This window comes from Moschus berezovskii, chromosome 11, assembly GCF_049115385.1.
Source record: "Moschus berezovskii isolate FMDL1 chromosome 11, NW_MosBer_1.0, whole genome shotgun sequence".
Lineage (NCBI taxonomy): Eukaryota > Metazoa > Chordata > Mammalia > Artiodactyla > Moschidae > Moschus > Moschus berezovskii.
This window is the reverse complement of record NC_142470.1, coordinates 13,074,396-13,218,574: the sequence shown is the minus strand read 5'-3', so window position 1 is coordinate 13,218,574 and position 144,179 is coordinate 13,074,396. Positions and strand designations below refer to the sequence as shown.

Here is a 144,179-nt window from a genome sequence, read left to right as displayed (position 1 = left end):
GGAGAAGGGAATGGCAAACCACTTCAGTATACTTGCCTTGAGAACCCCATGAACAGTAACAAAGGGCAAAATGATAGGATACTGAATGAGGAATTCCCCAGGTCGGTAGGTGCCCAGTATGCTACTGGAGCTCAGTGGAGAAATAACTATAGAAGAAATAGAGGGATGGAGCAGGAGCAAAAGCAAAACCAATACCCAGCTGTGGATGTGACCAGTGATAGAAGCAAGGTCCGGTGCTGTAAAGAGCAATATTGCATAGGAACCTGGAATGTTAGGTCCATGAATCAAGGAAAATTGGAAGTGGTCAAACGGGAGATGGCAAGAGTGAACGTCGACATTCTAGGAAACAGTGAATTAAAATGGACTGGAATGGGTGAATTTAACTCGGATGACCATTATATCTACTACTGTGGGCAGGAAACCCTTAGAAGAAATGGAGTAGCCATCATGGTCAACAAAAGAGTCCGAAATGCAGTACTTGGATGCAATCTTAAAAATGACAGAATGATTTCTGTTCGTTTCCAAGGCAAACCATTCAATATTACAGTAATCCAAGCCTATGCCCCAACCAGTAATGCAGAAGAAGCTGAAGTTAATCGGTTCTATGAAGACCTACAAGACCTTTTAGAACTAACACCCAAAAAAGATGTCCTTTTCATTCTAAGGGACTGGAATGCAAAAGTAGGAAGTCAAGAAACACCTGGAGTAACTGGAAAATTTGGCCTTGGAGCACGGAATGAAGCAGGGCAAAGGCTAATAGAGTTTTGTCAAGAGAATGCACTGGTCATAGCAAACACCCTCTTCCAACAACACAAGAGAAGACTCTACACATGGACATCACCAGATGGTCAACACCGAAATCAGATTGATTATATTCTTTGCAACCAAAGATGGAGAAGCTGTATACAGTTAGCGAAAACAAGACCAGGAGCTGACTGTGGCTCAGATCATGAACTCCTTATTGCCAAATTCAGACTGAAATTGAAGAAAGTAGGGAAAACCACTAGACCATTCAGATATGACCTCAATCAAATCCCTTATGATTATACAGTGGAAGTGAGAAATAGATTTAAGGGACTAGATCTGATTGATAGAGTGCCTGATGAACTCTGGACGGAGGTTCGTGACATTGTACAGGAGACAGGGACCAAGACCATCCCCATGGAAAAGAAATGCAGAAGAGCGAAATGGCTGTCTGTGGAGGCCTTACAAATAGCTGTGAAAAGAAGAGAAGCGAAAAGCAAAGGAGAAAAGGAAAGATATAAGCATCTGAATGCAGAGTTCCAAAGAATAGCAAGGAGAGATAAGAAAGCCTTCCTCAGTGATCAATGCAAAGAAATAGAGGAAAACAACAGAATAGGAAAAACAAGAGACCTCTTCAAGAAAATTAGAGATTCCAAGGGAACATTTCATGCAAAGATGGGCTCGATAAAGGACAGAAATGGTATGGACCTAACAGAAGCAGAAGATATTAAGAAGAGGTGGCAGGAATACACAGAAGAACTGTACAAAAAAGATCTTCACGACCAAGATAGTCACGATAACGTGATCACTGACCTAGAGCCAGACATCTTGGAATGTGAAGTCAAGTGGGCCTTAGAAAGCATCACTACGAACAAAGCTAGTGGAGGTGATGGAATTCCAGTTGAGCTATTTCAAGTCTTGAAAGATGATGCTGTGAAAGTGCTGCACTCAATATGCCAGCAGATTTGGAAGACTCAGCAGTGGCCAGAGGACTGGAAGAGGTCAGTCTTCATTCCAATCCCAAAGAAAGGCAATGCCAAAAAATGCTCAAACTACCGCACAATTGCACTCATCTCACACGCTAGTAAAGTCATGCTCAAAATTCTCCAAGCCAGGCTTCAGCAGTATGTCAACCGTGAACTCCCAGATGTTCAAGCAGGTTTTAGAAAAGGCAGAGGCACCAGAGATCAAATTGCCAACATCCGCTGGATCATGGAGAAAGCAAGAGAGTTCCAGAAAAACATCTATTTCTGCTTCATTGATTATGCCAACGCCTTTGACTGTGTCGATCACAATAAACTATGGAACATTCTGAAAGAGATGGGAATCCCAGACCACCTGACCTGCCTCTTGAGAAACCTGTATGCAGGTCAGGAAGCAACAGTTAGAACTGGACATGGAACAACAGACTGGTTCCAAATAGGAAAAGGTGTAGGTCAAGGTTGTATATTGTCACCTTGCTTATTTAACTTATATGCAGAGTACATCATGAGTAACGCTGGGCTGGAAGAAGCACAAGCTGGAATCAAGATTGCCGGGAGAAATATCAATAACCTCAGATATGCCGATGACACTACCCTTATGGCAGAAAGTGAAGAGGAACTCAAAAGCCTCTTGATGAAAGTGAAAGAGGAGAGTGAAAAGGTTGGCTTGAAACTCAACATTCAGAAAACAAAGATCATGGCATCTGGTCCCATCACTTCATGGGAAATAGATGGAAAAACAGTGGAAACAGTGTCAGACTTTATTTTTTTGGGCTCCAAAATCACTGCAGATGCTGATTGCAGCCATGAAATTAAAAGACGCTTGCTCCTTGGAAGGAAAGTTATGACCAACCTTGATAGTATATTAAAAAGCAGAGACATTACTTTGCCAACCAAGGTCCGTCTAGTCAAGGCAATGGTTTTTCCCGTGGTCATGTATGGATGTGCGAGTTGGACTGTGAAGAAAGCTGATCGCCGAAGAATTGATGCTTTTGAACTGTGGTGCTGGAGAAGACTCTTGAGAGTCCCTTATACTGCAAGGAGATCCAACCAGTCCATTCTAAAGGAGATCAACCCTGGTGTTCATTGGAGGGACTGATGCTAAAGCTGAAACTGCAATACTTTGGCCACCTCATGTGACGAGTTGACTCACTGGAAAAGACTCTTATGCTGGGAAAGGTTGGGGGCGGGAGGAGAAGGGGACGACGGAGAATGAGATGGCTGGATGGCATCACCGACTCTGTGGACATGAGTTTGAGTGTACTCCGGGAGTTGGTGATGGACAGGGAGGCCTGGCGTGTTGTGATTCATGGGGTCGCGGAGAGTCGGACACGACTGAGCGACTGAAGTGAACTGTACTATTTTTGTATCCATTCAGCCAGCCTTTGTCTTTTGGTTGGGGCATTCAACCCATTTACATTTAAGGTGATTATTGATAAGTATGATCCCGTTGCCATTTTCTTTATTGTTTTGGGTTAGAGTTTATATTCCCTTTCTGTGTTTCCATTCTAGAGAAGATCATTTAGTATTTGTTGGAGAGCTGGTTTGGTGATGCTGAATTCTCTCAGCTTTTGCTTGTCTGTAAAGCTTTTGATTTCTCCTTCATATTTGAATGAGATCCTTGCTGGGTACAGTAATCTGGGCTGTAGGTTGTTTTCTTTCATCACTTTAAGTATGTCTTGCCATTCCCTCCTGGCCTGTAGAGTTTCTTCTGAAAGATCAGCTGTTATCCTTATGGGGATCCCCTTGTGTGTTATTTGTTGTTTTTCCCTTGCTGCTTTTAATATTTTTTCTTTGTGTTTGATCTTTGTTAATTTGATTAATATGTGCCTTGGAGTATTTCGCCTTGGGTTTATCCTGTTAGGGACTCTCTGTGTTTCTTGGACTTGGGTGACTATTTCCTTCCCCATTTTAGGGAAATTTTCAACTATTATCTCCTCAAGTATTCTCTCATTGTCTTTCTTTTTGTCTTCTTCTTCTGGGATTCCTATGATTCGAATGTTGGGGCGTTTAATATTGTCCCATATGTCTCTAATATTGTCCTCATTTTTTTAAATTCTTTTTTCTTTTTCCGTCTCTGTTTCATTTATTTCTACAATTCTATCTTCTAACTCGCTTATCCTGTCTTCTGCCTCCGTTATTCTACTGTTTGTGACCTCGAGAGTGTTTCTGATCTAATCTATTGTATTATTCATTGTATATTGACTCTTTTTTATTTCCTCTAATTCCTTATTGAACATTTCTTGCATCTTCTCAATCCTTTTCTCCAGTTTATTTATCTGTAACTCCATTTTGCTTTCCAGATTTTGAATCATTTTCACAATTAAAATTTGAAATTCTTTATCGGGTAGGTTCCCTATATCTTTCTCTTTTGTTTGTGTTGGTGGGCATTTATCCTGTTCCTTTACTTGTTGGGTATTTCTCTGCCTTTTCATCTTGCTTATATTGCTGTGTTCAGGGTGGCCTTTCCGTCTTCTGACAGTCTGTGGAGTTCTCTTTATTATGTAGTTACCTCGTTGTGTGTGGGGTTGGATGGGTGACTTGTCAAGGTTCCCTGGTTAGGGAAGCTTGAGTCGATGTTCTGGTGGGTGGAGCTGGATTTCTTCTCTCTGGAGTGCAATGAAGTGTCCAGTAATGAGTTTGAGATGTCAGTGGGTTTGGAGTGGCTTTGGGCAGCCTGTATATTGAAGCTCAGTGCTATTCCCCTGTGTTGCTGGATAGCTTGCGTAGTATGTCTTTCACTGAAACTTGTTGACCCTTGCGTGGTGCCTGGTTTCAGTGTATGTATGGAGGCCTTTGATGAGTACCTATCAATTAATGTTCTCTGGAACCGGAGATCTCTGGTGTTCTCAGGATTTGGCCTTAAGCCTCTGCCTCTGGTTTTCAGTCTTATTCTTGCAGGAGGCTCAAGGCTTCTCCCTCTGTTACTTCCAAGGCAGTTCCTTCTGTTGAAAAAGCTCTTCTGTTTTCTGGTCTCCTCAGTGTCTAATTCCCGTCCTGACACCAGGATGCGGTGGTGGACACTTTTTTCTTTCCCCTGGTTCTCCTATTCAGTCCTGCTATGGGGAAGGAGGAACAGCTAACAAATATCCCTGGCATCTGTAGGGAGTGCTCGCGGTGTCTCGGCTACACTGGGAATGCTCCCGCTCGAGGCGTGTGTGATTTCCCCATTTATGCAGCTTAGGCTTTAGTTTGCTCTGCTGCGAGTTGTCCGCGGCTGGCGCTGGGTTGCATGCACTTCCCAGGTCTGAGCGGCTCAGGTTCAGGTCCTTGGGTACTCGACAAAGGCGCAGACTTGGCTGGGCCTGCGTTGTGCCTTCCCCGGTCCTAGCAGCTCAGGTGACCAGGCGTTTGGCGAGCGCGGTCGCTGCGACTTATTGCCTTCCTGGTCCCTGCCGCTTGGTTTTCTGGGAGTACAACCGGCGCACTTTCTCAGGTGGCTATTGACTGGCCCGAACCCAAGAAGTCCTGGCCAGCAAGGAAGCCTGCCTGCAGCTTGGCGCGGGAAGCCTCTCTGGGGCCGCGGCTGCCCCGCCCAGGCGTGGGCTGCCCTCCCCGCCCGCGTCAGCGGGGGCTGGGGGCTGGGCCACCCACTGCCAGCTAGCTCCGCTCCGTGCCCAGTTCTGTGGGTGGGGCTGGCTTGGGGCTTTTTCACAGGCTTTTCCCAGCCCTCTCTCCCTTCAGCTGCAACCTCTGCTCTGGTATCTTAAATTCGAGCCCTCAGTTTGCCCTGGGGCATTCAAGCCCGGTTCTCCCTCTAAGCACAGCCGCCGGTTCTCCCTCTAAGCGCCGCCGCCGGTTCTCCCTCTGAGCGCCACCGCCGGTTCTCCCTCTAAGCGCAGGCGCCAGTTCTCCCTCTAAGCACACAGCCGTTCTCCCTCTAAGCGCTGGTGCCGGCGCCTCCCTGCCCAGCCCCCGCCTGCTAGTGAGGGGTGCGGGCATCTGTGTCGCTTCTCCGCTGAGAGTTTCCTCTGGGCACTTAGTCTATGAGTTTTAATTATTTATGTCTTTTGTCTCCCAGTTATGTGGCCCTCTGAGGTTCCACTCGCCAGTGTTTCCAGGTGTTTGGAAACTTCTCTTTTTTTTTTTTTAAGCCTCCCTTCCCGGGAATGGAGCTCCATCTTACTTACTATATACTTACTATAGTCGACGAAAGGAGGTAGGAAATAGATAAAAAGATAAAGAGAGAGACAAAAGAGGGAGGGATGGAGCTCCATTCCCGGGAAGGGAGGCTTAAAAAAAAAAAAAAAGAGAAGTTTCCAAACACCTGGAAACACTGGCGAGTGGAACCTCAGAGGGCCGCATAACTGGGAGACAAAAGACATAAATAATTAAAACTCATAGACTAAGTGCCCAGAGGAAACTCTCAGCGGAGAAGCGACACAGATGCCCGCACCCCTCACTAGCAGGCGGGGGCTGGGCAGGGAGGCGCCGGCAGCAGCGCTTAGAGGGAGAACGGCTGTGTGCTTAGAGGGAGAACTGGCGCCCGCGCTTAGAGGGAGAACCCGTGAACTCCCAGATGTTCAAGCAGGTTTTAGAAAAGGCAGAGGCACCAGAGATCAAATTGCCAACATCCGCTGGATCATGGAGAAAGCAAGAGAGTTTCAGAAAAACATCTATTTCTGCTTCATTGACTATGCCAAAGCCTTTGACTGTGTGGATCACAATAAACTGTGGAACATTCTGAAAGAGATGGGAATCCCAGACCACCTGACCTGCCTCTTGAGAAACCTGTATGCAGGTCAGGAAGCAACAGTTAGAACTGGACATGGAACAACAGACTGGTTCCAAATAGGAAAAGGAGTGCGTCAAGGTTGTATATTGTCACCTTGCTTATTTAACTTATATGCAGAGTACATCATGAGGAACGCTGGGCTGGAAGAAGCACAAGCTGGAATCAAGATTGCTGGGAGAAATATCAATAACCTCAGATATGCAGATGACACTACCCTTATGGCAGAAAGTGAAGAGGAACTCAAAAGCCTCTTGATGAAAGTGAAAGAGGAGAGTGAAAAGGTTGGCTTGAAGCTCAACATTCAGAAAACAAAGATCATGGCATCTGGTCCCATCACTTCATGGGAAATAGATGGAAAAACAGTGGAAACAGTGTCAGACTTTGTTTTTTTGGGCTCCAAAATCACTGCAGATGCTGATTGCAGCCATGAAATTAAAAGACGCTTGCTCCTTGGAAGGAAAGTTATGACCAACCTTGATAGTATATTAAAAAGCAGAGACATTACTTTGCCGACCAAGGTCCGTCTAGTCAAGGCAATGGTTTTTCCCGTGGTCATGTATGGATGTGAGAGTTGGACTGTGAAGAAAGCTGATCGCCGAAGAATCGATGCTTTTGAACTGTGGTGTTGGAGAAGACTCTTGAGAGTCCCTTATACTGCAAGGAGATCCAACCAGTCCATTCTAAAGGAGATCAATCCTGGATGTTCATTGGAGGGACTGATGCTAAAGCTGAAACTCCAATACTTTGGCCACCTCATGAGACGAGTTGACTCACTGGAAAAGACTCTGATGCTGGGAAAGGTTGGGGGCGGGAGGAGAAGGGGACGACGGAGAATGAGATGGCTGGATGGCATCACCGACTCTGTGGACATGAGTTTGAGTGTACTCCGGGAGTTGGTGATGGACAGGGAGGCCTGGCGTGCTGTGATTCATGGGGTCGCGGAGAGTCGGACACGACTGAGCGACTGAACTGAACTGAACTGAACTTCGTCGACTATGGGTTGCTTTCCTGAGTGCCTGATGTCCTCTGCTGGTATTCAGAAGTTTTTTTGTGGGATTTACTCAGCGTTCAAAGGTTCTTTTGTTGATTTTGTGGGGGAGAAAGTGGCCGCCCTGTCCTATTCCTCCGCCATCTTCCTGTGATCCCCAGGAAGTTTCAACAACAAATTCTCAAAGGAAAGTGGATAAAAAATAAATAGTCAAAGTTTCCATTATGTATAAAGACTGAAGGAAAAAAAAGTTTATCTGTTGATTGAACTCAGAGTGCCTTCGAGCTCAGTCTTGCAATATCACTGCTTTACAAAGCAAACTTATTACTGGAAGTTATATATTTTTTACTAGTACTCATATTTTTCATCCTCCAGTCTCCTTCTGATTCAACAAGTTCCCATGACCCCTTGAACATCCACAATTCATAGTAAAAAGTGCTGCTGTCAATAGGTGTCAAAGAGATAAACCATGATATGTCTTCTCCCCCACCGTCATCTTTAGAAACTAATAATAAGAAATGACACAAGCCAAGAGCACAAAGAGATGATGACCACCTGTGTGCACACGAGCGCACATGCACACACACAAACACACACACACACACACACACACACTTGCTTTTGGTTGAAAGAGACTAAGTTCTACTCTGAACTTTATGCTCAAGTGATCTAGCTGAAGGGAATAAGGACTGGTTTCTCAGCTTCTCTGGGCCTTCCCTGGTGGCTCAGATGGTAAAGAACCTACCTGCAATGCAATGGGGGAGACCCAGGTTTGATTTCTGGGTTGGGAAGATCCCCAGAGAAGGGAATGGCAACCCACTTCAGTATTCTTGCCTGGAGAATTCCATGGACAGAGAAGCCTGGTGGCTACAGCCAGTGGGGTCACAGAGAATCGGACAAAATGGCTTCAGCTTCTCAGTAGGATACTCCAAGACCAGATTTAGCCACCACTTCTGTGGTCCCGAACCTCTCACCACCATCAGGGCAAAATAAGAAGACTCCTCAATCCACAGGTTCAGAAATGGAAGTATGAAAACCATACTCTGCCCACCAGGGAGGGGACCACAGGGACTGGGCACCAAGTTCTTGGCTAGAGACACGCATTAAACATCTATTAATTACCCAGTTTTCTTTATACTCCCTTCAGGAAAGATGCTCCCAGGCAGTGGTCCCTAAACTTCAACATTCCCCAGAATCCCTTGGGAGCTTGTTAAAGATGCACACCCCAGCTCCACCTCCAGTGATGCTCATCCATGAGCTCCAGGGCCAGGGAATTCTGGGGCTCATGGTCCTAAGGGCTGACATTGAGGAAACACTGTTCTGAAGAAGAACATCAGGGTGATGTCCTGTGGGTGTGAGCCCAAAGGAGATGTGGAAAGATCTCCTTCCTGTCCCTTCCCTACAGCTTAATGTTTCCTCTAGTTAGGTCATAGCTTGGATATAGGGATGGGTTTTTTTCTTCCAAGTGGAAATTCCTTTTTGATTTGATGCTTTTAAAATTAATTCTGCTTTTTGATGGGAGTCCAAACACAATAACATAGACATGAAAACAAAGGAGAAAGTCAAAGTACTTCACCCATCCATTATTTATTTATCCTTCTAAGATGTTTCTGACCTGCCTCTTGAGAAACCTGTATGCAGGTCAGGAAGCAACTGGACATGGAACAACAGATTGGTTCCAAATAGGAAAAGGAGTACGTCAAGGCTGTATATTATCACCCTGCTTATTTAACTTATATGCAGAGTACGTCATGAGGAACGCTGGGCTGGAAGAAGCACAGCTGGAATCAAGATTGCCAGGAGAAATATCAATAACCTCAGATATGCCGATGACACTACCCTTATGGCAGAAAGTGAAGAGGAACTCAAAAGCCTCTTGATGAAAGTGAAAGAGGAGAGTGAAAAGGTTGGCTTGAAACTCAACATTCAGAAAACAAAGATCATGGCATCTGGTCCCATCACTTCATGGGAAATAGATGGAAAAACAGTGGAAACGGTGTCAGACTTTATTTTTGGGGGCTCCAAAATCACTGCAGATGCTGATTGCAGCCATGAAATTAAAAGACGCTTACTCCTTGGAAGGAAAGTTATGACCAGCCTAGATAGCATATTAAAAAGCAGAGACATTACTTTGCCAACCAAGGTCCGTCTAGTCAAGGCTATGGTTTTTCCAGTGGTCATGTATGGATGTGAGAGTTGGACTGTGAAGAAAGCTGATCGCTGAAGAATTGATGCTTTTGAACTGTGGTATTGGAGAAGACTCTTGCGAGTCCCTTGGACTGCAAGGAGATCCAACCAGTCCATTCTAAAGGAGATCAATCCTGGGTGTTCATTGGAAGCATTGATGCTAAAGCTGAAACTGCAATCCTTTGGCCACCTCATGCGACGAGTTGACTCACTGGAAAAGAGTCTGATGCTGGGAAAGGTTGGGGGCAGGAGGAGAAGGGGACGACAGAGAATGAGATGGCTGGATGGCATCACTGACTCGATGCACATGAGTTTGGGTGAACTCCGGGAGTTGGTGATGGACAGGGAGGCCTGGCGTGCTGCGATTCATGGGGTCGCGGAGAGTCAGACACGACTGAGTGACTGAACTGAACTGAAGATGTTTTTTAATTAATTTATTTTAATTAGAGGATAAAAAAATAATAAAAAATAATTAGAGAATAATTACTTTACAATATTGTGATGGTTTTTGCCTTACATCATGAATCAGCCATAGGTATACATATTTCCATAAATGAAGTTTACTTTATGGTAATTTATAGTTTTTTTCTAATATAATTTATTATAATAATTGTATATATGCTTCTATGCATTTCAATACATAATAAAATGCATCTGTTCTTCAAAATTAACCCTTTTGAAAAAATTTGTATTGGACTATAGTTTCTTTAGAATGCTGTGTTATTTTCACAGGAAAGTGAATCAGCCATATGCACACATATACCCCTCTTTTTTTGGATTTCCTTCCCGTTTAGGTCACCACAGAGCACTGAGCTGAGTTCTACAGTATGTATAAATTATGTTCTACAGTATGATCTCATTAGTTATCTATTTTATACATGGTAGTAAATGTCCGTCAAGAGAAGAGTAGATAAAGATTTGGCACGTATACACAATGGAATATTAATCAGCCATAAAAGGGAACAAAATTTTTCCATATAAGGAGACATGGGTGGACCTACAGACTGTTACACAGAGTGAACTAAGTTAGAAAGAGTAAAACAAATAATCGTATATTAACACAGAAAAAGGGAAGGACTGATGCTGAAGGTGAAACTCCAATACTTGGGCCATCTGACTCATCTGAAAAGACCCTGATGCTGGGAAAGATTGAAGGTGGGAGGAGAAGGGGACGACAGAGGATGAGATGGTTGGATGACATCACCAACTCAATGGACATGAGTTTGAGTAAGCTGCAGGAGTTGGTGATGGACAGGGAAGCCTGACATGTTGCAGCTCATGGGGTCACTAAGAGTCGGACACAGCTGAGTGACTGAACTGAACTGAACTGAACTGAACACAAAAGAAACTCAAACTAGAAAGACAGGCTTCAGACTGGCAGAAAATATTCTCAAAATGTATTTCTGATAAAGACTTGAATCCAGAACATATACAAAAGACAAGCAATCCAATTATTTGAAAAAATATGTGAAAAATTTGAACAGATATCTCACCAAAGGAAGATATATAGCAAATTAACATATATAAAGACACTCAACATCATCAGTCGTTCGATTAATGGAAATGAAAATCACAATGATATAGCACAACAAACCCACTAGAATGGCCAAAATTCAGATAAATGGCAGTTCCTAGTGGTAGTGAGGATGTTAGCACTCTCATACAGCACAGGCATAATATAGAACTGTTTAGGAAATAGTTTGTCAGTTTCTCCTGAAATCAAACACACCCTTGGCCCTGCAATTCCACTCTTAGGGATTATGCAAAAGAAATATAAATTTCTCACACAAAGATTTGAATGTACAGTTAAGTGCTACTGTGCTGTGTTTAGTCAGGCAGTTGTGTCTGACTCTTTGTGGCCCCATGGACTGTAGTCCACCAGGCTCTTCTGTCCATGTGGATTCTCTAGGCAAGAATATTGGAGGGGGTTGCCATGCACTCCTCCAGGGGAACTTCACAACCCAGGGATTGAATCTAGGTCTCCCGCTTGCAGGCAGATTTTTTTTACTGTCTAACCCACCAGAGAGCGCATGAACACTGGAGTAGGTAGCCTATCCCTTCTCCAGGAATCGAACTGGGGTCTCCTGCATTGCAGGCAGATTCTTTACCAGCTGAGCTACCAGGGAAGCCCACACAGCTATACAAATATTCATATATTAATACATGTGACAAAGGTAATCCTGAAATGCCATGAAGAAAAGATGGATTTTCAACAAAGGGTGCTAGGGTAGCTGAATATTGATAGAGAAGAAAAATGAATTATAATTCATACCATAGACAAAAATTACTTTCAGAAGGTTATAGATCTAAAAGTGAAAGGTAAAAAATAAAAGCTTCTTAGATATAATATACAAGGATATTTTTAATGTTTGGCCACATTTTTAAAAACACAGAAAGTACAAATCATAGAGGAACAAATCGACAAACTTGACTACCTTAAATTTATGATCTGTCGTTCATCAAAATATATCATTTAGATAGTTAAAAGGCAACTCACAGAGTAGGAGAAGATTCTATCTATCTATCTACCTGTCTATATAGCTAGCTACCTACCTTTCTTCAACAAAGAAATCAGATCCAATCAAAAAATGGGCCAAAGAACTAAACAGACATTTCTCCAAAGAAGACATAAAGATGGCTAACAAACACATGAAAAAATGCTCAACATCCCTCATAATCAGAGAAATGCAAATCAAAACCACAATGAGATACCATTTCACACCAGTCAGAATGGCTGCTATCCAAAAGTCTACGTGCAATAAATGCTGGAGAGGGTGTGGAGAAAAGGGAACCCTCTTACACTGTTGGTGGGAATGCAAACTAGTACAGCCACTATGGAGAACAGTCTGGAGATTCCTCAAAAAACTGGAAATAGAACTGCCATATGATCCAGCAATCGCACTCCTGGGCATACACACCGAGGAAACCAGAATTGAAAGAGACACATGTACTCCAGTGTTCATTGCAGCACTGTTTATAATAGCCAGGACATGGAAGCAACCTAGATGTCCATCTGCAGATGAATGGATAAGAAAGCTTTGGTACATATACACAATGGAGTATTTTTCAGCCATCAAAAAGAATGCATTTGAATCAGTTTTAATGAGGTGGATGAAATTGGAGCCAATTATACAGAGTGAAGTAAGCCAGAAAGAAAAACATCAATACAGTATACTAACGCATATATATGGAATTTAGAAAGATGGTAACCTGAACCCTGTATACGAGACTGCAAAAGAGACATAGGCATATAGAACAGTCTTTGGGACTCTGTGGGAGAGGGTGAAGGTGGGATGATTGGGGAGAACGGCATTGTAGCATGTATATTATCATAAGTGACCAGTCCAGGTTCGACACATGATACAGGATGTTTGGAGCTGGTGCACGGGGAAGACATGGAGGGAGGATATGGGGAGGAGGGAGGTGGGAGGAGGGTTCTGGAGGGAGAGCACATGTACACCCAGGGCGGATTCATGTTAATGTATGGCAAAACCAACCAATATATTAATGTAAAGTAATTTGCCTCCAATAAAATAAATTTAAAAAAAACAAAGAAATCAGATCCAGACTATATAAAAAATTCTTTATATCAATGGAAAAAAGAGGGAGAAAATGCAATAAAAAAATAAGTAAAATATTCGACTGACTACTTCACTTAAGAAGATATCCAAATGAACAACATACATAACAAAAGGTGTTCAAATTCAATTTTTAATGTCAAATAAATACAAATTAAAACCACCATGAGATACTATTACACACCCATCAGCATGACTAAAATTTAGAAGATTAACAATCCGAGTCTTGCTGGGGTTGTGGAGCAACTAAAACCATCTTATACCACAAATGGGAGTACAGACTCTGGACTCTCTGGACTACCATTGAAAGTGAAAGTGAAGTTGCTCAATCATGTCCGACTCTTTGCCATTTCCTTCTCCAGGAGATCTTCCCAACCCAGGGATTGAACCTGGGTCTCCCGCATTGTAGGCAGACGCTTTACCCTCTGAGCCACCAGGGAAGTCCTGGATTACCATTGGGTGGTATCTTTTCACGTATTCAGTGTGACCTAGCATTTCCATACCTAGGTATGTGCCCCCAAAGAATTATGTATATATGCATATTAACAGATAGTTACAAGAATGTCACAGCACTCCTATTCATAATATTCCCAAACTGGAAAAAAAAATCCTAAATGCCCATCTACTTTGTGTATGTGTGTGTGTGTGTTGTGTGTGTTAGTTGCTCAGCTATGTCCAATCCTCTTCGACCCCATGGACTATAGCCCACCAGGCTCTTCTGTCCATGGAATTCTCCAGGCCAGAATACTGGAGTGGGTAGCCATTCTCTTCTCCAGAGATTGTTCCCAACCCAGGGATCAAAACCAGGTCTCTTGCATTACAGCCAGATTCTTTACCATCTGAGCACCAGGGAACATGACATCAATGTTACAATGGATTAAAAATTGTAGTGTGTTTGTATAATGGAATTCTAAACAGAATGAGAATAAATAAAATAAACACTAAACAGTGATGAAACTCACAAACAAAATAAATTTGGTGAACAAAATAAATCAGACAAAACTGATAAATTTGGTCTACATTAAACTAAAGAGAGTCCCTTGGACTGCAAGGAGATCCAACTAGTCCATTCTAAAGGAGATCAGTCCTGGGTGTTCATTGGAAGGACTGATGCTAAAGCTGAAACTCCAATACTTTGGCCACCTCATGTGAGGAGATAACTCACTAGAAAAGACTCTGATGCTGGGAAGGATTGGGGGCAGAAGCAGACGGGGACGACAGAGAATGAGATGGGTGGATAGCATCACCGACTAGATGGACATGAGTTTGAGTGAACTTCGGGAGTTGGTGATGGACAGGGAGGCCTGGCGTGCTGTGATTCATGGGGTCTCAAGGAGTCAGACACGACTGAGCAACTGATCTGAACTGAACTGAAACTAAAGAATTTCTGTTCCTTAAAAGACACCCTAGTTGCACTTGATGAGGAGGATAACATACAGAAGGGTTGAAATATTTGTCATATATTGGGCTAAGACCTTGTCAAGCCCAAATGAAGAACTAGATTGTGCCCAGACTGTTCACCCAAGTTCTTTCTGAGTCACAGATATAAGAGAACAGGGCAACAGTAGCAAGCCCAGAGCATTGCCTCCCCAGGTGATGGACAAGAGAAACACTCTCTAAGAGCATGCATGTAGAACAGGAATTCCAACTGGAAAGAGCAGTGCTCCTCCTGTCTTTAGGGATTCAGAGACAATTAGTCTCTATTCCCACTAATGAGGTCACTGGGGTCTCCAAACCTGGAAAATATTCCCAGCATGAGTCCCCTCAGGCCCTCTCAGTTCCATTTATTGTGACTCTAGAAATCTACTCCATAGTTGCTGAAAAGACTGGGTTTCATTTCCTTTACACAGGGAGAAGAGGCTGAGTCTCCTAACGGGGCTGTGATGTGAATTTGCCACTGTCCAAGGAGAAAGTGTTAGAGTGCAGAACCCCATGCTGAGTAACAACTGAGGCTGGCTTGAGATCAGCTGGGTAGGTGCTGAATCAGATACCCTGCAGTTCAAGTCTGGGTTTTACTGCTCACCTGCCACCTCATCTGGGACAAACTGCTTCACCTCTTCTGAAAAACAGAGAGTTCATCTAATCAGAGTGAAAATACCCCGGTGAGAGAAGTAAAGCACTTTTAGTTCAACGTCTGGCAGGATGAATCGATACTTGTTTTCCTTGCTATTGCTGTTGTTGTGATCATTGAGATATTTTGTAATGTATCCCTGGCTCACAGATAAGAGAAAAAATTGATTTCCAGGTCCGTTTTACCCCAGAGTCTGCACTCTTGAGCACCAAGTCATTCTGCCTCCCGTTGAGGGTTGGGGTGGGGTAGGGTGGGAAAGACTCAGAAGAGTGAAAATAAACTGGAACATCAGAAAGCAGCTGCTCTGGGAAAATGTGTTTTTGTTATGTCAATGAGGTGAATTTTGGACCCCACCCAAGGTAGGATGCTAGTTGTCAGGTGACCTCCAATGGAGGGGAGGGGCTGGACGTTGAGTGAATAGCCAGTGGCCAATAGGAAATCCAACCAGTCCATTCTAAAAGAGATCAATCCTGGGTGTTCATTGGAAGGACTTATGCTAAAGCTGAAACTCCAATACTTTGGCCACCTCATGCGATGAGTTGACTCACTGGAAAAGAGTCTGATGCTAGGAAGGATTGGGGGTAGGAGGAGACGGGGACGGCAGAGAATGAGATGGCTGGATGGCATCACCGACTCGATGGACATGAGTTTGAGTGAACTCCGGGAGTTGGTGATGGACAGGGAGGCCTGGCGTGCTGTGGTTCATGGGGTCGCAAAGAGTCGGACACGACTGAGCAACTGAACTGAACTGAACTGAATGATTTAAATCAATGATTCCAGTGTAATGATGTGCTCAGTTCCGAAGTCTTGTCTGACTCTTTGTGACCCCATGGACTGCAGCACACCAGGCTTCCCTGTCCTTCACTCTCTCCTGGAGTTTGCTCAAACGCACATCCATTGCTCAGTGTTCTATGTGATGAATCCTATATAATGGGCTTCCCAGGTGGTCCATGGTAAATAATCTGCCTGCCAGTGCAGGAGATGCAAGAGACAGGTGTTTGATCCCTGGGTTGGGAAAATCCCCTGGAGTAGGAAATGAAAATCTGCTCCAGTACTCTTGCCTAGAAAATTCCAGATAGATGAACATATTTCTTGAGAAATGTTGTGTAATGTCAACTACAAATTGGCACTTGCCAAGAACATTGTCCAGTAACTCAACAACAATAAGGGCATTTGTCATCTGCGGTGGCACTAGTGGTAAAGAATCTGCCTGCTAATGCAGGAACCGCAGGAGAGGTGGGTTTGATCCCTGGGTCAGGAAGATCCCCTGGAGGAGGGTATGGCAACCCACTCCAATATTATTGTCTGGAGAATCCCATGGACAGAGGAGCCTGGCAGGCTACAGTAAAAAGAGTTTTAAAAAGTCAGACAAGACTGAGAGATTTACACACCCACGAACACACAGGGACTTATATTTTCAGAGCCCAAAACTAATGGTTCAAGTCTCTGTATCACAAACTCCTAGTTTTAAATGACAATTCTCCTGACTCAGTTTGACTCATCCAATTCCATGGTTCAACCACCTGTGGCCAAAGAGGTTGTATTACATGCACCTCATTGCCTGCTCACTACCCTCCAGTCACACTGCTTTTCTTCTACCGACCAGTCCCTTTCCCTCCTCCAGACCACCACATGTGCTGGAAAGTTTTCTTCCCCTCCTCTCCTTTCTTCTACTCCTGATTTTCTCAAATAAGTTTTCCCTGAATCCTTTCTAAATTAGGTCCTCTAATTATATGTTCTCAGTGTCACCCCTGTATCTCTCCTTTTCATACTCAGCAGAGTTTTGACTATGTATTTTCTTGTTCATTTGTTTGTTGTCAGTATCTCCAATCAGCCTGTATGTGCAGAGACTGTGCCTGCTTCAAATGACTTTAAATATCTCATGCCCAGAGGCATTCCTGGTGTAATTGACTGCAGGCAATCAACAAATATCTGAATAGATGAAAAATTACAAACATGGCTCCCCAGACCCAGTGCGGAGGTAGTCTAAAGGTTGGATTTATTTCACATGATTACAAAGTAGTTAACAAATATCTCTAGTGTGTGTTCAGTCATCCAGTCATGTCATACTCTTTGTGACCCCATGGACTGCAGCACACCAGGCCTCCCTGTCCCTCACCATCTCCTGAAGTTTGCCCAAGTTCATGTCCATTGCATCAGTCATGTCATCCTATTATCTCATCCTCTGATGCCCTATCCTCCTTCTGCCCTCAATCTTTACCAGCATCAGGGACTTTAGTCCCTCTCTAGTGCCCATGAGAAAATAAAGGCCTGTCTTAGGAGGTAGAATTGCATGATGGAGCAATTTCCAGATTTGGTTGAAGAGAGATCTGAGTTTGAATACTGACTTATTCCCTTATAGCTGTGTGTTCTTAATCCAGTCCCTTAGCCTCTCTGAGATTTCCTGATCTGGAAATGCAGGGTAAAGATGCATGGCATAAAGGTTGTATGGATTAAATGAAGTCATTGTCACATAGGAAGCACATCAGAAATGATTTATATATCTATCCACAGTCCTGCAAATGGTCCCTGAAGTCTTTGCCTTTTTAATTCTCCCTCTTCTGGGAATAATTCAGATTCATCTGTATCACTGGCACTCTGCTTTTCTTTTCTTTTCTTAACTTTAAAAGATTTAATTGAAAAACAAAGTTTGAAAACAAGTCAGTGATCGCCTTAAAAATCTAGAAAGTACTAGAAGTAATAGTACTAAAATGCTTCAGAGAATACAGTAAGTAAAGACAAATGCTGAGACTAAATAAATACAGAGTAAAAGAGCAAGTATTGCTGGCTAAACTGTAACAATAATAATTATCCCAAAAAGGGCAAAGAAAACTAACAGGCAATTTCCATTAATGTTTCCAGGGCATTACAGGGATTTTTGCCATTTAAGAAATATTCTGGAGAGAGACCATTTCTTGGATATTTTAAGCTATATAATTTTTAAACAGATTCCATTGATAAAAGAAATCACCTTAATCCTTTCCTGTTTACTTCAGAGAATTTTACTACTTGTACCTCTAAGAGTGCAGCCGGAGGAGTGAAAAGCCTTAAATCTACTCCTTATCTCTGTCTACCACTTCTGGTTTCTTGAGCAAGTCACCAAACTCTCTAAATCATCACGCAAATCCAGTTACTTCATCCTGTCTCTATTCCTGGCTGGGTCCTACATGAATTTTATCTTTTAAAAAGATACTTATCTATCTATCTATTTATTGCTGCTTCTGAGCTTTGCTGCATCATGTGGGATCTCTCATTGCAGCGTGGAGGACTCAGTTGTCCTGAGGCATGTGCAGTTTGATTCACTGCCCCCTGCATTGCGAGGTGGATTCTTAACCACTGGACCACCAGGGAAGTCCCTGAATTTTCAAACTGGTCTCCTTGTACTATGTAGTCATTCTTGCCCCTACAGTCCTTCTCCCCACAGTAGCAGAACGATCCTTCCACACCATCAGTCAGATCCCATGACTGATCCCATCTGCTGTTTAAAGAACCACCCATGCCAGCAGGTCTCCAACGTTACTGGGAATCTTCACTCCACGGTGTAAGTGCTCTGCTTACCCCTATACACCCCTCCCACCCCTCATCCCCTCTCCCAACCCTCTCCCTTCGCCTACCCGCCTCTGCCTCCCCTGCCCCTCTCCACCTACCATATTTGAGCCCCACTTGCCTTATATATGTGCTCCTGCCCTGTTTACACTTCCTGCAAACACTCTTTCCCACAATTCTTTACTTGGTTTGCTCCTTTTTAATCATTCATGGTGAGTTCTTTGCTGACCACAAAATTTGAAGCAATCTGCTAGTGATAGCTATATTTTGCCTTCACTTTAATTCTTCTTTGTTTTTATAAAAGTCTTTGTATATTTCAGGACTCCTCTGACTGGCATGTTATCCATAGTAAGGCAGGAGCCACTGTCTCTCTGGTAGTTATAGTCAGTACTCACTGAATATGTGAAACGAATAAATGAATGAGTTCTCGGTACCAAATCAGAGGCAGGCTGGTAAAGAGGTTAAGATCGCAAACTCTAAAATCAGAATTGCCAGGTTTAAACTTTACCTCTGACCCTTTCAAAGAAACTCATTCCTTTATCAATAAAATGGGTATAATAATAACAATCTCACAGATCCGTTTAGGTTTAAATGAGATAATGCACAGCTATTAATATCTTGATTTCATCTTTATTTTATGTTTTTGTTTACATCTAAACAGTATGAGGGCAAGAAAAGTTTTGGAAGCATCATTTTTCATTTTATTCCTTAGTTTACACCAGTGAGATGAAACCAGGAAACCACACGTTCAGTGTCTCTGAATTCGTCCTCTTGGGCCTGTCTGAGCACCAGGAACAGCAGCCTCTTCTCTTTGGCATCTTCCTGAGCATGTACCTGATCACCGTGGTGGGGAACATTACCATCAGCCTGGCCATCGTCTCTGACCCTCACCTCCACACCCCCATGTACTTCTTCCTGGCCCACTTCTCCCTCACTGACTTGGGTTTATCATCTACCACGGTCCCCAGGATGTTGGTGAACATCCAGGCTCACAGGCATACCATCACCTATGCTGGATGCCTGTCTCAGATCTATTTCTTCCTGTGGTTCATTGGTCTAGATGTTTTCCTCCTGGCAGTGATGGCATATGACCGGCTGGTAGCCATCTGCCACCCTCTTCACTACACCTTGGTCATGAGTCCCAGATGCTGTACCCTGCTAGTAGTCGTGTCCCTAATCCTTGCTCAGGCTTACTCTCTAACCCACACCCTTCTCCTGGCTCACATATCCTTCTGCACTGACAACGTCATCCCCCACTTCTTTTATGAATTTCTGCCCCTGTTGAAGCTCTCTTGTTCTGATACTTATGCCAACAGGTGTGTGTTGACATACTGGGGAGGGACATTAACCATCATGATCCCCTTGCTGATTTTCATTTCCTATGCCCGCATCATGGCTGCCGTAGTGCACATCCCATCAGTGAGTGAAAAGTGGAAAACCTTCTCCACCTGCAGCTCCCACCTCTCAGCAATTTGCTTGTTCTATGTGTCTGCTATTGGGGTGTACTTCATTCCCTCCTCTGCGGATTCAGCCAGCAAGGACAGGATTGCAGCAGTGATGTATGCCGTGGTGACTCCCATGCTGAACCCATTCATCTACAGCCTGAGAAACAGAGACATGAAGAGTGCCTTGAAGAGACTCCTGAGCAGAAGGGCACTGCAGTCTCCATGAGGTCAAAGACATCATTTGGGGGAATTCAGGGGAAATCAACTTACAAGTTAGCTTGGTGCCTCCATCCAAACTCTGTATCTGCCACTTGCCAGCTTTCCAACCCAGGACAGATTAAATAACCTCGGTGAAACAAAATTTCCTCACTCACAAAAGAAGGTAATAAAAAACTCTCTATCATGCAGGGTTCCTGGAAATGTTAGAATAAAAAAATGTGGGTGTATGTAAATTCATATTTTATGGTAAACTCCTAGGAAAGTTTGTTATTATGTGCATCACCATTTGAGATTTTTTCATTTTTATTTTATAATGGAGCACAGCTGATTTACAATATTGTATTCGTTTCAGGTATACAGCTAAGTGATTCCGTTATACAGATACATATATCTCTTCTTTTTCAAATTCTTTTCCCATTTAGGTGATTACAGAATATTGAGTAGAGTTTCCTGTATTATACAGTAGGTCCTTGTTAGTTATCTATTTTAAATGGGTGTGTGTGCTCAGTTGCTCAGCCATGTTCGAATCTTTGCGACCCTATGGACTGTAGTCTGACAGGCTCCTCCATCCATGGCATTTTCCCGACAAGAATACTGGAGTGGGTTGCCCTTCCTTCTATAGGGATCTGCCCAACCCAGGGATAGAACCCGCATCTCCTGCATCTCATCTCCTGCATTGGCAGGTGGATTCTTTGTATATATCAATCTCAAAGTACTCTGTGTTGTGTAAATTTATTTAGATCTTCGCTATTTTCAGCAATAGACAACATGCGACTTTGAGGAAAATAGTGTACAGAAGAGAAAGCAAAGGTTCAAACACGCTAAATTATTTACCTGAAATAATTATTACCACAGGAAGTAAGTGGCAGAGTCAGAATTTGAACCGAGATATCTGATTCCAAAATGCATACACTTGGTTCAATGGACGTGAAATATACATATTCTTCTCAATTACTAGCTTTCTCTCTCTCTCTCTTTTTTTTTTTTTTTGCTTCCTTCACATTGTTCACATGCACAGTTCCAATCAACAACTTCTCCCAATACAAATAAATGATTTGAAAACAAGGTAAAGCAAATAAAAAGCTGGAGAATGAGAGTGTGAAACAAGCCCAAAGATTCTCTCTCTTCAGGGGTGCACACCCTCTGCTTGAGCATAAGCCCTTACTTAAATATCCTGCAATGACACATGATCAGAGAGAAGGGAACTTGGGACCACATTGTTTGAGACTCACCAAGTTTCTTTCATGAAACCATCATCTTTCTTCAACAATATGGCAACAGTCCAGGTTAGAGGTGCTTTAAAAAGTAACTGTATCAATTTCACTAGTGCATCCCCCCCAGGAATGCTGCTAAGAATATATTCTAACAATCTGCAGAGGATTTTTTAATAAAATGTAGGAGGAAGTACTCTTGCCTGGAAACTCCCATGGACGGAGGAGCCTCGCAGGCTGCATGGGGTCGCGAAGAGTCAGACACGACTGAGCGACTTCACTTTTCACTTTTATGCATTGGAGAAGGCAATGGCAACCTACTCCAGTGTTCTTGCCTGGAGAATCCCAGGGATGGCAGAGCCTAGTGGGCTGCTGTCTATGGGGTCGCACAGAGTTGGACACGACTGAAGTGACTTAGTAGCAGCAGCAGCAGCAGAAAGAAGTTTGGAAACTATACAGCACTCTGTATTTCTTCCCCACATAACTGAGATTCTACTGAGATCTCACTGATAAACTCAGATTTTTAAAATAGTTTTTTAAGTGAAAGTAAAACTTACATTAGTATCAGAAATACTTGGGTTTATAAATTAGATTTACTGTTCACTGTCTGTGTGACTTTCAACAAATTCTCAACATCTCTGAGTCTGCTTCTAAATATAACATGAATAGAAGGAGATCCAACCAGTCAGTTGATCTCAGAAGGAGATCAATCCCGGGTGTTCATTGGAAGGACTGATGTTGAAGCTGAAACTCCAATACTTTAGCCACCTCATGTGACGAGTTGACTCACTGGAAAAGACCCTGATGCTGGGAAGGCTTGGGGGCGGGAGGAGAAGGGGACGACAGAGAATGAGATGGCTGGATGGCATCACCGACTCTGTGGACATGAGTTTGAGTGAACTCCGGGAGTTGGTGATGGACAGGGAGGCCTGGCGTGCTATGATTCATGGGGTCGCGGAGAGTTGGACACGCCTGAGCGACTGAACTGAACTGAACTGAACAGTAACTATCATCGAAGGCTGCTGTGAAAATTCATATTAATGATAACACATAAAATGTTTATCACAGTGGTACGAATAATCTGCAAATTCTGTGTAAAATACAAATAATCCCGAATTTTCACTTCTTTTTTCTCTTTTCTTCTCTCCTTCCCAAATCCTCTTCCCTTCCACCTCCTGTCAGAGAGAAGCTTGACATTTGCCACTGTAAATGCACAACTAATATGTCCACCCTAATTTTTTCCTAGTGAGTGAATCTCTGGTACCAGGAAATTGCCTCCAAGTTTAAAAAGATATTGGGGATGTGTCTCAATCCTAAGGCTCTATAATGACCCTGGACCACCTTCTCCTTGAATGGTGCATGCAATTATAATTCTCTGCTACTCTCCATGCTTTCTACTGATGCCAATCAGGGTTACAATAAAGTGGCAAATCCCTGACTTTTCTTGCTGCCTGCAGTCTAGACAAACGTTGATTTCACCACCCTTTCTTTCTTTTTAGTGTTTGAGGATCAATTGAATCATAAAGCAGACACTAACGAAGGAACTAATGGCCAGGAGCCATCTAAGTGGCAGTTCCCAGTCCGCATACATTATCAAGTTGACATCAAGAGAATGATTGGAGATCCTGGGATCAGGAACATTAGATTTTCATGTTGCCTCATATATAGAGCAATAGATTTTCATCTTTTCTTGATATTAGTCTGTATCTTTTCAGATATTTCTCCTGCCTTGAAAACTTCTATTTTTTGTTTTGCAATGATCTACCCTCACTTCAAGGCCCATTACAAATGTTTCCTGCTGGGTGAAATCCTCCTGGATTCACCCACCCAGAGGGAATTATTAATTTACTCACGTATGTAACCACACACTTTTGGAAACTTTTCTGTAAAGTGATTGTAAATAGGTGTTTATATTTAGCTTTTTTAGGTCCATGAGTTTAGTTGCTTGAGGATAGATAGTATGTCTTAAATGCAGTAATTAAAAGAGTGTGGAACTGGTAAATGAATCAACAAATAGGCAAGTGAACAGAACAAAATAGAATAGAGTACTCAAATAAAAATTTAGAGTATATACAGATAGAACTTCCATGCTGGTACAAAGATGCATTGTTTTAATAAGTGTCCTAGAATAAGTGAATTGCCATTTGTCATACAGGTACTAGGAAGAAATATGGTAAACTCCTCTTTAACATCAGTATTGAGAATAACTTTCATTCAAAATCAAGAGGTAATAAAAATTGGATAAATTTGATCATATTAAAACTTAAAACTCTTCATGACAAAGAAACCCTGTAAACAAAGTAAAAGAGAGTTGACAAACTGAAAAAATATAATATTTACAATGTATGTCACAAATAAAGAAAAACTACACTTAAACTGAGAGAGAAAAACATACCAACTCTATTCACTTCCTGATATGATGTAATAAGGAGACAATTATACTTTTGTGATATGTCAAACTGGTATCAGCTCGGTCTAATCATGAAGAAACATGTGGCAACTCCAAATGAGGGACAAAATTCTACAACATAATTGTCCAGTATTCTTCATATATATCAAGAACATAAAAAACAAAAGAAATATTAAAGGAAATTTGACAATGAAGTATAGTGTGTGATCCTGGATTGGCTCCTAGCTTATAAAGGACTTTATTGGGACAAGAAGCAAAATTTGAAAAAAAGTCTACTGATTATTTAATAGAAGTTTATAAATATTAATGCCTTGATTTTGATAAATATATTATACTAATTGGGAAAACTGGTTATCAGATATATAAGAATATTATTCACTATTTTGCACTATTCTGAGAGTCTAAAATTATTTCATAATCAAGTGCAAAATAAGTAAACACAGAAAAATTTTAACAAATAATAAATAATGAAATATGTTCAGTTCAGTTCAGTCACTCAGTCGTGTCTGACTTTTTGCGACCCCATGAATCGCAGCACACCAGGCCTCCCTGTCCATCACCAACTCCCAGAGTTCACTCAAACTCATGTGCATTGAGTCTGTGATGCCATCCAGCCATCTCATTCTTTGTCGTCCCCTTCTCCTCCTGCCCCCAATCCCTCCCAGCATCAGGGTCTTTTCCAATGAGTCAACTCTTTCCATGAGGTGGCCAAAGTATTGGAGTTTCAGCCTCAGCATCAGTCTTTCCAATGAATATCCAGGACTAATCTCATTTAGGATGGACTGGTTGGATCTCCTTGTAGTCCAAGGGACTCTCAAGAGTCTTCTCCAACACCACAGTTCAAAAGCATCAATTCTTCGGTGCTCAGCTTTCTTCTGGAGAAGGCAGTGGCACCCCATTCCAGTGCTCTTGCCTGGAAAATCCCATGGACGGAGGAGCCTGGTAGGCTGCAGTCCATGAGGTCGCTAAGAGTCAGACACGACTGAGCGACTTCACTTTCACTGTTCACTTTAATGCATTAGAGAAGGAAATGGCAACCCACTCTAGTGTTCTTGCCTGGAGAATCCCAGGGATGTAGGAGGCCGTCTATGGGGTCACACAAAGTCAGACACGACTGAAGTGACTTAGCAGCAGCAGCAGCTTTCTTCACAGTCCAACTCTCACATCCATACATGACCACTGGAAAAACCATAGCCTTGACGAGACGGACCTTTGTTGGCAAGATAATGTCTCTGTTTTTTAATATGTTATCTTGGTTGGTCATAACTTTCCTTCCAAGGAGTGTCTTTTAATTTTATGGCTGCAATCACCATCTGCAGTGATCTTGGAGCCCAAAAAATAAAGTCTGACATTGTTTCCACTGTTTCCTCATCTATTTGCCATGAAGTGATGGGACCAGACGCCATGATCTTAGTTTTCTGAATGTTTAGCTTTAGGCCAACTTTTTCACACTTCTCTTCACTTTCATCAAGAGGCTTTTAGGAACCCATAAATTAACCACCATACTTCTGAAAAGAAATCATGAGTCAAAAAATAAAAAGGCAGATAAGATAATATTTTAAGTTGCAAGATGTAGAAAAGACAACATATCAATGTTGACCAGCTTCACATAAAGCAATGCTTAAAGGGAAATTGATCACTTTAAATACTTAAATTGAAAGGGAATAAAAACATCAACAAAAAGGAACAAAACGTTCTACCTTAGAAAAATATAAAAGTCAAGATAAAAGATACCAGAAGTAAGTAGAAGGAAGATATAATAAAAATAAATGCAGAAGTACTGAAACACAGTATTGTAAGAGATAGAGACAATAAAAAGAAACAATTTGATTCTTTGAAAAATCAGCAAAACTGATAAACAGCTACCAGATAGTAAGGAAAAATGAGAGAAAGCCAGTTGAAAATATCATAGAAGAAAGAAGAATTCTCACTGATCAGTGGTGGTAAACTTTATAAGGACAAAATTGTCCAGTTGGATGAAATAGACAAAATCTTTGGAAAAGAATATTTGAGTCACTTGCTATACAATAGAAATCAAGCACAACTTTTAAACCAACTATACTTCAATAATTTTAAAAAATGCCAAAGGTAAGTCTGATGATTGTGAATTTAGTTCACTTTTGCTCCCTTTTCTAGAAATACTAATGAAAGACAAGAATTGACAGCATGGACAGCTAGCCACTAAAGGCATGATATAAAGGTGAAATGACTCCACATAAGCATTTAAAGAAACCAGCCAAAGCACAGCATGCACTGGAAAATCATATCCACTCCTGTCCTGAATCCAGGGTTCTGACGGGATAGATTAGACTAGTGGAGCAATATTTGCCACCCCAAAGTGTCTCTTTGACTTGTCCATTAGTTCAAGTTGACAACAATTAAGGCCTAAAAGACTCAGGAAGAACCTCAACCTTTCCCAGAACTCCCTAAAAGAAGGTAGACAGAGGGCCCGTTCCAGGAGGGAGGGGAGCCATCCCCATAGATCACTCCAGTGTGAACTAGTGGTGGTAGACACAGAGGAACCTAACAAAGTCTGTGAAAACCTCTCTCTGTGCCCAGAGTTTATAAGACAGCACTTGTCATTCAGGAAACACACTGATGATTCACACTGTAGGATTTGGGGGTTTAAGTGAATGATTTTGAGATCACTTCTCTCAAAACATAAGTAAATATGGTAGGGAAAGGTATTGCTTTACAAACATATGAGTTCTACAGAGTGAAGCTGCAAAATATGGCTTTAGGATTAAAGTCCCTGAGAAGAGAGTGTGTGAATTCCCAAAAGCCTGCTCAGCGCCACCTTCATATCCTTGTTCCTGAGGCTGTAAATGAAGGGGTTCAGCATCGGTGTCACCACAGTGTAAAACACAGCCGAAAGCCTGTCCTCACCCCCAGAATGTGATGAGGGAGGACACAGGTAGACTCCGATTGCCATGCCATAGAACAAGAAGACCACTGTAAGGTGGGACCCACAGGTGGAGAAGGCCTTTTGCCTGCCAGAGGCAGATGGGACCCTGAGGATGCTGGAGATGATACGTGCGTATGACAGGATGATCAGGGAGAGAGGACCAGTCAGTATCATGGAGCCCACAGCGAACAGGGCTACCTGGTTGATGCTGGTGTCTGAGCAGGAGAGCTGCAGCAGAGGGACCACGTCACAGAAGAAGTGATGGATAGTGTTGTCTGCACAGAAAGAAAGTCTGGCCATGAGCAGGGTGTGCAAGAGGGCAGCGAGGCTGGTGAGAACCCAGCATGCTGCCAGAAGGAGCATGCACACAAGAGGACTCATGAGCGTGGAGTAGTGAAGGGGCCGGCAGATGGTCACGTAGCGGTCATAGGCCATCACCCCCAAGAGGAAGTCATCCAGTGCCCCGAATGTCATGAACAAGTGCATCTGGGCCAAACACCCCCCATAGGATATGGTCTGACTGTGAGTCTGAATGTTCACCAGCATCTTGGGAACCGTGGTGGAAGAAAAGCCGGCATCAGCCAAAGAGAGGTTGGCCAGGAAGAAGTACATGGGGGTGTGGAGGTGGGGGTCAGAGCTGATGGCCAGGATGATGAGCACATTTCCTAGCAGGGTGAGCAGGTACAAGGCCAGGAAGATGCCAAATAGGAGAGGCTGCTGCTCTGGCCTCTCAGAAAGGCCCAAGAGGAGGAATTCAGTGGCACTGGACTGATTGTTCTGGTCCATGCCACCACGCTTTCTGAAGGGAGAGAAGGCATAGATGTCAGAGATTGTACAAAAGGTGGTAATTCAAACACACTTTGAAAGAAGCCCCCCCACCCCCGTCGTCCAGTTCATACATGCGCACATCCAAGTGCTGGGTCTTCCCACGTGGTACCTATTGTTCCCCAGTCATCCCACCGGGGAAGGAACAGCCAGAGACAGGGATTTAATGCAAAAGCAGGGTGATATGAACTAGCTGAAAAGCTAAGTCCAGGTTATGATCATCCCTCCGAAATATTCACTAAGATCCACGATCCTTGGCTTCCAAGTCCTTGGCTCATCTAATTCACAAGCAGTAAGAGCTGCCACCTTGAACCCTAAGCATGCTATAACGCAGTATTGAAATGACTACTCATCAATTTTACTATATCCATTTCACAAATGAGTTTTCTGAACTCAGTAAAGTGAATCACTTGTATAATATCACAGGGTAGTAAATACAAACTGGGACTCTGAAGCCACCTCCCATATCCTTGAAACTATAAATCTCAGCCACCTCTGATCTTAACCTCTTTCACTGCAAAAAGCAGATATAGAGGATCTGCTCCATAAGGGAGCCATTACCACCTCTCATCTCAGGATGCTCTGAGAGGAGGCAGGCAGAACTGGGGTCTTTGTGTGTCTCAAAGGGAAACTAACCCTCCCATTTCTCACAGTCCTCACCACATTTCTCCTGCCCAGAAACATCACTACCAAGGAACCCACCCTGCTCCTACAGGTCTCCTTTTAGCCTCAGAGGACTATGCCTCAAGCACCCAGGGCTCATCTTAACCTGTGACTCTGAGGACCCAGACCTCTGGCTGCACTGGGTCAGCAAGGGAGCAGCGTCCAGACTGCAGTGAAGGATGTGAGAGGCACTTTGTGCACTTGCCATGGGCATGTTCCTAGGTTCAGGGCCTCTGGGGGCTGGGTCTCCTGCTGCTCCTTGGGGAGAAACATGGAGTAATTGCTCTACTTCCTGCTCTGGCTCCTGGACCAGAACTCACCAAAGAGCAGGCAGGAGGGAGTGCTGAGTGCATTGGTGGTTTCCCATTTGATAAGTTTTTTCCCCAGGGATGTGTGTGTCTCTCTGCTCTTGGTGTGCTGATTGTTCTAGGGTATCTCCTGGGAAAGCTGGAAACTGTGGCAGAAAGGAGTCAGAATAGGAGGTGGAGGGGAAGTCTTTTGGATTCCAAACCTGGTCTCCGAATGCTCTGGTCCTCCACCTTAGGTCGGGGGGTGGCGGGCGCTGGGAGATGTTTGACTTCTATGAGCCCTTGGGTTTCCTGTTCTTGCTAAGAGGGTGATTAGCTTAGACTGCTGGCTCCCACTCATGAAAATAATCCTTGAGAAACTGGAGTAAAACAAAACTCCAGGAAACCATAGTAATAGTATCAAAACATGGGAAACCCACGGAGAAAAGGAAGTCAGTTTTGGGCTGGAATGGGATGTGGGGCAGAAAGCGTGGGTCAAGACTGGGCAGAGGAAGGAGGTCTCTTGCTTTTCTGTGAGAGGATGTTGGGGAAAAGTTAACTCAAGTCTCCCCTTGCTTCTCCCTGGCTCTTCCTGGAACAATCACAGCCTCCCTCTGCTGAAGAAATTGATGACCTAGGCTTAGACATCTACACAAAGGACCTTCTGGATAATGAAATAGTGGAGAATAGAGTCAAAAGTCTAAGCCATTCACTCTTCAATTCTTCCTACCAAATACCTAAGGTTGAGTTACTACTATGGGTAAACTGCCTTTTCTTTTCTTTTTTTTTTAATTGTTTGGCTCAAAGTATATTGTAGACCAAAGGTTATTTTAACTGGGAATTACCACCAGTCTGAAGCATGTTTTTAAAAATTTTGTTTTCAAATTCCTTTCCCATTTAGGTTATTACAGAGTACAGAGCGCTTCCCTGTTCTATTCAGTAGGTCCTTGTTGGTTATCTATTTTAAATATCCATGCATCCTTAGTCACTCAGTCGTGTCCTCCTTTTTGTGACCTCATGGATTGTAGCCTACCAGGCTCCCCAATCTATGGAATTTTCCAGGCAGGAATACTAGAGTTGGTTGCTGTTTCCTTCTCCAGCGAATCTTTCCCACCCAGGAATCTAACCCACATCTCCTGCATCTCCTGCATTGGCAGGCAGATTCTTTGCATATCTCAATCTCAAAGTACTCTGTGTTATTTTCAGCAATAGAGTTTGAGGCAAATATTTTACAGAAGAGAAAGTAAAAGCTCAAGCAGGTTAAATGATTTACCTGATATTACACAGCCAGTAAGTGGCAGAGTCAGAATTTGAACTGAGATATCCTATTCCAAAGGGCATATGCTTAACGGTTCAGTGGACGTGAAATACACGTATTCTTCTCCGTTACCAATTTTCTCCTTTTTTGCTCCCTTCATTGTGCACAAACACAGTTCGAGTCAACAACTTCTCCCAGTATGAGCAAATTATTGAAAACAAGGTAAAGCAAATAAAAAGCTGGAGAATGAAAGTGTGAAGCAGCCTCAGAGATTCTCTCTCCTTAAGGGTGCACACCCTTTTCTTGAGCATAAGTCCTGACTTAGAGATCCTGAAATGATTTGTGAATCAAGCCACATGATAAGAGATAAGGGAACTTGAGACCACATTGTTTGAGACTTATACCTAGTATCTTTTACTGAACCATCATCATTCTTCAGCACTATGGCAACAGTCTCCATTTAGATCTGCTTTAAAACATAATTATATCAGTTTCATTATTACATCTCCTCTAGGGATGCGAGGGCTTCCCTTGCGGTTCAGCTGGTAAAGAATCTGCCTGCAATGCAGGAGACCTGGGTTCGATCCCTGGGTTGGAAAGATCCCCTGGAGAAGGGAAAGGCTACCCAATCCAGTATTTTGGCCTGGAGAATTCCATGGAAAGTCCACGGGGTCGCAAAAAGTCGGACAAGACTGAGCGACTTTCACTTTCACTGGGGATGCGATGCTGCTAAGGATATATCCTAACCATCTGCAGAGGATTTTTTAATAAAATGTAGGAGAAAGTTTGGAACCTGTACTGTACTCTGTATTTCTTCCCCACATAATTAGACTCTACTGACATCTCACTGACAAACTCAGACCTTTAAAATAGCTTTTTAAATGAAAGTAAGACTTACACTATTGTCAGAAATATTTGGGTTTATGCATTAAATTTACTATTCACTGTCTGTGTAACTTTCAGCAAGTTCTCAACATCTGAGTCTCAGTTTCCAAATATAAACATATGAATAGCATTCAATAGCAAGTACAGTAACTGTCATCTAAGGCTGTTGTGAAAATTCTTTTAAATGATAACACATATAAAATGCTTCACACAGTATCTGAGACATGTGTTATCCTCTGCAAATTCTGCTTAAAACACAAATAATACAGAATTTTCTCTTCTTTTCTCATCTCCTTCCCAAATCCTCTTCCCTTCCACCTCCCATCAGAGAGAAGCTTGACATTTGCCATTGTAAATGCACAAGTGATATATCCACCCTAACTTTTCCCTAGTGAGTGAAACTCTGGTACCAGAAAATTGTTTCCAATTTTAAAAGACATTGGGGATGTATCTCAATCCTAAGGCTCTATCATGACCCCGGACCACCTTCTCTTTGAATGGTGCATGCAATTATAATTCTCTGTTACTCTCCATGCTCTCTACTGATGCCAATCAGGGTTCACAGAGAGTGGGAAATCCCCAAATTTTCTTGCTGCTTGAAGTCTCAAAAAATGTTGGTTTCACCACCCTTTCTTCCTTTTGCTGTTTTAGGATTAATTGAATAATAAGCAGACATTAACCAATGAATTAATGGCCAGGAGCCATCTTAAGTGGCAGTTCCAAGTTTGCATATATTGTCAAGTTGACATCAAGAAAATGACTGGAGGTCCTGGATCAGGAACGTTAGATCACATATTCCCTCAGCTATAAAGTGATAGATTGTCATCTTCCTTTCTTCACATTATTCTCTATCTTTTCATATATTTCTCCTGCCTTGATAAACTTCTCCTATTTTGTTTTGCAATGACCTACCCTCACTTCAAAGCCCATTACAAATGCTTTCTTCTGAATGAAATCCTCTAGGATTCATCCACCCAGAGAGAATTATTAATTCACTTCTGTATGTTTACACACATTTTTGAAACCTTTTCTAAAAAACTACTGTAAACAGGTGTTTCAGTTGAGTTAAGTCACTCAGTCGTGTCCGACTATTTGCGACGCCATGAACCGCAACATGCCAGGCCTACCTGTCCATCACCAACTCCTGGAGTTCACCCAAATCCATATCCATTGAGTCAGTGATGCCATCCAAACATCTCATCCTCTGTCGTCCCCTTCTCCTCCTGCCCTCAATCTTTCCCAGCATCAGGGTCTTTTCAAAAGAGTCAGGTCTTTAAAGTATTAGATGGCAAAGAATTAGAGTTTCAGCTTCAACATCAGTCCTTTCAATGAACACCTAGGACTGATCTCCTTTAGGATGGACTGGTTGGATCTCCTTACAGTCCAAAGGACCCTCAAGAGTCTTCTCCAACACCACAGTTCAAAGTATCAATCTTCGGCACTCAGCTTTCTGTATAGTCCAACTCTCACATCCATACATGACCACTGGAAAAACCATAGTCTTGACTAGATGGACCTTTGTTGACTAAGCAATGTCTCTGCTTTTTAATATGCTCTCTAGGTTGGTCTCTTGATGAAAGTGAAAGAGGAGAGTGAAAAAGTTGGCTTAAAGCTCAACGTTCAGAAAACAAAGATCATGGCATCCGGTCCTATCACTTAATAGCAAATAGATGGGGAAACAGTGGCTGACTTTATTTTTCCGGGGTCCAAAATCACTGCAGATGGTGATTGCAGCCATGAAATTAAACAACACTTACTCCTTGGAAGGAAAGTTATGACCAACCTCAGTCAGTTCAGTTCAGTTCAGTCGCTCAGTCGTGTCCGACTCTCCGCGACCCCATGAATCACAGCACGCCAGGCCTCCCTGTCCATCACCAACTCCCGGAGTACACTCAAACTCATGTCCACAGAGTCGGTGATGCCATCCAGCCATCTCATTCTCCATCGTCCCCTTCTCCTCTCGCCCCCAACCTTTCCCAGCATCAGAGTCTTTTCCAGTAAGTCAACTCGTCGCATGAGGTGGCCAAAGTATTGCAGTTTCAGCTTTAGCATCAGTCCCTCCAGTGAACACCCAGGATTGATCTCCTTTAGAATGGACTGGTTGGATCTCCTTGCAGTATAAGGGACTCTCAAGAGTCTTCTCCAGCACCACAGTTCAAAAGCATCGATTCTTCGGCGATCAGCTTTCTTCACAGTCCAACTCTCACATCCATACATGACCACGGGAAAAACCATAGCCTTGACTAGACGGACCTTGGTTGGCAAAGTAATGTCTCTGCTTTTTAATATACTATCAAGGTTGGTCAAAACCTACAGAGGAATAACAGAATATGCTACCCCAAAATCTTCCCTTTTGCCCAAGGATTATTTTGAGCTGAAAGCAATTGAGAAGAATCAGATCCCAGAAATGTTCTCTCCTCCCCTTATCATCCTGAAAGCAGAACACAAATTTGTGTAGGAATTAATCACCAACAGCCCTTAACACTTACCAGCCTTAAGACAGCACCAGAAGACTACAAAACAGCCATTTTGACTACGCATTATCTTCCATCAGTTTGTAAAGTATTTATCGTCCATAAATTTGGAACCCTTGGCATCTGGTACTCTTTTTCTCTGTGTAGTCTCTCCTCTCAATATATGTTGTTATTTGTCAAGATGATCTATAAATCCAAATTCCAGCCACTTTGAGTTACTCATCTCTGCATTTCTCATAAGTATACATGAGATGTATATGTTAATATACTTGTTTCCTTTTCTCTTGTTAATCTGTCTTTGTTTACAGAGACCCAGTCAAAAACGGAAAAGGGTAAAAGGGAAACAAATGTTTCATCCTGTACGGTTTCTAGTGATGAGGATGGGACAGTGACAGCTGGAACAATCTACTTTCCCTGGAGACTGCAGTTGAGATATGGGATAACCGACAACAGACGAGCAGAAGGTAAGAAATCTTACCAAGTCAATCTCCCAAGTCTCTGCAGGGAACAGTCAAGAGAGGAGGATAAAACTTTCTCCTTGTCCTTTCTGAATTCACAGCAGCAGGAGAAAAACGTTTGTGAAAGTAGGTCTTGAATCATAACTCTTGTGAATTTGGTTTTGGTAATCAACACCTATAGTTCAGTTCAGTTCAGTTCAGTCGCTCAGTCGTGTCCGACTCTCCGCGACCCCATGAACCACAGTACGCCAGGCCTCCCTGTCCATCACCAACTCCCGGAGTTCACTCAAACTCATGTCCACAGAGTCGGTGATGCCATCCAGCCATCTCATTCTCTGTCGTCCCCTTCTCCTCCCGCCCCCAACCTTTCCCAGCATCAGAGTCTTTTCCAGTGAGTCAACTCGTCGCATGAGGTGGCCAAAGGATTGCAGTTTCAGCTTTAGCATCAGTCCCTCCAATGAACATCCAGGACTGATCTCCTTTAGAATGGACTGGTTGGATCTCCTTGCAGTATAAGGGACTCTCAAGAGTCTTCTCCAACACCACAGTTCAAAAGCATCGATTCTTCGGCAATCAGCCTTCTTCACAGTCCAACTCTCACATCCATACATGACCACGGGAAAAACCATAGCCTTGACTAGACGGACCTTGGTTGGCAAAGTAATGTCTCTGCTTTTTAATATACTATCAAGGTTGGTCATAACTTTCCTTCCAAGGAGCAAGCGTCTTTTAATTTCATGGCTGCAATTAGCATCTGCAGTGATTTTGGAGCCCAAAAAAACAAAGTCTGACACTGTTTCCACTGTTTTTCCATCTATTTCCCATGAAGTGATGGGACCAGATGCCATGATCTTTGTTTTCTGAATGTTGAGCTTCAAGCCAACCTTTTCACTCTCCTCTTTCACTTTCATCAAGAGGCTTTTGAGTTCCTCTTCACTTTCTGCCATAAGGGTAGTGTCATCGGCATATCTGAGGTTATTGATATTTCTCCCAGCAATCTTGATTCCAGCTTGTGCTTCTTCCAGCCCAGCGTTCCTCATGATGTACTCTGCATATAATTTAAATAAGCAGGGTGACAATATACAGCCTTGACGTACTCCTTTTCCTATTTGGAACCAGTCGGTTGTTCCATGTACAGTTCTGACTGTTGCTTCCTGACTTGCATACAGGTTTCTCAAGAGGCAGGTCAGGTGGTCTGGTATTCCATCTCTTTCAGAATATTCCACAGTTTATTGTGATCCACACAGTCAAAGGCTTTGGCATAGTCAACGAAGCAGAAATAAATGTTTTTTCTGGAACTCTCTTGCTTTCTCCATGATCCAGCCGATGTTGGCAATTTGATCTCTGGTGCCTCTGCCTTTTCTAAAACCTGCTTGAACATCTGAGAGTTCACAATTTACATACTGCTGAAGCCTGGCTTGGAGAATTTTGAGCATGACTTTACTAGCGTGTGAGATGAGTGCAATTGTGCGGTAGTTTGAGCATTCTTTGGCATTGCCTTCTTTGGGATTGGAATGAAGACTGACCTCTTCCAGTCCTGTGGCCACTGTTGAGTTTTCCAAATCTGCTGGCATATTGAGTGCAGCACTTTCACAGCATCATCTTTCAAGACTTCAAATAGCTCAACTGGAATTCCATCACCTCCACTAGCTTTGTTCCTGGTGATGCTTTCTAAGGCCCACTTGACTTCACATTCCAAGATGTCTGGCTCTAGGTCAGTGATCACGTGATCGTGACTATCTTGGTCGTGAAGATCTTTTTTGTACACTTCTTCTGTGTAATCCTGCCACCTCTTCTTAATATCTTCTGCTTCTGTTAGGTCCATACCATTTCTGTCCTTTATCGAGCCCATCTTTGCATGAAATGTTCCCTTGGAATCTCTGATTTTCTTGAAGAGGTCTCTTGTTTTTCCTATTCTGTTGTTTGCCTCTATTTCTTTGCATTGATCACTGAGGAAGGCTTTCTTATCTCTCCTTGCTATTCTTTGGAACTCTGCATTCAGATGCTTATATCTTTCCTTTTCTCCTTTGCTTTTCACCTCTCTTCTTTTCACAGCTATTTGTAAGGCCTCCTCAGACAGCCATTTCACTCTTTTGCATTTCTTTTCCATGGGGATGGTCTTGGTCCCTGTCTCCTGTACAATGTCACGAACCTCCGTCCAGAGTTCATCAGGCACTCTATCAATCAGATCTAGTCCCTTAAATCTATTTCTCACTTCCACTGTATAATCATAAGGGATTTGATTGAGGTCATATCTGAATGGTCTAGTGGTTTTCCCTACTTTCTTCAATTTCAGTCTGAATTTGGCAATAAGGAGTTCATGATCTGAGCCACAGTCAGCTCCTGGTCTTGTTTTCACTAACTGTATACAGCTTCTCCATCTTTGGTTGCAAAGAATATAATCAATCTGATTTCGGTGTTGACCATCTGGTGATGTCCATGTGTAGAGTCTTCTCTTGTGTTGTTGGAAGAGGGTGTTTGCTATGACCAGTGCATTCTCTTGACAAAACTCTATTAGCCTTTGCCCTGCTTCATTCCGTGCTCCAAGGCCAAATTTGCCAGTTACTCCAGGTGTTTCTTGACTTCCTACTTTTGCATTCCAGTCCCTTAGAATGAAAAGGACATCTTTTTTGGGTGTTAATTCTAAAAGGTCTTGTAGGTCTTCATAGAAACGATTAACTTCGGCTTCTTCAGCATTACTGGTTGGGGCATAGGCCTGGATTACTGTAATATTGAATGGTTTGCCTTGGAAACGAACAGAAATCATTCTGTCGTTTTTAAGATTGCATCCGAGTACTGCATTTCGGACTCTTTTGTTGACCATGATGGCTACTCTATTTTTTCTAAGGGATTCCTGCCCACAGTAGTAGATATAATGGTCATCTGAGTTAAATTCACCCATTCCAGTCCATTTTAATTCACTGATTCCTAGAATGTCAACGTTCACTCTTGCCATCTCCTGTTTGACCACTTCCAATTTGCCTTGATTCATGGACCTAACATTCCAGGTTCCTATGCAATATTGCTCTTTACAGCACCGGACCTTGCTTCTATCACTGGTCACATCCACAACTGGGTATTGGTTTTGCTTTTGCTCCATCCCTTTATTCCTTCTATAGTTATTTCTCCACTGAGCTCCAGTAGCATACTGGGCACCTACCGACCTGGGGAATTCCTCATTCAGTATCCTATCATTTTGCCCTTTGTTACTGTTCATGGGGTTCTCAAGGCAAGTATACTGAAGTGGTTTGCCATTCCCTTCTCCAGTGGACCACATTCGGCTGTGGTCCATGTGATTAGATCGGCTAGTTTCCTGTGATTATGATTTCAGTGTGTTTGCCCTCTGATGCCCCCTATCAATACCTACCGTCTTATTTGGGTTTCTCTTACCTTGGTCGTGGAAAATCTCTTCACAGCCGCTCCAGCAAAGTGCAGCCGCTGTACCTTACCTTGGACGAGGGTTATCTCCTCAAGGCCGCCCCTCCTGACCTTGAACGCGGAGTAGCTCCTCTCGGCCCTCCTGCGCCCCCGCAGCCACCGCCTGTTGGACGTGGGGTAGCTCCTCTTGGCCTCCGGCCCTGGCCTCAGGCGTGGGGTAGCTCCTCTCCGCCGCGCCTCTTTGCGTGGTTCGTTGAGCCGGGGCTGGCGTCTCTCGCGTCGCGTCTGCGCTGCCAGGGCCAGCGTCTCTCGCGTCGCGTCTGCGCCGCCGGGGCCGACCAACCTACCTAGACATATTAAAAAGCAGAGGTATCACTTTATCAACAAAGGTCCATCTAGTCAAGGCTATGGTTTTTCTAGTAGTCATGTATGGATGAAAGAGTTGGACTATAAAGAAAGCTGGTGGAAACAGTGGCAGACTTTAGTGGCATATGAAGAATGGATGCTTTTGAACTGTGGTGTTGGAGAAGACTCTTGAGAGTCCTTTGGACTGCAAGGAGATCCAACCAGTCCATCCTAAAGGAGATCAGTCCTGGGTGTTCATTGGAAAGTCTGATGCTGAGGCTGAAACTCCAATACTTTGGCCATCCAATACTTTGAAGACCTGACTCATTGGAAAAGACCCTGATGCTGGGAAACATTGAGGGCAGGAGGAGAAGGGGACGACAGAAGATGAGATGTTTGGATGGCATTACCGACTCAATGGACATGGGTTTGTGTGAACTCCGGGAGTTGCTGATGGACAGGGAGGCCTGGCGTGCTGCAGTTCATGGAGTTGGAAAGAGTCAGACACGACTGAATAACTGAACTGAACTAGGTTGGTCATAACTTTCCTTCCAAGTAGTAAGCGTCTTTTAATTTCATGGCTGCAATCACCATCTGCAGTGATTTTGGAGCCCAAATAAATAAAGTCTGCCACTGTTTCCACTGTTTCCCCATCTATCTCCCATGAAGTGATGGGACCAGATGCCATGATCTTAGTTTTCTGAATGTTGTGCTTTAAGCCAACTTTTTCACTCTCCTCTTTCATTTTCATCAAGAGGCTCTTTAGTTCTTCATTTTCTGCCATAAGGGTGGTGTTATCTGCATATCTGAGGTTATTGATATTTCTCCTGGCAATTTTGATTCCAGCTTATGCTTCTTCCAGCCCAGCATTTCTCACGATGTATTCTGCATATAAGTTAAATAAACAGAGTGACAGTATACAGCCTTGACGTATTTACCTTTAGCTATTTTGAATCTCCAAGTTTAGCTGTTTGAGGATAGAAAGTGTGTCTTAAATGCAGTAATTGAAGGAGTGTGGAACTGGTGAATGAATCAACAAATAGGCAAATGAAAAGAACAGAATAGAATGACATATGCAGAAATGAAAATATAGTGTATGATACAGATAGAACTTACATAATGGTACAAAGATGCATTGTTTAACAAATGTCCTAGAATAAGTGAATTTCCATTTGGCATACAGGTGCTAGGAAGAAACATGGAAATTTCTCTTTAACATCAGTATTGAGGAAAACTTTCATTCAAAATCACGAGGTAATACATTGGATAAATTTGATCTTATAAAAACTTAAAACTTCTCATGACAAAGAAACCCTGTAAACAAAGTAAAAGACAGTTGACAAACTGAAAAAAAAAAGATATTTACAGTTTCTGTCACCAATAAAGACAAACAGCACTTAAACTGAGATAGAAAAACATCCCAACTCTATTCACTTCCTGGTATGATGTAATAAGGATACAACTGCACTTTTGTGATATATCAGAGTGGTATCAGCTCAGTCCAATCATGAAGAAACATCTGATAACTCCAAATGAGGGACAAAATTCTACAAAATAGCTGCCCAGTACTCTTCAAGGACATGAAAAACAAAAGAACTACACAAAATTAAAGGAAATTTTGACAGTGAAATTTAATGTGTTATCTTGGGTTGGCTTCTAGATTGAAAAGGACATTACTGGGACAAGTAACAAAATTTGAATAAAGTCTACTGCTTATTTAATAAAAGTTTATCAATATTAATAATATCTTGATTTTGATGAGTTCAGTTCAGTTCAGTCGTTCAGTAGTGTCCGACTCTCCACGACCCCATGAATCACGGCACACAGGCCTCCCTGACCATCACCAACTCCCGGAGTTCACTCAAACTCATATCCACAGAGTCAGTGATGCCATCCAGCCATCTCATTCTCGGTCGTCCCCTTCTCCTCCCGCCCCCAACCTTTCCTAGCATCAGAGTCTTTTCCAGTGAGTCAACTCGTCGCATGAGGTGACCAAAGTATTGGAGTTTCAGCTTCAGTATCAGTCCTTCCAATGAACACCCAGGATTGATCTCCTTTAGAATGGACTGGTTGGATCTCCTTGCAGTACAAGGGATTCTCAAGAGTCTTCTCCAACACCACAGTTCAAAAGCATCAATTCTTCGGCGCTCAGCTTTCTTCACAGTCCAACTCTCACATCCATACATGACCACGGGAAAAACCATAGCCTTGACTAGATGGACCTTTGTTGGCAAAGTAATGTCTCTGCTTTTTAATATATGTACACTACAGTAATTGGGAATACTGGTTATCAGGTATATAAGAATATTGTTCAGTATTTTTGCACTATTCTGAGAGAATAAAATTATTTCATAATCAAGTATAAAATAATTAAAAACAGAAAAACTTTTAAAAATTAATAAATAATAAAATATGTAGGAATCCATACATTAAGCACAAGACATATAAAAAAATCAAGAGTCAAAAAATAAATTACAAAGGAAATAAAACAATATTTTAAGTTACAAGACATAGAAAAGAAAACATATCAAGACTGATGCACTTCAGATAAAGCAGTACTTAAAGGGAAATTTATCACTTTAAATACTCAAATTGAAAGAGAATAAAAAACATCAAGAAAAATAACAAAACATTCTACCTTAGAAAGCTCTAAAAGGCACAATAAAAAAACGCCAGAAGTATGTAGAAAGAAGACATTATAAAAATAAATAAAAAGTATTGAAATGCAGTATTGACAAGTTCATTTCAGTCGCTTAGTCATGTGCGACTCTAGGACCCCATGGACTGCAGTACACCAAGCTTCCCTGTCCATCACCAATTCCCAGAGCTTACTCAAACTTGTCCATTGAGTTGGTGATGCCATCCAACCATCTCTACATCTGTTGTCCTCTTCTCCTCCCACCTTCAACTCTTCCAGAAACAGGGTCTTTTCAAATGGGTCAGTTCTTTGCATCAGGTGGCCAAAGTATAAGAGTTTCAGCTTCATCATCACTCCTTCCAATGAATATTCAGGATTCATTTCCTTTAGGATGGACTGGTTAGATCTCCTTGCAGTCCAAGGGACTTTCAAGAGTCTTCTCCAATACCACAGTTCAAAAGCATCAATTGTTTGGCGCTCAGCTTTCTTTATAGTCCAACTCTCACATTCATGCATGATTTTGGGACAAAAATTGATAAGAGAGCCATTTAAAATAAACTAGTTGATTCTTTGAGAAACAAAAAGAACTGACAAACAGCTACCAGATAGTTAGGAAAAATGAGAAAAAGCAAATTAAATATACCATGAAAGGAAAGAATTCTCACTGATCAGCAGTGGCAAACTTTGTATGGATAAATTTGTCCAATTGGATGAAATAGACAAATTCTTTGGAAAAGAATATTTGATTCACTTGCTATACAGTAGAAATCAAGCACAACTTTGTAAACCAACTACACGTCAACATGTTTTTTAAAAAATAAATGGCAAAGGTAAGTCTGAGGATTGTGAATTTAGTTCACTTTTGTTCCCTTTTCTAGACATACTAAAGAATGACAATAATAGGCAGCTTGGACAGCTAGCCACTAAAGGCATGTTGTGGAAGCTATATGACTCCACCTAAGTTTTTAAAGAAACTAGCCAAAGCACAGAATGTACTGGAAAAAATCACACCCACTCCTGTCCTGAATACAGGGTTCTGATGGAAAAGACTAGACTCATGGGGCAATATTTGCCACCCCAAAGTGTCTCTTTGACTTGTCCATTAGTTCAAGTTGACAACAATTAAGGCCTAAAAGACTCAGGAAGAACCTCAACCTTTCCCAGAACTCCCTAAAAGAAGGTAGACAGAGGGCCCGTTCCAGGAGGGGAGCCATCCCCTAGATCACTCCGGTGTGAACTAGTGGTGGTAGACACAGAGGAACCTAACAAAGTCTGTGAAAACTTCTCTCTGTGCCCAGAGTTTATAAGACAGCACTTGTCATTCAGGAAACACACTGATGATTCACACTGTAGGATTTGGGGGTTTAAGTGAATGATTTTGAGATCACTTCTCTCAAAACATAAGTAAATATGGTAGGGAAAGGTATTGCTTTACAAACATATGAGTTCTACAGAGTGAAGCTGCAAAATATGGCTTTAGGATTAAAGTCCCTGAGAAGAGAGTGTGTGAATTCCCAAAAGCCTGCTCAGCGCCACCTTCATATCCTTGTTCCTGAGGCTGTAAATGAAGGGGTTCAGCATCGGTGTCACCACAGTGTAAAACACAGCCGAAAGCCTGTCCTCACCCCCAGAATGTGATGAGGGAGGACACAGGTAGACTCTGATTGCCATGCCATAGAACAAGAAGACCACTGTAAGGTGGGACCCACAGGTGGAGAAGGCCTTTTGCCTGCCAGAGGCAGATGGGACCCTGAGGATGCTGGAGATGATACGTGCGTATGACAGGATGATCAGGGAGAGAGGACCAGTCAGTATCATGGAGCCCACAGCGAACAGGGCTACCTGGTTGATGCTGGTGTCTGAGCAGGAGAGCTGCAGCAGAGGGACCACGTCACAGAAGAAGTGATGGATAGTGTTGTCCGCACAGAAAGAAAGTCTGGCCATGAGCAGGGTGTGCAAGAGGGCAGCGAGGCTGGTGAGAACCCAGCATGCTGCCAGAAAGAGCATGCACACAAGAGGACTCATGAGCGTGGAGTAGTGAAGGGGCCGGCAGATGGCCACGTAGTGGTCATAGGCCATCACCCCCAAGAGGAAGTCATCCAGTGCCCCGAATGTCATGAACAAGTGCATCTGGGCCAAACACCCCCCATAGGATATGGTCTGACTGTGAGTCTGAATGTTCACCAGCATCTTGGGAACCGTGGTGGAAGAAAAGCCGGCATCAGCCAAAGAGAGGTTGGCCAGGAAGAAGTACATGGGGGTGTGGAGGTGGGGGTCAGAGCTGATGGCCAGGATGATGAGCAGATTTCCTTAGCTTCCAAGTCCTTGGCTCATCTAATTCACAAGTGGTAAGAACGCCCATCTTTAACCCTAAGCATGCTTTGGAGCAGCATTTAATTGACTTCTCATGAATTTTATCATATATACCTTTCACAAATGAGTTTTCCAAATTCAGTGGAATGACGTCGCTTGCATCATATCACAAGGTAGTAAATACTAACTAGGACTCTGAAGCCACCTCCCGTATCCTTGAATAGTATACATCACAGCCACCTCTGAACTAACCTCTTTAGCTACAGAAAGCAGACATTAGGGAGCCGTTACTAGCTCTCATCATAAGACAGTAGGTGAGATGGAAGGCAGGACTGGGATCTTTGTGTGTCTCAGAGGGAAACTAAACCCTCCTGTTTCTAACAGCCCTCACCACATTTCTCCTGCTCAAACAGCATCACCACCAAGGGAACCCACCCTGCTCCTACAGGTCTCCTTTTAGCCTCAGAGGACTATGCCTCAAGCACCCAGGGCTCATCTTAACCTGTGACTCTGAGGACCCAGACCTCTGGCTGCATCGGGTCAGCAGGGGAGCAGCGCCCAGACCACAGTGAAGGATGTGAGAGGCGCTTTGTGCACTCACCACGTGCGTGTTTCTAGGTTCGGGGCCTCTGGGGGCTGGGTCTCCTGCTGCTCCTTGGGGACAAACATGGAATAATTGCTCTACTTCCTGCTCTAGCTCCTGGACCAGCGCTCACCAAGGAGCAGGCAGAGGGGAGTGCTGAGTGCATTGGTGGTTTCCCATTTGATAAGTTTTTTCCCCAGGAGTGTGTGTGTCTCTCTGCTCTTGGTGTGCTGATTGGTCTAGGGTATCTCCTGGGAAAGCTGGAAACTGTGGCAGAAAGGAGTCAGAATAGGAGGTGGAGGGGAAGTTTTTTGGATTCCAAACCTGGCCTCCGAATGCTCTGGTCCTCCACCTTAGGTGGGGGTGGGGGGGCTGGGAGATATTTGACTTCTATGAGCCCTTGGGATTCCTGTTCCTGCTAAGAGGGTGATTAGCTTAGACTGCTGGCTCCCACTTGAAAATAACCCTTGAGAAATTGGAATAAACTGAAACTCCAGGAAACCATAGTAATAGTATCAAAACATGGGAAACCCACAGAGAAAAGGAAGTCAGTTTTGGGCTGGAATGGGATGTGGGGCAGAACGGTGGGTCATGACTGGGCAGAGGAAGAAGGTCTCTTGCTTTTCTGTGAGAGGATGTTGGGGAAAAGTTAACTCAAGTCTCCCCTTGCCTCTCCCTGGCTCTTCCTGGAACAATCACAACCTCCCTCTGCTGAAAAAAATGGAAAACCAAGGCTTAGACATCTACACAAAGGACCTTCTGGATAATGAAATAGTGGAGAATAGAGTCAAAAGTCTAAGCCATTCACTCTTCAATTCTTCCTACCAAATACCTAAGGTTGAAGTACTACTATGGGTAGACTGCCTTTTCTTTTTTTCTTTTTTTTATAGTTTGGCTCAAAGTATATTGTAGACCAAAGGTTATTTTAACTGGGAATTACCACCCAGTGGTAATAAGCAGGTATTTTTTTTCTTCTTTTTCAAATTCCTTTCCCATTTAGGTTATTACAGAGTTTTGAGCAGTTCCCTGTGCTATTCAGTAAGTTATCTATTTTAAATATATCTGTACATACATGTCAATCCTAAATTCCATATCTATCCCTCTCCCCAACATTTCCCCACTGGTAAATTTGTTCTCTGTGAGCCTGTTTCTGTTTTGTAAAGATGTTCATCTGTATAATTTTTTTAGATGTGTATAAGTGATATCACAAGATATTTATGAGACTGTTTTTTCAAATCTTTTCTGTGGTTTTATAGAACACCATGATGACCTGCTTAAACTAATCTTTCAGAAATTACAAAATAACATAGTCTTCTTAATGGGTATCCCTCCTACCAGTGGCCCTCATTATGCTAAACTCTAATCCTTGGAGCTCTTTGCTTGATACCAAAATGAACAGAAAGCACTCTAACTCGCTTTCCTTACCTTCTGTGGTGACACCTCACCTGCCAGGGCTTAGGAGGATCATTTTGAACTAGACACTAGTTCATCTCTTCCTTGCCACTCTTCCATTCCAGCCTTCCTTTTCAGTTTTGCCCCCATTACAACTGGGATAGAAGCCAGACTGAGGACGGGTTGTCAGTTATCAACCACTCTCTATTTAACGCCCCACCCCCAGCTATACACCAGAGCTGCCCTGGCACACTGGTGATCTGCCGAAGTCACAAATTCTGCCAAAATTTTCTGCCTCTACAGGGGCAGAAAAAATTAAATTAGTATTTAATTAATTAATTTTAATTTATTATTAATTATTATCAATTAATTATTATTTTAAAAATTAAATTATTATTTAATTAATAATGCTAACCATGATCTCACTCAGGAAGTGGGGATCACGGCTCCAAATCATACCTGCAACAGTGTGGATAGCAGAGACAGGTCAGGAAAGATTAAAACTGGTCAAATTCAGAAACATCTTCCATCAAGTTATGCAGGCCCTTCCATCAGACAAATAGATCTGGAAAGGAGGTAGAAAGTGGACCACACTATGCCCAAATTAATTAGTCCCACCAATGCCTCAGGTCAAAGCACCGACGTGGTACAAAGTTTATTGCTCAGCCTTCTGGATTTGCATGACCCGGATATGACTACTTTGGACAAAAACTTTGGCCCAGCACACTGCAGGCTGATAGGTGGACCCACCTGGCAACGTGATAGCTCTAGGCTCTGTTTCAGCTGCGCCGCCACTCATACTTATGGAGGTTCTACCACACCACTAAAAAGCCTCTTGATGAAAGCGAAAGAGGAGAGTGAAAAGGTTGGCTTGAAGCTCAACATTCAGAAAACAAAGATCATGGCATATGGTCCCATCACTTCATGGGAAATAGATGGAAAAACAGCGGAAACAGTGTCAGACTTTATTTTGGTGGGCTCCAAAATCACTGCAGATGCTGATTGCAGCCATGAAATTAAAAGACGCTTTGTGAGAGTTGGACTGTGAAGAAAGCTGATCGCCGAAGAATTGATGCTTTTGAACTGTGGTGTTGGAGAAGACTCTTGAGAGTCCCTTGTACTGCAAGGAGATCCAACCAGTCCATTCTAAAGGAGATCAATCCTGGGTGTTCATTGGAAGGACTGATGCTAAAGCTGAAACTGCAATACTTTGGCCACCTCATGTGACGAGTTGACTCACTGGAAAAGACTCTGATGCTGGGAAAGGTTGGGGGCGGGAGGAGAAGGGGACGACAGAGAATGAGATGGCTGGATGGCATCACCAACTCTGTGGACATGAGTTTGAGTGAACTCCGGGAGTTGGTGATGGACAGGGAGGCCTGGCGTGCCGTGATTCATGGGGTCGCGGAGAGTCGGACACGACTGAGCGACTGAACTGAACTGAACTGAACTCCTTGGAAGGAAAGTTATGACCAACCTTGATAGTATATTAAAAAGCAGAGACATTACTTTGCCAACAAAGGTCCGTCTAGTCAAGGCAATGGTTTTTCCCGTGGTCATGTTTGGATGTGAGAGTTGGACTGTGAAGAAAACTGATCGCCGAAGAATTGATGCTTTTGAACTGTGGTATTGGAGAAGACTCTTGAGAGTCCCTTCGATTGCAAGGAGATCCAACCAGTCCATTCTAAAGGAGATCAATCCTGGGTGTTCATTGGAAGGACTGATGCTGAAGCTGAAACTGCTATAGTTTGGCCACCTCATGCGACGAGTTGACTCACTGGAAAAGACTCTGATGCTGGGAAAGGTTGGGGGCGGGAGGAGAAGGGGAAGACAGAGAATGAGATGGCTGGATGGCATCACCAACTCTGTGGACATGAGTTTGAGTGAACTCTGGGAGTTGGTGATGGACAGGGAGGCCTGGCGTGCCGTGATTCATGGGGTCGCGGAGAGTTGGACACGACTGAGTGACTGAACTGAACCACATCACTGCCATAGCCAATCATTAGATGAGGTCACAATGGCAGCCTCACTTTGCTGGAAAATTTCTCTATAGTGTTTAAATCAGTCCCTGTAGACCGTTTTAAACTTTCAAAGGAGTCACATCACATAGGAAGTAGCATGTATGCTCGCTGTGTGCCCCCTGTTAAGATTCTTGAATTCAGGCCCATATCCCACCTCTCAAAGTATACATTAGACCATTACTGAAAGGTCAATGGGAGCCTAACCTGAAGGTGCATACAGTGAGCCCTTTTGGAGTTATTTTATGTCCAGCATGATGGCAATAAAGCAGCACCTTTTTGAATCACTGAGTTCCTCATTTTCTAACTACATTTTTACATTTCTGAGACTCCCTGGCCAACATAGTTTTGTGCCTCGAAGTCCTAAAATCAGCCCAAGACTGTTGTAAACCCAGTTGGGTTCATGACCTCAAGCTCAACCAATACCATGCTGGCCTAATGGGTCACCAGATGACACCAGACTCACAGCTGGACCCTTACCTGGTGATGACATCAGACTCAAGCTGGGCTCATCTGGATGGTGACCTTGCTCCACCCATCGGGCTCAGCCAGGTGGACATTTCCACAGTTTTGAATCCTCTCTGTGTCTCCCCATGGTCTCTTCACCCTCCATACCCCTCCTGCTCTTCCTTTCCCTTCTTCCCCAGTCCAACCCCCACCTGCACAAGTTACTCTTTCTTCTCCTTCCATCCTTGCACTTCCTCCTCCTTCCCCAGATCTCTGCACTTTTAGCTTCACTCTGATAGACCACTGTCACCTGAAGATGAATCACAAAATAATTTTTGTGGAAGTGCCACTAAGTGAACAGCCATGTTTTAAAGCATATGAATTGTCGGGTAGTCAAAAGGCACCCTCTCTACTGCCTGGCCTTTTTGGACCCTATCCAATGGATCTTAAAGAAAGCTTCACAGTAACACAACCCCACTGCCTCTTCAGCTACTTGATGGGCCACATCTCTGAATCTTGACCTTGGTTGTTCTCCTGGTCTTCCCTTTAAAATACTAACTCCTTGCTGTTAACAGATGCAAACTATTATATGTAGAATGGCTAAAAAACAAGGTTCTACTATATAGCACAGGGAACTATATTCAGTAGCCTGTGGTAAACCATAATGGAAAAGAATATGAAAAAGAATGTATATATATATATATAAAATCTATGTATAACTGGATCACTTTCTGTAAAGCAGTAATTAACACATCACTGATTCAATTATGTTGTAATAAAAAATAAAATACTAACTGCAACTATCCAGAGTAGCCCCCTATTATCCCCTGATCAAAATGCTTACCAGAAACATATTAGTTCTTGGTTGCTCATACTGAATGCTAAGTCTAAGATTTTTAGCTCATGAAGATTATTCTTTCATTCCCCTAAGTATCCCTCATTCCTGCTCTGATCTAGGCCTCTTACTCAGTCTTCTCCTCATAATCTAACTTGCACTATCTGCATTTTGGGTTCCTGCCCATAAACAAAGCTCACCAACCATCTTCTCACCACCAAGCATGCTATATTCTTGCCAATTGCTTTATTCTGCTGACCACATGGGGGTCACCAGTGTTGCTGTGGAAGCCACAACATTGTACGACAAAATAAAATAATCAATACCAACCAAGAAATATCCAAAATATTATTTGAATGCACTGTTTGCCTGCCACCACCCTTGAAGCCCTGACTGAAAGGCAGTGCTCCCTGGCCACTGTGGTTGCTGACAGTCCCTTAGAGTATCTGCCATCAGCCAAGTGGGCATTTGTCCCCTGAAGGGTACATGTTGCAGTATGTGAATACACAACACAGAGTTAATCAGAGAGCACAGCACATGGTCTGTCCCTCCAGCAGAACATTTTCCCCAGTTCCACTCCTTAACCACGGAGAGTTCCCAAACTCTCTCTCTACTTTGTCAAAGCCAACCTACTTGCTCACACCCAGCTCTCCCCAGGAGTCCTTTAGTGTGAGTAATAAGCTTTCTCTTAAATTATCTTCCTGTCTTGAGTTATTCAGATGTCAGAGACATCATATGCCTTCTGATATATGTGCTGTGTATACCTATCAAAGATTTACAGTGTGAATATTCGATATACACACACATATTAATAATAAAGCAAAACATGGTAAAATGTTAGCCTTTCTGGAATGTGAGTGAAGGGCATACAGGAATTCATTTTATCATCTTTACAACATTTTTCTAAGTCTGAAATCATTTAAAAATTAAATTAAAAAATTCTGAGTCCCAGCTGGAACTCTGCCCAAGGTAAGTTTGAGCTTGGAACCGTGCCCGAGAAAGAAGGAATGCAAGTCAGCCCTGGCATTAGAGACACTCTCCCCCGTGACTCCTCCAGTCCCCTCTGGCTCCTGGACATGCTACTCCCAAAACGGGAGTAAGAAATTGGCCGATTAATCCACAGGAGCTCCTCCTGTACTATGAAGAGAAGCTGAGGATTTAAGCAACAGTCTGAAAGAGGTGTCTGAACTCATGACAAGCACAGGTCAGAAGGAGCTGGAAATCCACACTTGCTGAAGGATCTATTTGGGTTTGAGTGTGAGTATGTCTGTGTTCATGAGTGTTTGCGTGTGTGTGTATGCTTGTGTACGAGTTGTCTGATAGTCATGTGTGTTTCGTGTGTGCTTGTGTATTTATTGCTTGGCGGTTTGTGTATGTGGGCTGTTCATGATTGTGTACATGTTGTTTGATAGTCGTGTATGTGTGTCTAACTCAGAGCCTGGTTCTCTTCCTGAGTTAGTCCCAATCCAGTCCTGTTTTAGCACACGGAGCTCTAGTTATCAGCCTCTTAATGTGTGATTAGCAGCTCCTGAGTGGTGCCCATGATCTTAAATATCTGCCTCCTGTTGTCATGATGGGGCACGTCCCCTACCAGGCGGGCATCACAGCTCAGGGTGAGCGCTCAGCATCGGGGTTTCTGGAGCGGATGCCCAACCTCACCAAGGAACCACGATCAGACAGGGCTCAACCTCCACTCAGCAGCCAGAGCGTAGTGTGTGTCCAACCTGTGTTTGTGGGTGACACACTCGTGAGTGAGAGCTGGAATGTGTGTTGTTTGCTTCTGTCTGTGCGTGTGTCACCATGAGCACAGGTTGTTGTTGGTGGTGAATAGGCTTAGCCTACCCATGCTAACTGCCTTCACCTTGCAAGGATTTGGGGCACAAGCAAACCTCAATTAAGGGAGTGTGTGTGCTGCTTGGAGTGAGTGTGTGACTGGGTGTGCATGTGTGTTGTTGGTGTGTGTCTTGTGAGATATCGGATTTGTAGTTGGCCTTGTATATTTTTGACGGTGTGTATGTATAGTGATGAGCTATGTGTATGTGGTATGTTCATGGATTTCATCAGGTGTGCCATACTGTGCCAGCGGTGTGTTGTGAGTGTATTGTTGGATGACACGTGATTGTGCATTGTATATGTCTTGCTTTGTGTGTTAATTGATGACTTGTACATACACGACTATTTATGAACTTAACCACAGACTGGTGATCCTTCCCCTGGAATGAGTCTCAGACACAGGTGACAGGCATCCTCAGATCAGCAGGGTGTGTGTGTGCATGAGAGAGAGAGATTTGTATGTGTGTTTGAGGGCTCCTGACTTGCATCCATGACCTCAAATATCTCCTTACGTGACCTTCTTCTAGGGGAACATCAACTGATATAACCAATGCTCCAAATGACTGTTTCCTGTAAAGGAACCGCCCTCATTTTCAGACACCTGAGAGTGACTGAGTCCCTCAAAGTTTTGCATCTCTTTGCCTTAGTTAATGTCCCAGCAAAGAAACACTAGGCACCCTGCTAAATGAAGTTAGAGTGCAGGAGCTCCCCCCAAAAGAAACGGGTACAAGACCTTGGAAGACCACTTAATATTTTTATTTCAGTTTACATGTCTATAAAATGGAAGCTCACAAACTCTCAATAATTTCCATGGCTTAAACATAAGTTAATGTATGTGAAAGCCTTTTGGCAGCTAGAGAGTATACAAATATGAATGAAAGGAATTATCTAGGCAGAGCACTAAGAAAATTCAGGACAGCTTCAGTTTCCTTGCAGCCCTCAAATAACACAGAGTGTCTGGCATTCATGACAACGAAAGGGGATGCTTCCATATTAAAGGCACAGAATCTGATCAAACAAATAGTATTAGACTGAACTACATGAAGTAACTAATAGCTTAGCATTTTTAACCTACATAAAATGGCAATTTTATATGTGTAATACATATATATTCTTATTTGTATATTCCTATATATAGGTGTGGTATGTTCATGTGTATGTATGTATATGAATATAGTTCAATCTATATCTGTATAGGATATATACACATATGTATATGCCCCAGGTTCCATATATGTTTTTATACAGTACATCTATGTATGTATATATACACACATATCACCATATATATGTGAATATATATGCATCCCATCTCTGACAGCTACATCAGCTACATGCCTGTGAAATTTATATCATTTATGTTGTCATTTCCTAAAAGCTTAAAAGCAGAAAGAACACTAATTCTTAATACCATAAAGATTTTGTTGTAAGGCTGACACGTGTATTTAATTAGTAAATGTATGTAAAGTGTTAGTCGCTCAGTTGTGTCCAACTCTTTGCTACCCCATGAACTGTAGCAGGCTCTACAGCTCTACCAGGCTCTTCTGTCCATGGAATTCTCCAGGCAAGAATACTGAAGTGGGTTACCATTTCCTTATCCAGAGGATCTTCCCTACTCAGGGATCAAACCCGGGTCTCCTGCATTGCAGGCAGATTCTTTACCATCTGAGCCACCCGGGAAGCCCAATAATGTGTGAAAAACCCTTAGCATAGTGCTGGTAACATAGTATAATCCCCTAGGTGTTCACCATCATTATGAAAGATAGTCTATGGACTATTTTGTTTTGGGAGCTATCCTGGCATCAAGTGGTGTTAAGCCATTTCTAGAGGACCAATGAGTGTATAGCTACAGGTCAATGGCACTAACCAGGGTCCCGGGAGGTATTTCACAAGGCTCCAACCCCACCACCTCAGCCCAGAAACACCTGAGATCAGTTTTTAGAGACTCAACTACTATTTCTGCCACAGTGAAGTATTATGGTTTGGCTCCATCTCATTGGCATAAACTATCCCAGCATGTTTATAGAAAATACTCTCACAGAAGAAAGGGACCTTGCCTTTCTTCTTCACTGCTGCATTTTCAATCCTGAGTAGAGGGCAGGGTTCAGACTCAATGTTCAATAAATAATGATTGAATGGAACAGCAAACATCCTCTGGCCTTTGTGCAATGAGGTCTTGTTGGCTACTTCTGGGTATGATGTTTTCCTGGATCCAGACTGGGATAGAGCAAAGATGCACGCATTCACAGGGGCTAGAAATGAATAGGAAGATAGTTAAAAATTCATTGTTTTCTCAGAAAATGCAGTTCAGAATATATCCCTACCATTCTTCCTGATGTTCTTAAACCCTTTATCCCCAGCACAGTGTGAGACCTGAGAACCAGAGCAGCATGTTCGAGTTCCTCCTCCTGGGGCTCCCTATTCGGCCAGAGCAGGAGGACATGGTCTTCGCCCTGTTCCTGGGTGTGTACCTGACCACGGTGTTGGGCAACCTGCTCATCCTTCTGCTCATCAGGCTGGACCCTCGCCTCCACACCCCCATGTAATTCTTCCTCAGCCACTTGGCCCTCACTGACGTCTCCTTTTCATCTGTCACCCTCCCTAAGATGCTCACGAACATGCAGACTCGATGCCAAACTATCACATATGCAGGGTGCATTTCTCAGGTGTATTGCTTTATATTCTTCGGTTGCCTTGACAGCTTTCTTCTTGCCGTGATGGCCTATGACAGGTATGTGGCTGTGTGTCACCCTCTCCACTACACTGCCATCATGAGGGATGAGCTTTGTGTCATCCTAGTGGCTGGGTGCTGGCTCGCCGCTTGTGCCCAAGCTCTGTTGCACACCCTTCTTCTGGACCAGTTGACTTTCTGTGCAGGGACTGTCATCCCTCACTTCTGTGATCTCGCTGTCGTGCTCAAGTCCTCCTGCTCCGACACCTCCCTCAATGAGCTTCTCATCCTCACTGAAGGTGGACTGATCTTCACCTTGCCTTTGGGTGGCATCTTGGGCTCCTATATCCACATGGCAGCCATCATCCTGAAGGTCCGCTCCTTTGCAAGAATCTTCAAAGCGTTGTCTACCTGTGGTTCTCACCTCTTCGTAGTATTTTTATATTATGGGACAATTGCAGGTGTGTACTATTTCCCCTCGTCAGGCAACTCCAAAGTCAAGGACATAGTTGCTTCACTGATGTACATGGTGGTCACCCCCATGCTGAACCCCTTCATCTCCAGCCTGAGGAATAAGGATGTGAAACATGCTCTTCAGAAATTTTTTAGGACCATGGGCAACCCCGGCTATTGTTAATTCCTTCCCTATGTCATGGGCAATCATGAGGCTATAAAATATGTTTCCTTTAGAAGTTGTAACTTGGACAAATTTTATCACTGACACCATTTTTCTCTCAGCTTCATTTTATATTTTCTCTCATCTTTTTCTTCACCTGATTTTTTTTCCCTATCTGCTCTCTGAATTCTATGCATTAATGTTTCTGTACTGAAATTCCAACACTTCCTATGAAGGTCACTGCAAGCTGTGAGACTGAATCCACCCTGAGATTTTAGTTTTCTTGTCTCCATATTTTTCTTCAGTAATCTTTTCTGTCTTGTACTGATATCAACACATAGTTATAAGAATTTTTTTAATACCACCAAATTTCATTTATTTCATGTGTGAGGAATTCAGAAGAAGTTACCAAACTGGTTTATCTATGGAATGGTATCAATTACAGCTAGCATTAATTAATATACAATTTTAACGTGCCATTTATTTAATCCTCAGCACCATCCTCTTATAAGGATGCTAACATTTTCCAAATTTACAGAGAAGCAAAGAAAAATCCATGCTCTCCAGGTTGCACTAGTGGTAAAGAACATGCCAGCCAATACAGGAGACGTACAAGACAAAGATTCTATCCCTGGGTGGGGATGATCCTCTTGAGGAGAGCATGGCAACCCACTCTACTATTCTTGCCTGGAGAATCCCATGGACAGAGCAGACTGGCAGGCTACAGACCATAAGGTTGCAAAGAGTCAGATACACCTGAAGCAACTTATCACACAAAAGTCTGGAGAAATCAAGTAAGTAGCTGCCCTTATGGAGAAGGCAATGGCAAGCCACCCCAGTACTATTGCCAAGAAAATCCCATGGATGGAGGAGCCTGCTAGGCTGCAGTCCGTGGGGTCGCTAAGGGTCGGACACAACTGAGCGACTTCACTTTCACTTTTCACTTTCACACATTGGAGAAGGAAATGGCAACCCACTCCAGTGTTCTGGCCTAGAAAATCCCATGGATGGGGGAGCCTGGTGGGCTTCCGTCTATGGGGTCACACAGAGTTGGACACGACTGAAGTGACTTAGCAGCAACAGCAGCAGCAGCTGCCCTTACATATCTCAGACATGTATGACTTTAAAACCATGTGTTTAATCAGATTATTTCATTGCCATTATCTTGATCTCTGACACTGTTTACCAGTTTGGATGTTTTTGTCCTTATATAAAGTATACAATAAGTACTCGTTTGTGGTCCACTTTTTTGGTTCAGTGTCACTATGGCTAACTCAGTCTCAAGGCTTTATAGCTTTCTAACGTGTCTATATGCCTTCATGTATTCATCCATTCTAGTTTTCATTGGATTGTTTCCAGCTGGGACTTGTGTATATACCTAAGAATGGAGTTTAGGGTTCACAATGAATGCATATTTTCCGCCTTAATAGTTCACATCAGAAAATGAAAGTGTTCGTACCAGTCATCCTTGTAACATATGAAACAGTGTGGTCCACTCCCACACTACATTTATGCCATCTGTCTTTTCTACTGTATACATTATTATGGGTTTGCAGAACTGTGTTATGATTTTAAGTTACATTTGTCTGATAACTCCTACAGTTTGTCCCCTTTGCCTCTAATTGTTAATCATTTGGGTATCTTCTCTTACAAAGGACCTGTTCCTGGTTCTTTGCTGCTGTTTTATTGGGTAGTCTGCTTTTATAAATTACTTTCCAGGAATTCTTTAAATATGCTAGCTATGACCCCTTTTTTGGCTATATATATATATATATGTATATATACAGAGAGAGCATTTTCTTTCATTATGTGGCTTGCTTGTTCACTGTATTAATGATTCTTTTGTCAAACAGAAGTTCTAATCTTAATGTAATATATATATTTTTCCAAACTGGTTAATTCTGTTTGTGTCCTGTTGAAGAAATCTTTGTCTATCTAAAATAAATAAAGACATTACTCTAAGGTTTTTCCTTTTAAATCTCTTGTTTTGTCTTTAATATGCTTTGATATTTGTATTTAAAATCCATCTGGGTTCACTTATTTTGTGTGTTTTGGATGTGGATTCAGATTAGTTTTTTTCCACATGGATATCCAATAGATACACAAGAATTTACTAAAAATTATATCCTTTCCCCACTAAAACTACAAAATAATTTTATCATTTTTATCATAAATCAAATGACTGAATATGTTGTCTTCACTATTTTTTCCTTTCATTTAAATTTTAGATTCTGCTTGACAAAAACCAAACCAAACTATTGTTATTTTATTTGGGAGGTCATTGAACATATAAATCAGCTTGGGGAGAACTGCCATCTTTAAAGTGAGATAACTGTAGCATGCAATCAGTATTACATTCTTTTTGTTCGACAAATAATATTTAGTTGTATGGACAGACCATGCTTTATTTATGCAGTCTTTAGTTGCTTGACACTGAATTCCTTTACAGTTTTTTTGGCTATTCTGGCTGCTCAGAATGTTCACGTACAAATTTTTGTGGGCCTGTGTTCATTTCTATTGGATATATACCTAAGATTGGATTTTGAAGGATCATATTGTAAGTCTATATTTAACTTTTGAGGAACGACCAGACTGTTTTCCAAAGTAGTCACACCATTTTACATTCCCACCAGGAATAAGAGAAAGTTTCGATTTCTCCACCTCCTCACCAGGACTTGAAATTGTTTTCCTTTTTGGTTTTCATTATCACAGTGGGATTGAAGTGGTATCTCATTGTAGTTTTGATTTTTAGTTCTCTAAAGATGCTGAGCATTTTTTCATGTGCTTATTGGCCTTCTTTGTATCTTCAGAGAAATGTCTAGTCAGATCCTTTGTCCACTTTTAAACTGGATTTTTTCTAGCAAGTTGTAAAAGTTATACATATATACTTTAGAAGCAAGTCCTTTATCAGATATGTAATTTGCAAATATTTTCCCATTTCTCACTTCTGTGAAAAGTGAGTTAAATTTTCATTTTCTTGATAATACTACTTTAAGCATGAAAACTTTAATTTTCATGAAATCTAATTTATTTTTTTTATTGGAGGCTAATTACTTTACAATAATGTATTGGTTGGTTTTGCAATATATTGACATGAATCCACCCCGGGTGTACATGTGTTCCCCTTCTTGAACCCCCCTCCCACCTCCCTTCTCCCCATATCCTCCCTCCAGGTCATCCCCATGCACCAGCCCCAAGCATCCTGTATCATGAGTCGAACCTGGACTGGTGATTCGTTTCACAATAATTATTTTTTTCTTATGATACTTGTGTCAGGTCTAAAAACGTTTTGTCAAACTCAAGGTCATGGAAGTTTAGTCCTGTGCTTTTTGTAATAGTTTTATATTTTAGCTCTTACTTTTAGGAATATAGTACATTTTGAGTTAATTAGTTGACTCACTGGAAAAGACTCTGATGCTGGGAGGGATTGGGGGCGGGAGGAGACGGGGACGACAGAGAATGAGATGGCTGGATGGAATCACCGACTCCATGGACATGAGTTTGAGTGAACTCCGGGAGTTGGTGATGGACAGGGGGGCCTGGCGTGCTGTGATTCATGGGGTCGCAAAGAGTCAGACATGACTGAGCAACTGAACTGAACTGAGTTAATTTTGTGTACATAGAGGAAAAGGAGCTCAAATTTATTCTTTTGTATATGTTCAGTTTTCCTAGTACCATTCGTTAAGAAGGTGTTTCTTTCCCACACTGAACTGTCTTGACACCTTATCAAAATTCAAATGTGTATAAATATAAGGGATTACTTCTGGGTTCTCAGCTCCATTCCAATGATCTACATATCTATCTTCATGCCTGTATCATTCTATCTTGATTATCAGAGTTTTATATTAAGTTTCAAAATTGGAAATCAGAGCATGTGAATCCTGGCACTGTTCTACCCTCTCAAGATATTTTTTGTTAGTTTGGATTCCTTAAATTTGCATATGTAGATTAAGATCAGCTTGTCATTTTCTGCAAAGAAGCCAGCTGAGATTTTGGCAGAAATTATATTGAATAGATATATAGATCAGTTTGGGGAGTCTTGCTCCCTTAACAATATTATTTCTTAAGCTATGAACATAGGTATATTTATACCTTTAATTTATTTCTACACTACTTTGCTGTTTTCAAAGAATGAATTTTGCACTGATTTTGATAAATTTATTCATAAACATGGTATTCTTTTAGTGCTATTGTAAGTAGAATTGTTTTGTTAGTTTCATTGTTCCTTGCTAATGTGTAGAAATACCACTGAGCTTTGTATATTTCACTTTGCAATCTTTTGAACTCGTTTATTAGTTTGTTTTGGGATTCTTTAGAATCTTATATATTTAAAATCACCTGGAAATAAAGTTTTTCTCTCTTCTTTTCAATCTTGATACCTTTTACTTTCTTGCCTAATTTCACTGGCTAGTGTTCCTGAACACTACAGAAGAAAGCCTAGATACAGTTGATGGCATACAACACTGTGAATAACTTAATGCCACTGAATTATGCACTTGAATTTGTTAAAATGGTAAATTTTATGATATGCACATTTTACCAAGATAAAAAATAATAAGTGGTATATATATACAATGGAATATTACTCTGCCATCAAAAGGAACAAAATAGGGTCATTTGTAGAGACATAGATGGACCTGGAGTCTGTCATACAGAATGAAATAAGTCAGAAAAACAAATATCATATATTAACACATATATGTGGAATCTAGAAAAATGGTACAGATGGACGTATTTCCAAGGCAGCAATAGAGATGCAGAGAATAAACATGTGGATACAAGAGGGGCAGGGGAGAGTGGGACAAATTGGGAGATTGGGATTGACATATGCACACTACCATGTGTAAAATAGATAGCTAGTGGAAACTACTATAAAGCACAGGAAGCTCGACTTTGTGTTCTGTGATGACCTAGAGGGGTGAGGTGGGGGTGATGTGAAGGAGGTCCAAGAGGGAAGGGATATATGTATGCATATGTCTGATTCACTTCATTGCAGCAGGAACTAACACAACATTGTTCCATAAGAAAGATAAAAGGAAGATTAATAAAAAATGTAATATGAATCCTAGAAGAACAAAAAATAAGATTGGAAGAAAAAGATTTAGAAAAATAATGGAGACAAATTTATTCAGAGTTCAATATTAACCACTTCATATTTCAAGAGTCTATAAAGTAACAAAAAGGAGAGAAAATAAAAACCTCCATAGGCTTAATAGATTTTAAGAATTTCAAAGTCAAAGAGAAAATTCTGAGAGAAAAGGAAGTTTTCCTACAAAGGAACAGTAATCATAGTCACATCAGACTTCTTAATAGCTTCCCTGTATGTAAAAAGACAGTGACATGTTTATGATGCATAGGGAAATACAACTTTGACCCCAAATTTTTATATTCAGTAATGCTGTTACTTTTTAATATATTATCAAGGTTGATCATAACTTTCCTTCCAAGGAGTAAGCGTCTTTTAATTTCATGGCTGCAATCAGCATCTGCAGTGATTTTGGTCCAAAAAAATAAAGTCTGACACTGTTTCCACTGTTTTTCCATCTATTTCCCATGAAGTGATGGGACCAGATGCCATGATCTTTGTTTTCTGAATGTTGAGCTTCAAGTCAACCTTTTCACTCTCCTCTTTTACTTTCATCAAGAGGCTTTTGAGTTCCTCTTCACTTTCTGCCATAAGGGTAGTGTCATCTGCATATCTGAGATTATTGATATTTCTCCTAGCAATCTTGATTCCAGCTTGTGCTTCTTCCAGCCCAGCGTTCCTCATGAGGTACTCTGCATATAAGTTAAATAAGCAGGGTGACAATATACAACCTTGACGTACTCCTTTTCCTATTTGGAACCAGTCTGTTGTTCCATGTAAAGTTCTGACTGTTGCTTCCTGACCTGCATACAGGTTTCTCAAGAGGCAGGTCAGGTGGTCTGGTATTCCCATCTCTTTCAGAATGTTCCACAGTTTATTGTGATCCACACAGTCAAAGGCTTTGGCATAGTCAATGAAGCAGAAATAGATGGTTTTCTGGAACTCTCTTGCTTTATCCATGATCCAGCGGCTGTTGGCAATTTGATCTCTGGTTCCTCTGACTTTTCTAAAACCTGCTTGAACATCTGGGATTTCACGGTTCACATATTGCTGAAGCCTGGCTTGGAGAATTTTGAGCATGACTTTACTAGCGTGTGAGATGAGTGCAATTGTGTGGTAGTTTGAGCATTCTTTGGCATTACTTTGCCAACAAAGGTCCGTCTAGTCACGGCTATGGTTTTTCCCGTGGTCATGTATGGAGGTGAGAGTTGGACTGTGAAGAAAGCTGATCGCCAAAGAATTGATGCTTTTGAACTGTGGTGCTGGAAAAGACTCTTGAGAGTCCCTTGTACCGCAAGGAGATCCAACCAGTCCATTCTAAGGGAGATCGATCCTGGGTGTTCATTGGAAGGACTGATGCTAAAGCTGAAACTGCAATACTTTGGCCACCTCATGCGACGAGTTGACTCACTGGAAAAGACTCTGATGCTGGGGAGGGTTGGGGGCGGGAGGAGAAGGGGACGACAGAGAATGAGATGGCTGGATGGCATCACCGACTCTGTGGACATGAGTTTGAGTGAACTCCGGGAGATGGTGATGGACAGGGAGGCCTGGCGTGCTGTGATTCATGGGGTTGCGGAGAGTCGGACACGACTGAGCGACTGAACTGAATTGAACTGAATGCTGTTATTTAAATGTAGAGATATTTTCAATTATTTTTAGATGTATAAAGCCTCAAAAGTTTTGCCACACACAGAGACTTGTGGAGGAAATACTCAAATAGAAAGAAAAGTTTTAGGAAATTCTGAAAGATGTGTGGAAATGCAGATGTGGAAGCAATTTAAATGTCTATTGACAGAGGAAAGGATAAAGAAGGTATGGTACATTATACACATTGGAACATTACTGTCATTTGAAACAATGATGCCATTTGCAGCAGCATGGAAGGACCTAGAGATTATCATCCTGAGTGAAGTAAGTCAGGCAGAGAAAAACGATTACCATATGATACCACTCATATGTGAATCTAATTTTTAAATAACACTTATGTGTGGAATCTAATTTTTAAAAGATACAAATGAATTTATTTACAAAACAGAAATAGACTTACAGATGTGGAAAACAAACTTATGGTTACCAAAGGGGAAACATTGGAGGTGTGGGGGGAGATAAATCAGGATATGAATATACACACAATGCTTAATATATACATACACATACTTACGTACTGTATATAAGATAGATAACCAATAAAGATCTACTGTATATCATAGTGAACCCTCTGCAATATCCTGTAATAACTTATATGAGAAAAGAATCTCCTAAAAAATGAATCAATATATGTATATGTATAACTGAATCACTTTGCTATACACCTGAAACTAATGCAATACTATAAATCAACACTACTTTAATAAAATTAAAATTTAAAAAACTCAAAAAATAAAAAATATCCTCTTGACAGCAAAAATAGCTCAAATATTTCTTTAAAATTTAGGCTTTTTTAAAAAGGTTAAGCTAAAAGAAAAATTACAAAGTATATCCCTTATAAATAGTATTAAAATTTCTATCATTATCCAAAGATAATCAACCCAATAAAAATAGGCAGACTTTTCTAAAAAGAAGATATAAGAATGACTAATAGGCATATGAAAATGTGTTCAACATTATTAAGAATTGGAAAGATGAGAAGTCAAACCAAAATGAGGTACCACTTCATGTACATTTATTATAGAATGGCAAAAATATACTTCTATTGTGGGAGAATATTTTTTTCGAGAGAATATTTTTGACTTATTTACCTGAAAACCAAAGTTTAAAAAGGATAAGAGAATTTCGAGTCACAGAGTAAGTTCATTTAGAGTTTGAGGATTGGGACTGGGCAAGGAACCAAAGTTTTCCAACAATGGGTCCTTTAGAGACCGGTATTCCCAGATGTCTCTGCTACTTCCAACAGGCAGCTCTGGGGATTGTGACAGACACTACACGTGGATAACTTCTCTTTTCCTGGGCGTCTCTTCAGTCTGGTTGACTAAGGATCTGGAATGGCCTGACCTCCTTTCTCCTTCATTGGAGCAAATGAGGGTTCTCTGTCCCTTCCTTAAACAGAAGGGAGGAGGCTGTCTTTTCATCTGGCCATCAAATATGGCTTCTCCACTTTTGCCAAGTGAGAACTGAGAGCCCAAGAGTCAAACCTCTCTCTTAATGTGAAGAAATGATGACCCTTCCTGGCCCACTGTGGGACAGACAGTAAGTCATTGGCCATACTTCCTGCTTCTTGGTCAGTCGAGGGAAACAGAGTGGTCTGCTGGAAATAGTCGCAGGATACCTGTTTCTGGTACCAGTTGTAGTGTGGGTCTTCAGCAGATTACAGTCTATCATTTTCTCATTCATAAAATGGGAGTTGTATTAGATGGCCTATTGGGCTTTAACGTGTGCTCTTTCACTGTTCTTACTCATATATCAACATGTGTGTTTCAATTTTATAAAAATAGTTATAAATACACATGCTCTTCTGAAATTCTACCTTTTAAAATTGGTAAATGATTATATAATTATTTATAATTATTACATGTTATTGTATTATAAACATTATATTAATTTAATCTTTTAAATTAAGTTAAATATTGTTTGCTTGATAGTGCTATTACTCAGTGAAAAAAGCAAAGTAACATATAAAAAAAACAGTACCTGACATGTTTCATGGGGATGGTTGAAATAGAACAGTCTTTTGGACTCTGTGGGAGAGGGCGAGGGTGGGATGATTTGGGAGAATGGCATTGAAACATGTATATTATAATATGTGAAACGAATCACCAGTCCAGGTTGTTGCATGATACAGGTTGCTTGGGGCTGATGTACTGGGATGAACCAGAGGGATAGTATGGGGAGGGAGGTGTGTACACCCGGGGCAGATTCATGTCAATGTATGGCAAAACCAATACAATATTGTAAAGTAATTAGCCTTCAATTAAAATAAATAAATTTTAAAAAATATGTAAGGGAAAATAATCTGAAAATATAAATAAATACATATGTGTGTATCAGTTCAGTTCAGTCGCTCAGGATTGTCCGACTCTTTGCTACCCCATGAATCACAGCACGCCAGGCCTCCCTGTCCATCACCAACTCCTGGAGTTCACTCAAACTCACCTCCATCGAGTCGGTGATGCCACTCAGCCATCTCATTCTCTGTTGTCCCCTTCTCCTGCCCCCAATCCCTCCCAGCATCAGAGTCTTTTCCAGTGAGTCAACTCTTTGCATGAGGTAGCCAAAGTATTGAAGCTTCAGCTTTATGGAAAATAAATTAATAGTCGCTTGTTTTGTTTTTTTTTTTAAAAAGAAATAGTTCAAAGGAGCTTTGGATATCTGATCAAGTGCTGACATCCATCTATAACTTTATAGAGTCTGATCCAAATTGTCTTTTTAAATGTGCACAATTATAAATCGAAGCTTTACCAAAACAGAATTGTCAAACCATGTTTATTTTTTTTAAACAGTGGTTCAGAGTACTTCCAACACAGCATTATTTTACGTTCTTGCTATTTATAATAACATTTATTTCATACAGAATTCCAGACATGGACAGAAGAAACCAGACGGACACGTATGAATTTCTTCTCATGGGCTTTTCTGATCACCCAGAGCAGCAGACTCTCCTGTTTGGGCTCTTCCTGGGCATGTACCTGGTCACCGTCTGGGGGAACCTGCTTATCATCCTGGCCATTGGCTCTGACATGCACCTCCACACCCCCATGTACCTCTTCCTGGCCAACCTGTCCTTCTCTGACATCGGCTTTATCTCTACAGTCATTCCCAAGATGCTCAATAATATTGGCTCAGGAAGTAAACGGATTTCTTATGGCGGGTGCCTGATACAACTCTATTTCTTTGGCCTGTTTGCAGACCTGGACAACTTTCTCCTGGCTGTGATGGCACTGGACCGCTACGTGGCCATCAGCCAACCTCTCCATTATGCCATTACCATGAACTCCCAACGCTGCGTCCTGTTGGTGGCTGGGTCATGGGTGGTCACTATCTTCCATGCCCTAGTGCACACCCTCCTGGTGACCAGGCTTTCCTTCTGTGGCCCCAATGTTATCCCCCACTTCTTCTGTGATCTGGTCCCACTCCTAAAGCTGGCCTGCTCCAGCACTTATGTCAATGAGCTGGTGCTCATCCTGGTGGCAGGAACATTGTTAATTGGACCCTTTGTCTGCATCCTTACATCTTACTTTTACATTGCATTGGCTATCCTAGGAATCGATTCCCAAAAGGGTAAGCAAAAGGCCTTCTCCAACTGCACCTCGCACCTGTCTGTTGTCTCTCTGTTTTACACCACAGCAATTGGGGTCTATTTATGTCCCCCATCATCCCCTTCTGGTGGAAAGGACCAAGTCTTCTCAGTAATGTACACGGTGGTGACCCCTATGTTGAACCCCTTCATCTACAGCCTGAGAAACAGGGATATAAAGGGGGCACTGGGGAAAATACTCAGAAGAAACACGCTTAACACTCTTCCTTGGGACTGAAAGTTCCAAGTCTCCAAGACTCAGAGCTGAGGGTTGAAAAATAGTCTCCTAAGAGCCTAACCACTATAGTGTACCTGAACCTGAGACTTCTCTTTTCCTCATATTTACATTTCAGGGAAGGGACCGCTGACATCAGTAACCACTAATCATCCCTGTGAAGTGTCCATGCTCTGAGCAGTTTACTGCTCACTTTCAAAATGGTTCTTGCTTATTTTTACTAGATGCCTACCTGAAGTCCACAGGTAGGGAGCTTGTGTGTGTGTGTGTGTATATATATATATATATATATATATACGTGCCATGAAAATGAAAGTGAAATTCTTATTTCGCTGAAGTCACAAAGGAACTATGGAGGATATCTCTAGTCCAAGAATACAGGAGTGAATGTGATTGGTAGAATGAAATACAAAGGAAATAATCTGATACTTTATCTTAAACAAGCAGTGATCTATGGAAGAATAAGGATGGGGCTATAAGTTCTGGGTTCCAATGCTGGCTTTGACATTACATATTGTATGACAGCTAATTGTATGATCACTAATCACTAAACATCTCTGAGCATTAGTTTCCCTATTTGTAAAATAAAGTGATTGCATTATATGAGTTGAAGCCCCTGCATACATGTTCCCCAGTTCTAATAATATTAGTGTTATAGTAACAAGAATTCAAGACAACGTCAGAAGTTACAAGTCAGAACCAAAGTCCACCACTTCACACTGTATAAATTTAGGAACATTCTTTCTCTGAGTTTCGCTTTCATGTGTACAGCAAAGTGATTCAGTTTTACTTATATACCTTTCTGATTCTTTTTCATTACAGGTTATTACAAGATATTGAATATAGTTCCCTGTGCTATACAGTGAACTTCTATTAGTTATTTTATGCATAGTAGTTTGTATGTTAATCCCACACTCCTAATTTATCCCTCCCCTTCTCACTTTGCCCTTTGGTAACCATAAGTTTATTTTCTCTGTCTGTGAGTCTGTTTCTATTTTGTATAAAGATTCATTTGTATTACTTTTTAGATTCCACATATAAATGACATCATAAAATAGTTATCTGTGCCTCTACCAAAGTGCTACTCCTCTCTTCCCCGTAAGGGTCAAAATCATTCTTTGACTTTTTATGTCAATTACTTCCCTTCCTTGCTTTCTGTTTAATTTTTCCACATACACATGTGTGCTTAAACATTGTATCTTGGTTTTGCCCATTTTTAATGTTAGTATATTAAAAAGCAGAGACATTACTTTGCCAACAAAGGTCTGTCTAGTCAAGGCTATGGTTTTTCCAGTGGTCATGTATGGATGTGAGAGTTGGACTGTGAAGAAAGCTGATCACCGAAGAATTGATGCTTTTGAACTGTGGTGCTGGAGAAGACTCTTGAGAGTCCCTTGGACTGCAAACAGATCAAGCCAGTCAATCCTAAAGGAAATCAGTCCTGGGTGTTCATTGCAAGGACTGATGCTAAAGCTGAAACTACAATAATTTGGCCAACTCATGCGACGAGTTGACTCACTGGAAAAGACTCTGATGCTGGGAGGGATTGGGGGCGGGAGGAGAAGGGGACGACAGAGAATGAGATGGCTGGATGGCGTCACTGACTCGACGGACATGAGTTTGAGTGAACTCCGGGAGTTGGTGATGGACAGGGAGGCCTGGCGTGCTGTGATTCATGGGGTCACAAAGAGTCGGTCACGACTGAGTGACTGAACTGAACTGAACTGAACTGAATGTTCTTTTTAATTTTTCCAGTGCTATTGATGTATAATTGACATATAATGCTTGTGGAAGTTTAAGGTATAGAACTTGATGATTTGATATACATCCATGGTGAAATCATGACTACAATAAAGGTCGGTTAACATATCCATCACCTCACATAATTATGTTCTATGTGTGTGGGTATGGGTATTAGGAACATTTAGCATCTACACTGTTAACAACTTTAAAGTATAGGACACAGAATTGTTAACTACAGTCACCTTACTGTTCATTATATACCCAGAACTTATTCGTCTTATAAATGGAAATGTATAGCATTTTCGCAAACTCTGCCCACTTTACCCACACCCTGGACATCACATATCTACTCTTTGTTTCTATGAGCTTGGCATTTTTAGATTTCACACATAAGTGAGGTCATACAGTATTTATCTTGTTCTGTCTGACTTATTTCATTTAACATCATGCCCTCCAAGTCTATCCATGCTGTCACAAATGGCAGAATTTTCTTCTTTTGTATAACTGAGTAATATTCCACTGTTTATATATACCACATTTTCTCTATCAACAGTCATTTAAGTTTTTTTCATATTTTTACTATTGTGGCTAATGCTGCAATGAACGTGAGTATAATTAATGTAGCTACTAAAAGGACTGAATGATATAAAATAACATTTGAACACTTCAAATAGAATGCCTGGCACAGAGTAAACACTCAACATATATAACCTGCTATTATTGCTAACTATATGCATTCAGTTATGTCTATTTCCATGTGAATTTCAGATTTTTGAGAGCTGACAAAAATGAAAGAGGGTAAGAAATGTTCTGTTTCATGTTCTAGGGAAACTAATTATTTATGTTTCCAGAAACAGAGAGCGTAAGTAAAAGAGAAAATGTCTATTCAAGCTGGACATTGAGAATAATTAGAGTTGTAAGTCTGGTCAAGAAGGAAAACCTGAGAATATTTCAAAATCAAAGCATAACTCCTGTAAATCAATAATAAAAGCACAGCAGCGACATAGGGAAAAGGGGGCAACAATATAGCTGGAAATTTGTTTTTAAATAAGAAACTAAAATGGTTGAAAAGAATTTTTTAAATTCATCCATTAATACTTCCATCTAGCATTTCCATTTCTAGAAAACATATGTACACAAAAATGCCTGTAAAAGAATATCCATGCAGCGTTGCTTTTGTAATAACCATCCCTACCCCCCCAGAAAAAAGGAGATAGGTAAGTGGCATGAGTAGGGAAATGTGTACTACTAATGGTACATCTATTAAATGCTTTAAAAAATAATGAGGTAGATCCCATGGTGATATAGGAGGCCCATGATATATCAATGAGAAAAACAAAGAAAGCTTCAGAACAAATGATCTCATTTTTGTAAAATCAAAATTCTACATATATATATGTGTGTGTGCATGGAAAAGTGTCTGAAGGTGTACAGGTCAAAACACTAACAGTGATTATCCCTGGAGAGAAATGGGAAAGATGAGAGACAGAAACTCACTTTTCATTTGATACATATTTCAGTGCTAAATATTATTTTCTGAATATTTCTCCCTACTTATTTATTTATTTGGCTGTGCTGGGCCTTAGTTGTGGTGTCCAGGCTCTTTGCTGCTTCTCTCTAGTTGTAAGACGAAGGCTTAGCAGTTGTGGCACATGGTTTAGTTGCTCCAGGGCCTGTGGGATCTTAGTTCCTTGACCAAGGATCAAACCCATGTCTCCTGCATTGGAAGGTAAATTCTTACCTAATGGACCACCAGGGGGAGGTCCCTAAATATTTGGCTAACAAACACATGAAAAGATGCTCAACATCACTCATAATCAGAGAAGTGCAAATCAAAACCACAATGAGGTACCATTTCACGCCAGTCAGAATGGCTGCTATCCAAAAGTCTACAAGCAATAAATGCTGGACAGGGTGTGGAGAAAAGGGAACCCTCTTACACTGTTGGTGGGAATGCAAACGAGTACAGCCACTATGGAGAACAGTGTGGAGATTCCTTTAAAAACTGGAAATAGAACTGCCATACAATCCAGCAATCCCACTCCTGGGCATACACACCAAGGAAACCAGAATTGAAAGAGACATGTGTACCCCAATGATCATTGCAACACTGTTTATAATAGCCGGGACATGGAAGCAACCTAGATGTCCATCTGCAGACAAATGGATAAGAAAGCTGTGGTACATATACATTATGGAGTATTACTCTGCCATTAAAAAGAATGCATTTGAATCAGTTCTAATGAGGTGGATGAAACTAGAGCCTATTATACAGAGTGAAGTAAGCCAGAAAGAAAAACACCAATAGAGTACACTAACGCGTATATATGGAATTTAGAAAGATGGAAATGATAACCCTGTATACGAGACAGCAAAAGAGACACAGATGTATAGAATAGTCTTTTGGACTCTGTGGGAGAGGGTGAGGGTGGGATGATTTTGGAGAATGGCATAGAAACATGTATATTATCATATGTGAAACGAATCGCCAGTCCAGGTTCGATGCATGATACAGGTTGCTCAGGGCTGGTGCACTGGGATGACCCAGAGGGATGATATGGGGAGGGAGGTGGGAGGGGGGTTCAAGATGGGGAACACGTGTATACCTGTGGTGGATTCATGTCAATGTATGGCAAAACCAATACAATATTGTAAAGTAATTCGCCTCCAATTAAAATTAAAAATAAATAAATAAAAATAAAATAAGTGTGTGTTACCTGAAAGAAATGTAAAACAAGAGGCTACATCTTCAAGGACTCATGACAAGAAGACACCCATCTATGCCTTGACCATACCTGGGCTTTTCTGAGATTCCACCTCACAGTCGAATTTTGGAGCACAGATCAGAGAACTCCATGTCCAGGATGATCCCCTAAGTTCTGGCCCCTCCTCCTGGGATCAGCCAAGCTGCCAAGCCACAGTCACTAACACTAATATTCCCACTAATATCAGAAACACTGCTTCACGGGCCCCAGTCCCCAGAGAAGACAGTGAGTTTGGACGGTGACACATTTGGGACTACGAGGTGGTGGGAGCCATGGAATTCATGCAGAAGCGTATAATAAAGAAACCTCCCGACGCCTTTCCCAGACATGCCTTCCTGCCCCTGCCAAGCAGAAGCACCCCCCCAGGGGTCTTGGTGCTCAGCCCTGCCAGCCCTTCCCTAAGTTCTTTCTTCCTTCTGTGCTGGGCAACTTGCTCTGTCTTCCCTGAGTAGATAGATCCGAGCTGATGTCAAAACAGGATTACACACGTTGCCTGAGGGATGATGGAAGTGCCAAGCCCAGCCTATTCCAGCCCAGAGGGGGTCCACAGTGAGGTGAGTATCTGCTGAGGAGTCCATACTCACACAGCCCCTCAGACAATTTCTACACAGGCTCCCTGTAAATTTTGGAGGGAGGACCATCTTTCTCAAACTTGATCGTTCACAAGCATTGTGTGTATTGCAACGTTTGTCTTTGACTCCACGGGTCATCCTTTTCCTTTACTTTCCCTTCACGGTGTTTCTTCCCTATGCATCCTCAGATATTCTGTGTCTTGATGGACTCTCTCCCCTCCCCTCATTAAAACAGAGCCACAAAAATGAATGAAGGATTTACATAGTCAAAAGTGTTTCCTTTCAGGAACATTTTCTTGAGTGAAAAAGAATCTAATGGAATTCCAGAGACCTCAATCAGGTAAGGAGGGATTGTAGGTAATCAGCTTTGAATGACCTAAAAATCAGCCCCTGTTCAAGGCTGTCTACTTTGTCTTGCTTAACAACTGACCCAGACTTTTCTTTTCATGTCTGGGCATTAATGTTCCAACAGAGAAACTCAGAGAATAGACTGTCACATTATCCAAATGCTTAGGTCTCTTTAGAATGAAATGCTTTATTATCACCAAAGTCCGTGGATCAGACTGTCAGAAGTTATGGGGAGATAAGCTAGACAGAAACCAAGTTCCAAGTAGAAATGTAAAACAAACTTCTCACTGTCTCATAAGACTTGTTAAAGGACTTGTTATGTCCATAGTCTCCTCTGTTATTTTACAAAGCTTCTGCATGAAAATCAGGTATTATTCATCCCCCATTTCCCAGATGAAGAAACTGAGGCCCTCCCAAGAATGAAGTGATTTTTTCCAAGATCTCAGAGAGTGTTCATGGAAGACCTAGGGCCAAAGCCCAAATCTTTCAATTCCTGACACCAGACCCATTCCCGTACCCCACCTGCTTTTTCTTTATCTACATCTTTCTCTAAAAAAGAAAGACTTTTCACTAGTAGTTTCCCAGTCTTAGCTGCACAGCCCCATCCCCCACACCACATGTCAGGAGCTGACATGCTGCACTGTGGGTCAGACAGAACGACTTTTGCCAGCCAGAGAAGAGTGAGGACTCCAAGGTTCCAGGAAGCCCCTCTGCCCCCACCTCTGGGGCTCTCTCTAGCTTCTGAGCAGCTACTATAGGAGCTATATGGACATTGCCCCAGGTACCGGCCATAGCCTTCTGACTGTCAAGTACAACTCAGTCCCTTCTTCAGCCTTCCCATGTTTCCTAAGCCATGACTCAGGACCACTGATTCAATCTGGAGAGTTCAATTACCGTGACAGACTAACAAAAGGGACCCAAATGCAGGAAGAGAAAAAAACAAACAAAAAAACCCCACATAAGTATAAATGGGTGAAGTGGGGTAGAGACAGCGTTGCTTTTGAGTGAAACAGATCTATAATCAACCTGACTCCAGCCCTATGCCCTGTGTCCCTGGGAAAGCAAATTCATTCCCCAGCCCTTATTTTCCTGATCTGAAAGTAGGAACAGTAATATCTACTCTCAAGTTTAATAATGAGGATTAAACTAGAAAAAAAAAAGGGGGGGAGGTAGACATTTATCACTGGCCAAGTGCATAAGACAGCACAGTGGGAAAGGAAGGAACAAAGAGGAAAATAGGAACTGGAATGGGAAGATGACATTTAAGAGACGGCGCAGCCCAAGGTTAAGTGCATAGACGTTGAGGTCAGCTAGAACTGAATTCAAATATCAGTTCTAACACTTACTAACTTGGTGTCTTTGAGCATCTCACAGAATCCCTCTGAGCTTCAATTGATCACAGACTTGTTGTGATCACCAAATGAGAAACACATAAAGCTCTCAGAGCACTTCCTGGTTTATAGTTAGTGTTCAGTCAATGCGGCTACAACTTGCAGTTCTCATTCATTATCATATCCTATTGAAACCAATTCAGAATGATTCAATGGCATATTATGAATTTCCACATTTTTGTCATTGAAACATCTAAAGTTTACTCTCTTGAGTGCTTCCATGGTGACATCCTTTAATTTGGGATATGAAAGCAGATAGACCAGGAGTGATGAATAAATCCATTTTCATGGGGCAGAAGCTAAGGCAATGAAAGGGCAGTGTGGTATAGCCTACACATATGAGCACGCAAGGTGTCCAGACACAAGTATGAAGTCCAGTCGAACCACTTAACACTGAGTGAAGCTGAGAAAATCGCTTTACCTCTCTAAGCCTTGGATAACTCATCTGTGAGATGAGGATAATAAATGACTGATGTGGCTAGAAGTATGTCGGGATTGCTATATGTTACATGTGATAAAGCATGTGAAAGTGCCTTCCACCAGGCAGCTATTAACTCTTTGCACTTTTTCTCCCAACAACAGAACTGTGATGTTTAAAAATTCTTGGGCTAGCCATGGACACAGATACCTTGTGGACTGCCAACTTTGATCTCCACCCAAAAAGCTATGAATGATGGCCAGACCAAATCATTATGGTAACCCTGTGACGAGAGTCCAGACTCATAGAATTTTGCTTCGTTCTGAAAACCACACTTTAAAGATAGTGACAGAGACTTCCTTGGTGATCCAGTGGCTAGACTCTCTACTCCCAATGCAGGGGACCCATGTTCAATCCCTGGTCAGGAAACTATATCCTACATGCCACAACCAAGACCTGGCAGAGTCAAATAAATAAATGAACATTAAAAAAAAAAAAAAAAGACAGTGACAAAGTAGAGTAGGTTCACAGTACAGGGAACCAGTTGGCAGCACACTGTCCTCCTAGAAAAATCCAATGACTCAGCACAGAACAAGTCTGGAAAATTGTCACCATTTACTGAACACTTGCCAAGGACCAGAAAGTATTACTTAATCCTCAGAACAACTTTATGAGTAACGTGCTATTGCCATTCCCCCCATTTTACAAATGAGAAAAGTTGACTCATAGAGGGTAAGCAAACTCCCCTAGGTCATAGAACAATTAAATGGAAGAGCAAGGGTTCTAGTCCAGTATCTGGGCTTGTTTTTGTTTTTTTTTTTTTAGTTTTATGAATGTTGAGCTTTTTTTAAAAAATTTATTTAATTGGAGGCTAATTACTTTACAATGTTGTATTGGTTTTGCCATACATTGACATGAATCCGCCATGGGTGTACATGTGTCCCCATCTTGAACCCCCCTCCCACCTCCCTCCCCATATCATCCCTCTGGGTCATCCCAGTGCACCAGCCCCGAGCATCCTGTATCATGCATCGAACCTGGACTGGCGATTCGTTTCACATATGATAATATACATGTTTCAATACCATTCTCCCAAATCATCCCACCCTTGCCCTCTCCTACAGAGTCCAAAAGACTGTTCTATTCATCTGTGTCTCTTTTGCTGTCTCGCATACAGGGTTATCATTACTATCTTTCTAAATTCCATATATATGTGTTAGTATACTGTATTGGTATTTTTCTTTCTGGCTTACTTCACTCTGTATAATAGGCTCGTTTCACCCACCTCATTAGAACTGATTCAAATGTATTCTTTTTAATGGCTGAGTAACGACTGAGCGACTGAACTGAACTGAATACTGCATTGTGTACATGTACCACAGCTTTCTTACCCATTCGTCTGCAGATGGACATCTAGGTTGCTTCCATGTTCTGGCTATTATAAACAGTGTTGCGATGAGCATTGGAGTACATGTGTCTCTTTCAATTCTGGTTTCCTCGGTGTGTATGCCCAGGAGTGGGATTGCTGGATGGTATGGCTGTTCTATTTCCAGTTTTTAAAGGAATCTCCACACTGTTCTCCATAGTGGCTGTACTCGTTTGCATTCCCACCAACAGTGTAAGAGGGTTCCCTTTTCTCCACACCCTGTCCAGCATCTATTGCTTGTAAACTTTTGGATAGCAGCCATTCTGACTGGCGTGAAATGGTACCTCATTGTGGTTTTGATTTGCATTTCTCTGATTGTGAGTGATGTTGAGCATCTTTTCATGTGTTTGTTAGCCATCTGTATGTCTTCTTTGGAGAAATGGTTGTTTAGTTCTTTGGCCCATTTTTTGATTGGGTCGTTTATTTTTCTGGAATTGAGCTAAAGGAGTTGCTTATATATTTTTGAGATTAATTCTGTCAGTTGCTTTATTTGCTATTATTTTCTCCCATTATGAAGGCTGTCTTTTCATCTTGCTTATAGTTTCCTTTGCTGTCCAAAGGCTTTTAATTTTAATTAGGTCCCATTTGTTTATTTTTGCTTTTATTTCCAATATTCTGGGAGGTGGGTCATGGAGGATCCTGCTGTGATTTATGTCAGAGAGTGTTTTGCCTATGTTCTCCTCTAGGAGTTTTATAGTTTCTGGTCTCACATTTAGATCTTTAATCCATTTTGAGTTTATTTTTGTGTATGATGTTAGATATCAATAACCTCAGATATGCAGATGACACCAACCTTTTGGCAGAAAGTGAAGAGGAACTAAAAAGCCTCTTGATGAAAGTGAAAGAGGACAGTGAAAATGTTGGTTTGAAGCTCAACATTCAGAAATCAAAGATCATGGCATCTGGTCCCATCACTTCATGGGAAATAGATGGGGAAACAGTGGAAACAGTGTCAGACTTGGGGGCTCTAAAATTGCTGTGGATGCTGATTGCAGCCATGAAATTAAAAGACGCTTACTCCTTGGAAGGAAAGTTATGACCAACCTAGATAGCATATTAAAAAGCAGAGACATTACTTTGCCAACAAAGGTCCATCTAGTCAAGGCTATGGTTTTTCCCATGGTCATGTATGGATGTGAAATTTGGACTGTGAAGAAAGCTGATCTCCAAAGAATTGATGCTTTTGAACTGTGGTGTTGGAGAAGACTCTTGAGAGTCCCTTGGACTGTAAGGAGATCCAACCAGTCCATTCTAAAGGAGATCAGTCCTGGTTGTTCATTGGAAGGACTGATGCTAAAGCTGAAACTCCAATACCTTGGCCACCTCATGCGACGAGTTGACTCACTGGAGAAGACTCTGATGCTAGGAAAGATTGCGGGCGGGAGGAGAAGGGGACGACAGAGAATGAGATGGCTGGATGGCATCACCGACTCGATGGACATGAGTTTGAGTGAACTCGGGGAGTTGGTGATGGACAGGGATGCCTGGCGTGCTATGATTCATGGGGTCGCAAAGAGTCAGACACGACTGAGCGACTGAACTGAACTGAACTGAACTGAACTGTACTGATGGTGTTAGAAAGTGTTCTAGTTTCAATTTTTTACAAATGGTTGAGAAGTTTTCCCAGTACCACTTGTTAAAGAGATTGTCTTTTCTCCATTGAATATTCTTGCCTCCTTTGTCAAAGATAAGGTGTCCATAGGTGCGTGGATTTATCTCTGGGCTTTTTATTTTGTTCCAATGATCTATATTTCTGTCTTTGTGCCAGGACCGTACTGTCTTGATGACTGTGGCTTTGTAGTAGAGCCTGAAGTCCAGCAGGTTGATTCCCCCAGTTCCATTCTTCTTTCTCAAGATTTCTTTGGCTCTTCGAGGTTTTTTGTATTTCCATACAAATTGTGAAATTATTTGTTCTAGCTCTGAAAAATTTCGTTGGTAGCTTGATTGGGATAGCATTGAATCTATAGATACTTTGGGTAGTATACTCATTTTCACTATATTGATTCTTCCGATCCATGAATACGGTATATTTCTCCATCTATTAGTGTCCTCTTTGATTTCTTTCACCAGTGTTTTATAGTTTTATTGCTATGAATTAGATGTCTTAGTTTTAATTTTTGAAGTCATGTTATATTTTGTCACTAGCATACTCTTTGGAATCAGACAAATATGACTTTAAGTTCTGACCTTGCCCTTTATGAGTTTAAACATTCTATGCCTCCATTTCCTAGTTTGTAAAACTGGAGTAATAATAATAATAATATTTGCCTCATGGGGTTATTGTAAGCATCAAATATGATAATGTAGAAAAGTCCTTGCTTCAAAGTAAGTGTTCTGTAATCGTTATCTATGATGATAGTGATGATGCTACTAATAATGAAAAATCCATACCTCATCATTTTGGAAAAAAATTAAGCGTTTGATCCTGTTATCAATACCAAGTTATCCCATGTGTAGTTTACCCTGGAGCACAAAAGTAAAAGTAACTGAACAGACTGCTCAGATATCCAAGGCTATAAAAATAATTCTTTTTGGAAAATAGTATGTAAGCTCCTTTAAAAATTAAAAATACTATATCATCCAGCAATTCCACTTCTGAATATTTATCCAAATAAAATAAAAACCCTAATTCTAAAAGATATATGCAACCTCCAGGTTCACTGTAACATTATTTGCAGTTGCCAAGACACGGGAACAACTTGGTGTCCATCATTGGGTAAATGGATAAAGAGGGCATAAACACATATACAATGGAATACTATGCAGTCATAAGAAGAAAGAAATCCTGCCATTTGCAACAACATGAATTAAGCTTGAGGGCATTATGTTAAGTGAAACAAGTTAGACAGAGAAAGACAAACACTCTATGATCTCACTTAGACATGGAATTAAAGAGAAAACAAGCTCATAGATGCAGAGAAAAGATTGGAAGCAGGGGATTGAGTGGATGGACAAGATGGACGAAAGGGATTCAAAGGCTCAAACTTCTAGTTAATAAAATAAATTAATAATAGGCATGTAATATACAGCTTCAACCAAGGTCCGTCTAGTCAAGGCAATGGTTTTTCCCGTGGTCATGTATGGATGTGAGAGTTGGACTGTGAAGAAGGCTGATCGCCGAAGAATCGATGCTTTTGAACTGTGGTGTTGGAGAAGACTCTTGAGAGTCCCTTATACTGCAAGGAGATCCAACCAGTCCATTCTAGAGGAGATCAATCCTGGATGTTCATTGGAGGGACTGATGCTAAAGCTGAAGCTGCAATACTTTGGCCACCTCATGCGACGAGTTGACTCACTGGAAAAGACTCTGATGCTGGGCAAGGTTGGGGGCGGGAGGAGAAGGGGACGACGGAGAATGAGATGACTGGATGGCATCACCGACTCTGTGGACATGAGTTTGAGTGTACTCCGGGAGTTGGTGATGGACAGTGAGGCCTGGCGTGCTGTGATTCATGGGGTCGTGGAGAGTCGGACACGACTGAGCGACTGAACTGAACTGAACTGAATATACAGCTTCATGACTACAGTTAAAAACATCATATTGCATATTTGAGAGTTGCTAAGAGAATAAATCTCAAAAGCCATCATCATAAGAAAAAACAAATTTTGTAATGATGTATGGGAATGGATAATAACTAGACTTATTGTGGTGATCATTTTATAATGCATGCACTTATTTAATCACTTGTTGTACACCTGAAACTAATATAAAGTTATATATCAATTATATCTCAATAAAAAATAATAATAATCTTGTTTGTTTAATGGTAATAGATGGATAATACCACATGGAACAGTGTGTCCCATTTTGTTCTCTTGGGCATTTCTACCCTCCAGGAAGAGCAGATCCCGCTCTTTCTTCTTTTTCTGCTCATGTATACCATCAACATTTCTGGCAACTCTGTCATCATCATCCTGATTATCTCTACTCCACGACTCCAAACTCCCATGTACATCTTTCTCAGCAACTTGGCCTTGGCAGACATCTGCTTCACTTCCACCACGGTCCCCAAGATGCTGCAGAACATTTTCTCTTCTACCAAGGCCATTTCCTACATGGGTTGCTTAACCCAGACTTATTCCTTCATTTGCTTTGCAGCCATGGAAAACTTCCTCCTGGCTGTGATGGCTTATGACAGATACATCGCCATCTGCCACCCTTTCCGCTACCATATGATTCTGAACAGGAAGCTGTGTTCACACTTGGTGGTCATGTGCCACATCCTCTCCCATCTTCATGCCCTGCTGCACACTTTTCTCATGGGCCGACTAATCTTCTGTGCAGATAACAGGATCCCCCACTTCTTCTGTGACCTCTACCCTCTGATGAAGATCTCTTGCTCCAGCACCCACCTCAACACCTTGATGATTCACACGGAAGGAGTCATTGTCATCAATGGAGCTCTGGCCGTCATCATCACCTCCTATGCCTACATCATCTCAGCAGTCCTCTGGAGCCCCTCAGCCAAAGGCAAGTGGAAAGCCTTTTCCACCTGTGGCTCCCACCTCACTGTGGTGGCTATATTCTACGGGACCCTCACATGGGTCTACTTCCAGCCCCTTACCAGCTATTCAGTGGCCAGGGGTCATATCCTGACAGTCATGTACACAGTAGTGACCCCATGTTGAACCCCTTCATTTATAGCCTAAGGAACAGGGATGTCAAGGGAGCCTTCAAGAAATGGATGAACATGATCTGGACTTCTTCATTTAGATAAAACCCCAACACAGTTTCAAGTTTTATCTGTGATTCTGGAGAAAGATTTTTGTCCCTCAAATATCTGTTTCCTTTAGAACTTGCCAAAAATATTAGGTATGTATCACAGTTTTCTCATTGGATATTGCCCAGAGATATTGCTTAAACCCAAAGTACTTGGGGCTATGTATTTAGTGTAAATCAGTGACATGATTTTAATTATAGCTGAAGGTGTTCCCTGGGCCTGATATTTAACACCAGGATTGTAACTTTCAGAGTTCTTAGATGCAGGCAACAGAAACTAATTCTGGTTATTCATGGAGGAAACACGTTTATTGAAAGCATATGTGAAACTCATGAATTTCCAAGAAAGCTAAGCCAATAAGTTCAGCAAAATAGGCAAGAATAAGAAAGGTCATATAGGCAGAACCATAGTCAAAATCATATCCCAGAACTGCTTTGATGAGGTTACCACTGTAGCTACCAAACTCTGTTCACTGACACTTGAATCCCCACCAATACCATCAGAAATAGTCACTGGGCATAGCCCTTATAGGCCTGAAAACCAGACGTGATCACTTCCAGAAAGAGCACTCACTTCTTATTCTCTACATCAACACCTCTAGATTCAAAATAAAGTGGTGTATCTGACTGGCCAAGTCTTGGTCACTCATCCAAGCTCTAATTCCCGAGGAAACTAGAACAATACTGCTACTTTTATTTTCCATAAGAAATAAGGGAGGTTCTGCCTCCCACCAAGACAAAGGAAATGGGGGGACTCCTCCAGAATGGGAAGAGGGACATAATGACAAACGTCCACTATGGGGCTAGGAGTTACAGATGCTTCAGAATTGATCGCCTGTCATAGCTCTCCAACTTGCACTTCCTTAACCTTGATGAGCTGCATTATTCTGGGATTACTTAACCTATTTTTGTCTCAGGATTTTCCTAATCTTTTCTATAGTTGAAATGTAGAATGAGTCTATTACTATGTATTTGCTGTGATCCTTGAAGGGGTTTCATACTGATTATGGGGTTCTTGAGGCAAGAATACTGGATTGGTCTGCCATTGCCTTTTCCAGTGGACCACATTTTGTCAGAATTCTCCACTATGACCCATCCATCTTGGGTGGCCCTACATAGCATGACTAATAGCTTCCCTGAGTTATGAAAAACCCTTTGCCACAAGGCTGATGATACCACTCTAATGGCAGAAAATGAAGAAATAGAGACTCTTGATGAATGTGAAAGAGCAAAGTGAAAAGGCTGGCTTAAAACTCAACATTCAAAAAACGAAGATCATGGCATCCGGTTCCATCACCTCATGGCAAATAGATGGGGAAACAGTGAAACGGTGACAGATTTTATTTTCTTGGGCTCCAAAGTCACTGCAGCCATGAAATTAAAAGATGCTTGTTCCTTGGAAGGAAAGCTATGGCAAACCTAGGCAACATATTAAAAAGCAGAAACATCACTTTGCTGACACAGGTCCATATAGTCAAAGTTATTGTTTTTCCAGTAGCCATATGTGAGAAGTGAACTATCAAGAAGGCTAGTGATGAAAAATTGATGCTTTCGAGTTGTGGTGTTGGAGAAGATTCTTGCGAGTCCCTTGGACCACAAGGAGATCAAGCCAGTCAATCCTACAGGAAATCAGTCCTGAATACTCACTGGAAGGACTGATGCTGAAACTGAAGTTCCGACACTTCAGCCACTTGATGAGAAGATCAACTCATGGAAAAGAGCCTGATGCGGTTGGATGGCACCACCGACTCAATGGGCACGACTTTGAGCAAACTCTGGGAGACAGTGAAGGACAGGGAAGCCTGCTGTGCTGCAGTCCATGGGATTGCAAAGAGTCAGACATGACTTAGCAACTGACAACAACAAAGTGTTTGCTGACCAATCAATGCTGGACATGGGGAACAGGTCCAGGAGCCAAGATGTCTACCAATATGTTAATTCTTGGGCTTCACAGGTGATTCAGTGGTTAAGACACCGTGCTCCCAAGGCAGGGGGCCAGGGTTCAATCCCTGGTTGGGGAATTAAGATCCCACATGATGCATGGTGTGGCCAACAGTAAGGTTGATTCTTCAGTTTTGTGGGTATAGGATCAAAAGGAAACGTGAAAGTGGCCTCCCAGGACATGAAGCAGATGTCTCAAGTACAAGTCAATTTAGTCCATCTGTCTAGACAAAGTTTCTATTATAGAATATGGATTGTTGTAGGCACAAAGTCAAGAAGGAAATAAAATTGTAATAATTGTGTAGGGCTTCCCTAGTAGCTCAGTTGGTAAAGGATTCACCTGCAGTGCAGGAGACCCTGGTTCAATTCCTGGGTTGGGAAGATCCCCTGGAGAAGGGAACGGCTGCCCACTCTAGTATTCTGGCCTGCAAGTATTCTTGCCTGGAGAATCCCATGGATGTAGGAGCCTGGTGGGCTACAGTCCATGGGGTCGCAAAGAGTCGGACATGACTAAGCAACTTCACTAACTAACTAATTTTTGTGTAATGAGCTAGAAGAAGGGTTTCTTATACATATATATAAGGCTTGGTCAAAATTTACATCACTGAAATGGGTTTGAGAAGCTATACTGCCTAAGTCTTTGCACCAGGATAATAAATCTTCCAAGGTAATGGAAGTCATCAGTTCAGTTCAGTCACTCAGTCATGCCCGACTCCTTGTGACCCCATGGACTGTAGCACACCAGGCTTCCCTGTCAATCACCAACTCCCAGAGCTTGCTCAAACTAATGTCCATCAGGTCAGAGATGCCATCCAATCATCTCATGCTCTGTTGTCCCCTTCTCCTCCGGCCTTCAGTCTTTCCCAGCATCAGAGTCTTTTCCAATGAATCAGTCCTTCGCATCAGGTGGCCAAAATTTTTGAGCTTCAGCTTCAACATCAGTCCTTCCAATGAATACTCAGGGCTGATTTCCTTTAGGATGGACTGGTTGGATCTCCTTGCAGTCCAAAGAACTCTCAAGAGTCTTCTCCAACACCATAGTTCTAAAGCATCAATTCTTTGGCGCTCAGCTTTCTTTATGGTCCAACTCTCACATCCATACATGACTATTGGAAAAAACATAGCTTTGATAATATGGACCTTTGTTGGCAAAGTAATGTTTCTATTTTTTAATATGCTATCTAGTTTGCTCATAACTTTTCTTCCAAGGAGCAAGCGTCTTTTAATTTCATGGCTGCAGTCACTATCTGCAGTGATTTTTGAGGCTCATGGCACTTACAAAATGATAAGAAAAGATAAAGCCAACTTGTGGTTAGTTAATCAACATTTGCCAGTAAGTATCTTATATATAAAAAAATTTTTTCTGGATTCCACTTCCTGCCTCCCAGTCCCATCGTCCTCCTTCTCTGTCTTTAGGTGGCAGCTTCGTTACTAATCTTCATTCTTTTCCCATGTATTAGCCTCACTTCATAGCACTCTTGCCTCTTCTAAGAATACCCCCTGCTCCCATGGGAAGAATTTTCTTAAGGTGAAGAAATGGTCAAGAGAGTAAATTAAACAACATTTTTGAAGAAATGGATAGAACTGGGCAATTCCATCAAAAATTTTGTATTTAGATGTCTTCCTCTTATAGGAGTTTATCACACAGAATGAGCTTATGTAATGAATTAACATATTTTATGTGTAAATACACACATATATTTTAGGTTCAGTATATTATTGTCTATGAGAGTGAAAAATTAGAAAAAATCTTCATGCACACTAATGGAATTTTTGGTTCATCATGTCCAGTGTTTTTGTTCAGTCAATAAGTCATGTCCAGTGTTTTTGTTCAGTTGATAAGTCATGTCCGACTCTTTGCAAACCCACAGACTGTAGCAAGCCAGGCTTCCCTGTCCTTCACTATCTCCCAGAGTTTGCTCAAATTCATGTCCACTGAGTCAGTGATGCCATCCAGCCATCTCATCCTCTGTCACCTGCTTCTCCTCCTGCCCTCAATCTTTCCCAACAACAGGGTCTTTTCGAATGAGTTGGCTCTTCACATCAGGTGTCCAAAGTATTGGAGCTCCAGCTTCAGAGTCAGTTCTCTCAATGAATATTGGGGCTTCCCTCATGACCCAGATGGTAAAGAATCTACCTGTAATGCAGGGGACCTGGGTTCAAGCTCTGGTTTGGGAAGATCCCCTGGAGAAGGGAATAGCTACCCACTCCAGTATTCTTGTCTGGAGAATTCCATGGACAGAGAAACCTGGTGGGCTACAGCCCATGGGCTTGCAGAGTCAGACACAACTGAGCAATGAACAATAACACTATCATGTTTAGTAGTTAGATAGTATCTATCTGTTCTTCCTTCCCTTCATATCCTTTCCATGGCTTCACTGAGAACAGAATACATGTCTCCATTCCTTTGACTTTGGACTTGCTTTAGCCCACAGTTTATGAACAGGGATAATATATGCTGCTTCAGATAAAGAGCTTTGAATGGGTTTAGAAGATTTGGTTTGCCCTCTTGAGCTCTGGCTTTCATCATGAGAAGAAAAGCTTGCCCTGTGTAGTTAGGGCCACTTAGCTTGGATCTCAGAATAAGAAATAAATTGAACAAACCTGAACTTGACCTAGAGTCTAAAGCACGGTTGGCCCTTTCAGCCTCCAGACTTTTGACTGGAAAATAAAAGCCTGTTGTATAACCCACTGAGGTTTAGGATTGTTTCTTATTCAGGACTTTGAAGGAAATCCAAACTAATTCAACACACATAATATGAATTGCTGTGCAGTCAATAAAAAGAATGAGGCAGATTAATTTCTGGCCTTTCTCTTATTTCATCAAGTCTTTGAGTACATACAGATATGCAAAACCTTATCTAGCCATTCTTTGTCCTTTTTTCCCATCATTTCTTCACTTGTATGCTATTAATAATAAGTAATAATAATAATGATAGAAAACTCATATGTGGTAGTTAATGTGGACTGGTCATTGCTATGGTGTTTTACATATACTGTACTCATCAAATCCTTATGAACCCTAAACCTTAATTATACATATTATTTCTCTCTTTATAAATGGATAGCTGAGGCAGAGAGTAATTGAATAATTGCCAAAGATCATACGCATTTAAGCCCTGTGTTTTTCATTTTGTGATGCAAGAGCCTGACTTAAGCTTTGATTGAGGAAACATGCATTTCAAAGATTACCTGACACGTTGCCAGCAACACACACCTCCTTGGTTTAGAGATCTTGGTTGATTTAGATTAACTGTTTGTTTGGGCCACTTGATTTTATTCTTCCTGTGATTGAAATTCCCACTCTTGGGTTTTAAATCCATCCATAAACAGCGAACCTTGAAGATGAATGCCTTATCTTCATCCCCAGTAAAAGCAGAACTCCAAGCCCACACTCTCTCCCTCTATCCACAGCCTCATTGGGTGGCCCAAGATGTGCTTGTGCTTTCCAGGACCTGTGAGTAATAAACATTTCCCCTCGCAAAGTTCCCCGAAGAGCTGCTGAGGGTGCCTTACAATCATAGTAAGAACCAAAATGGCCTGACCAGCTCACTGGTTATCATAGGCACAAAAAAATCACACAGCAAGTAATGACAGAACTGAGATGCAAATTCACTCTGTCTCCAAAATCCATTCCCTTATCCGCTTACACTATACTACCTTTGAACAAGCCCTAGCATTTTCCCTTGGGCTTTTGAACTCTTTCATTTTGACTTCTCTAAGAAAAATAACTTCTGGGAGATCCTATGTTTGCACAGAAGAACTCCTTGATTCTATTGTTTCAGTGTAATTATCGATACTACCTCCTTTATCTCTCAAAGGGATGTGTATCTTTATAACAACAGCAATCGATCTGAAAAGAAAAACAAGAAAACAATCCCATTTACAATAACAATGAAAAGAACCAGCTACTTAGGAATAAATTTAACCAAGGAGCTGAAAAATCTGTACAGTAAAACCATAAATCATAGATGAAAGAAAGCAGACACAAATCAAAGGAATGACCTCATGGGCATGGATATTGTTAAAATATCCATGCTACATAAAGGGTTCAGGAGCTGTGCTGCCATTCCCCGTCTGCCTGGGATCCAGGCTGGAAGTTGCCTGAGCTACAGAGCTTCCTGAAAAGCCTTCGCAGGGCACCCTTTACCTCTTGGTTTCTCAGGCTGTAGATCAGTGGGTTTACCATAGGGGTAACGGCTGTGTAAAAGATGGCCACCTGCCGCTCCTGGTCCAGGTTGTAGCTGGAGGATGGCCGGAGGTACACGCAGATCACAGAGCCGTACAGGAGTACTACAACTAGGATGTGGGAGCTACAGGTGGACAGGGCTTTACGCAGGGCAGCAACTGAGTGCATGTGGCTTATGGCCACACCAATGCGGGCATAGGAACCTAAAATAAAGAAGAAGGGGCTGACCACCATGGCTACCCCGTCAGTAAATAGTAACATCTCACTGACCACTGGCCGGGTGCAGGAGAGCTTCAGCAAGGGTGTGATGTCACAGAAGAAGTGGGTGACCTTGTTGCCACAGAAAGTTAAGCGGGCAACCAACACACTATAAAGGAGGCTGTTGAGGCTGACGACCACCCACGAGGTCAACGTTATGCGTAAGCAGAGGCGACGGCTGATGATGGCAGAGTACCTCAAGGGGTCACAGATAGCCACGTAGCGGTCATAGGCCATGGCAGCCAACAAGTGGCCTTCCATGTTGCCCACAGCCATAAAAAGGAAGAGCTGGAGCATGCAGCGGTTAAAGGAGATGGTTCTCTTCACAGACAGTGTGTGCACCAGCATCTGGGGAACAGTGATGGTTGTCAGAGAGATGTCAGTGAAGGAAAGTTGGCTGAGAAGGAAGTACATGGGGGTCTGAAGCTTGGGGTCTGAGAGGGCAACAATCATTAACAGAGCATTGCCCATAACTGCCATCATGTACAAGGGAAGGACAGTCCCAAAGATAACTGGTTGCATCTCTGGCCAGCTGGACAGGCCCAATAAAACAAATTCTGTTACTTCTGTCCTGTTTCTAGCAGCCATAAGACTCAATCCATATCACCAGCAAAGAGCAAGTGTTAAGATCAAATAAGGTTGAAATTTACGCAGAGATAACTTGCAGGAAACATCTTTTCTTGCACAGATGTCCCTAGTTCTCCAAAATGAATTTTTTCCCCTTTAATTTCTTTCCCAGGCCATTATTTTTGTATTCATCCATTCACCTACTCGTTCTTTAGTATATTCCAGGTTCATGTATTGACCACTTACAATCTCTCAATTTGATTAATACTAATGACAACAGGATAACTCATACACAGTACTGCATTTTTTGAACTTCACTATAAAACAAGTAAGTCATCACTGAACATGTAATGCCTTTGGTGCTTGCTGTGTGCATTCTAAATACCAGGCATTTGATTCTCACAACAGTCACTCATGGTAGAAACTGCTTTTGACCACTTACTACAGGTGAGAAAGCTAAAGCACAAAGAATACTCTAGTGAAGGTCTTATGTGATCTGAGCAATAAAACTTAGACTTAACCCTGTACAATAAGTCCCTTATATACAAACAAGTTCTGTTCCAAGAATGCATTCATAAGGTCAACAAAGTTAGCCTAGATACCCACCTAACACAATTGGCTACATAACACTGTACTGCAATATGTTGATAATACATTAAAAAACAAGCAAACCCAAAAAATAAAGAAAACATTTTAAATCTTACAATACAGGGCCTTAGAAAGTATCGTAGTATAGTACAACAGCTGGCATACAAGGGCTGGCATCAACTGATCAGACAAGAAGAGTTACTGGCTTGAGGAGGCAGACGAGGTAGGAGATGAAGAACTGAAGGATCATCAGCAACAGGAGATGGAGGGCAAGCTGCAATTTCACTCACACCTGATGTTGACGGCACAAGTTGTGGTTCCTTACTGGAACCAGATGTACATTCGCATCTTTGAAAGTTCTCAGCTTGAAGGTTCATATGTAGGGAACTTACTGTGTAGTTTTATCAGCCTCAACCATCACATTCATTTCTCGGAGGTGGAAGGAGAAGGGAAAGATCCCCAGACTCTGGCCAGATGTCTGAGTCTCTACGTCTTTGCTGGAGCACTGAAGTTAAGATCTGGTCCTAGCTTTGCATGTCCAGAAACTCAAATTTTTTTTTTTCATAAGAGAGCTCTTATTCCATTAAGTCAAAGGAAATTACCTGGGATGAGACTAGCAATGATAAATATAATTGTTGATTTTGTTAATGATTTATTTTCAAGGAATAATATAATATGCTAGTGGATGAGATTCTTGTGACTTTTCAGCTCAGGTTTTTCCTATAGGTAGATTTATGCAGTACATCAAAGAGGTAACATATTGAGGTTGTTTTGGGGGTAAGGATATATTTATATATTTTCAGCATTTTCTCATGAATGTGAGTAAAATAATTTTAAAATAGTAGAGTGCAAGAGAACATATACTAAAAGGCAGAGGTCTCTTACCCTACGTTTACACACCTGTGTGTTTAGTTTGACCTCTTCTGGTGATTCACACCTCTCTGCTTCTAAATAAAGTGGTACATACCTATGTATCTGTGTGCCAGTTTTTATCACTTAAAGATAATCTTTTGGCTCTTTATCATGAAAGATAAGGTTTTATCTTATTTACATTATTACCACTCTTCCTTCTTTTCCTCAATTTTTTGATGATATTTTAGCTCTTCAATTATTTGCTTTTCTGCTTTTAAATGATTTGCTTCAATCTACAGTCCATCAATTTCAGACTCCACTTATCTTCCTCACCTCTGCACCCCCCCAAACTTTGGAAAGCTATATCTTTATTTGCATATTGTCAAGATTGAAAACATACAAATTATGGGTTGTAGGCATAGTTAAGTCTTCCAAGTAAATGCTAAAACTCAGTAGACAACATTAACATTAGTATAACTGTATAAATATTTATCATGGCAGTGCCAAATCATGTGTTATGGTTTCACTTATTCTTTAGTGAGTCCAGTGTTCCACGCACCAAAAGATAATATCCCTAACATTAAGATAAAGAATCAAAACCGTTTTAAGGGCATCTCTCTTGGTGCTTTCTTTAAAGAAAAGCTCACAGGGCTTAAAAGATAAAGAAAACTTACGTTTTCCAGTGTCTGTTCTTTTGTCTTTATTTCTTCATGTATCCTTTTCCATCTTAGTGATATGGCTCAAACTATACGCTCTTATGAGTCTATTATACATTCAATCCAGTAGTCACACACAGACATCTACATGGAGGTATAGAAGAAGGTGAGAGAGGAAAAAATAAAAGATGGGAAGGAAGAAATATTGAATAAGTCCCTTCATGGGGAAAGGGTGAGAGAAAATCATCTTTGAGAAGGAAAGAGTGCCAAAGAGTATAAACTTATCCATCATGAGGATTAAAATGCAATAATTTAGAGTCCATTTTCTCTCAAGCAAAGCAAAACTGTATTTGAAAACTGATTATATGCAAAAATAGTCATAAGCAGTGGTAGTATTCGTCTGCCTTTTTCAATACTCATCTCTATATCTTGGTTATTTTCCAATCTTTTAACATTATTTTCATCAGAATCTGAGCTCTGTGGATCCCGTTCAGACAACTTGCAGAGGTCAAGGATGCTGATTCTAGAAGACACAGAAAGGAGTAGTCCGTTTAGAAGCGAGATGAAGAAATACACAAATATAGATTTAAACAACTCAAAACACCAAATCAAACTGAAATTTGGGAGAGAAGCAAAACAAAGGGAAGAATTCCTGGAATGAGATAGAAAAACATCTCAGATTTCCCAGTTCCCACCTGTACTTTAGGAACATACAAAGTCCTGAAGAAAGGAAAGAGTTAGAGTGTCAAATGCCAATTGTGCTATTCTTGTCTTTCTTTTTCAATGAAAGCACGAAGGAACATTTAGTCTTCCCTGTTTTATCAATATCTGAATGTTACAGATATGTTTTACATAATACCTTCTTGAATGAAATTCTATTTCTAGTCTTTTCCCCTGTGTTGATGAATCACAAAGGTTGAATCTGAGATGTATAAATCTGAACCTCTTTTTCTCGGTCCCAAGAATATATCTTCAACATTCTCACAAAATAAATTAGGTCCCCTGTACCACATTTCTTGCACCTGGGGGCTGAAATGTCTGTCCATACTCTCTCCAATTACATGACTATATTCTCCATCTAAGCCTTATTATTTTCACTCAAAAACATCTTTCTGTGTCATCATTGTCAATTCCTCCAACCCATTGCTTTTTCTGACTATGACATTTGAACCTCACTCTATTCTTGGGTATTTTGGGTACCAGTGTCACATTGCTTTCTACAAGAGAATTATGAGTTTCCTTATTTCCTATTCCCTTTCTGTTTACTCTTAGGGCACATTGTAACCTTAATCTCACCTTTTCTCTGTACCTAATGTACACTCAGGGTAGAAAATTTGGCTGGAACTGTGTTTCTTCTCCACATTCTCACAAAACTAAGGATTCCCTTTTTGTCATTTTTAATAAAGGCTTTTCTATAGAGCAGCTCATTTCAGTGAGGCAGCACCACTTACATGCACTCATTCTGGGATTCTACCAACCCCAGGAGACTCCAATTTTGTTCAGATGAAATATTATTTAGAATGGGCTGAGCCCTTGTATCTTCCTTTATCAACTGGGATGGTAGCACAGGTGGCTCCTCCTTCTTCCTTATATCTAAATCTCACTGAGGCTAAAACCATAAAGCATCTAAAAACAAATGTGTCTGTAGGGAAGGTCTACCCCTTAGGGGACACAGTAGCCTTGCATCACATCCAGAGTTAGACAAGAAAAAACCTTAAGGGGAACTCGATTCCCATATCAGCATCTCAAGAAGCCATCTCTCCTAACCTAGCTTTTCTATAATTATTGAGTGTTTGTTATTAGTTCCAACATTTTAACTCAGCTGAATTAATGGCAAGACATGAGGCTTTATGATACAGCAGTGGGACAACTTCAATTGTTATTATGGTTCCATTCTGCTCACCAATGACTTTCTTAGTTCCTGCCCTCACACAATTAAATTCTTCTGATGGATTTCATTTAGCCACTTTGCTCTCTGTTTCACCTCAGAATATTTGATTTAAACACATCTGTGTGTACAAAATAAACAGGATGATGTAGAGCACCATAATGAGAAGTCTGAGATTATATGAATATTGGGGAGATTCTTGGGAATGCAGAATGTTGAGACCAAGACCAACCATGGGTTGGGTTGGGAAATTTATAAAATTCCATAAGGATCTTCTATCCTGCTTCAGTGATTTTTCTCCTGGTGATGTGTTTTTGTTGTAAACCTTCACCTATTAGGGGCTTCCCTGATAGCTCAGCTGGTAAAGAATCTGCCTGCAATGCAGGAGACCTGGGTTCAGTCCCTGGGTTGTGAAGATCCCCTGCAGAAGGGAACAGCTACCCACTCCAGTATTCTGGCCTCAATAATTCCATGCACTATATAGTCCATGGGGTCGCAAGGAGTTGGACATGACTGAGTGACTTTCACTCTCATTTTCACCTATTCAGTCCAGTTCAGTTCAGTTCAGTTGCTCAGTTGTGTCCCACTCTTTGCGACCCCATAGGCTGCAGCACGCCAGGCTTCCCTGTCCATCATCAAATCCCAGAGTTTACTCAAATTCATGTCCATTGAGTCAGTGATGCCATCCAACCATCTCATTCTTTGCTGTCCCCTTCTCCTCCTGACTTCAATTTTTCCCAACATCAGGGTCTTTCCGAATAAGTCAGTTCTTCACATCAGGTGACCAAAGTATTGGAATTTCAGCTTCAACATCAGTACTTCCAATGAACACTTGGGACTGATCTCCTTTAGGATGGATTGGTTGGAACTCCTTGCAGTCCAAGGGACTCTCAGGAGTCTTCTCCAACACCACAGTTCAAAAGCATCAACTCATCAGTGTTCAGCTTTCTTTATAGTCCAACTCTCACATCCATATACGACTACTGGAAAAACCATAGCCTTGACGAGATGGACATTTGTTGGCAAAGTAATGTCTCTGCTTTTTAATATGCTGCCTAGGTTGGCCATAACTTTCCTTCCAAGGAGTAAGTGTCTTTTAATTTCATGGTTGCAATTAGCATCCGCAGTGATTTTGGAACCCAAAAAAATAAAGTCTGACACTGTTTCCACCGTTTCCCCATTTGCCATGAAGAGATGGGGCCAGATGCCATGATCTTAGTTTTCTGAATGTTGAGCTTCAAGCCAACTTTTTCACTCTCCTCTTTCACTTTCGTCAAGAAGCTCTTTAGTTCTTCTTCACTTTCTGCCATAAGGGTGGTATCATCCACATATCTGAGGTTATTGATATTTCTCCCAGCAATCTTGATTCCAGCCTGTGCTTCTTCCAGCCCAACGTTTCTCATGATTACTCTGCTTATAAGTTAAATAAGCAGGGTGACAATATACAGCCTTGACAGTACTCCTTTTCCTATTTGGAACCAGTCTGTTGTTCCATGTACAGTTCTAAGTGTTGCTTCCTGCATACAGGTTTCTTAAGAGGCAGATCAGGTGGTCTGGTATTCCCATCTCTTTCAGAATTTTCCACAGTTTATTGTGATCCACACAGTCAAAGGCTTTGGCATAGTCAATAAAGCAGAAATAAATGTTTTTCTGGAACTCTCTTGTTTTTTCAATAATCCAGTGGACATTGGCAATTTGATCTCTGGTTCCTCTGCCTTTTCTAAATCCAGCTTGAACATCTGGAAGTTCACAGTTCACGTATTGCTGAAGCCTGGCTTGGAATATTTTGAGCATTACTTTACTAGCATGTGAGATGAGTGAAATTGTGTGGTAGTTTGAACATTCTTTGGTATTGCCTTTCTTAAGGACTGGAATGAAAACTGACCTTTTCCAGTCCTGTGGCCACTGCTGAGTTTTCCAAATTGCTGGCATATTGAGTGCAGCACTTTCACAGCATCATCTTTTAGGATTTGAACTAGTTCAAATGGAATTCCATCACCTCCACTGGCTGTTTGTGGTGATGCTTCCTAAGGCCCTCTTGACTTCACATTCCAGGATGTCTGGCTCTAGATGAGTGATCACACCATTGTGATTATCTGGGTCGTGAAGATCTTTTTTACCTACTAGAGCTCTGAAAAGGTTGATTCTGATGGCATTGGGTTAGGCAAAAATATCATTTGGGTTTTTGTAACATCTTACTGAAAAACCCAAATGAACTTTTTGGCCAAATCAGTATTTACCCGTTTTTTCATGTTTTGAAGGAGGAACTGCCCCTGGAGATGCATCCTCTTTCTTTTTTTTTTATTGTTGTTTTTCCAAATGCCTCTGTTGGCATTCAAAGTCTCCTGGCTTACAGTGCTTGTCCTTCATCACAACCTGACCCATCGACCAATGAATTATGTAATTTTATTCAAGTCTTCACAAATTGGCTTGTAAAATCAATGATAAAAATCTCAACAGACCATTTTGTAGAAATGGAGAAAAGCAAATCTAATATTCATATGGACTTGCAAGGAACCATGGGTATCCAAAACAGTCTTGAAAAAAACTAAAGAACAAAGACAGAGGATTCATGTGTTTCTATTTCAAAATTTATTTTGAAACTACAGCATTGAAAATAATATGGAAGTCCAGTGGTTAAAACTTCATACTTTCACTGCCAAGGGTCTGTGTTTGAAACCTGGTCCAGGAACTAAGATCCCAAATAAGCCATGTGGTGCAGCTAAGAATTTAAATAAATAAACACTTTGTGAAAAATACATTTAAAAAAGAATATGGTACATACAAAATGATAGACATATAGGTCAATAAAATATAGTTGAGAGTCTAGAAAAGACCTATTTATCTTTTCAATTGATTCTTTTTTTTCTTTTGGCTGCATGTGTCTTAGTTGCAGCATGCAGGGCATTTTGATGCAGTACACAGACTCTCTAGTTGTGGCACGTGGGCTCAGTAGTTGCCAAGGGCTTAGTTTCTCCATGGCATGTTGTACCTTAGCTCCCCAACCAGGGATCAAACCCATGCCTACATTGCAAGGCAGATTCTTAACCACTAGACCACTAGGGAAATCCCTGTCAATTGATTTTTGATAAGGGAATGAAGAATACTCAGTGGAGAAAGGACCATTTCTTCAACAAATGATGTTGGGGAAACTTAACAAACACATATTAAAAAATAATAAAGTTGAACCCTTGTCCTACACTATGCACAAAAATTAGCTCAAATGGATTAAAGGCTTAAATATAAGACCTGACACCATAAAACTGCTAGAAGAAAATAGGGAAGAAGGTCCTTCATATTGATCTGGGCAACTGTATATGACAGTTGCTGTATATGACAACAAAAGCACAGAGAGCAGAAGTAAAAATCAAGTGTGACTGCATCGAAATAAAAAGCTTCTGCACAGCTAAAGAAACAATGAAAAAATGTACAGAATGGGAGAAAATGTTTGCAAACCATAATCTCAAAGATTTCAATAACAACAACCAAAAACATCTCATTAAGAAATAAGCATAATGTCTGAGTAGATTCTTTTTAAAAAGACATCCAAATGGCCAACAAGTACATGAGAAGGTGTTCAACATCACTAATCATTGAAAGTGAAAGTCGCTCAGTCGTGTCCGACTCTTTGTGACCTCATGGACTATACAGTTCATGGAATTCTCCAGCCCATAGTACTAGAGTGGGTAGCCTTTCCCTTCTCCAGCAGATCTTCTTGACCCAGGAATGGAACCAGGGTCTCCTGTATTGCAGGCAGATTCTTTACCAACTGAGCTATCAGGGAAGCCATTGGGGAAATGCAAACTAAACCCACAACGAAACAGCACTGCATACATGTTTGAATGGCTATCATCAAAAAGACAAGTGTTGGCCAAGATGTGGAGAAAAGGGAAACTCTTGGGCACTGATGGTGGAAATATAAATTAGTATAGCTACTGTGGAAAACAAAAAATTTTAAATATAACTACTATGGAATCCAGCAATTCCACTTCTGGGTATACACTTGCACTCCCATGTTTATTATAACATTATTCAACATAACCAAGATAGGGAAACAACCTAAGTGTCGATCAATGGATGAACAGGTAAAGAAAAACGTGATGCAAATATACAACGGAATATTACTCAGCTATGAGAAAGAAGGAAATCCTGCTATTTGCAGAAACACAGGTGAACTGTGAAGACATTATGCTACGTTAGATAAGTCAGAGAAAGACAGTGCTGTATGATACTACTTATATGTGGGATCTAAAGAAAATAAAATCACAAAAACAGAGTAAAATGGTGGTTACCAGGAGTTTGGGGTAAGGGTAGAATTGGGAAGATGCTGCTTAAGGGTACAAACCTCCAACTAGTAGATAAATAAGTCTTGGGAATAATGCACATCAGGCTAAATATAGACAATACTGTATCATAAACTTCTAAATTTCTAAGCAACTAGATCTTAATTGTTCCCACCACAAAAAAGAAATGATAATTATATGCTAGAGGGGTTAGTTATAAGTATACTGGTAATCAAACTACAGTATATAAATGTAACAAATCAACACACTGTACACCTTAAACTTACACAATGCCATAAGTTAATTATATATCAATTTTAAATGTTCTGATTATCACTGTAAATTTAAGAGATCACCAAATAGAGGTCAATGTCTAGTTCTCAAAAATCTAAGTACAACCAATTTAGTTTATCTGTTGTTGAAATAGTTCCCTGTTTCTTGTATTATGCAGCAAAGTATTTAGCTTGCATTTTCTTCATATATTTTACTTTAAGAAATGTAAATTAAAACTAACTGAAAATATTAATATACAAAACAGAATTCACATGCATCAGAATAAGACATTCATACCATGAGAAGCCCATGGAAACAGGCTCACGTGTGGAATAATAGACTCGTAGCCCCCATTTCAACGGCAAGCCACTCCAGTACTCTTGCCTAGAAAATCCCATGGACGGAGGAGCCTGGTAGGCTGCAGTCCATGCGGTCGCTACGAGTCAGACATGACTGAGCGACTTCACTTTCCCTTTTCACTTTCACACATTGGAGAAGGAAATGGCAACCCACTCCAGTGTTCTTGCCTGGAGAATCCCAGGGACGGGGGAGCCTGATGGGCTGCCGTCTATGGGGTCACACAGAGTCGGACACGACTGAAGTGAGTTAGCAGCAGCAGCAGCCCCCATTTCACACTCACTTCTGGGCATATATTTGCTCACTTAATGAAAAAGAAAGAAACTGACATCTCTATTTACCTAAACTGCTCTTCCACTAACTTTCTCACATACACCAACCCACTTCCCACAAACCAGCTCGTGGAATTCAATGTGACGATAATTAACTTCACTGTCTTTGCTTTAGCTCAGAATTTCACAAAATTATTCCCATATTTCTGCAACTAAAATTACATAACCCAGGCTTAGTGACTCATTTCTATCCTCTGAAGATAAATGGCCAGAGGGAAAATTCTAGAGGCTTGCTGATGAGGAAGCCCTGAGCATGTGAGGCATGAATATGGGAGTTTTCACAGCTGTCAGAGCACCAGATCAACAAGAACAAAAATTGGAGTTCCATAAATTGCCCGGTCCATTCCCCTCTTTCAACTTCAAAAGCAGCCCTGCTCAAATCTGCCCACTTCTTTCCTCATCTGACCCGCATGGCTCTTTGTTGTGTTGTTCAGTCATTCAGTTGGGTCTGACTCTTCGTGATCCCATGGACTGCAGCATCCCAGGCTTCCCTGTCCTTCACCATCTCCCAGAGCTTGCTCAAACTCATGTCCATTGAGTCAGAGATGCCATCCTACCATCTCATCCTCTGTTACCCACTTCTTATCCTGCCTTCAATCTTTCCCAGCACCAGAGTCTTTTCTAATGAGTCAGCTCTTCACATCAGGTGGCCAAAGTATTAGAGCTTCAGCTTCAGCATCAGTATTTCCAATGAATATTCAGGGTTGATTTCCTTTAGGATTGACTGGTTTGATCTTCCTGAAGTCCAAGGGACTCTCAAGAGTCTTCTCCAACACCACAGTTCAAAAGCATCAGGCTAGTCAGGAGTACGTCAAGGTTGTATATTGTCACCCTGCTTATTTAATTTATACGCAGAGTACATCATGAGGAACACTGGGCTGGAAGAAGCACAGGCTGAAATCAAGATTGCCAGGAGAAATATCAATAACCTCAGATATGCAGATGACACCACCCTTATGGCAGAAAGTGAAGAGGAACTCAAAAGTCTCTTGATGAAAGTGAAAGAGGAGAGTGAAAAAGTTGGCTTGAAGCTCAACATTCAGAAAATGAAGATCATGGCATCTGGTCCCATCACTTCATGGGAAATAGATGGGGAAACAGTGGAAACAGTGTCAGACTTTATTATTTGGTGCTCCAAAATCACTGTGGATGCTGATTGCAGCCATGAAATTAAAAGACGCTTACTCCTTGGAAGGAAAGTTATGACAAACCTAAATAGCATATTATAAAGCAGAGACATTACTTTGCCAACCAAGGTCCGTCTAGTCAAGGCTATGGTTTTTCCCGTGGTCATGTATGGATGTAAGAGTTGGACTGTGAAGAAAGCTGAGCGCCAAAGAATTGATACTTTTGAACTGTGGTGTTGGAGAAGACTCTTGAGAGTCCCTTGGACTGCAAGGAGATCCAACCAGTCCATTCTAAAGGAGCTCAATCCTGGGTGTTCATTGGAAAGACTGATGCTAAAGCTGAAACTCCAATACTTTGGCCACCTCATGCGATGAGTTGACTCACTGGAAAAGAGTCTGATGCTGGGAGGGATTGGGGGTGGGAGGAGACGGGGACGACAGAGAATGAGATGGCTGGATGGCATCACCGACTCGATGGACATGAGTTTGAGTGAACTCGGGGAGTTGGTGATGGACAGGGAGGCCTGGTGTGCTGTGATTCATGGGGTCACAAAAAGTTGGATACGACTGAGCAACTGAACTGAACCGAATCAGGAGGCCACCCTCCCTCCTCTAAGCAGCCTATGGAGTGCACTCTTGACATCCTTGTTGCGAAGGCTGTACACAAAAGGGTTGGCCAAAGGCGTAATGGATGTGTACATCACAGCAGCCACAATGTCCTGATCCTGAGAGTTCTGGGAAGGAGGCTGGAAATAGACCCAGATGATGGTGCCATAGAAAAAGCCCACCATGGTGAGATGGGACCCGCAGGTGGAGACTGCACGGCGGCGACCAGCTGCTGAGGGCAAATGTAGGATGGTGGCCCCAATGCGGACATAGGAGAGTAAAATGAGGGCACAAGGGCCCATCATGAGGAAGCCTCCCTCCAAGAATATGGCCAGCTCGTTGGGATGGGTGTCAGAGCAAGAGGCTCGCAAAAGTGGTCGGTGGTCACAAAAGAAATGGGGAAGGTGAACGTTGCCTTCGGCATCTGCAGCCCAGGAGAGAGGCAAGAGGAGTCCCACATGCAGCATGGTGTGCACCGCAGACACCACCCAACACAAGGCCAGTAAGCGGGCACAGCATTGGCGATTCATCACTGAATGGTAGTGCAGGGGGTCACAGATGGCCATGTATCGATCCAGAGCCATGACAGAAATAACAAGTGTGTCTGTAACACCAAACACATAGAAGAAGAATAACTGGGCCAGGCAACGGGCAGCAGGAATGGCTGGGTCATGAGTGACCAGGTGGGCCAGCAACTGGGGCAGAATGACTGTGGACAGCCCCATGTCTATAACTGAGAGACCACGGAGCAGATAGTACATAGGTGAGTGAAGCCTGGAGTCCCAGGAGATGAGTAGCACTAAAGTCACATTCCCCATTATGGTGGCCAAGTAGATAGCCAGGAACAGGACAAAGAGGACAGTGGGGGGGACTTCAGCTCCTGAGAACACAAGAAGCAAGAAAACTGGAGAATGTGAAGCATTAGGGGCACAGCCCATGATGAGTGGCAAAGAGCCCTCCTGAAACAGTTTGAATCAAAAAGCAAGTCATGAGTCATAGGCTACAGCTCATAACAATTCTAGTTAATTTATGTATATTCTTCAAGCTCCTTAAAGACTTAAATTCAACTGAACACTACAGCCCTTCCTAAGTCTATGATTTTACTCCCTGAATTTGTTATAGAAATTTTTCCTTTACTTCTTCCTTTCCTTCCACTCGAATGGGTTCTTCTATGTAATCCACATACCCTGATAAAGTCCCTTGTAGTATAAAAACTCTTCATTCAATATTGTCTTTTCATCCAACTACTATTTATCTCCTTCCAGTGACAAACTTCACCAAAAAAATTATGATACTCACTGTCTCTAGCTCCTCATCTTCTAATCACACTTGATCACCTGGCCATCTTCATGATTTCTTCTGTATGAACCTGTAAGGAACAAAATGTACCATCTAATATGTAACATATAAAGAAATGGATCTTTATAAGTAGTTGGTTTTTGTAGCAAAATTGCTTCAGGTTGTCATGAACTAACTCGTCTCTCCCTTTCATTTCATTTGGTTGGTTAACAGCATCATCATTTTCATTCATTTGATGGACCAAACCAAAAACAGGGGGACTCTCTCCATCATCTCCCCATATCCAATTACTTCTTGACTTCTTTTCCCTTACAATAATCGCCTACCTATAAAATCTTCCTCTTGGAGCATCATATGAGCCCACTGGAGAGCACCCGCAGGTAACGATTGCTGCATTCTTCCCAGAGAAGACCAGTTCAAACCCTTGCTCATCCCTGGGAACCCTCCCTCAGGACTGACATCAGACTGTGTCCCTCCAGACTTAATCTTCTAAGATTGTCTAACCCAAACTAGAAGCTTTTCAAGATGACACAGCTCATGCACCTTCCTTGGATTCGGTTATCCCGAGAAAAACTCATAATCTCATTCCAACAAATTTTGGAAACACAGTCTTCTCAAATTGTTCTCCATGCACTGGCAGGAATTGCACTTGGACCCTCCCCAAATGTTCATTAAGACCTTAAATAGCATTTTTAGATTTATCTTAGTTTCCAAACTTGTTTTCTTAAACTATCTTTTCATTATCGATTTTTAATATAATAACATTGTGACCAAATAATTAAATCTCTATGAGATTAGTTCTTAGAAGCATTTTGAGACTCACTTTGTGAACTAAAATGTGGCTAAATGGACCTATGGAATACAGAAAGTGGCCCCAAAACAAACTCATAATTTTTAGAATTGACAAGGCATTCTCAGTGAATGATGGATTATTCAGCTAAATACTGTACTATATGTATATATATTTTCAGTTCAGTTCAGTCACTCAGTCGTGTCTGACTCTTTGCGACCCCATGAACCACAGCACGCCAGGCCTCCCTGTCCATCATCAACTCCCAGAGTTCACCCAAACCCATGTCCATTGAGCTGGTGATGCCATCCAACCATCTCATTCTCTGTCATCCCCTTCTCCTCCTGCCCTCAATCTTTCCCAGCATCAAGCTCTTTTCAAATGAGTCAGCTCTCCACATCAGGTGGCCAAAGTATTGGAGCTTCAGCTTTAGCATCAGTCCTTCCAATAAATATTCATGACTGATTTTCTTTAGGATGGACTGGTTGGATCTCCTTGCAGACCAAGGGACTCTTAAGAGTTTTCTCCAACACCACAGTTCAAAAGCTTCAATTCTTCAGCACTCAGCTTTCTTTATAGCCCAACTCTCACATCCATACATGACCACTGGAAAAACCATAGCCTTGACTAGACAGACCTTTGCTGATAGAGTAATGTCTCTGCTTTTCAATATGCTATCTAGGTTGGTCATAATTTTCCTTCCAAGGAGTAAGTGTCTTTTAATTTCATGGCTGCAATCAGCATCTGCAGTGATTTTGAAGCCAAAAAAAAATAAAGCCTGACACTGTTTCCACTGTTTTCCCATTTATTTGCCATGAAATGATGGGACCAGATGTCATGATCTTAGTTTTCTGAATGTTGAGCTTCAAGCCAACTTTTTCAATCTCCTTTTTCACCTTCATCAAGAGGTTCTTTAATTCTTCTTTGCTTTCTACCATAAGGGTGGTGTCATCTGCATATCTAAGGTTATTGATATTTCTTCCAGCAGTCTTGATTCCAGCCTGTGCTTCCTCCAGCCCAGCGTTCCTCATGATGCACTCTGCATATATATTTTTTAATTGTGATCTACTCATGTTACACAACACTTGAAACCAGAATCCTGTGCATCAATAAACTTAAGTCTTCAACACATATTAACTGAAAACTGCCAGTTCAGGATGTTAGAAAAGTACGGCAGGTATGAATTTTTAAGATGTGAAAATACTGTGTTATTGCTGTAAAACAGATATAATACATATTACAACTACTTTATTTAGGATAGTGGGTGCCTTCTTTGGGGAAGGAGGAAGGGTAGAGGATAACATGAACAAGTAGTATGGGTTTTAATTGTATCTGTAACAGTTTATAATTTCAAAATAAGAATTGAAACCAAAAAGGGAAAATGTTAAGCTTTGTTAAAGTTAGAAATTAAGTATATGTACTTCATTGTCTTGGTCTCACTATATTTTTCTATATTGTGAAACTTTTCCAATTAAAAATATGAACAGTAAGAACAAGGATAGCAACTGAGATATGAGAGTATTTTTCTATATTTTCTTTATTCATTCCATCATAAGACTAAACACACCATTCTAACTCAAAATAACATTCACCATAGTCAAATCACACATTCAGCATCAGGACATTCAAGCCAGTATATCATGGAGAATCCAAAATTAGGTAATATTCATCTTACAACTGGGAGACTCAGGTTTAGCTTCAAAATAATTTTCCAAAACCTTATGGGGAAAAAAAGATGTCACAGTACATGTGCACTGTAACTGTCAGACCTACAATAATAAGCCGATGAGCCACAAAGTTTCCCTAAATTGTTTTCCCCAATCTAAGGTACATTCCACGTTTCCAATTACTATTCCTATTTCTCTTCTCACTCTAATAAGTTGTACAGTGATTTTCTGATGGAAGCTCTTTGTTTAGAGTTTGATTCTAGAGATTTAGAGTGAGAGAAAAGCAGGACTCTTACAATAGCGGGGAGAAATCTTTAATCAAATTGTAAGAAACACAGGCAGAGGCATCATCAGTGCCTATGTTCCTCTGGCATCAGGAACTCAGGACTAGGTTAATCATAACACTTGGTTGATGCTGTAGCCTCTTCATTGGTCTGAGCATCACGTTCTTGCTTGCTCCTTTGACTTTGAGTATGATTAAACGAGCATTAACTTACTATTCAACACAGAAACTAGAATATTGATGATAATTCATACCTACTTCTATGAACATTATCCATCACCTCTCCTTGTCGCTCTTCACCTAAGATAACCAACCTCCTGAATCTCAGCTCCAGAGCAGCCTGCTCAAATCTGCCCACGTCTTTCCTCATCTAACCAACGTGGCTCTTCGTTGTTATTGTTTTCCAGTAGCTCAGTCATGTCCGACTCTTTGTGATCCCGTGGACTGCAGCATACCAGACTTCCCTACCCTTCACCATCTCCCAGAGCTTACTTAAACTCATGTCCATTGAGTCGGGGGTGCCATCCAACCATCTCCTCCTCTGTCACTCCCTTCTCCTCCTGCCTCTTTCTTTTGTTAATATATGCTTTATTTGCTATACATCTGCTATAGGTATTCCAAGAAGAAAATTATTAAGTTTCAGATGATCTGAAATTTGTAAAAGAATAAAAACCTTTAAGTAGTTTGTGGTTATCTGATTTTATGCCTCAATATTATATTACTTAGATTCACTGATATTATTGGCTATCTTTCATTGCTATGTAACAGCCTTTTTGTGGATACACCACAATGTATTTAACCACTTGCTGTGATGTGTATTTGTGTTGTGGACTTGTTTCTGCTATACAGAGTATGGGCCTAGGCTGACATAAGTTTATATTTCTGTGCTCTAAGTTACTAACTCTTTTACATGACCAAGTGTCTTGACTTGTCCAAATCTTGTCCAAGTCTCAGATTCCTTTACCACAAAATGGACGTAGAAACTATGTTTGCACAGTTGTTAGAATACAATAAAATGCCAATTAGTGTTTTTAAACTGTAATTCATATCTTATTCTCTATCAACTATTTGCTTCATTTCACACATTTAGTATAATTATAGTCTACTTACAAAATAATTCATTCAAAGTTTTGCTGCCAAGGTTATTGGTGAACAAGCTTCACCATATACAATGATATTTAACAATGTCAGTGTTAGTAGTAATAGTGATAATAATAAGTAACGTGTCTGGAGTCCTTGCTGTATGCCAAACACAGCACAATGCACTCTACATGTGTGATTTTATTAAATCTGTACTGTATTAGACATTATTTTATTCCTCACTTTACAGATGAGGAAACTGAGGCAGAGAAATTAATAATACTGCACAGCTAGTCAATGACAGAGTTGAAATTTTAACACAGAGAATTGGACATCCCGACTATTGCTTCTCTCAACTCTTCTTCATTTTCCTTCTCTACTTATGGCATTATTAACCACTATCCATCCCCCACATTCTTGGTATTTGTTCTCTTCTAATCTCCTTACTGCTGCAAAACTATGATTTCATCTTGCTTTCTCTCAGTGGTTGGTTCTTTTCTATCTACTGTTTTCTCTTTTCCCATTCCCTTCATCACAAAGTGTCTCCAAGAGCAAACCTGAAAAAAACATGTCTAGTCCTAGAGCCTTATTGACCAACTTAATACTGACTATTCATAAATCCACATCTCCAAACCTAGCTGACCTCACTGCTACAGTAAACAGCTAGAGGAGCCATGCTATAGTTCTGATAAAAAACAAAGTTTATAATGAAGCAGAGTATATAGGGAGGACTAAGAATACAGATGAAGGAACGAGAGAGAATAGTAAAGATTGGAAAAGAACATGAGACACAAGAACCATCCAAAAAAAAAAAAAGCACAAAAGGAGGGGGTATATGGAACAGGGAATAAAATACAAGTCCAATTACTACAAATCATCCACACTGGAGACTTTTGATAATTTATCAGAGCAATTGTCAAGACTACTTTTCTCACAAAGCACAGTTGTTACTTTAAATAATGATGGGCAACTGTAATCTGTGTCTTTGGAAATGGCTGAGAAGAGAGAGAACAGAAAGGTTGGGCTTTAAAAGATTCATATGAATACCTGAATTTTCCTATAATTCTCAGGAAATAATTTTAGCTAGATCAAAGGAAGAAGGTAATCACATGATCCAGAAGATCATTTACTTATCATCCACTTATTGATTAATTTGTCTGTTATAAAAATTTTTTTTCTGTGATGGGACATTAAGACAAGCTACATAGACTCTGTCATGAAGAAACCACAGTATGGAAAGAAAGTAAGACCAATATTGGATAAAAAGCAGTGTGATAAGTGACAAACATAAGCAAAGGGGCTTGTGGCACTTATTTGGAGCAGGTCTGCTCTCAGCCTTAGGTGAGGTCAGGGATGGGCTGAGGTGAAAGAAGAGATTCCTAGGAGTTAGCAAAATCGTAGCAGGGTGTAACATAAAAACTCTTCTGCAGGCTGTGTCTCTTCAGTAATGGCTGACTTTGTGCGACCCTATGGACTGTAGCCTGCCATGCTACCCTGTCCATGGGATTCTCCAGGCAAGAATACTGGAGTGGGTTGCCATGCCCTCCTCTGGGGAATCTTCCTGACCCAGGGATAGAACCTGTGTCTCTTATGTCTCCTGCACTGGCAAGCAGGTTCTTTACCACTAGCACCACCTGGGAAGCCTCTTCTAGTTGATACCAAAACTGTCCTCCATTTTGCTCAGTGAACAGCTGGCATTCTGTATGAATAAAGTGAATGTGATATAACTATATGTGTGCATGTGTGGGTACATACATGCATGTTGTATATAAGCTTCATGGATATGACAAAAAGTCAGAAAATAATTATTGAAAAGCAGAATATACTCTCAAATTTGAGTTTCTTCTAAACTTTTGTTCCTTGATGTTCCATATTTCTAAAAATAATTGTGTGGCTTCCATGAAGAGATGATTGAAAGGAATGCCGAGTGTCAGAGACATAGAAATGAAGACACAATAGAGAAAAGAATTAATGGGAATGGAAAACAAAGTAAGAATGCAAAGCAGTGGGAAAGGGAGGATGAAAACATAGGATGGAAAGAGTGTACAGAGTGAATGGGTGAATGGAAAGAAAATAAGGAAATAAGAGGAAGAAATTTTTAAATGAGAAGAGAGAGAAACATAATTATGGAGGGGAAACTTTTTAATGATTGGGACAGAGATAAGGAGCAGAAATAAAGATTTGGAGGAGAAAGGAGGAAGGCATGTGGATGACCACTAGAAGAAGGGTGGGAATGTGAAAAGAATAGGAGAGCAGAATGGAGGGGGGTCATGAAATGGTGCAAATGAAAGAGAAGAGTAGGCAGATGTGAGAAATGGAACATCAAGTGAGAATGAACAGAAAAGAGGGCTAGTGAGAGAGATTGTCATGGTGAGCAGAGAAGGGAATGGCTGTGAGAACATAAAGGAAAAAGGATGATGTTAAACAAGATGTGTCCAGAGTGAGAGAGGGGTTATTGATAGAGAAAGAAAAGAACTGGTCAGGAGAAAACAGGGGCTAGTTTTCCCACTCACACAGTCACCTGGCAAGAAAGGACTTTGACCCTGGACTTTGTGGCTTCAGCCTTCTGTCAGAGATCAGGGATCTGGCCATGGTGCTGAATGTCAAATCAGTGCATGGGGCTGGAAGTCAGGACTAGGGAGGTGAGGTAGGATTTAGAGATTGTGGGGCCCTAGAGATCTCTCCTCTAGAGCCACCTGGGGGAATTCAGGTATATTCCCTGACACTGCAGAGAGCAAGAAAGTATGGACGTACTCTCAAAGGAAGGCCAAATGCACTTCAAGTCCCTGGCAACAACTTCATGCCACTGATCCTGATGGGATGGGAGACAACTTGATCAATGTTCGGACAACACAGATGGCAGACTCTTGTGTCTCATTACCCAAATCACTCAGTCAGTCATCACTGTATTTTCTTTCTGTGATATAATAAGCATGATGTAAGGGCCTAAATTATAGCTCTAGAGACAAATAGAAGTAACTATATTTCTGAGATATACCACTTGCAAATTTTGTGCATTTGCAATTATTTAAAGTAAAGTCATGCTCAAAATTCTCCAAGCCAGGCTTCAGCAATATGTGAATCGTGAACTTCCAGATGTTCAAGCAGGTTTTAGAAAAGGCAGAGGCACCAGAGATCAAATTGCCAACATCCGCTGGATCATGGAGAAAGCAAGAGAGTTCCAGAAAACCATCTATTTCTGCTTCATTGATTATGCCAAAGCTTTTGACTGTGTGGATCACAATAAACTGTGGAACATTCTGAAAGAGATGGGAATCCCATACCACCTGACCTGCCTCTGGAGAAAACTGAATGCAGGTCAGGAAGCAACAGTTAGAACTGGACATGGAACAACAGACTGGTTCAAAATAGGAAAAGGAGTACGTCAAGGCTGTATATTGTCACCCTGCTTATTTAACTTATACACAGAGTACATCATGAGGAATGCTGGGCTGGAAGAAGCACAGACTGGAATCAAGATTGCTGGGAGAAATATCAATAACCTCAGATATGCAGATGACACCACCGTTATGGCAGAAAGTGAAGAGGAACTCAAAGGCCTTTTGATGAAAGTGAAAGAGGAGAGTGAAAAGGTTGGCTTGAAGCTCAACATTCAGAAAACTAAGATCATGGCATCTGGTCCCGTCACTTCATGGGAAATAGATGGGGAAACAGTGGAAACAGTGTCAGACTTTATTTTTTTGGGCTCCAAAATTACTGTGGATGCCGATTGCAGCCATGAAATTAAAAGACGCTTGCTCCTTGGAAGGAAAGTTATGACCAGCCTAGATAGCATATTGAAAAGCAGAGACATTACTTTGCCAACCAAGGTCTGTCTAGTCAAGGCTATGGTTTTTCCCGTGGTCATGTATGGGTGTGAGAGTTGGACTGTGAAGAAAGCTGATCGCTGAAGAATTGATGCTTTTGAACTGTGGTGCTGGAGAAGACTCTTGAGACTCCCTTGGACTGCAAGGAAATCCAACCAGTGCATTCTAAAGGAGATCAGTCCTGTGTGTTCATTGGAAGGACTGATGCTAAAGCTGAAACTGCAATACTTTGGCCACCTCATGCGACGAGTTGACTCACTGGAAAATAGTCTGATGCTGGGAGAGATTGGGGGTAGGAGGAGATGGGGACGGCAGAGAATGAGATGGCTAGATGGCATCACCGACTCGATGGACATGAGTTGGAGTGAACTCCGGGAGTTGGTGATGGACAGGGAGGCCTGGCGTGCTATGGTTCATGGGGTCGCAAAGAGTCGGACACGACTAAGCGACTGAACTGAACTGAACTGAACTGAACACTTCTTAACTTTAGTCTGTGCTTCCCTGATAGCTCATTTGGTAAAGAATCTGCCTGCAGTGCAGGAGACCTGGTTTCGATCCCTGGGTTGGGAAGATCCCCTGGAGAAGGGAAAGGCTACTCACTCCAGTATTCTGGCCTGGAGAATTCCATGGACTACACAGCCTATGGGGTCGCAAAGAGTCAGACATGACTGAGTGACTTTCACTTCACTTCACTAACTCTAGTCTATTTATGTAGAAAGTGCTAAGAACACCTAATTTTTAAGTAATTGCTTTAAAGATTAGAATATTATATATAAAGTTCTGATTATAAAGACTATCATGTAGTAAAAGGCTCAAATAATAATTGTTCTTGTTGCTGCCACCACCACTACTGCTACAATCACTGTGGGTGTTACACAACCAAAGTGAATTCAGGTTTTCCAGGCTGGTAGGATACACTTTGAAAACCTCAATTCCTCCATTTGACTTTGCGCTTCTGGAGGGACGGGGCTGTGGTTAATTCACCTCTGTATCCAGTGTCTAGCATGGTATCTGGCACAAAACAAGTACTCAAGAAAGAGTGGCTGAATAAATGACCAGCCAGTGACAATCCTTCTCTCATTCACCCTGGTTCCCTACAGCCTCCCCCGCTCAAAAAATGCCCGATCTTCCTTGTCATTCTCCAACAGAGTATTTACCAAGAGTAAATATTGATGGGCTTAAGGAATTTTTTTCTCATTACTTCTTCTCCCTTCACAAAGAATTAGTTAACTCATTCTCCAATCTTATTACTAAGTTGCTTAAAGATATCTCCCCTAAATAAAAATAAATTCAGATGCTATTTTCTGTGATCTCAGAAATAACTAGATTGGATACTATTTAATGTGGATTTAGATAATAGTGAAACCCGTACCTATCTTATACTAAAAGTTGTCAATCGACCTTTGTTAAAATTGGTTTTATATGATTGATTACTAGAAAGTTTAATTAAGCATCTTGTGCTTTTTTAACTAGACACATATTTGAATTTTATTTATTTATTTTAATTGGAGGCTAACTACTTTACAATATAGTATTGGTTTTGCCATACATTGACATAAATCCGCCATGGGTGTACATGTGTTCCCCATCCTGAACCCCCTCCCACCTCCCTCCCCATCCCATCCCTCTGGGTCATCCAAGTACATCAGCCCCGAGCACCCTGTATCATGCATCAAACCTGGACTGGCGATTTGTTTCACATGTGATAATATACATGTTTCAATGCCATTCCCCGAAACCATCCCACCCTCGCCTTCTCCCACAGAGTCCAAAAGACTGTTCTGTACATGTGTCTTTTTGCTGTCTCGCATACAGGGTTATCATTACCATCTTTCCAAATTCCATATATATGCGTTAGTATACTCTATTGGTGTTTTTTTGACTTACTTCACTCTGTATAATAGGCTCCAGTTTCATCCACCTCATTAGAACTGATTCAAATGCATTCTTTTTAATGGCTGAGTAATATTCCATCATGTATATGTACCACAGCTTTCTTATCCATTTGTCTGCAGATGGACATCTAGGTTGCTTCCATGTCCTGTCTATTATAAACAGTAAGCACCTGGTTTTATCTGAAAATAGTAAATAAAGATTTGAAATTATTAATATCATTTTGTCATACAAAAATCTCTATCTGCATTTACAGTATTGGAAAAATTAAAAACCAGGAATATTTAAGTTCAGAACTGTTCTTGAATTTAAGATCCCCACTGATAATGCCACCACTATTTATTTACTTTCACTTAAATAACACATCATATGTCTTTTAATTAGTCTTTTTATTTTAAATGTATATACAATACTTGGTTTAACTTTAGTTTGTATCTGTATTGAAGTTTTAAAGTTAAAACTGTATATTAGTAAATTTATTAAGGCTTATAGTTTTCTGTTTGCTCATATGATACTGATATAACAAAACATGTTAACCCAGGGTTTTCAAGAGATTTTTGTCATTTGAAAGGAATTTGTATGTTGCATAAGTTTGATGACTAATGTTTTAGATGATTTACCAAAAGGTGATCCAAAAGTGACCATCAGTATATTAATGTATATTGCTTAAATCCCTGGGGACTGGAAGGAAATCAGGGGATAACATCTCTTCTTTCTTCAAGTTGTAGACTATGCAATATAGCACTTGTGATCACCATGCAGAAGTCAAAAACTTGCTCCAAGCAAAAGTCACACTCGATATCCATTACACTAGGCTGTAATTTCCACAAACTGGGACTCACTTTGAGTCCAGCACTCCTGTGGTCAAAACAGCCAGAAAGAAACTCAGGACTCAGGCTAGCTAGAGAAGACTGATCATCAGGTCTATGAAGGATGGGTGCTGGAGAAGAGTTGGTTGATGACATGTTGTAAGTTGACCAAGGTGAAAAAGGAACATATCTCTCAAGGACAGAAAAGGCTCTGTGAGAGGATAATAATAACACTGAAGCTGAAGCGCCAATACTTTGGCCACTTGATGTGAAGAGCTGACTCGTTGGAAAAGATCCTGGTAAAGACTGAAGGCAAAAGGAAAAGGGAGTGGCAGAGAATGAGATGGTTAGATAGTATCACCAACTCAATGGACATGAATCTCAGCAAACTCCGGGAGATACTGAAGGACAGAGGAGCCTGTCGTGCTGTAGTCTATGGGGTCACAAAAAGTTGGATATGACCTAAAGAATAAGCAACCAGAATAATAACAAAATACTGGTTAATATATGCTGAGGTTTGATATGTGACAGACACCATGCTAAACTATTATATATTTTGTTTATTTTGTACTCACAATAGCACTTTGGGGTTAGTACTGTGAAAGGTAGAATAGCTTAGTGTTTAGGCTAATAGACTGGGAAATTGTAACCCCATCTCTATCCCTTACCAACTATTGATCTTGGGCAAATGTTCTAACCTATATGGACCCCAGTTTTCTCATCCGTAAATGAGGATAATAACAGTTCATACCTCATGAAGTCATTAATTAGTAATCAATTAGATTATGTAAAGTGCTTAAAACAAGGACTTAATCACAGGAAACAGTACCCGAGAATTCTTATTCCTGTTGAAATATTTCAAAAGTAGATAATTGATGTTCTCCACAGTCTTAATTTAACAGAGATTCAGAACTGGACTTGAATTTTAAATCTCCACTATTAGTGTCACCATTTTTATTTGGTTTCATTTAAACAGCATCATATGTCTCTTAATTACTGTTCTTATTTGAAATGTGTCTACAACACTTGGCTTGAATTTAATTTGTAGCTCCATTATAGAGTTAAAATAATATGCTAGTAAATTTACTAATAAACTTACTATTAATTATTTCTTTACTCTTTGCTGTATAAATAAATATCTTGGTTAAAATTTAACAATGATTCAGTTCTTAGTATGTCTGAAACCAGACCTATGTTCTTAACCACCAACTTTAGCTCTTTCCTATGACTGTGCTAAGTGAAGTTGTAAGAACATATTTCTCCAACTTCCCAGCCTTTCTCTTACTAATTTTTAAAGGAATCTATTCTTGTTAAATATAAAGACTTTGTCATAAGGACATTATTCAACTCACTCATGCTCAAGATACTCTTGGAAATTAGTGAAAAAGCAGTTCTCATTTATCTGAAAAGCTACTAACTTTGACTATGGACTAATGATTCACTCATCCTGACATTTTGTTTTCAATTTTATTGAAGTATAGTCAATTTACAACATTGTGTTAATTTCTCCTGTACAGCAAATTGACTCAGTTATACATATATATTTTTTATATTCTTTTCCATTATCGTTTATCACAAGATATTGAATATAGTTTCCTGTGCTATACAATAGGGCCTTATTGTTTATTCTTATATATTTTTAAATTGATAACCTATTACGTGTAGGGATGGGCTTCCCTGGTGGCTCAGCTGGTAAAGAATCTGCCTACAATGCAGGAGTCCTGGGTTTGATCCCTAGGTTGGGAAGATCCCCTGGAGAAGGGAACAGCTACCACTCCAGTATTCTGGCCTGGAGAATTCCATGGACTGTATAACCTATGGGGTCACAAAGAGTCAGACATGACTGAGCGACTTCCACTTTCACTTATGTATAAGGCATTCTGATGAGCATTAAGGGTATACCAGTGAAAAATAATTAATTGTACCCCTAATAGATCCTCCATTCTAGTGAGCATGAACAATTAAACATAATGTCAAGTGTCATGTAAATAAAAGAGAAGTACAGTTACAAATGAGGAAAGTTTTATTAGCATTATTCTACATATGGATGAATGAAACTATAAAAAGGAAGAGGTTCATTCCTGCCCCACAATTTGGAGACAATATGCTGATACTAGCTCAAAACGTCAGTCTGAATCCAATTTCTCCACTAAATAAATCATTGTCTTCCACATGGGAACTCAGTGTCCTGCTAGTTCAAGAATATTCCTTTTCTTTCTGCTCTAACCATGCAGGGTCAATTTCTTGGGTTTCTGACAATGCTTTTGTTCTGAAATTCCATCAAATTCCCTATTATATCTTACAACTATGTCCCTCCTGGAAATATATTCTCAGAGAAGGTACCACTCCCTCTCATCTTCCATAAAAATCTCTCCATCTTTCCAAGTCCTCCACTGCTATTCACGTTTATCTCCTAGGCCAACTGTTTTGAAAACATTGAAGAAACTTTTTCAGCTTTTTGTTTATATAAAGTACAATGGGGGATCAGGAAGGGACATCTAACTGTAACTTGAGCTTCCAAGGACTCAGACTGTAAAGAATCTGCTGGCAATGCGAGAGATCCAGGTTTGATTCCTGGATCAGGAATATCCCCCGGAGAAGAAAATGGCAACCCACTCCAGTATTCTTGACTGGGAAGTCTCATGCAGAGAGGAGCCTGGTGGGCAACAGTCCATGGGGTCACAAAGAGTCGAATATGACTGAGCAACTAACGTTTTCACTTTCAACATTAACTTACATACATAAGTGTGAGATAGCTAGATAGATACCGCATTTTCTTTTTCTATTCATCCATCAATGGACATTTAGTTTGTTTCCACATTTTGGCTATTGTAAATAAATCTGAAATGAACATGAGAATGTTCACTTGCGATGAGTCATCTCAGAGATTTTTATTTCTTTTCCTTTGGCCATATTCTCAGAAATAAGATTGTTCAATCTTATGATAGTTCTATTTTAAATTTTTTAAGGGACTTGCATACTGTTTTTCATAAAAAGTATATCAATTTACATTCCCACCAGAAGTGTTCTAGGGTTCCTTTCCCTCCATATCCTCACCAACACTTGCTGTCATTCGTCTTTTGGATAGTAGCCATTCTAATAAGTATGAGGTGATATTTCATTGTGCTTGTTACCTGCATTTCACTGATGACTAGTGAAGTGGAGCGCTTCTACTTGTTGTCTATTTAGAAGTCTTCTTTGGAGAAATGCCTATTCAAATCTCTTGCCAATTTAAAAACTGGGTTATTTGGGGGTTTTACTACTAGGTTCTGTGAGTTTCTTATATTTTTTGTATATTAATTCCTTATCAAATATGCTGAAAATGCTTTCTATCTTTCCATAAATTGCCTTTCATGTTGTTGATTATTTCCTTTTCCAGAAAAATACAGGCATGCCATGGATTTTCAGAAACATGGGGACAGACAGGGCTACTTGGAGAAGAAGGCATGAACTGTTCACTTGGTTCCTTAGAGGACTACCTTACTTTCTCGAATATAATTGAGAAAATTGACTGCCTTTTACTTGTTTTCCAAATTGAACTCTAGGGACTTGAGGACAGGTCACAGGACAAAGGCACAGAGCATGTCACTATAGTTCATCAGATGGGAAGAGCCCTGCAGTTATCCAGAAAAGAATCACTCAGATTCAAAAAGTGCTTCTTAATGATCAGGTAAGTCCTGGGCATCTGTGTCTCACACTTAAAAATAAATACATTTGCACATATACAGACAACAGTGTTAGAATCCACAAGGTGGGGACCTAGCATACAGTAAAAAATATAAAATAAAGAAGTTCTCCGTCCATGTCATGCTGGATCTATGTCTCCTTTTCCATCTTCTCTTCTCAAATAATAACTTGCTGAGGCAGGAAGGATATATTTCCAACAGTAATGGGAAAGAAAATCTTGTATGATAATATCAGAATTCAGTGTCCAAAGTCCAGGATGAGTGATGGGGGAATCACACAAATACAAAGTACAGATGATTCAAAAATGGACAAGTAATTACCCAGACAAATGTATCCACTAAAATTTCTAAACAAAGACTTTTTCCTGTGCCCCAAACTCTGTCCAAGACCTACTACAATGAACAATGTTTGGCAGAAACAAATAAAATTCTGTAAAGCAATTATCCTTCCATTAGAAAAAAAATTTTTTAAAGAGTGAACTGTAAGGTAAACTATGGGCTTTGGGTGATTATGGTATGTCCATGTAGATTCATCCTTGTTAAAAAATGTTTCACTCTAGTGAGTGATGTTGATAATGCACAAGGCGATGCATGTGAGGGAGTAGGGAATAAACGGGAAATCTCTGTATCTCTCTCTCAATTTTGTTATAAACCTAAAACTGCTCTAAAAAATATGATTATTGAAGAATGCAGATGTTAAAAAAGGAATTCTCTATTTTGGTCCATTTCTCTTTCTGGTCTTACTACCCCTCTTATAACCTATTTTCCCAACGTCTCTAAGTAGCTCAGAAACTAAAAAGGAGGTGGAAAAATATATTTCACACGGAATTCTCCACATTATTGGAGGAAAGAAACATCACAGGTAAATACTGTACTTACCATATCTCAGTGAGAATAAAGCTTAAATGTACTAGAAAAATTCATGCTTCAGATGAAAGGAGAGTCTGTTAATTTATATTTTACTTCTCTTTAGCAAAATTAAAACTATGAGATGGGACAACATATCAAGTCCTTCTGAATTTATCCTACTGGGGCTCTCTTCTAGGCCTGAGACCAGAAACTTCCATCTGTCCTCTTTATTACTATCTACCTGGTCACTCTGATGGGAAACCTGATCATTATTCTGGTCATCTATTCAGATATTCACTTACAGACTCCCATGTACTTCTTTCTGAAAAACCTGTCCATTGTTGATATTTGCTACACAACAGTTATTATTCCAAAGATGCTGATAAACTTCTTATCAGAGGTGAAGACCATCCTGTATAGTGAGTGCATGACTCAGACATACTTCTGCCTCTCCTTTGGTAATGTAGATAGTTATGTCCTAGGGCCATGGCTATTGACCGCTACGTGGCCATACGCAAACCCTTTCATTACATCACCATCATGAGCTATAAATGTTGTGTCCTTCTACTGATAATCTCCCTCACCATCCCATTTCTTCACTCACTCCTTCATGTCCACTTGCTGAATCAACTCACTTTCTGTGCCTCCAACATTATCCATCATTTCTTCTGTGAACTCAAGGCAATGCTGAAGTTGTCCTGCTCATCTACATATGTCAATGAGATAGTGATAAAGACAGAAGGACTGTCTGTGGTGATGGCCCCCTTTATGTGCATCATTACCTCTTATCTGAGGATTCTCACCACTGTTCTGAAGATCCCTTCAACTGCTGGGAAGTACAAGGCTTTCTCTACCTGTGGCTCCAACCTCACCTTGGTGAGCCTGTTTTATGGGAGCATCAGCTATGTCTATCTCCAGCTGCTGAACAGCTACACCGTCGAGGATTGGAGAGCAACAGTTGTCTACACTATGTTAACTTCCATGTTGAATCCTTTCATCTACAGTCTGAGAAACAAAGATTTGAAACAGGGCTTGGGGAAACTGATAGGTAGGATAAAGTCACAATGACATGGGTTTTATGCTAAGTCTTGGGCAATTCTGCAGATTCACTACTGCCTGATTGCAAGTTCTTGGTGTTTGTGATCAACTGAGAAATATTAGTAAAGATGCTTCATGAATGATGGGAAAATATTAACTGAAATGTTTCCCCTGACATTTCCTACGTTGAACCCAATGATATCCATCATTGTTGTTCTTTAGTTGCTAAGTCATGTCTGACTCTTTAGATTATTATATAGGAAAACATCAAACTATGTGATAGTTTAATAGTATTTTGAACTATAGTGAGGTAGGGAAATTAATGAATATATACACTGTTTATAATGGAAAATTGACACAAGGTCTTTGAAATGAAATTTGTCAATATATATAAAGTACACCCTTTGACCGGCTTCCCCAGTGGCTCAGAGGTTAAAGCGTCTGCCTCCAATGCTGGAGACCCGGGTTCGATCCCTGGGTCGGGAAGATCCCCTGGAGAAGGAAATGGTAACCCACTCCAGTATTCTTGCCTGGAGAATCCCATGGACAGAGAAGCCTGATAGGCTACAGTCCACGGGGTCGCAAAGAGTCAGACACGACTGAGCGACTTCCCTTTCACACCCTTTGACTGGAAATGCCATCTAAAATTTTAGCCTACAAGTGTACTTGTGGAAGCCAAACAATAGTAGCTAAATGTCTATCTACTTGTTTCTTATTATATACACATACAGTTGAATGCTATAAAAAAAGAAGCTGTTAAAATGAGTGAACCTATATTCCTTCATCCAAGAAATAATTCTACATGCTTATTATGTTCAAGCAGTGTTCTAGGTGGTAGGAGACAACAGTGAACACAGAATCTCATCATGGAGTGATGCTCCAGTGTAAAATTTAAGTTTTCCATTTACTGACATACAACGATGTTCAATATATATTGTGAACTGAAAAATAACTTAAGGAACAGAACTGTATGTATTTTTAGATATGTGGGTGAGTGGATGTGAATGATTATAGTGCACAGACTGTCTATTCTCTGGATGTTTACCCTAGAAATTGCTATTTGGTCACCTGCCTCTGGATGGTTCCAGTACAAGAGAAAAACTTGTTTATCACTATTTAGTCTTCTGCACTGTTTGAATTTTTATTCATACATATTTTTAATACATATATTTTTAAAAGTTTTAAGTAGCTACTTAGCCACCTAGGCTTTTTATGTGTGACTGATTTCAGACCAGATCATCATGCCCAGATTTCTCTTCCATGAAGACATCTTTCATGCAGATTTGGACACTGACACAGACTTCCTTCCTAAAAGTTCATGGTGATGGTCGGGTGGCCACACTGCATGCTTTTTTATGTTGTAAATGACATCACGTCTTCCTCCAGGACATCATCATAACCATTGACAAAGGTCATACAGAAGTTGTAGGATGTTGAGATATGAATAATAAATATTTGTCATATTCTCATGACTCTGTCCAGTATAGAGTACTCAAAAACGTTAATAGCTATTATTGTTGTATTAGTGGCTAGATTTATTTAGCTATCTGGGTACACTCTACTGCATATTTCAACATGCTGTTGTTCAGTCCTGAAGTTGGGTCTGACTCTTTGTGACCTCATGGAATTGCAGCATACCAGGCTTCCCTGTCCTTCACTGTCTCCCTGAGTTTGCTCAAACCCATGTCCATTGAGTCGATGATGCCATCCAACCATCTCATCCCCTGTCACCCCTTCTCCTGCCTACAATCTTTCCCAGCATCAGAGAATTTTCCTGATCCCAATGCTAATCCAAGTGTGATCAGTCTGAGTCTTTTTGGCCCCATAGACTATAGACCACCAACCTTCTCTGTTCATGGAATCTTCCAGGCAAGAACACTGGAGTGGGTTGCCATTTCCTACTAAAAGTGATCTTTCCAACCCAGGGATTGAACCCCCACTCTTGCATCTCTCCTGCATTGGCAGGCAGATTCTTTATCACCTGGGAAGCCCATGCTAATAAAACCTCTGAAGGAACAAAACAGATATATGAAGCTGTCTAGAAACAACTCATTAAAATTGATATTTATGAATTGTTAGCTAGCAGAGTTTTGATTTAGTATAATGTTTTAATTTTTCTGCACCAAAAACTAAATTCTTCATTTTATTAATGGCATTTTTACTATCTCCTTATGTAAATAGACATGATCTTCATTAGCATGGTTGAAATTCCAGTATGAAAAAATATTAAATAAAGAACTGGATTAGAATTGTGTAATACCAATAAAGGTAATTCATCGCATCAATGTAATGTTATTCATCAATTACTTTATTTTCAGTTTAAATTGTTAGTATAGTTTACATGACATTTAATTTGTAAAAACTTTATTTTCCGTTGTTTGGAGAGCTGGAGTTTATAAGCAATATAAGAATTAAGAGTAAAGCTTGTTTTAAATTTATACATATTAAGTAACATCACAAAAATATACCTACATAAAACAGTAAAAATGTACATATATTTGTTGTAGTCATTTGTGTTCTTCCTTTAAAACAGATGTTCTGATTGTGTGAACTTGAGAGACTCTGCTCTTTTACTTCATTCGTATCTCTGTTCAAATATTCCTCTTTCAGAGAGCTCGTCCCTGACTGTGCTTTCTGAAATACTACCTCTCCTGTCACACTATGTTCACTTGTACTTTTTTTCACTATGCCCCATGTGACTTTGGGGTGTATTATATTTTTATTTGTTTAATATCTGTCTTTCCTCACTAAAATTCAAACTCTGTGAATACATGTGCTTTATTTACTGCTGTATTTCTAGAACTTACTAAACTCCCTGGTACATAGCAGACCTTCAGGAAATATTTGCTAAATGAATGAATGAAAACATTCCTTACAGTTCTGGGTGGAGCTGGAATTGAATAAATTCTTCATTTTGGACTCCTCATGAATAGCAACATGCAAAAGAATGAATTTGTACCATAATCTTATACCATATACAAAAATCAACTCAGAATGGCATAAAAACTTAACTGTAAATTCTGGCACAGTAAAACTTCTAGAATAAAACACAGAAAACATTCCTTGACATTGGTCTTTACAATATTTTTTTAGTATTAAATCAAATGTGTAGACAACAAAAGCAAAAGTAATTAAGCAGGACTATCTCAAACTAAAAGGTTTCTACACAGCAAAAGAAACCATCAACAAAATGAAAAGGCAAGCTACATAACATAAAAATATTTCCAAACCATATATCTGATGAGGGGTTAATATCCAAAATATATAAGGAGTTCATACCACTTTGAGGAAAAATAAGCAACTTAATTAAAAATTGGGCAAAGCACAACTGAATAGACTTTTTTCCAAGGAAGACATACCAAGAGGGACATGAAAAGATGACCAGCATCACTATTCAGTTCAGTTCAGTTCAGTCGCTCAGTCGTGCCCAACTCTTTGTGACCCCATGAATCACAGCATGCCAGGCCTCCCTGTCCATCACCAACTCCTGGAGTTCACTCAAACTCATGTCCATCGAGGCAGTGATGCCATCCAGCCATCTCATTCTCTGTCGTCCCCTTCTCCTCCCGCCCCCAATCCCTCCCAGCATCAGAGTCTTTTCCAGTGAGTCAACTCTTCGCATGAGGTGGCCAAAGTATTGGAGTTTCAGCTTTAGCATCAGGAGGAGAAGGGGATGACAGAGAATGAGATGGCTGGATGGCATCACCGACTTGATGGACATGAGTTTGAGTGAACTCCGGGAGTTGGTGATGGACAGGGAGGCCTAGCGTGCTGCAATTCCTGGGGTCACAAAGAGTCAGACATGACTGAGCGACTGAACTGAACTGAACAGGAGAAAAAGAGAAAAACTATTAAAAATTCCAACATATGGAGGCTGAACAACACGCTGTTGAATAACCAACAAATCACAGAAGAAATCAAAGAAGAAATCAAAATGTGCATAGAAATGAATGAAAATGGAAACACAACAACCCAAAACCTGTGGGACACTGTAAAAGCAGTGCAAGGGGAAAGTTCATAGCAATAAAGGTATACCTCAAGAAACAAGAAAAAAGTCAAATAAATAACCTAAATCTACACCTAAAGTAACTAGAAAAGGAAGACATGAAGAACCCCAGGGTAGTAGAAGGAAAGAGATCTTAAAAATTAGGGCAGAAATAAATGCAAAAAAAACAAAAGAGACCATAGCAAAAATCAACAAAGCCAAAAGCTAGTTCTTTGAGAGGATAAATAAAATTGACAAACCATTAGCCAGACTCATCAAGAAACAAGGGGAGAAAAACCAAATCAATAAAATTAGAAATGAAAATGGAGATATCACAACAGACAACACAGAAATACAAAGGATTATAAGAGACTACTATCAGCAATTAAATGCCAATAAAATGAACAACTTGGAAGAAACGAACAAATTCTTAGAAAAGTACAACTTTCCAAAACTGAACCAGGAAGAAATAGATAACAGACACATCACAAGCACGGAAATTGAAACTGTAATCAGAAATCTTCCAGCAAACAAAAGCCCAGGTCCAGAGGGCTTCACAGCTGAATTCTGCCAAAAATTTGGAGAAGAGCTAACACCTGTCCTACTCAAACTCTTCCACAAAATTGCAGAGGAAGGTAAACTTCCAAACTCATTCTATGAAGCCACCATCACCCTAATACCAAAACCTGACAAAGATGCCACAAAAAAAGAAAACTACAGGCCAATATCACTGATGAACATAGATACAAAAATCCTTAACAAAACTCTAGCAAACAGAATCCAACAACACATTAAAAAGATCATACATCATGACCAAGTGGGCTTTATCCCAGGGATGCAAGGATTCTTCAATATCCACAAATCAATCAATGTTATATACCACATTAACAAATTGAAAAATAAAAGCCATATGATTATTTCAACAGATGCAGAGAAAGCCTTTGACAAAATTCAGCATCCATTTATGATTAAAAAAATAACCCTCCAGAAAGCAGGAATAGAAGAAACATACCGACGAGTTGACTCACTGGAAAAACTCTGATGCTGGGAGGGATTGGGGGCGGGAGGAGAAGGGGACGACAGAGAATGAGATGGCTGGATGGCATCACCGACTCGATGGACATGAATTTGAGTGAACTCCGGGAGTTGGTGATGGACAGGGATGCCTGGCGTGCTGTGATTCATGGGGTCGCAAAGAGTCGGACACGACTGAGCAACTGAACTGAACTCAACTGACTGACCTCAACATAATAAAAAAATATATATGACAAACCCACAGCAAACATTATCCTCAGTGGTGACAAATTGAAAGCATTTCCCCTAAAGTCAGGAACAAGACAAGGGTGCCCACTCTCACCACTACTATTCAACATAGTTTTGGAAGTTTTGGCCACAGCATTCAGAACAGAAAAAGAAATAAAAGGAATCCAAATTGGAAAAGAAGTAAAACTCTCATTGTTTGCAGGTGACATGATCCTCTACATAGAAAACCCTAAAGACTCCACCAGAAAATTACTGGAGCTAATCAATGAATACAGTAAAGTTGCAGGATATAAAATCAACACACAGAAATCCCTTGCAGTCCTATACACTAATAATGAAAAAATATAGAAATTGAAGAAACTATTCCATTCACCATTGCAATGAAAAGAATAAAATACTTATTAATATATCTACCTAAAGAAACAAAAGACCTATATATAGAAAACTATAAAACACTGGTGAAAGAAATCAAAGAGGACACTAATAGATGGAGAAATATACCGTGTTCATGGATCGGAAGAATCAATATAGTGAAAATGAGTATACTACCAAAGTAATCTATAGATTCAATGCAATCCCTATCAAGCTACCAATGGTATTTTTCACAGAGCTAGAACAAATAATTTCACAATTGATATGGAAATTTTAAATAAATCTCGAATGGCCAAAGCAATCTTGAGAAAGAAGAATGGAACTGGGGGAATCAACCTGCCTGACTTCAGGCTCAACTACAAAGTGACCGTCATCAAGACAGTATGGTCCTGGCATAAAGACAGAAATATAGATCAATGGAACAAAACAGAAAGCCCAGAAATAAATCCACGGCACCTATGGACACCTTATCTTTGAAAAAGCAGACAAGAATGTACAATGGAGAAAAGACAGTCTCTTTAACAAGTGGTGCTGGGTAAACTTGTCAACCACTTGTAAAAGAATGAAACTAGAACACTCCCTAACACCATACACAAAAATAAACTCAAATGGATTAAAGGTTTAAATGTAAGACCAGAAACTATAAAACTCCTAGAGGAGAACATAGGCAAAACACTCTCTGACATAAATCACAGCAGGATCCTCTATGACCCACCTCCCAGAATATTGGAAATAAAAGCAAAAATAAACTAATTAAAATTAAAAGCTTCTGCACAACAAAGGAAACTATAAGCAAGGTGAAAATACAGCCTTCAGAATGGGAGAAAATAATAGCAAAGGAAACAACTGACAAAGAATTAATCTCCAAAATATACAAGCAGCTCCTGAAGCTCAATTCCAGAAAAATAAATGACCCAATAAAAAAATGGGCCAAAGAACTAAACAACCATTTCTCCAAAGAAAACATACAGATGGCTAACAAACACATGAAAAGATGCTCAACATCCCTCATAATCAGAGAAATGCAAATCAAAACCACAATGAGGTACAATTTCATGCCAGTCAGAATGGCTGCTATCCAAAAGTCTACATGCAATAAATGCTGGACAGGGTGTGGAGAAAAGGGAACTCTCTTACACTGTTGGTGGGAATGCAAACAAGTACAGCCACTATGGAGAACAGTGTGGAGATTCCTTTAAAAACTGGAAATAGAACGGCCATTTGACCCAGCAATCTCACTGCTGGGCATACACACCGAGGAAACCAGAATTGAAAGAGGCACGTGTACCCCAATGTTCATTGCAGCACTGTTTATAATAGCCAGAACACGGAAGCAACCTAGATGTCCATCAGCAGATGCCGGTGCCAGCCGGCAAAGAGAACAGGTCCATACCACAACGACGTAGAAGCCTGAGAAAAGAATTAAGGAGTAAAGAATGGGGTCGAGAGGACTGAATGCTCGTGAGGCAAATCAGCGACTTTATTGAAAAGGGCCAGGGTTTTTATACAAAGTGAGACAGGGAACAGGGTACATAAAAATACCAAGTCATTTACCAGGTTAGTTATTGCATCTATAGAAGATTACAAAGGCTTGTTTGCTTTCTAAGACAAGCTTGGCATTTAGACTAATGCTCACGAGATAAGAAAAACTAGTCTGCAGGCTATAAAGATTAGGGAGTTCATTCTTAATCTATTTTAAGAGATAAGGAAAACATACCTACATAAATCTGGGGGAATAAACAAGAAACCTAGCAAAGGATTATTTGCTCTGTTTTTCTCAAGGAAGAACAAATAAGGCCTGGTAAACGTTTTATGACTCTTCTTAAGGGGTGGCGGGACAGGAAACAGCACTTACAAGGCATTCCCAGGGCCAACATTTGGGGCCTTGTTCAGGCCGGCTCCCCGTAAGCAGACAAATGGATAAGAAAGCTGTGGTACATAAACACAATGGAGTATTATTCAGCCATTAAAAAGAATGCATTTGAATCAGTTCTAATGAAGTGGATGAAACTGGAGCCTATATTATACAGAGTGAAGTAAGCCAGAAAGAAAAACACCAATACAGTAGGTGAAGTTGCTCAGTCGTGTCAGACTCTTTGCGACTCCTTGGACTATAACCAACCAGGCTCCTCCATCCATGGGATTTCCCAGGCAAGAATACTGGAGTGGGTCGCCATTTCCTTCTCCAGAGGATCTTCCCGACCCAGGAATCGAACCCAGTTCTCCTGCATGGCAGGCAGACGCTTTAACCTCTGAGCCACTAGGGAAGCTCAATACATTATACTAACGCATATATATGGAATTTAGAAAGATGGTAGACGGTAACCCTGTATGCTGCTGCTGCTAAGTCACTTCAGTCGTGTCCGACTCTGTGCAACCCCATAGATGGCAGCCCACCAGGCTCCCCTGTCCCTGGGATTCTCCAGGCAAGAAAACTGGAGTGGGTTGCCATTTCCTTCTCCAATGCGTGAAAGTGAAAAATGAAAGTGAAGCCTCTCAGTCATGTCCGACTCTTCGAGACCCCATAGACTGCAGCCTGCCAGGCTCCTCTGTCCATGGGATTTTCCAGGCAAGAGTACTGGAGTGGGTTGCCATTGCCTCCTCCGATAACCCTGTATGCAAGACAGCAAAAGAGACACAGCTGTATAGAATAGTCTTTTGGACTCTGTGGGAGAGGGCAAGGGTGGGATAATTTGGGAAAATGGCATTGAAATATATATATTATCAAATGTGAAATGAATCACCAGTCCAGGTTTGTTGCATGATACAGGATGCTTGGGGCTGGTGCACTGGGATGACCCAGAGGGATGGTATGCAGATGGAGGTGGGAGGGGGGTTCAGGATGGGGAACACGTGTACACCCGTGGCGGACTCATGTCGATGTATGCAAAACCAATACAATATTGTAAAGTAATTAGCCTCCAATTAAATACATTTATATTTTAAAAAAAGAGAAAACCTGTATGGAAATTCCTCAAAAAATTAGAACCACCATGTGATATAGCAATCCCCTTCTCGGTTTATCTAAAGGAATTGAAATCAAGGTCTCAAAGAGATACTTGCTGCACTCCCATGTTCCATGCAGCATTATTTATAATAGCCAAGATATGGAAACAACTGAAATGTCCATTGACAGATGAATAGATAAATAAAATGCAGCATATACTTAAAGTGGAATATTATTCAGCCTTACATCTTGTCATTTGTGACCACATAAATGCAGGAGGACGTTATGTTAAGCGTAACTAGCCAGACACAGAAAAAAACATTTGCATGATCTTACTTAGGTAGGTAGACTCTAAAACAGCCAGACTCAGGGAACCAGAGAGAATAGAGGTTCCAGGGGTTGAAAAAAGGGAGATGCTTATAGGTAAAGTCAAAGGATAAATGTTCTGGATATCCACTGTATAGCATAGTGCCTATAGCTAACAGTACTCTGTTGTATGCTTAAAATTTTCTGAGGTAGGTGGATCTTAGGTTAAATGTTCATCCCCATCATCACCATCACCATCATCATCATAGATGGTGTGGGAGGAAACTTTGGGAAGTAATGAACATGTTTATGGCCTTGGTGCTGATGGTTTCACAGGTGTATACTTAACCCCAAAGTCATCGAACTGCATACACTAAATGTGTAAAACTTTTACATGTTAACCATACCTCGGATGTCCCTGGCAGTACTGTGATAAGAATCTGCTTACCAATGCAGGGGAAACAGGTTTGATCCATGATCCAGAAAGATTCTACACGCTGAGGAGCTAAGCCCTTGTGCCGCAACTACTGAAGCCCACGCATCGACAGCCTGTGCTCTGTCAACAAGGGAAGCCACCACAATGAGAAGCCTGTGCACTGCAAGGAAGAGGGTAGGGAATATGCTATGCACAGGCCTGTACTATAATTAACAGGGCTTCTTTGAAAAATAAGAATGACTTTCTCATCACCCCCAGGTGAAGGGCTGGGAGCAGTAAAAAGTTGTGGAAAGACATCTTGTGTTTTTTTTTAATTTATTTATTTTAATTGGAGGCTAATTACTTTACAATAATATATTGGTTTTGCCATACAATGACATGAATCTGCCCCGGGTGTACATGTGTTCCCCATCTTGAACCCCACTCCCACCTCCCTCCCCATCCCATCCCTCTGGTTCATCCCAGTACACCAGCCTCGAGAATCCTGTATCATGCATCGAACCTGGACTGGCGATTCATTTCACATATGAAAGTATACATGTTTCAATGCCATTCTCCCAAATCACCCTCTCCCTCTCCCACAGAGTCCAAAAGACTGTTCTATACATCTGTGTCTCTTTTGCTGTCTCGTATACAGGGTTATCGTTATCATCTTTCTAAATTCCATATATATGCGTTAGCATATTGTATTGGTGTTTTTCTTTCTGGCTCACTTCACTCTGTATAATAGGCTCCAGTGGAAAGACATCTTGAAAACAAGATGTTGAAGTACTGATGTGACTGATGGAAAACCATTAGTGACTATTCCCATATCCAGAGCCTTGAGGGAGTTGCTGAGAAAGGGCATCACTAGCTGAAGGGCTAAACAGAGTCATGAAAGGCCTGAAGGCTTGGCATTGAGGACTGTGCATTGTATGTCATTATCCCGATCTGAGATTGTAAAGAACAGATATCTCTAGAGCACAGATAAGGAAGTAGACCTTAACAACAAAAGGCATGTAAGGATTAGGATCTGGGCTTTTGCCTGCAAATAGCAACAGCCTTCTGATGCCCACTTTATTTCTGAGTCTTCTTTTTCTTTTCTCTTCTGCAGCACTGTTCCCTCAGGTCAGTTCGTTGTTGGGCCGGTCCCAACAAAGAGAAACCCCCATTCACCACAACTGGAGAAAGCCCACATCCAGCAGTAAAGACGCAGTGCAGCCAATAAATAAATAAATACTCATACCTCAATAAACTGCTTTAAAATTTTTTTAATGTGAAAGATAATACCTACCTAATAGGGCTATTCGTAGGATAAAAATGAGTCAGTTCTTAGAAAGCAAATGAAACAGCTCCCATAATAAGCACTTTATAAATATCTATAAAAATTTGTGAACAAATGAATTTTTTGAAAGACTGAAAGAAAATAGTACAAAATGTTACTGTAGTCAATCCTTTGGGGTGATGGGAACATGGATTATTTTCCCATTTGTACTTTTCTATATTTTATTTCAAATTACCACAAACAAAATTTTATTTCAAATTACCACAAACAAAAAAATGAGGAAATACTGTGATTGCTTATTGAGGAACTGCTATCTTGGACAAAGGTATTGGGTGATACAAAAGTTGGTAGAAACTGCCTCTGTTTTATATTCCACTGTATCTCTAGCACCTAGTACAATTCCTGGCATATGGTAAACTTTCAAGAAATATTTATGAATTAATTGATTGAAGCAATCAGATGTTAACAGGTGTAATCACTGATATCAAGTAATATTCAGTCTAGTGGGATATAGCTTAAACTTATAATGTGCTTTTTAAACCTTAATAAGAAATAGCTCATATTTTTTGCAATATGATTTATTTGAGAATTGTTATTCAGCAAACCGTTTTTGCTAGCATCATGAAAAAGGAGTAGAACAGCCGGTTAAGAGCATGGTGTCAAGTATGAGTCAAATAAATTCATGAGAAATTTTAAAAATTGATTCAGTCACTTCCTAGTTGTGTTATATTGGGTGATATACTTCACCTCTCTGAGTTCAGACTTCTCATCTTTAAAGTAAAGAAAATAAGGCCACCTACCTTATAAAAATGATGTAATAATTAAATGAGATACTTACTACATTTGCTTCAGTTAGGGGAGTGGATAGCACAAAGTATTCACAAAATTATTAATTTGTGACATTTCTCTCTTTTTTTGGCTGTGCCATGAGACTTGTGGGACCTTAGTTCTCCTGACCAGTGACTGAACCTGGACCATAGCATTGAAAGCACCAAGTCATATCCAGTGGGCCACCAGGGAATTCCCTAATTTGTGACTTTTTAAATTAATGTATAAGCTGTCAGGGACTTCACAGGTGGCTCAGTGGTAAAGAATCCTCCTGCCAATGCAGGAGACACAGGTTTGATCCCTGGGTCAGAAAGATCCCCTGGGAAAAGAAATGGCAACCCACACCAGTATCCCTGCCTGGGAAATTCTATGGGCAGAGGAGTCTGGCAGGCTACAGGCCACGGGGCTGCAAAAGAGTCAGATACAACTTATCAACTAAACAACAATAAGCTGTCAGACAAAGAGACTGAGTTATTACTTAGAATGGAGGTCCCAAGTGTTAAAAGAGGACAGAAGACAAGCCCAGTCCAACGGTAGATCACCAAGCAAAGTGTCCTGAAAAAGGCCAATTTTAAGCCTCCCTGGTTAGGCGTAGTAGATGAAGGTAAATAAACAAAGGCATGATAGTATGAATGGGGGCAATGAGTAATGAAGGACAGGATATTCTTTGCTGATGGTAGCCCTGAGAGAAGGTGTAATTTGGGCCCTACCTTGGGAATTCGGCAGTGCACACAAAGTGAGATATCCCAAATGGAACATGGAACTCAAGATTCCATAAGGCATAGAATATATTCACCTGGTGGTTTTCCTGACCGGAAAACCAAGGGTCATACATCAGTATTTCACCACCAGACCCAGGAACGGAAGAGGAAAGAGTAAATTCTGGCATCTAAAGTCTTTACCTTATGAATTTTTATGTTCTGAAGTTCTGAGAACATTACCCCACCAGGGGCTTCTTCTAAGCCTGGGAGATGGGAAAATGACTGATGGCATCAAATGTTCAAGTCTTTTTAGTCTAAAGCCATGTGGATTCTGAAAAAATGCCCTCCCACCTTATATATTGTCTTTTGGTCTGAACAATACAGAATGATACTAAGAACGATACTCAGGAAGTTTGGGAGAGCCAGTCACTGTGGTCTCTGCCAAGCTCGCATAGGTGTTCTTTTTAGCCTGAAGGAGCTGAGTCAAGAGGATGATTTCCAGGAAAGAATGAAAGCACTGACACTCCCCAGCCTCCTTGGGGAAGAAACTCCAAAACTTCAATAGTTGTTGCCTTGTTTTCTAGTGTCTCCTCCATCTGAACTTCAGGGACTTCTTGAAAGTCTCAAAGGATGCTCCCTTGAGAGAAGGTGAAGTCTATGAGTGTCTACAGTGCCCTTAGCATGTGGAGGGCCCAGAGGAGGCAAGAAAGACACTTTTCAGATTCATGAGGGTTGAAACCCTGTCTAAGATCAGGTGCCTTTCCTGTGTAGTTTTTCTGGGAGGCCTATAACTAAGACAGGAATCTGGAAAAGAATTACATCAACACAAACAAGAACATACCATTTTAGATCCAAGGATTGGGCACCAAGGATGGGATTGATATTATCATTAAAAAGAAATGTTTTTTTACTGTCCTATGACAATCTCTGCCTATCTTTTATGTCTTCATGCTTATTGTTTCACTCCAATAAGGTTTCACCAAAGAGTGAAGAGCATGGAATAATTATTGGGTGATCTCCTATTTTGATGTCTTTTCAGATAATTGACGCAGAGAGAAACATCTGAATTAAAGAAAATCATCATATTGTCAGCTGGCAATTAAACAGGAGAGTAAACTACTAACCACCCTTCCATGAATTAGATCCTGAAAATTCTCGAACAGAAAACAATTTTTCCACTCTTATTCCCTCTCCCTGTCTTTCTTTTCTTTCCCATTTCTGTAATGCTTTTTCTTTAGAGTAGAAAACTGAATGGAGGTTAAAGTATATATTGATTTCTGAATTCTCAACATTAATAGAAAGAAGTTACAGTCCAGGTAATGGTAATATTCTTAGTTGTTCTAATTACTGATAAGAAGAACAAATGGAAAAATTCTTAGAATTTATCATACGTTGGAAGAATCTTTCATGATGATTTCTCTTTAGGTGAACCCAAGACTATGGGAAGAACTAACATAACACGGCCTACTGAATTCATCCTCCTGGGACTTTCCTCTCGACCTGAAGATCAGAAGCCACTCTTTGCCATGTTTCTCCCCATCTACCTCATCACAGTGATAGGAAACCTGCTCATCATCCTGACCATCCACTCAGACACTCGCCTCCAGACACCCATGTACTTTTTCCTGAGTGTCCTCTCCTTTGTTGACATTTGCTATGTGACTGTCATCATCCCCAAGATGCTAGCAAACTTCTTATCAAAGACAAAGACAATCTCTTATGGTGAGTGTTTGACTCAGATGTACTTCTTTATTGCTTTTGGAAATACAGACAGTTACCTCCTGGCAGCCATGGCCATTGACCGCTATGTGGCCATCTGCAACCCCCTCCACTACATCACCATCATGAACCACAGACACTGTGTCTTTCTCCTGGTTCTCTCCGTCTGCATTCCACACCTCCACTCTCTCTTGCATATTCTCCTGACCAACCAACTCATCCTCTGTGGCTCCAATGTCATTCACCACTTTTTCTGTGATGACCAGCCAGTGCTAAAATTGTCCTGTTCCTCCCATTTTGTCAAGGAAATCACAGTCATGACAGAAGGATTAGCCATCATAATGACCCCCTTTTCATGCATCATCATCTCTTATTTGAGAATCTTCATTACTATTCTGAAGATCCCTTCAGCTGCTGGGAAGCGCAAAGCATTTTCCACCTGTGGCTCTCATCTCACAGTGGTGACCCTGTTTTATGGAAGCATCAGCTATGTCTATTTCAAGCCCCTGTCCAACTATACAGTCAAAGATAGAATAGCAACAATTATCTACACCATATTGATTCCGATGCTAAACCCATTTATCTATAGCCTAAGAAACAAAGACATGAAGCAGGGCTTGATGAAACTCCTGCGCAGAGTGAAAGGTCAGTAAGAGGAGCTGAGGTCTTAGTAGAATCCTACAAATCTCTTGCTCCTGACTGCAGGGTTTTAATATGTCTGTGATTAGATTCTGAAGGATGGTATTTTCAATGGTGGCTTGTTCCTGATAAAAAGAATGCTTATCGCATGTGTTGAAGCTACTCCTGAATATGATGCCTCCTTCCCAGTGGCCTCTAATATTATCTGGCTGGGACAAAGACTACCTGAATCTTGTTCTCTGTGCCTGGATCTAAATCTCAATCAAACTTTCATTCTCCTTTCAGAAGATCACATCTCTTTCACTTAACCCTGTGCTCAGTCACTCTGTCATGTCCAACTCTTTGAGACTCCATGGACTGTAGCCTGCCAGACTCCTCTGTCCATGGAATTTTCCGGGCAAGAATACTGGAACAGGTTGCCATTTCCTGCTCCAGGGGATCTTCTAAACCCAGGGGTTAAACCCCCATCTCCTGCATTGACTGGCAGATTCTTTACCACTGCACCACCTGGGAAGCCCATCACTTAACTCTGCTGCTGCTACTGCTAAGTCGCTTCAGTCCGACTCTCTGTGATCCCAGAGACAGCAGCCCACCAGGCTCCCCCGTCCCTGCGGTTCTCCAGGCAAGAACAATGGAGTGGGTTGCCATTTCCTTCTCCAATGTATGAAAGTGAAAAGTGAAAGTGAAGTCGCACAGTCATGTCCCACCCTCAGGGACCCCATGGACTGCAGCCTTCCAGGCTCCTCCCTCCATGGGATTTTCCAGGCAAGAGTACTGGAGTGGGGTGCCATTGCCTTCTCCGTCACTTAACTCTAACCCTGCCAAAATCCCTCCTGGACTTGAGTTTAATCACTTTAAATTCCTGAGTATCGTTATTCGTGGGGCTTCCCAGGTCACATTAGTGGTAAAAGAACCCACCTGCCAATGCAGGAGACATAAGAGACGCGTGTTTGATCCCTGGGTCAGGAAGATCCCCTGGAGGAAGGTACAGCAACCCATTCCAGTATTCTTGCCAAGAGAATCCCATGGACAGAGGAATCTGTCAGGCTGTAATCCATAGGGCCACAGAGTCAGACATAACTGAAGCAACTTAACACACACACACATCCTTATTCATAAGGCTGAGTTTTCTTATGCAGTCATTTAAATCTGAGTGTATTTGTGTGTGCGCGAGAGAGACGTCAGCACATTAGTCCAAAGGCTCCTCAATAACAAGATCTCTGTCTCTGATTATAAAGATCAGAATGATTCCTTCCTCTGCACCATCTCAAAGACTCGGGACCTGATTTCTAAAATTATTGTTTTTAACAAAATCAGCCTACCAGATGAGCCTTGATGAACCAGTTTCAGGCCACGTCCTCAAGTACCCATCATTTCAGTGTTCTTCTCCCTGCTTTCCACCAGGCACAACTGAAGAAACATTATGCCCTTCCTTATTCATTTCATTTGACCTGAATTCAACTGCACCACTTTGCCAGGCAGTAAATATCAGGTACCAGTCACTCTAGTGGTAGGTGTTTTCAACTACTGGGGATTCTTCTTTCACAACAAATTTAAGCCAAGCTACAGAAAAATCAAATTGGGTAGGAGAAAATGCTTTTGTTCATTTGTAAGTTCTGAAAAATATTAAAGTCACTGCTAGTCCATACATTTATTTGGAAATTCAGAGGTTTGTGAATTCACTTGTCTATTCAACTAATTTCTGTTTCTTGTCCACCATTTGCCAGTCTGCCAGACTTGGAAACAAAGATTATGTGCTAGTTAATAAGTCAACAATCTGATGGCCAAAAATCTGTGGGATCTCGAGGAAACAAAATAACAGATAATGCAAGCATTTGGAGCAAAACATTGTGCTCTCTGGGTTGTTTTAGTTTACAAGGTATAGAGAAACACACACTTTTTTCATTGAAGTGTAATTTTAATTGAAGTTTTATTTATAATGTATTAGTTTCAGTTATACAGCAAAGTGATTCAGTTTATATATATACACACACATATATATACATATGTCAGATTCTTTTCCATTATAGGTTATTATAAGATATTGAATATACTTCCCTGTGCTATACAGTAAATCTTTGTTGTTTGTGGACCACGCATACTTTTAAGGAACAGGTGTCAAATTAACAAATATCTCAGATTGAAGTAAGAAGAGACTTTATTTGAAAGGATTATTGCAAGAGGGAGGAAAGACCTAGGGCAATAGAAGGGAGGCTGCTATTTCAATCGGGAGGAACCCCCACCATGAGATCTGCAGGGGCCTCAAAGCTCAGAAAGAAATGATTTTTTTTTTTAAAGGGAGAAGAGAATGAGGTTAGAAAAAACCATGCATAGAAAACTGGGATGAAGCCGTGGCAGCAGTGAGATTGGATAGTTATCAGGGTAAGTTTTTCCCTAAGGTCAATGGATGCTACAGAGGAGTCACTAAGGAGGGGTTGTATTCTGACTCTGGCTGAGGGTGGGTCAAAGTTCAGCCATTTTCCAAGACACAAAAGGATGAATGGGTTTCTTCTAACTTTAATTGTCTTCCAGGAGCATGGGACTTGGGTGAAATTCAACATTGCCGCATGGATTTTTGTAAAGGGTTATTGTAAGGAGTCACAAGGCAAAAAAGTGAGACAGAAGTCTCAGCTGCACAAACACAGATCTAAGACAATAAATCCTAAGTGTTTTCATCATACACACACAATAACTAGGGGAGGTGACAGATGTGTTGACTAACCTTATGGTGATAACCATTTCACAGTATCTAAATATATCAGATCATCACACTGTACATCTTAAATTTACAGTGCTATTTGTCAATCAAATAACAAGCAAGAAAAAGAAAGAAAAAGCAAGAGAGTTCCAGAAAAACATCTATTTCTGCTTTATTGACTATGCCAAAGCTTTTGACTGTGTGGATCACAATAAACTGTGGAAAATTCTGAAAGAGATGGGAATACCAGACCACCTGACCTGCCTCTTGAGAAACCTATATGCAGGTCAGGAAGCAACAGTTAGAACTGGACATGGAACAACAGACTGGTTTCAAACAGGAAAAAGAGTACGTCAAGGCTGTATATTGTCACCCTGCTTATTTAACTTATATGCAGAGTACATCATGAGGAATGCTGGGCGGGAAGAAGCACAAGCTGGAATCAAGATTGCTGGGACAATAACCTCAGATATGCAGATGACACCACCCTTATGGCAGAAAGTGAAGAGGAATTAAAAAGCCTCTTGATGAAAGTGAAAGAGGAGAGTGAAAAGGTTGGCTTGAAGCTCAATATTCAGAAAACAAAGATCATGGCATCTGGTCCCATCACTTCATGGGAAATAGATGGGGAAACAGTGGAAACAGTGTCAGACTTTATTTTTTTGGGCTCCAAAATCACTGCAGATGCTGATTGCAGCCATGAAATTAAAAGATGCTTACTCCTTGGAAGGAAAGTTATGACCAACCTAGGTAGCATATTAAAAAGCAGAGACATTACTTTGCCAACAAAGGTCCATCTAGTCAAGGCTATGGTTTTTCCAGTGGTCATGTATGGATGTGAGAGTTGGACTGTGAAGAAAGCTGAGTGCCGAAGAATTGATGCTTTTGAACTGTGGTGCTGGAGAAGACTCTTGAGAGTCCCTTATACTGCAAGGAGATCCAACCAGTCCATCCTAAAGGAGACCAGTCCTGAGTGTTCATTGGAAGCACTGATGCTGAGGCTGAAACTCCAATACTTTGGCCACCTCATGGGAAGAGTTGGCTCATTGGAAAAGACCCTGATGCTGGGAGGGATTGGGGGCAGGAGGAGAAGGGGACAACAGAGGATGAGATGATTGGATGCCATCACTGACTCGATGCACATGAGTTTGAGTGAACTCCGGGAGTTGGTGATGGACAGGGAGGCCTGGCATGCTGCGATTCATGGGATCACAAAGAGTCGGACACGACTGAGCGACTGAACTGAACTGAACTGAACTGATTTGTCAATCATGGACTTCCCAGATGGCTCAGTGGTAAAGAATCTGTGTGCCAATGCAGGAGCCACAGGAGAGTCAGATTCAATCTCTGAGTCGGGAAGATCCCTTGGAGGAGGAAATAGCAACCCACTCTAATATTCTTGCCTGAATCCCATGAACAGAGGGGCCTGGCAGGCTACAGTCCATGGGGTCACAGAGTCAGATATGACTGAGTAACTGAGCATGAGCACAAATATTTGTCAGTACTCCAAAGGGAGCTGAGATCAGAGGGCTGTCTGTCAGCAGCTCCCCGCCCTACAATTACTGTGGCAAGTAAGTCCTTCATTCCTAAAGGGGGATCTGGGAAATGCATGACAATATCCATCACAGGTACTTAACACAGCGATTGCTCGTCAGTGTTGTTTACTGTTGTTTTTACTAGCAGCAGCAGCAACATCAATATCATCCATAGGTTCTTTTTTTTCCTCCAGACACTGAGGATCACTTTCCTCTGCTTAGTTGAAAAAACCACATATATTGTGATTCGTCTCTTCAATCTTAGCCCTAATCCACTGGTGCTATGTGTATGTCAATCATTGTTAGACCGTAATAGGTACACATTGAGAAAAACCACTGGGTATCTACTATACACCAGTCTCTGTCTTAGATGCTGGTGATCCAGTAATAAATGAAATTAAATATGTCCCCTCCCTCATGGGTCTTTCAGACCAGCTGATATGGAAGAAGTTATTACAAGTAGGATGAACATTGTAAGAAGAAATAGAAGGGGTCTATATCAGAAAGTCTTTACTTTTACCACGTGATCTCATTTAATGCTCACAATCCAAGGAGGTCAACCTTATTAATTCTGTTCTATAGATTAAATATATTGGGGCTCGAAGAGAAGTGCCTTGCCTCAAGTCACTCAGCTGGTAGGACAGGGAGCAGGAATTCAAAGACAGATACGCTGCCAACAAGATTATGCTCTCTCAGGTGCCTGGGTTTGTTCCCATGACAGGAGGGAAAATGCAAGTTGCTGGACCCTAATTAAAGCACCAATGTATATTTAGGTTTAGAAACAGAGTCATTTAATTCAAAATGTCTTTCTTAACTTCATCAGAAGGGGTACACTGACTTGTGATTCTATCTCTAAACTAAAAGTTGCTCCAATCATTTAGAATTTGGGGAGAAAGAAAGACTCAGGAGAGTAGAAAAACATTTTTTAAACCAAAGATTTCATCTATAGTTTAGTTATATTGTCAACAATGAATGAAAATGCACTGTATAACAAACCCACCTACACTATTGATGAGAATGTAATTTGGCACAAATTACAAAGCTGCTATGGAGAGCAATAAGGAGGTTCCTTAAAAAACTAAAAATAGAACTACCATATGATCTAGCAATCCTTCCTATTCCTGGGTATGTATCTGGCTGCTACTGCTAAGTCACTTCAGTCGTGTCCGACTTTGTATGACCCCATCGATGGCAGCCCACCAGGCTCCCCCGTCCCTGGGATTCTCCAGGCAAGAACACTGGAGTGGGTTACCATTTCCCTCTCCAATGTGTGAAAGTGAAGTCGCTCAGTCATGTCTGACTCGTAGCGACACCACGGACTGCAGCCTACCAGGCTCCTCCGTCCATGGGATTCTCTAGGCAAGAGTACTGGAGTGGCTTGCCATTATGTATCTGGAGAAAATCACAATTTGAAAAGATACATGCATCCCAATGTTCACTGAAGCACTATTTACAGTAACCAAGACATGGAAGCAACCTAAACGTCCACCAACAGATGAATGGATAAAGAAGATGTGGGGTGTATATATATATATATATATATATATATATATTCAAAGGAATATTACTCAGCCATAAAATATAATACCATCTGCAGCAACATGGACAGACCTAGAGATTATCATACCAGGTGAAGTAAGCCAGACAAAACAAATATCATATGCTATTGCTTAAATGCAGAATCTTAAAAAAATACAAATGAACTTATAAACAGAAGTAGACTCACATATATAGAAAATAAATGTGGTTCCAAAGGGGAAGTGTGGGAGGGATAAATTTTAATTAGGAATTTGAGATTAACATATACACACTACTTTGTATAAAGTAGATAACCAACAAGGACCTACTGTATAAGACAGGGAACTGTACTCAATATTTTGCAATAACCTATAATGGAAAAGATTCTGAAAAAGAATATATAATTATGTATAATTCAGATACATATATATATATATATCACTTTGATGTATTCCTGAAACTCACACAGCATTGTAAATCAACTACACTTCAATTTCAAAAATGTGCTTTATAAACAGCCACTATCTCCTCTCCTAGTCATGTTTTTACAGTTGTCTAAAACAAATTTTCACTTTTGATGTCTGAATAAAAAGCAATTTAAGAGCAGAAAAGTCTTACCTTTAATATTAACTGGAAAGAAAAGGCAACAGAGTAAACCTGCATTTATGATAATCATAGTTAAGTCTAACTGACATTGAGACCTTCATTTCAATATGATTAATTGGCTAGCAAAAGATCTTTGTTTAGTTCTTTCTATTTTTCATCATTTTATAGACCAACATCTGAAAAATGCTCTTTTAAGTTCAAAGGATAAGTTTCATAATCTCCGTCTGATTAGAGCTAATTATCACCTTACAGAAAAATTTTTCTGATATTATTTTTTATTCTCAAAGAAGAGCCTTAGATTAGTGTGTTTCCACATTTTCCCTTTGATAATTTACTCTGTCTTACTATGACTTGTCAAATTGCAATTATTAAGAATTTTTGTGCAGCTTTTTTCCACTCTTCCTTTAGAACTCTGATATATGAGTATTGTCCCAGTATTTATATCTTCTTGAGGTAGTGACTCTTTTCCCAATAAATAGTCTTTCTTTACACCTTGCAACATTTTTTTGACTTAGAGAGCCATCTCAGCTCTATTTTGGTTAATATTTTCACTGAATATCTTTTTCTACCCTTTCACTTTTATTTGTGTCCCTGGATCTAAAGTGAGTCTCTTGTAGACAGTTTATGTTTAGATCACATTTGTTTGTTTTAATCCAGTCAGCCAATCACTGTCTTTTATTAAATAGTTTAATTCATTTACATTTACATTTAAAGTAATTGTAACTAAAGAAGGACTTAACTTCTGCCAATTTATCATTCATTTTCTACATGTCTTATGTCTTTTTTGTTCCCCATTACTTTCTTCTTTTATATCTAATTTATTTTTTTAGTTTACTGTTTTGATTCTCCTATTATTTCCGTATATATATATTTAACTATTTTCTTCATGTTACCCTGGAGATTGCATCTTATATTTATTACACCCTGCTGCTGCTAAGTCGCTTCAGTCGTGTCCAACTCTGTGCAACCCCACAGACGGCAGCCCACCAGGCTCCCCCGTCCCTGGGATTCTCCAGGCAAGAATACTGGAGTGGGTTGCCATTTCCTTCTCCAATGCGTGAAAGTGAAAAGTGGTTTGAATTAATATCAATGTTCTACTATTTAAAACTACTCAATAACAGTAGTAATTGGATAAAGGCATATCATTTTGATGATAGTTAAACCTGATTCCTCCATAGCAGTCTGTTTCTTCTTCTCTAGAACAGTAAAATATTTTCTTTAGAAATGAAACCTACTAATTACACCATCTAATTAAGTAGAGTTCTCAGGAGAAGCAGTGACTAGCAGAATGAGTGCTAATTACAATGACCTCAGTTCAGTTCAGTTCAGTCGCTCAGTTGTGTCCGACTCTTTGCGACCCCATGAATCACAGCACGCCAGTGGGTTTTATTTATTTAGGTCTTCACTTTGACACAAATAGGATAAGAAAAATGAAAATTTACTTTTAAAAAATATTGTCCAGTATTATAGAAATAAATACTGACATTTTAGAATTGGAATGAAATGAATAAGAAAAATGTTAAATAACTGTAGAAACAAAGAACTAAGGGAATTTTTGTTACCATCTTCTAACATTGGAAAATATTGCTTAGGCAGTTAGCTTAGTCCATGCTTAGGTCAATATCATAAATATTTACTGAGCACTCTCTGCAGTAAGGGCTTCCCTTGTGGTTCAGCTGGTAAAGAATCCACCTGCAATGGAGGAGACCTGGTTCAGTCCCTGGGTTGGAAAGATCCCCTGGAAAAGGGAATGGCAACCCACTCCAGCATTCTGGCCTGGAGAATTTCATGGACCGTATAGTCCATAGTGTTGCAGAGTTGGACATGACTAAGTGACTTTCACTTGAACTTTAACCTCTGCAGTAAAGGATGGGTGCTAGGTGCTATGGGATCCTAATCTGTTAGATCCCAGGGAAAATTATGTCTCTTTTACTTGGAGCTGTATATCCTCAGTGGGTAACAGAGTGTATCACTTCAGTTCAGTTCAGTTCAGTTCAGTCACTCAGTCGTGTCCGACTCTTTGTGACCCCATGAATCACAGCACACCAGGCCTCCCTGTCCATCACCAACTCCCGGAGTTCACTCAAACTCATGTCCATCAAGTCGGTGATGCCATCCAGCCATCTCATTCTCTGTCATCCCCTTCTCCTCCCGCCCCCAATACTTCCCAGTATCAGAGTCTTTTCCAGTGAGTCAACTCGTTGCATGAGGTGGCCAAAGTATTGGAGTTTCAGCTTTAGCATCAGTCCTTCCAATGAACACCCAGGATTGATCTCCTTTAGAATGGACTGGTTGGATCTCCTTGCAGTCCAAGGGACTCTCAAGAGTCTTCTCCAGCACCACAGTTCAAAAGCATCAATTCTTTGGCACTCAGCTTTCTTCACAGTCCTACTCTTACACCCATACAGAGTGTATAGCTCATGGTAAATACATAACAAATACTTATGGACTGATGCTCTTATAGATGAACTGAACACTATTCTTACCGCCTTAACTCCGGATTATTATATTTAATTAAATCTAAAATACCATCAACTATAAAATACATTATTTTAATGTACCATTGAGAAAAATGCTCCCAATTATTTGTAGCACATCATAATCTTAAATGAACCTTAATATGAGATGTTAAAGTACAAAAAAAAGTCTTAAAATTAATCAAATATGGTTTTACTGATAAAATAGCTAGATCATGAACAATATATAGCACATGGTGTCTGGAATAAGATACTTCCCAGGTGTCTCAGTGGTAAAAGAATCCTCTTGCAATGCAGGAGACATGGGTTCAAACCCTGATTTGGGAAGATCCCTAGGAGAAGGAAATGGCAACCCATTCCAGTATTCCTGCTGGAAAATACTATGGACAGAAGAGCCTTGCGGGCTACAGTCGATGGGGTTGCAAAGAGTCAGACATGACTGAGCAACTGAACATGCACACACATCTGGAATAAGGCCTGGATTTGATTCAGGTCTTCAAAACATTTCATGTTTAATCTGGCAAAGGAAAAAATAAGGTAATATTTTAGCTCCCTTAGTAAATAGAAGGCTGTTTCTTAACATAAAAATTTTAATTTTGTTGAAGAAAAGAGAAAGACCTTTCAGGGTAGTAGTTCAACTACACAGTTTGGCTTCAAAGAGTCCTTGATTCAAGTTATATTTTGTCAGCTACCTTATTTTTTTAAGTCACTATACAATGAAGAAAATAAGTGCACGTGTTATGAGGCTGTTGTGTGGTTTGTGTCAGAGAGATTTACAAATTCTAGAGTACATAAATGTTAGTTGCTTTCCTTGAAGTGAAAGATTATGGAACAATAAACATGATTTGTGTTTAATGGAAATTCATGTACTGAGGGAGCAGAGAAGACAGATATATCATTCTAATCAGGTCACCAAGGAATGCTCCCTATAGGAGGCTGCATTTGAGCCTGGAGATGCAGGTGAAGGGAGAAATGCAAGACAGCGAGGTGGTTGAATTGTAAGATGTGATCAGGAATCACTAAGTGACAGGAAATGAGCAACACATATTTGGTGAGGCATGTTGAAGCCCTAATGTAGGGATTCTGTGTGCTTTCATGAGTTGAAAAAAGTCAAAGATCTGAAACTGGTGGCTTTCCATAGTGGTGGCAGCAAGGAATGGTAATCAAATATCTGAGCAGACTTGGGGTCACCAGGGAAGGGTGATTTAAGGTTAGGTTCAAAGGCTATGACCCTCCCTTTTGTTAGAGGATGGTGACATAAAGCCATGGCTACTGAACTAACAGCTGTATCTAAATTTGGGAGAGATGGAGAGACAGTAGTTGTCCTTTGTTAAAATGGAAGTATTCAGGGAGGCCAAATGGAGACTTTATAGGCTCAAGGGGGATCCTGAACCCAGAAGTCCCTGCCTGGTACTCCATCTTTGGTGATACATGGGACACTGCCCAGGTAAGCCCTCAGAGGGGTTGAAGAGCCAGGGATGGAAAATTATTGTCCCTCTTGGACACCTATGTAAACCCCACAGATTTGAAGAAAGGGATTTGGGGCCATCCTGTGAGGCAGAATTCTTCTGAATCCATGGAGATGATCCTACACAAAGTTAATGGATGTTTGTTTCCTTACTCTCTCCTCCACCGAACACCAGGGTCTTAGTGACACAGTATTAGAGGATGCTCCCAGGAGGGAAGCAGGAGCTGTAAGTATCTGCATGTTGTGAAGGATGATAAAAATCCAGGAAAGGAAGCATCAGATTGAAGAAACATTAGGAAATGGTCTGCAGTCAATCAGGTACCTTTTCTGTATGCTGTCTCTTGGCACAGTTTTGTCTTCTTTTTGACAAGTCATTCCATGGAGCATAAGTAAGGGAAGAGTGGAATAAATAGATGAGGCAAGACTTCAAAGTTCTTCCCAGGTAAGAAATCAGCTTTGAGAATGCCTGGCAAGAAGGTGTGAATCTCTGATCTCAGAGAGATAATTAGTCATCCGTTCCGTTCTGTTCTGTTGCTCAGTCGTGTCCGACTCTTTGCGACCCCGTGGACTGTAGCCCACCAGGCTTCTCCGTCCATGGGATTCTCCAGGCAAGAATACTGGAGCGGGTTACCGTTTCCTTCTCCAATTAGTCATCACTGGATAATAAATAAGTAATTACTGGATGGACATGAGTTTGAGTGAACTCTGGGAGTTGGTGATGGACAGGGAGGCCTGGCGTGCTGTGATTCATGGGGTCGCAGAGAGTCGGACACGACTGAGCAACTGAACTGAACTGAGAGACTAAATACGTTCATGTAAATGTTGAGTTTTTATGTCTATACTCCAAAGTTGAATCTTCCTTTACCCATCTGTCTGTGAGTCACATTCCTCTGGCCTCAGGACATAAATTATCAGTCGATGAACAGGGAAACTGAGGAGTTCATTTTCTCATGTAAGTTCAATCCCTCTTTCTCACTTCCCCTTCCCCATCTCTCTTTTCACTAAAACTGTTTACATTCAATTCAGTGTGCTTTAGATGACTTCCTCACTCCATTATATATGATGTGGAAAGAAGCATCTTGATTCAAAAAGATTCACCAACTGCAAACTAGATGAGATGACTATCTTATGGTTATCAAGATGTGGATTAGTCACTGATAATCCTTAATCAGAAGCTGACCTGAACCTGATTCACAGACTGCATCTGTGGTTCCTGTGATTATGAGCCACAGAGTAGGGAAAAGGAAAAGGAAACCAAGCTCTCAAACCCTTCTCTCTCTCTCACCAATGCCGCCCCACATTTGTTTTCTATAGCTCTCCATCGCAAATTCTTTTTAAAAAACAAGTGAAAACATACTTTGACCCCAATTTCTCCATATTCAGGGGAAAAAATTACATTAAAAACTCTATTTATTAATAACTACACAGTGTAAGAACAAGATGGAAAGATGCATGTCCCAGATGACAAGAACCATCCATTGACCTTATTGTTTATCTTCAGGTGCATTCAAGTCCATTTGAATGTCCAACCTAACAAGACTCCATGAATTCATCCTCTTGGGACTCTCTTCTCGCCCTGAAGACCAGAAACCACTCTTTGCCCTCTTTCTCATCATGTACCTGGTCACTTTAATGGGAAATCTGCTCATCATCTTGGCTATCCGCTCTGATCCTCAGCTCCAAAACCCGATGTATTTCTTCCTTAGCATCTTGTCCTTTGCTGATATTTGCTGCACAACAGTTATAGTCCCCAAGATGTTAGTGAACTTTTTATCAGAGCAAAAGATACTATACTGAATGTCTGGTGCAGATGTATTTCTTCCTAGTCTTTGGAAACATGGACAGTTACCTCCTGGCAGCCATGGCCATTGACCGCTATGTAGCTATCTGCAATCCCTTACACTGTGTCACTGTTATGAACCAGGGACGCTGTATGTTGCTACTGGCCCTCTCCACAGTTTTCTCCTACCTTCACTCCCTCCTGCATGTCCTCCTGGTGAATCGGCTCACTTTTTGTGCATCAAATATCATCCATAACTTTTTTTGTGATGTCAACCCTGTTCTGAAGCTGGCCTGCTCTTCTACCTCTGTCAATGAAGTTGTCGCCATGACAGAAGGACTGGTTTCTGTGATGGTCCCATCTGTCTGTATCGTCTTCTCTTACCTGAAAATCCTCATTGCCATCTTCAAAATTCCCTCAGTTGCTGGAAAATGCAAAGCCTTCTCCACCTGCAGCTCCCATCTCACTGTGGTGACTCTCTTTTATGGGAGTATTTGCTGTGTCTATTTCCAGCCATTGTCCAGCTACACTGTCAAAGATCGAATAGTAACAGTCAACTACACTGTACTGACACCAATGTTGAACCCATTTATCTACAGTTTAAGAAACAAAGACATGAAACACGGCTTAGAGAAATTGATAAGCAGGATTAAGTTTTGAATGAATAGGTTTTCTACTACAAATTCCAGCAAAATCCGTGGAGCCTGACTGAAAGGTGCCTGTGTGGATGTGTGTGCACATGTGCACACTCACGCACACACACATCAGCATCTGAGGGGAGTCTTTTATGGAGAAATACTCTTTCATCAACTGGACCTTCACCCTGTAGTTTTCCACCCTGTGGTCTCTATCATGCCGTGGTTGGATAATCCTACCCATGTCTTGGTACCTATGCTGCAACTGTAGACTCACCCCATGATATCTCTCCATTCTAGAAAAATCACATCCTCTTTATTCCTTCCATATTTACTTGGAACTGTCCATTTTTCCATCTACTTATAACTTCAGCCAAGTTTAGGCATTTGAATTTTTGTACACATCTATGGAGGAATCTCCGAGAAGGCAATGGCAAGCCACTCCAGTACTCTTGCCTAGAAAATCGCATGGACAGAGGAGCCTGGTAGGCTGCAGTCCATGGGGTCGCTACTAGTCAGACATGACTGAGCGACTTCACTTTCACTTTTCACTTTCACACATTGGAGAAGGAAATGGCAACCCACTCCAGTGTGCTTGCCTGGAGAATCCCAGGGACGGCGGAGCCTGGTCGGCTGCCATCTATGGGGTCGCACAGAGTCGGACACGACTGAAGCGACTTAACAGCAGCATGGAAGAATCTATTTGAGTGCAAAGATATTTATGCATACATAACTCCGGGAGTTGGTGATGGACAGGGAGGCCTGGCGTGCTGTGATTCATGGGGTCGCAGAGAGTCAGACACGACTGAGCGACTGAACTGAACTGAACCACTCTGCTCTATTTAAACTTTCAGACGTTTTTTGCAGGTGTGTCTGTGTGTGTGTATTTGGGGGGGGGGGGGGGTGACCTCCCTATTAGACCAGACTCAGGGTCTCCTTACCTGTGTGTTTTTCTCTCTGAAAATGCCTATATTTCCATGTCTTTTCTGTTTATTTTTTCAGAATGAAGGAAGATTTATTTATTCTATGTAATCAGAAATGTTTCCTATAGCCCCTGGAGGTAGAATCAAAAATCAATGGCTGCATTTCAATTTAAAAAAAGATAAATGGATGTAAACTAATAGTTACAAGCGTTTGGTTTAGAATGCCTGATATGAAAGAGCCTTTCAATTTAGGTGAGGAATGAATTGTACAGAAATGCATAATCAGACAGAGGAAGACAAACACTATAGCCTTCATTTATATGTTGAAACTAAAAATCAGAGCTAGTGAATAAATAAAACAGAAGCAGACCACAAATACAGAGAAGAAACCAGTGGTTGCCAGAGGGGAAGGGCAGTTTGGGGCAGGTAGGAATGGGAAAGATAGGTGAAAGGGAATAAGATATAAAATATCTTATTAATAAATGTCAGTTATAAAATAAAGTCACAGGCACAGGGATGTAATGTACAGAATTGGAATATAGTCAATAACATTATAATAACTTTGTATGCTGTACAGTCTATCAGTTCAGTCACTCAGTCGTGTCCGACTCTTTGCGACCCCATGGACTGCAGTACGCCAGGCTTCCCACTCCATCACCAACTCCTGGAGCTTGTTCAAACTCATGCCCATTGAGTCGGTGATGCCATCCACCCATCTCATCCTAGGTTGTCCACTTCTCCTGCCTTCAATCTTTCCCAGCATCAGTGTCTTTTCCAATGAGTCAGTTCTTCACATCTGGTGGCCAAAGTGTTATAGACTATAGTGTATAATCTATAAAAGTATCAAATCACTGTTGTTCACCTGACACTAATATAATATTATAAGTCAACTATACTTCAATAAAAAAAAGGAAAGGAAAGCAGTCAGATGAATTACTATACACTGTGTTATTATGGGTAAGGACAGTTTAGGGTGACTTTCTCTCCTGGTGTTTGTATTTTAACAAATGGAATTTTGTAAGTCAAACAAATTAATCTCTCATGGTATGTTACACAGGAATTGATGGATGACCTTAAATTTTAAATGATAAAATAAAGAATGCTTAAATCCCTTTGATTTTGCTTCAGTCATCCCTTACACAGGTAAAATTTACAAAATTCATAAATTGAAACTATAATAATCCCCAGGATCTCAGAATGTGACTTATTTGGGGATAAGTTCTTTAAAGAGGCAAGTAAGCTAAAATGGAAAGAACTGACTCATTGGAAAAGACCCTGATGTTGGGAAAGACTGAAGGAAGGAGGAGAAGGTGACGACAGAGGATGAGATAGTTGGATGGCATCACCAACTCAATGGACATGAGTTTCAGCCAGCTACAGGAGTTGGTGATGGACAGGGAAGCCTGGAATGCTGCATTCCATGGGGTCACAAAGAGTCAGACACAACTGAGTGACTGAACAGAACTGAAGTTAAAAGGATGTCGTTAGAATGGACTCTACTACTATATGGTGTCTATAAAAAGAGATTAGGACACAGATACAGGATATGGTGTCTATAAAAAGAGATTAGGGAGAAACATGTGAAGACACAGGCAGAAGACGGCAAGTCAGAGAAAGAGGCCTCAGAAGAAACCAGCCCTGCCGATCCGCTGGTCTCAGATGTCTGTGGGTGCATGATAAGTCATTTCAGTGGTGTCCATCTCTTTGCAACCCGATGCACTGTAGCCCGCCAGGCTTCTCTGTCCGGGGGATCCTCAAGGCAGGAATACTGGAGTGGGTTGCCATGCCCTCCACCAAGGGATCTTCCCGACCCAGGGATCAAGCCCACATCTCTTACGTCCACCTGTATGGGCAAGCAGGTTCTTTACCACTAGCACCACCTCCGTTCCGTTCCATCGCTCAGTCGTGTCCGACTCTTTGCGACCCCGTGGACTGTAGCCTACCAGGCTTCTCGGTCCATGGGATTCTCCAGGCAAGAATACTGGAGTGGGTTACCGTTTCCTTCTCCAGGGGATCTTCCCGACCCAGGGATCGAACCCAGGTCTCCCACACTGGAGGCAGACGCTTTAACCTCTGAGCCACCAGGGAAGCCCCACCTAGGAAGTCCCAAAACTGGGAGAAGATAGATTTCTGTTATTTAAGCCAGCCAATCTGTGGTACTTTGTTATGGCAGCCCTAGTGGTAAAGGACCTACTTGCCAATTCAGGAGACATAAGAGACATGGGTTTGATCCCTGGGTTGGGAAGATCCCTTGGAGGAAGGCATGGCTACCCACTCCAGTATGCTTCCCTGGAGAATCTCATGGACAGAGGAGCCTGGCGGGCTATAGACCATAGGGTCACAAAGAGTTGGACACAACTGAAGCAACTTAGCACACACAGCAAACTAATAAAACATTTTTGATGATTTTGCTGGTGATAACTGTAAAGCAAGTGGCACTCATTGTCTCAAATGTTTAATCCACAACACAAGTATTCCACATGTCTTCCCTTCTGGCTATTACATTAGTTTTCAAAACCTGAAAGTCTCTGATTCATGGATAATCCAGTGGAATACAAAACTAGGAGATTTCCATAACCTCTAGCTTGCCTGGGAATAAGACCTAAACTTAACTAGTGAGAGATTGGGATGCAAAAGTCAGAGCAAATGATCAGAATGATTAATAGGTTCCCCACTAAAGCAATGAGGTATACAAAGCGAAAAAGGACAAAGAGAGACTTCTAGTCCTCAAACCAGAAGAGTCTCTGGAGGATGAAATCAAATTGTATAGTTGAGATTCACTTGTTGATACATCAGTTCAGTTCAGTTCAGTCGCTCAGTCATATCCGACTCTTTGAGACCCCATAAATCACAGCACGCCAGGCCTCCCTGTCCATCGCCAAATCCTGGAGTTCACTCAAACTCATGTCCATCGAGTTGGTGATGCCATCCAGCCATCTCATTCTCTGTCGTCCCTGTCTCCTCCCGCCCCCAATCCTTCCCAGCATCAGAGTCTTTTCCAGTAGCCAACTCGTTGCATGAGGTGGCCAAAGAATTGGAGTTTCAGCTTTAGCATCAGTCTGTCCAATGAACACCCAGGATTGATCTCCTTTATTTTTTTTACACAATAGAAGTGGCCATTTATTTTATTTATACAATTAAGTAATTCTTTCCAAATAATTACATAACAACCAAAGTCAACATCACTTAGAATCATTCATCCTTTTTTCAAGAAGGAGCAGAAAAATCAAAGTGAATTGACACTGCATTAAATTTGACAGTCTTCTAGATTGACCTCCCCACATTGCTCTGGGAGGCACGAAACATTCTTTTTTTTTTTCCATCTATTTTTTTTTTCAAAAACAATTTTAGGAATCTTTACTTAAAAACAACCTTATCTTAAAATGGAGTAACTTTGGTTTTATGAGCAGCAAGCAAAGTACAGAAGCAAAAATGCATTACAGGAGCATTAAGTTCTACATTAGGTCACAGTGTCTAATCTGAAATCACATCCATAATATAATTTTTCAGGATATCTGGGAAATAGTTATTTCCCAGGATGTCTGAACTATAGCTACTTTATTTTGACTTTTAATTGTAAAAAAAAAATTTTTTAATAGCCAAAGCAGATTTCACCATTAATGACGTCAGTGTTTTTCTAGGTATGAGAAGATGCAAGAATTGGAACTCATAAAACCTTTTTCTGAAAAGATCTAAGTATCTGAAGCCCTGTTCTGCCAGTTGTTGTTTTTTTTCAGAGCACAGAGTGCCTCATTCCTGATTTTCACCCTGAACTTCTTTCAGGGGGTATTGAAGGTCAGCAGCTTGCAATGGTCATGATGTAATCTTTGTAGAGGCAGCTGGCAAGTACCAACTTCCAGTCAGCAGGGTCCTATCATAGCCACATATCTGACCATATGACACCATTTCATGGTCATTGTGTCCTGCGGTGCTGGGAAGGCTCATTCCCAGGTCTAGGGAAGTGATGGGCCACTCAGTGTGCTAAATTTGGACCAGGCCTTGCAAGTAGCAAAAGTCTCTGGACCACTGTCTTACTAGCCTCCTGGTCCAGGAAAATATTTCC

At 41.0% G+C, this 144,179-nt stretch overlaps 8 protein-coding genes, 1 long non-coding RNA gene and 3 pseudogenes across 9 annotated transcripts; 7 read left to right on the top strand and 5 right to left on the bottom strand.

Annotated features, from left to right (window-relative positions):
- Positions 1-19,558: 19,558 nt before the first annotated feature.
- LOC129539993 (olfactory receptor 1G1-like) lies at positions 19,559-20,503 on the top strand. The gene has a single exon (XM_055401177.2). It carries the CDS (start codon positions 19,559-19,561, stop codon positions 20,501-20,503), a length of 945 nt encoding a protein of 314 aa, XP_055257152.2.
- A 6,357-nt stretch (positions 20,504-26,860) lies between these two features.
- On the bottom strand, positions 26,861-27,808 carry LOC129539226 (olfactory receptor 1N2-like). The gene has a single exon (XM_055399623.2). It carries the CDS (start codon positions 27,806-27,808, stop codon positions 26,861-26,863), a length of 948 nt encoding a protein of 315 aa, XP_055255598.2.
- Positions 27,809-41,715: 13,907 nt separating this feature from the next.
- Positions 41,716-45,320, bottom strand: LOC129539992 (olfactory receptor 1N1-like). The gene is made up of 2 exons (XM_088841770.1): positions 45,272-45,320; positions 41,716-42,542 (listed from the first exon to the last, which is right to left on the bottom strand). Exons 1-2 carry the CDS (start codon positions 45,318-45,320, stop codon positions 41,716-41,718), a joined length of 876 nt encoding a protein of 291 aa, XP_088697896.1.
- A 4,074-nt stretch (positions 45,321-49,394) lies between these two features.
- On the top strand, positions 49,395-52,962 carry LOC129539991 (olfactory receptor 1J2-like; annotated as a pseudogene).
- Positions 52,963-62,547: 9,585 nt separating this feature from the next.
- Positions 62,548-63,498, top strand: LOC148776079 (olfactory receptor 1f45-like). The gene has a single exon (XM_088841769.1). The coding sequence runs from the start codon at positions 62,548-62,550 to the stop codon at positions 63,496-63,498; it is 951 nt and encodes a 316-aa protein (XP_088697895.1).
- A 12,434-nt stretch (positions 63,499-75,932) lies between these two features.
- Positions 75,933-76,876, top strand: LOC148776078 (olfactory receptor 1Q1-like). Its single transcript, XM_088841711.1, is given in 2 exon segments — positions 75,933-76,773; positions 76,776-76,876. Coding segments are annotated over 2 exon segments (942 nt in total).
- A 5,994-nt stretch (positions 76,877-82,870) lies between these two features.
- Positions 82,871-83,854, bottom strand: LOC129545948 (olfactory receptor 1f45-like). The gene has a single exon (XM_055410539.2). The coding sequence runs from the start codon at positions 83,852-83,854 to the stop codon at positions 82,871-82,873; it is 984 nt and encodes a 327-aa protein (XP_055266514.2).
- Positions 83,855-86,215: 2,361 nt separating this feature from the next.
- LOC129545950 (uncharacterized) lies at positions 86,216-105,920 on the bottom strand. The gene is made up of 3 exons (XR_008683804.2): positions 105,629-105,920; positions 96,095-96,164; positions 86,216-86,452 (listed from the first exon to the last, which is right to left on the bottom strand). It is a non-coding gene; the product is annotated as an uncharacterized LOC129545950 (long non-coding RNA).
- Positions 94,780-95,733, bottom strand: LOC129545949 (olfactory receptor 1B1). Its single transcript, XM_055410540.2, has one exon. The coding sequence runs from the start codon at positions 95,731-95,733 to the stop codon at positions 94,780-94,782; it is 954 nt and encodes a 317-aa protein (XP_055266515.2).
- A 5,195-nt stretch (positions 105,921-111,115) lies between the features above and the next one.
- Positions 111,116-112,046, top strand: LOC129539523 (olfactory receptor 1L1-like; annotated as a pseudogene).
- Positions 112,047-125,418: 13,372 nt separating this feature from the next.
- On the top strand, positions 125,419-126,490 carry LOC129539527 (olfactory receptor 1L1). The gene has a single exon (XM_055400211.2). The coding sequence runs from the start codon at positions 125,558-125,560 to the stop codon at positions 126,488-126,490; it is 933 nt and encodes a 310-aa protein (XP_055256186.2). The 5' UTR covers positions 125,419-125,557.
- An 11,809-nt stretch (positions 126,491-138,299) lies between these two features.
- LOC129539988 (olfactory receptor 1L3-like) lies at positions 138,300-139,757 on the top strand (annotated as a pseudogene).
- The last annotated feature ends 4,422 nt before the right edge of the window (positions 139,758-144,179 follow it).

Excerpts from the sequence above, each read along its gene's own strand:
- LOC129539993 (XM_055401177.2), top strand. The coding sequence starts at position 19,559 with ATGAAACCAGGAAACCACACGTTCAGTGTCTCTGAATTCGTCCTCTTG.
- LOC129539226 (XM_055399623.2), bottom strand. The coding sequence starts at position 27,808 with ATGGACCAGAACAATCAGTCCAGTGCCACTGAATTCCTCCTCTTGGGC.
- LOC129539992 (XM_088841770.1), bottom strand. The coding sequence starts at position 45,320 with ATGAGTGGCGGCGCAGCTGAAACAGAGCCTAGAGCTATCACGTTGCCA. Across the intron at positions 42,543-45,271 it reads TAGAGCTATCACGTTGCCAG|GAAATCTGCTCATCATCCTG; the intron begins GTGGGTCCACCT and ends TTGGAAGCTAAG.
- LOC148776079 (XM_088841769.1), top strand. The coding sequence starts at position 62,548 with ATGGACAGAAGAAACCAGACGGACACGTATGAATTTCTTCTCATGGGC.
- LOC129545948 (XM_055410539.2), bottom strand. The coding sequence starts at position 83,854 with ATGGCTGCTAGAAACAGGACAGAAGTAACAGAATTTGTTTTATTGGGC.
- LOC129545949 (XM_055410540.2), bottom strand. The coding sequence starts at position 95,733 with ATGGGCTGTGCCCCTAATGCTTCACATTCTCCAGTTTTCTTGCTTCTT.
- LOC129539527 (XM_055400211.2), top strand. The coding sequence starts at position 125,558 with ATGGGAAGAACTAACATAACACGGCCTACTGAATTCATCCTCCTGGGA.